This window comes from Cetorhinus maximus, chromosome 2, assembly GCF_964194155.1.
Source record: "Cetorhinus maximus chromosome 2, sCetMax3.hap1.1, whole genome shotgun sequence".
In the NCBI taxonomy this organism is placed as follows: Eukaryota; Metazoa; Chordata; class Chondrichthyes; order Lamniformes; family Cetorhinidae; genus Cetorhinus; species Cetorhinus maximus.
This window is the reverse complement of record NC_135880.1, coordinates 29223893-29368071: the sequence shown is the minus strand read 5'-3', so window position 1 is coordinate 29368071 and position 144179 is coordinate 29223893. Positions and strand designations below refer to the sequence as shown.

The 144179-nt window shown below is 45.4% G+C and overlaps 1 protein-coding gene across 1 annotated transcript; it reads right to left on the bottom strand.

Moving 5' to 3' along the window:
- Positions 1 to 26087: 26087 nt before the first annotated feature.
- Positions 26088 to 135688, bottom strand: LOC144692826 (organic cation/carnitine transporter 2-like). Its single transcript, XM_078561903.1, has 11 exons — positions 135314 to 135688; positions 94722 to 94825; positions 87026 to 87180; positions 73858 to 74029; positions 64630 to 64771; positions 60560 to 60660; positions 44558 to 44772; positions 41749 to 41931; positions 31038 to 31173; positions 30104 to 30263; positions 26088 to 26404 (listed from the first exon to the last, which is right to left on the bottom strand). The coding sequence occupies exons 1-11, from the start codon at positions 135686 to 135688 to the stop codon at positions 26399 to 26401; spliced, it is 1749 nt and encodes a 582-aa protein (XP_078418029.1). The 3' UTR covers positions 26088 to 26398.
- Positions 135689 to 144179: the final 8491 nt, after the last annotated feature.

Here is a 144179-nt window from a genome sequence, read left to right as displayed (position 1 = left end):
AGAATTCCCACATGCTGCACAACACATGGGACAGAGATCCATTGCCATACTTCTTATTTATTTTTAATTAAAAGACTATTTCCTTAAATTTAAGCCAAACTCTGCTCACTGAAGTCTCTCTCTTTACAGCCCCACTCTGCTCACTGAAGTCTCGCTCTTTACAGCCCCACTCTGCTCAGTGAAGTCTCATGGCTGATCCTGTATCTCAACACCATATTCTCACTATCTCCCCATACCCCTTGATGCCTTAAGCATCTAGAAATCTTGTACCTTCGTAAATATATTCAGTGGCTTGGCCTCCACAGCCTTCTGTGGTAGACGATTCCACAGATTCACCATCCTCTGAATGAAGAAATTTCTCCTCATCTCAGCCCTAAATGGCCTACCTCGTATCCTGAGATTGTGACCCCTTGTTCTAGACCCCCAGCCAGAGGAAACATCATCCCTGCATCCAGTCTGTCCAGCCCTGTCAGAACTTTATATGTTTCAAGGAGATTCCCTCTCATTCTTCTAAACTGAAGTGAATATAGGCCTAGTCAACCCAATCGCTCCTCATATGACAATCCTGCCATCCCAGGAATCAGCCTGGTGAACCCTCTATAGTTTACATTTCTTAGGTAAGGAGACCAAAACTGCACACAATACTTCAGGTGTGGTCTCACCGAGGCCCTGTACAGCTGCAATAAGACATCCTCGATCCTGTACTCAAATCCTCTTGCAATGAAGGCCAGCTTGACATTTGCCATCTGAACTGCTTGCTGCACCTGCATGTTTGCATTCAGTGATTGGTGTACAAGGAACCAAGGTCCCTTTGTACATCAGCATTGCCCAATCTATCACCATTTAAATAACACTCTGCCATTATGTTTTTTCCTACCAAAGTGGATAACTTCACACTCATCCGCGTTATACTGCACCTGCCATTAATTTGCTCAGTCACTCAACTTGTCTAAATCATTGACAACTGCTATACTGGGTCTGCGGCAGGTGTAGAGGGAACCAACAAGAGGGAAAAACATACTTGACCACATCCTCACCAACCTGCCTGCTGCAAACGCATCTGTCCATGACTAGAAGTGCCACCACACGGTCATTGTGGAGGCGAAGTCCCGGCTTCACATTGAGGATACCCTCCATCGTGTTGTGTGGCACTACCACCGTGCTAAATGGGATAGATTTCGAAAGATCTAGCAACTCAAAACTGGGCATCTATGAGGCGGTGTGGGCCATCAGCAACAACAGAATTGTACAAACCACAATCTGTAACCTCATGACCCAGCATATCCCCCACTCTACCATTATCATCAAGCCGGGGATCAACCCTGGTTCGATGAAGAGTGCAGGAGGGCATGCCAGGAGCAATACCAGGCATACCTAAAAATGAGGTGTCAACCTGGTGAAGCTATAACACAGGACTACTTGCATGCCAAATAGCATAACCATCAAGTGATAGACAGAGCTAAGCGATCCCACAACCAACGGATCAGATCTAATCTCTGCAGTCCTGCCACATCCAGTTGTGAATGGTGGTGGGCAATTAAACAACTCACTGGAGGAGGAGTCTCCACAAATAGCCCCATCCTCAATGATTGAGGAGCCCAGTACATCAGTGCAAAAGATAAGGCTGAAACATTTGCTACAATCTTCAGCCAGAAGTGCCGAGTGGATGATCCATCTTGGCCACCTCCGGAGGTCCCCAGCATGAGAGATACCAGTCTTCAGCCAATTCAATTTACTCCACGTGATACCAAGAAATGGCTGAAGGCACTGGATACTGCAAAGGCTATGGGCCCTGACAATATTCCAGCAATAGTAATGAAGACTTCTGCTCCAGAACTTGCCGTGCCCCTAGCCAAGCTGTTCCAGTACAGCTACAACACTGGCATCTACCCGGCTATGTGAAAAATTGCCCAGGTATGTCCTGTACACAAAAAGCAGGACAAATCCAACCCAGCCAATTACAGCCCCATCAGTCTACCCTCCATCATCAGTAAAGTAATGGAAGGCGTCATCAACAGTGCTATCAAGCGGCACTTGCTTAGCAATAACCTGCTCACTGATGCTCAGTTTGGGTTCCGCCAGTGCCACTCAGCTCCTGACCTCATTACAGCATTGGTTCAAACGTGGACAAAAGAGCTGACCTCTCGAGGTGAGGTGAGAGTGACTGCCCTTGACATCAAGGCCGCGTTTGACAGAATGTGGCATCAAGGAGCCCTAGCAAAACTGGAGTCAATGGGAGTCAGGGGGAAAGCTCTCCACTGGTTAGAGTCATACCTAGCACAAAGGAAGATGGTTGTGGTTGTTGGAGGTCAGTCATCTCATCTCCAGGACATCACCGCAGGAGTTCCTCAGGGTAGTGTCCTTGGCCCAACCGTCTTCAGCTGCTTCATCAATGACTTTCCTTCCATCATAAGGTCAGAGGTGGGGATGTTCGCTGATGTTTGCACAATGTTCATCACTATTTGCGAATCCTCAGACACTGAAGCAGTCCATGTCCAAATGCAGCAAGACCTGGACAATATCCAGGCTTGGGCTGACAAGTGGCAGGTAACATTCGCGCCACAGAAATGTCAGGCAATGACCATCTCCAACAAGAGAGAATCCAGCTATCGCCCTGTGATGTTCAATGGCATTACCATCACTGAATCCCCCACTATCAACACCCTGGGGGTTGCAGTTGAACTGGACTAGCCATATAAATACTGTGGCTACAAGAGCAGGTCAGAGGCTAGGAATTGTGTGATGAGTAACTCATCTCCTGACACCCCAAAGCCTGTCCACCATCTACAAGGCATAAGTCAGGAGTGTGATGGAATATTCCCCACTTGCCTGGTTGAGTGCAGCTCCCACAACACTCAAGAAGCTTGACACCATCCAGGACAAAGCAGCTAGCTTGATTGGCACCCCATCCACAAACATTCACTCCCTCCACCACCAACGCACAGGTGGCAGCAGTGTATACCACCTACAAGATGCACTGCAGGAATTCACCAAGGCTCCTTTGACAGCACCTTCCAAACCCACGACCACTGCCATCTAGAAGGACAAGGGCAGCAGATAGATGGGAACACCACCACGTGGAAGTTCCTTTCCAAGTCACTCATTATCCTGGCTTGGAAATATATTACATTTGCCACCCTCCAATCTGCCAGGACTGTTCCAGAATCTACAGAATTTTGGAAGATGACAAACAACGCATCCATTATTTCCATGGCTACCTCCTTTACTGCCCTGGGATGTAGATTATCAGGCCCTGGGGATTTATCAGCTTTCAGCCCCATTAATTTCTCCAACACTATTTTTTTAGTCATACTAATTTCCTTCAATTCCTCCTTCTCACTAGATCCTTGGTTCCCTCGTATTTCTGGGAATTTATTTGTGTCTTCCTCTGTGAAGACAGAACTAAAGTAATTGTTTAATAGCCCTGCTATTTTCTTGTTCTCCATTATGGACTCTCCCATTGTAGACTGTAATGGATCTAAACTTGTCTTCATTAATCCTTTTTTTTACATACTAATACAAGCTTTTACAGTCTGATTTTATGTTCCTTGCAAGTTTACCCTCATACTCTATTTTTCCCTTCTTAATCAATCTCTTGGTCCTCCTTTGCTGAATCCTAAACTGCTCCAATCCTCAGGCTTGCTACTTTTTCTAGCAACTTTATATGACTCTTCTTTGGATCTAATTCAATCCTTAATTTCGTTTGTTAGCCATGGTTGGGCCACTTTACCTGTTGCGTTTTTGCACCAGAAAGGAAGATATAGCTGTTGTGATGTATACATTAGTTTCTTAAATATTCGCCATTGTCTATCCACTGTCATGCCTTTTAACAAATTTTCCCAATCCATCAGAGAGAGCCAACTCTCTCATACCTTTGTAGTTTCCTTTGTTTAGATTTAGGACCCTAGTTTCAGATCAGACTACTTCACTTTCCATTGTAATGAAGAATTCCATCATGTTATGGTCACTTTTCCCTAAAGGACCCGCACAGCAAGATTATTAATTGACCCCTTTTCATTGTACAATACCAAATCTAGAAAAGCCTGTTCCCCAGTTGGTTCCTCGATATACTGGTCAAAAAAACCATCTAGTACACAATCCAAGAATTAATCCACCACTGTATTATTGCTAATTTGATTTGCCCAGTCTGCATGCAAACTAATGAACCCATTACTGTAACACCCTTGTTGCATGCATCTCTAATTTCCTGTTTAATAACATCGCCTTACCACTACTGTTTGGAAGCCTATAGACAACTCCCACTAATGTTTTCTGCCCCTCGTTGCTTCTTAGCTCCACCCAAACTGATTCTACATCTAGATTTTCTGAACCAATATCATCTCACTATCGCACTGATTTCATCCTTAACTAACAACACCACGCCACCTCCTTTCCCTTTTTGCCTGTCCTTTCTAAATATTGGATATTCAGTTCCCTGTTTTGATCGCCCTGCAGCCATGTCTCCATAATTGCACTCATGTCGTAGCTGTTCACATCTATTTGCGCTGTTAATTCATCTACCTTATTGCAAATGCCACGTGCATTCAGACACAGTGCCTTTAGATTTGCCTTTTTAACATTTTGACACATTTTTCTGTACTATGGCCCAATTTGCAGCTTGCCCTTGTTTCCTCTGCTTCCACTTTTGCTTTCTACTTTTCTGTCTGTCATTTCTATCTTTATTTTCGTCTCTTCTGTCTCCCTGCTCAGGTTCCCATCCCCCTGCAACTCTAGTTTAAACCCTCCCCACAGCACTAGCGAATACCCCTATGAGGATATTGCTCCCAGTCCTGCTGGGGTGCAACCTTTCTAGAAGTCCCAACTTCCCCGAATCAGTCCCACAGCCTCAGGAATCTAAATCCCTCCCTCCTACACCATCTCTCCTGCCACGCATTCACCTGTCTATTCTCCTATCCCTGATCTTGCTAGCATGTGGCACTGGGAGTAATCCTGAGATTACTACCTTTGAGGTCCTTTTCCCTAGCTCCCTATATTCTGCTTGCAGGACCTCATCCCTCTTTTTGCCTATGTCGTTGGTACCAAAATGGACCATGACCTCTGACTGTTCACCCTACCCCTTCAGAATGTCCTGCAGCCACTCAGTGACATCCTTGAACCTGGCACCAGGCAACATACCATCCCAGTGTCACGTCTGCTGTTGCAAAAACTTCTATCTGTTCCCCTTACGATAGAATTCCCTATCATTATTGTTCCCCCACTCTATGCAGCTGAGCCACTCAAGGTGCCATGGACTTGGCTCTTGCTGCATTCCCCTGAGAAGCCATCTCCCCCAGCAGTATCCAAAACAGAAAATCTTTTCGATGAGGGAGATGGACCCACGGAACTCCTGCACTACCTGCCTGGTGCTTTTACTCCGTCTGGTGGTCACCCATTCCCTTTCTGCCTGTGCACTCTTTACCTGCGGTGTGACCACCTCATCCTACGTTTTATCCATGAAGATATTAGTCTTGCGGATGCTCCACAGTATCTCCAGCTGCAGCTCCAGCTCCGAAACATGGATTTAGAGAAGCTGCAGCTGGAGACACTCCCTGCACACGTGGTTGCCATGGACACTGGAAATGTCCCTGACTTCCCACATTGCATATGGCTGAACTGCCCTGCCATGACTTACCCTTAAATTACTCCCTTTACTTTTACTTCCTCTAGTTTAAAGAATATTAAGTATATAGTAGGGATCTTGCTTTGCTTCTTATACTTTAAACACTACTTAATCTAAATTAATCTTATTATGAAGACAACCTTACAGTTACCATTAAATGGTGCCATTGTTAAAAGACGAATAAGCAAAACAAGTAAAATTAAAAATTTAAATATCTCACCAACCAATCACTTAACTAGTTCCCTATTACGTCACAATTGATTTTCTCCAAATCTGGTCAGTCCACTGAGATCCACACCTGCAGCTGCAGCTCTTCTCTCATCCTGGCTCTGCTCTCAGTCTCCCTCTTCCTCGTGCTCTTTATTCTCCCGGCTCTGCTCTTACTCTCACATTTCTTGTGCTCTTTTATTTGCCCAGCTCCACTTTCACTCTCGCTCTTTCTTATGCTGTTTTATCCTCCTGGCTCCGCTCTCAGTCTCGCTCTTATTCGTGCTCTTTTATCCTTCCAGGTACGCTCTCAGTCTCATTTTTCCTCATGCTCTGTTATCCTCTGGACTCCACTCTCACTCTCATTCTTTCTCACACTGATTTGTTCTCCTGGCTCTGCTCTCAATCCTTCTCACACTGATTTATCCTCCCGGCTCCGGCCTCACTCTCGCTCATTCTCCTGCTCTTTTATCCTCCAGACTCCGCTCTCACTCTTGCTCTTTCTCACGCTGATTTATCCTCCTGGCCCCACTCTCACTCTCGTGCTTTCTTGCACTCTTTTATTCTCCCAGCTTCGCTCTCACTCCTTCTCACACTGATTTATGCTCCCGGCTCTGCTCACACCCTTGCTCTTTCTCACACCATTTTATCCTCCCGCCTGCGCTCTCACTCTCACACTCTTTATATTCCCAGCTCTGCTCCCAGTCTCGCTGTTTCTCACATCCTTTCATCCTCCTGGCTCCGCTCTGACTCTCGCTCCTTCTCGTGCTGTTGTATCCTCCCGGCTCCGCTCTCACCCTTTCTTGCGCTCATTTATCCTCCTGGCTCCACTGTCCCTCTTGCTCATTCTTGCACTCTTTTATCCCCCTGGCTCCGCTCTCACTCTTTCTCACGCTGATTTATCCTCCGGACTCCATTCTCACTCTCACTCTTCCTCACACTGTTTTATCCTCCGGACTCCATTCTCACTCTTTCTCAAACTGAATTATCCTCCCAGCTCCGCTCGCACCCTCACTCTTTCTCACACTCTTCTATCGTCCTGGCTCCGCTCTCACTCTCATTCTTTCTTGCATCATTTTATCCTCCCGGCTTTGCTCTCAGTATTGCTCTTGCTAAGGGTCCTTTATCATCCTGATTCCACACTCAGTCTCACTCTTTCTCGCATTCTATTATTATCCCGGCTCCACTCTCACTCCTGTTTTTTTCTCACGTGGTTTTATCCTCCTGTCTCCGCTCTCACTCTCACTCTTTCTCATGCTCTTTTATCCTCCTGGTTCTCCTCTAACTTTTGCTCTTTCTCGCGCTCTTTTATCTCCAGCTCTGCTCTCAATCCCACTCTTTCCCACACATTTTTATCCTCCCAGCTCTGCTTTCACTCTCGCACTTTCCTGCGCATTTTTAAACTCCGGCTCCTCTCTCAGTCTCACTCTTTCTAGTGCTCTCTTATCCTCCTGGCTCCACTCTCACTCTTGCTCTTTCTTGCAGTCATTTATCCAACCGGCTCCACTGTCGCTCTCACTCATTCTCGCGCGCTTTTATCATCCCGGCTCCACTCTCACTCTTTCTCACACTGATTTATGCTCCCGGCTCCGTCGTCGCTCTTGCTCTTTCTCGCACTCTTTAATCCTCCCGCCTATGCTCTTACTCTCGCACATTTTTATACTCCTGTCTCCGCTCCCAGTCTCATTCTTTCTCGCACTGTTTTATCCTCCAACTTCCACTCTCACTGTTTGTCGTGCTCTTCTATCCTCCCAGCTCCGCTCACATTCTTGCTCTTTCTCGCACTCTTTTATCACCCCGGCTCCGCTCTCAGTCTTGTTCTTTCTCGCGCTCTTTTATCCTCTAGGTTCCGCTCTCACTCTCACTCTTTCCCACGGTATTTTATCCTCCCGGCTCCGCCTTCGCTCTTGCTCTTTCTCGCGCATTTTTATCTTCCCAGCTCTGCTCACACTCTCGCTCTTTCTCACGCTCTTTCATCCTCTGGACTCCGCTCTCACTCTCACTATTTCACGCGCTGATTTATCCACTCAGCTCCGCTCTCACCCTCACTTTTTCTCACGCTCTTTTTTCCTCTAGGCTTTGTTCCCACTCTCGCTCATTCCTGTGCATTTATATCCTCTGGACTCTGCTCTCACTCTCACTATTTCACGCGCTGATTTATCCACCCAGCTCCGCTCTCACCCTCACTTTTTCTCACGCTCTTTTGTCCTCTAGGCTTTGCTCCCACTCTCGCTCTTTCCTGTGCATTTTTATCCTCTGGACTCCGCTCTCACTCTCACTATTTCTCGCTTTGATTTATCCTTCTAGCTCCGGTCTCACTCTCGTTCTTTCTCGTGTTCTCTTATCCTCATGGCTCCACTCTCAATCTCGCTCGTGCTCATGCTATTCTGTCCTCCCGGCTCCACTTTCACTCTCGCTCTATCTTGCACTCTTTTATCCTCCCGGCTCTGCTCTCACTCTCACTCTTTCTCACACCGGTTTATGCTCCCGGCTCCGCTTTCACTCTCGCTCTTTCTCACGCTGATTTATGCTCCAGCTCCACTCTCACTCTCGCTCTTTCTCACACTGGTTTATGCTACCGGCTCCACTCTCACTCTCGCTCTTTCTCACACCGGTTTATGCTCCTGGCTCCACTCTCACTCTCGCTCTTTCTCACACTGGTTTATGCTCCCGGCTCCACTCTCACTCTCGCTCTTTCTCACACCGGTTTATGCTCCCGGCTCCGCTTTCACTCTCGCTCTTTCTCACACTGATTTATGCTCCCGGCTCCACTCTCACTCTCGCTCTTTCTCACACTGGTTTATGCTCCCGGCTCCACTCTCACTCTCGCTCTTTCTCACACTGGTTTATGCTCCCGGCTCCACTCTCACTCTCACTCTTGCTCTTTCTCACACCGGTTTATGCTCCCGGCTCCGCTCTCACTCTCGCTCTTTCTCACACTGGTTTATGCTCCCGGCTCCACTCTCACTCTCACTCTCGCTCTTTCTCACACTGGTTTATGCTCCCGGCTCCGCTCTCACTTTCACTCTCGCTCTTTCTCACACTGGTTTATGCTCCCGGCTCCACTCTCACTCTCACTCTCGCTCTTTCTCACACTGGTTTATGCTCCCGGCTCCACTCTCACTCTCACTCTCGCTCTTTCTCACACTGGTTTATGCTCCCGGCTCCGCTCTCACTTTCACTCTCGCTCTTTCTCACACTGGTTTATGCTCCCGGCTCCACTCTCACTCTCGCTCTTTCTCACACTGGTTTACGCTCCCGGCTCCGCTCTCACTTTCACTCTCGCTCTTTCTCACACTGGTTTATGCTCCCGGCTCCACTCTCACTCTCGCTCTTTCTCACACTGGTTTATGCTCCCGGCTCCGCTTTCACTCTCACTCTCGCTCTTTCTCACACTGGTTTATGCTCCCGGCTCCGCTTTCACTCTCGCTCTTTCTCATGCTCTTTTATCCTCCCAGCTCCGCTCTCACTCTCGCTCTGTTATCTTTCTGGCTCCGCCCCCAGTCTCACTCTTCCTCGTGTTCTTTTACCCTGCTGGCTCCACTCTGAGTCTCACTCTTTATCGCACTCTTTTTTGCTCCTGCTTCTGCTCCACTCTCGCTCTGTCTCACTCACTTTTATCCCCCTGGCTCCACTCACACTTTCGCCCTTCATTGTGCTCTTTTATCCTCCCAGCTCTGTGTCATACTCGCTCATTCTTGCGCTCTTTTATCCTCACAGTTCCACTCATTCTTGCCATTTCTCGCAATCTTTTATCCTCCTGGCTCCACTTTCACTCTCGCTCTTTCTTGTGTTCTTTTATCCTTCCGGCTCTGCTCTGACTCTTGTTCTTTCTCACACTCTTTTATCCTCCCGGCTCCACTCTCACTCTCGCTCTTTCTCGCACTGGTTTATGCTCCCGGCTCCGCTTTCACTCTCACTCTTTCTCATGTTCTTTTATCCTCCCAGATCCACTTTCACTCTCGCTCTTTCTTACGCTCTTTTATCTCCCAGCTCTGCTCTCACCTTCACTCTTTCTCGTGCTCTTTTATCCTCCAGGTTGTGCTCTCACTCTCGCTCTTTCTCGTGCACTTTTATCCTCCCGGCTCCACCTACACTGTCGCTCTATCTCGCGCTCTTTTATCATCCTGGCTCCGCTCTCATTCTCGCTCTTTCTGACACTGTTTTATACTCCCGGCTCCACCTACACTCCCGCCTTTCCTCGTGCTATTTTATGCTCCTGGTTCCATTCTCACTCTCACTCTTTCTCGCGTACGTTTCTCCTCCTGGCTCCATGTACACTCTCGGTCTTTCTCACATTCTTTTATCCTCCTGGTACCTCTCTCACATTCACTTTCTCTTGCACACTCTTATCCTCTCAGCTCTGCCTTCACTCTTGTTCTTTCTTGCACTCGTTTATCCTCCCGGCTCCACTCCCAATCTCACTCTTTCTTGCACTCTTCTATCATCCTGGTTCTGCTCCCAGCCTCGCTCTTCCTTGGGCTCTTTTATCATCCCAGCTCCACTTTCACTCTCGCTCTTTCTCACGCTCTTTAATCCTCATGTCTCCATTCTCACTCTCGCTCTTTCTCGTGTTCTTTTATCCCCCGGCACCATTCTCACCTTCGCTCTTTCTTGTGCTATTTTATCCCCCCTGTTCCATTCTCATTCTCATTCTGTCTCATGTAATTTTATCCTCCAGGCTCCACTTAAACTCTTAAGCTCTTTCTTGTGCTTTTTTATCTGCTCAGTACCACTCTCACCTTCATCTTTCTCGTGTTCTTTTAGCCTCCAGGCTCTGCTCTCACTCTTTCTCGTGCACTTTTATCCCCCCGGCTCCACTTTCTCATGCACTCTCTGACACTGTTTTATGCTCCCGGCTCCACTTACCCTCTTGCTCTTCCTCGTGCTATTTTATGCTCCTGGTTCCATTCTCACTCTCACTCTTTCTCGTGTACTTTTATCCTCCCAGTACTGCTCTCGCTCTTGCTCTTTCTCACGCCCTTTAATCCTCATGTCTCCACGATCACTCTCACTATTTCTCATGCTCCAATGTCCACCCGGCTCCTCTCTCACTCTTCCTCGTGCTACTTTATCCTCCCGCTCCGTTCTCACTCTTGCTCATTCTCATGCTCGTTTATCCTTCCGCTCCGCTCTGACTATTGCTCTTTCTCCCGCTCTTTTATCCTTATGGCTCCGTTCTCGCACTTGTTCAATCTCATGCTCTTCTATCCTCCCAGCTCTGCGGTTAGCCTCGTTCTTTCTTGACGTCTTTATTTCTCTTCGCTCCGCTCTCACTCCCTCACTTACTTGCGCTCTTTTATCCTCCTGGCTGCACTCTCACTCCCTCACTTACTTGCACTATTTTATCTTCTGGGCTTCGCTCTCACTATTTTTTTCCCCTGCCCCCTTTTATTTCCCAGCTCCGCTCTCACTCCTTCTCGCGTTCTTTTATCCTCCTGGCTCCACTCTCATTCTCGCTCTTTCTCATGTACTTTTATCCTCCTGGCTCCACTCTCATTCTCACTCTTTCTCATGTACTTTTATCCTCCTGGCTCCACTTACATTCTCTCTCTTTCTCCGGCTCTTTTATCCTCCCGGCTCCAGTCTCACTGTCGCACTTCCTCACGCTCTTTTATCGTCCAGGCACCACTTTCACTCTTGTTCATTCTCGGTTCTTTTATCCACCCAGCTCCTCTCTCACCCTTGCTCTTTCTCGCGCTCTTTTATCCTCATGTCTCCATTCTCCCTCTCGCTCAATCTCATGCTCCTTTATCCTCCTGCCTGTGCTCTCACCATTTCTCATGCTCCAATATCCTCCCGGCTCCTCTCTCACTCATGCTCATCTCGCGCTCCTTTATCCTCTTGGTTCCATTCTCACTCTCGCCCATTCTTGTGCTCATTATCCTCCCACTCTGCTCTCACTTTCTCTCGCTCTTTTATCTTCCCAGCTCTGCTCTCTGTCTCGTTCTTTCTCCCGCTCTTTTATCCTACCGGCTCCGTTCTCACTCTTGCTCAATCTCACGCTCTTTTATCCTCCCAGCTCTCCATTTAGTCTCGCTCTTTCTCGTGCTCTTTTACCTTCCTGGCTCCACTCCCAGTTTCGCTCTTTCTTGCGCTTTTTTGTCCTCCTGGCACTGTTCTAACTCTTGCTCATGCTCGCGCTCTTTTATCCTCCCAGCTCTCCATTTAGTCTCGCTCTTTCTCATGCTCTTTTATCTTCCTGGCTCCACTCTCGCTCTCAGTCTTTCTTTCACTTTTTTATTCTCTCAGTTGCACTCCCAGTCTCGCTCTTCCTTGCATTCTTTTATCCTCCTGGCTCTGCTCCGACTCTCGCACATTCCCATGCTCTTTTATCCTCCCAGCTCCGCTCTCAGTCTTGCTTTTTCTCACACCCTTTATTCCTCCTGGCTCTGCTCTCACTCCCGCACTTTCTTGTGCTTTTTTACATTCTGGGCTCAGTTCTCACTATCTTTCTTTTGCGCCCTCTTTTATCTCCCGGCTCAACTCTCAGTCTCGCACTTTCTTTTATCCTCCAGATTCCGCTCACCCTCTCGTTCTTTCTCACGTTCTTTTATCCTCCCAGTTCAGATCTCACTCTCGCTCATTCTCATGCTCTTTTATCCTCCCCAGCTCCGTTCTCAGTTTCGCTCTTTCTCACGGTCTTTTATCCTCCAGGCTCTGCTCTTACTCTTGGTTTTTCTCGTGCCCTTTTATTCTTGTGGCTCCACTCCCAGTCTTGCTCTTTCTCGCGCTCTGTTATCTTCCTGGCTTCATTTACACTCTCGCTCTTTCTCGTGCTCTTTTATCCTGCCGGCTCCGCTCTCATTCTCGCTCTTTCACATGCTGTTTTATACTCCCAGATCAGTTCTCACTCTCGCTTTATCTCACGCTCTGTTATCTTCCTGGTTCCATTCTCACTCTCACTCTTTCTCGCGTACTTTTATCTTCCCGGCTCCGCTCTCACTCTCGCTCATTCTTGGGCTCTTTTATCCTCCTGGCTTCTCCCAGTCTTGCTCTTTCTCACGCTCTTTTATCCTGCCGGCTCCGCTTTCAGTCCCACTCTTTCTTGCGCTCTTTTATCCTCCCCAATCCACTCACACGCTTGCTCATTCTCGAGCTCCTTTATCCTCCAGGCTCCGCTCTCACTCTTTCTCACGTTCCTTTATCCTCCCGGCTCCCCTCTCAGTCTCGCCCTTCTAGCGCTCTTTCATCCTCCGGATTCCGCTCACCCTTTCACTCTTTCTCACACTCTTTTATCCTCCCAGTTACACTCTCACTCTCACTCATTCTTGCGCTCTTTTATGCTCCCAGCTCTGCTGTCACTCTCGCTCTTTGTCGCACTCTTTTTTCCTCCCGGTTCCGCTCACACTTTCGTACATTCTCTAGCATTTTTATCCTCCCAGCTCCACTTATACTCTCGCTCTTCCTCGTGCTCTTTTATCCACCCGGTTCTGCTCTCACTCTCACTCTTTCTCACGTACTTTTACCTCCCTGCTCCACTTACACTCTTGCCCTTTCTCGCACTCTTTTATCCCCCTGGCTCCGCTCTCACCTTTGCTATTTCTCATGCTCTTTTATCCTTCCGCTCTTCTCTCACTCTCACTCTTTACTCACCCGCTTTTACCCTGCTGGCTCCACTCACACTCTTGCCCTTTCTCGCGCTCTTTTATCCTCCCAGCTCTGTGTTGAGTCTCGCTCTTTCTTGCATCCTTTATTCCTCCCTGCTCCGCTCTCACTATCTTTCTTTCTCGCCATCTTTTCTCCCCCAGCTCCGCTCTCACTCTCACTCTTCCTCATGTTGTTTTATCCTCCCGGCTCCACTTACACTCTCGATCTTTCTCGTGCTCTATTCACCTCCCAGCTCCACTCTCAGTCTCGCTCTTCCTCATGCTCTTTTGTCCTCCCACTTTACACTCATCTTCACGTTTTCTCACGATCTTTTATCCTCCGAATTCCGCTCTCACTCTCGCTCTTTCATACTCTCTTTTTTCCTCCCAGTTCCACTCTCACTCTTGCTCTTTCTCGTGCTCCTTTATCCCCCCCAGCTCTACTCTCGCTCTTCCTCATGCTCTTTTATCCTTCTTGTTCCGTTCTCACTCTCACTCTTTCTTGCACTCTTTTATCCTCTCGGCTCCGCTCTCACCTTCACTCTTTCATCCTCCCAGCTCCGCTCTCACTCTCGCTCTGTCTTACGCTGTTTTATCCTCCTGGCTCCACTTTCATTCTCGCTCTTTCTCGAGCTAATTTATGCTCCCGGCTCCGTTCTCACTCTTGCTATTTCTCGTGCTCTTTTATCCTCCTGCTGTGCTCTCACTGTCACTCTTTCTCGCGGTCTTTTTTCCTCCCGGTTCCACTCTCTCTTGTTCATTCTTATGCTCTTTCATCCTTCCAGCTCTGTTCTCACTCCCATTCTTTCTCGGGTACTTTTATCCTCCTGGCTCCATTCTCACTCTCATTCTTTCTCGCGCTCTTTTATCCTCCCAGCTTCACTTTCACTCTCTCTCTTTCTCACTGTCTTTTATCCTCCTGGCTCCCCCCTCATTCCCTCTTTCTCACTGTCTTTTATCCTCCCGGCTTCCCCCTCATTCTCTCTCTTTCTCACTGTCTTTTATCCTCCCTCATTCTCGCTCTTTCTCACGCTATTTTATCCTCCCAGCTCCGCTCTTGTTTTCAGGGCTAGACTCCTGGCATTGACCACTGTGGCTATCTGCTTCCTCTGCCTTCATAGAGTTTGTCTGGAGGGTCACCGAACCCCCTATGGATAGAAGCCCTCTCTCCCCCAGTCCACCACTTGCACCAAGGCATCAAGCACACCATCAGAGAACCTTAGAGCATGCTGTCTGCCTTGTTGCATCATAATTCAGTGTTCTTCTAGCTCACCAATTCCAGAATCTATTCCAACCCGAATGAACTTCCTGTTTATGAGGTGCAGGCTGGCCAAGTTGTGCAAGCTAGCTTTAAGTGGTGCTAGTATCGCATATGTCTAGTCCCTTGCCCTGCTGAGGCATGCAGCCATTCAGCAGTATGTTTAGCATTAGCTGCACAGAGTTGTCTTGCAAAGCAGCAGGCACCATAATGTTTCCATACTGTATGCAGCAGACACTTGGTCATGGGCTAATTACGCATCACAATATCCACACTTGCTTTTGGACCCAGGCCAGTTTTGCAGCCCACAGTGTTGACTATGCCAGGCTGTACTGGACAAGCTGATGTCTCTTCAAATTTTGGCACAAGTCTCCAGATATTACTGAGGATTTTTGCAGGGTTGATTGGGCTGGATGTTGCTTTGTCCAGCGCCTAGGTCAATGCCCAGTCTCCTGTCTAATTTTATTCTTGTTGTTCCTTTGGAGCAGTTTGATACAATTTAGAGGCTTGCTAGGTCATTTGAGAGGACACTTAAGAGTCAACTACATTGCTGTGGATACGTAATGACATTTAGTCCAGGCTAGGTAAGGATGACAGATTTCCTTTCCTAAAGGGCATGCATGATGATATGCATTGTGCCTCGTTTTTGGGTGTAGAATGGGCCCAAGCCATCATGTTTTATTCATTCATGGGATGTGGATACTGCTGGCAGAGGCCAGATTTGTTGCCTATCTTAATTGCCCTTGAACTGAGTGTCTTGCTAGGCCATTTCAGAGGGCAGTAAGAATCAACTACATTGCTGTGGGTCTGGAGTTACATATGGGCCAAACCAGGTGAGGATGGCAGATCTCCTTCCCTAAAGGACATTAGTGAATCAAATGGGTTTTTACAACAACTAACAATAGTTTTATGATCACAATTACTGAGGCTGGCTTTCAATTCCACATTTTTTCAATTAATTGAATTTATGAATTAATTGAATTTAAATTTGACCAACTGCCATGGTGCAATTGGCACCCATATCCCCAGAGCATTCACCTTGGCCTCTGGCTTACTAGGGATATTACCATTACACCACCATCTTCACATTTTGAGATATAAGCCATAATAAGATATAAGTGCCACATCCTGTGCCCAATCTGTGCAGGCATTGATCCCACTGTTAAATTTGTGCAGTCCTTCTTTTGGGTATCTTAAGCAAATGCTTAAAACAGCATTGCTGCCCTCGAATATGTAAGTTAGGAGCCTGTTCCCTGTTAAAGGACCCCGTCCAGAAATTAGTCAGCAATGAATGTGACAGGAGTCGTCAAGCCTGCTCACGGTTTTACAGTAGCCTCAACGAAGCTGGTGGGCCACTGCAGTATGCGCCAACAAGGGTCTCCCTCATTGTAGTGGTGTGCTTTCCACAACCTCCCCACAACCTACAGAGGGGGCGAAACTGGCAGGAGATGACCTTGGAAAATGGCCCACATCCTCCAATGGGGATTCTGAGGAGGACCCTGAGAAATAGCAAGAGGATCCATAGCAGGCAGCTTGTGAACCTGTAGGGAACCAGGGATGAGGTGCCTGTGAGAATCAAGAGGCTGTCATATTGCAGCACTTCACATAACAATGAAGAGTCCATGGAACATTATCTGAACTGCCTTGTCTCCCAAGAGATGAACCCTCAGAACATTTCAGGCCATCATTAGCAGGGGCTCCATTACAACCATCACAGCCAATGTCACCTCAGAGAACCTCACAAAGCCATATAGGATGTTAACTCTTTAATACAAATGTTAAACGTTAGAGACCTCACAACAACAGAAAATCCACTCCAGGTCATACTGCTATGATAAAAAAGGCAACAACATCTCTGAACACATCAGTTTGAATAGAAAGTATCAGCCATGCTGACCAATGTGTGCCTAAAATATTTTCTTAAGTCTTTTCCGTGCACTGCATTGTGATGCTCCCCCATAGCTGCCTTCAGAGCTGGAGGCAGGCTGCTGAGCTTGATGCCCCTTTGCCTTCGGTGCCCTTGGCGGGTGTCCTCTGGTCACACAAGGCCGTGAGGGCCCCAGCATTGTGAGGGTCTCCTGCACAGTAACAGGGGCTTACCCTGCTGCCGTGGCACCCTGAGGTGCTGGTGTCACTGCAGAAGGGAGAAGGAGACACTGTCACTATCAGGATTACCCTGAGAGGAGAACCTAGATGCAGACAACTGCTGGCCATGAGCCATCATGGGGCAAACTTGTACCCCATCCCCTACTTCCCTGAGAGGAATGAGGTCCTGGCAGTGAGTCCAGGCACCTCATTCCCTCTCGCGTCTTGCTGGCTGTTTGAGCTCACTGACAAGGTTTGCTGAATGTGGATCTCTATCAGAGTCACCATTCCCTTGGTGGAGGAGGCCGCACATGCACAAGTGAGGGAGATCACAGCACTCATGACCTGGATTGTCCCCTCCATTGTTCTCACCGGGGCATGCATCCCCTTGGTACATTTGCCATATCTTCATGCACCTCCCGCTGTACATCCAGCATCTGCCGCCTTATAGATGACTCAAGAGGCTCGTCATCAGCTTGGGACTCAGCATCAACCAGCACTCCCACACTCCTCCGAGTGTTAGACTCCTGATTAGTTACAGCCTCCAACATTTGACTGTGTGGTATTTAACTCGTGTGTCCCATGTTCTTCCGACATGCCCACGGACGCCCAGGTGCTAGTATCTGAGCTGGTGCTAGGTGCAGATGAAGGATGGGGCCATGCACCCTTTGAGATCCCCTCCTGTTCCTCAGAAATCAGTCAAGGGTGGTGCTGCTGATGCCAATGACTGACCTGTTGGAGAAAACAGAAATGTTGTCAATGAATCTCAACTCATTTGAACTGCCAGCAGAGGTTGCAGCATCTTGATGGTAACCTTCCACCTTTCAACCCATCACATTGACTGATGACCTCCCAGCCTTTGACTTCTCATTCTTAACTCCCAATGTCATTGTTAAACCTTCATTCCAAAACCCCATTATCTGCAGCACACTCAATAATTTTCTCACTACTGCCCCTCCCACTATCCCTGGCATGAACTCCAGCTTCTCCACAATCAATGGATCTGCACCCCTTGTTACTGCACAGCTGCAGTGTGTGCTCCTCCATTGGCATCAGAAATGCCAAGTTGGGCACACCCCGACTGGTCCTCTACCTCTCTCTGGCTTTATGGGCTGTCTACTCCTGGGAAGGAAATCGAAAAAAATGAGGATTATATTTTCAGATAGCCTCATGCCCTTCTGATTGATGCTACAACCTGAGCTGCCTTACTAAAGCAGCTGGCATGACTCCCCATTCTGGTACCTTCCTTCCCAAACACTGCGTCCCCCACCCCCACCCCCAATTGCCTGAATCCATCATGCTAGGTGCAGAGGTTCCTCGATTACACAGTTTGACTGTTGGACATTGATTGACCCATTTCCCATTCACAGTGCCCTTCACCCGCATAACCTCCCAAACGTGCATGCCTGCAATGCAGATAATGTTAATCACTCACCCTCATGGAACGGAGAAAGTCATTTTGCCTCTTGCAGCAATGCAGCCACATCCTCCAGACAACCCCATGGTTGCTGAGTATCTCTGTCTAGTCTGTCGAGGAGGTCTCCTTTATCTCTCCTGTGGTATTAGAACATCACGCTGATCAGTGACAGCCTGGAGGAGGGCATGCAGGGGTCCATCATTGAACTGTGGGCTTGTCCAGCTTCTAGTCTCCTCCATTGTTCCTGGCTGCCTCCACAGTGAGATTGGGTGTTGCCCTGGAGAAGCGGTACTTTTTCCCTACTTGTTAACTGCTGACAGTGATTGCAATCGCCAAAGATCAGAGACTCTGACACCTGATGTTACCCCCTTTCAGTCAACTCCTCAACTTGTGGACTTCAGTTCAAAATGTAATAATGGCCAGAGGATTACAACTCTCTGCCCAGGGGACTCATCTTTACAGTGCTGCCAGCCCTTTAAACCTAAGATGGACTCCCCCTTTTGGGTCATGGCCTGACCGCGCTGTTGCATGATGACCCATCCCGGGACAAAATTTGCTGAGATCAGTGCTTCTCCTTCACTAATTGGCTAGCAGTCCCACTGGATGGCCTTTAATTGGCTGACCAGTGCTTCATAGGGACACAGGATTTAGGAGCAGGAGTTGGCTATTTGGTCCTTCCAGCCTGTTCTGCCATTCAATAAGCTTCTGATTGAACTGGTTGTGGTCTCAACTCCACTTTCCTATCTGCCACCCATAAACTTTGGCTCCCTTGTCAATCAAAAATCTAACTCAGCCTTGAACAGATTCAATGGCCCAACCTCTAGTGCTCTCTGGGAAAGAGAATTCCACAGACTAATGACCCTCGGAGAGAAAATTTTTTTCGACTTAAACAGGGGTCCTCTTATTTTCAAATTGTGTCCCCTAGTTCTAGTCTCCTCCAGAAGAGGAAACATCCTCCCAGTATCTGTCAAGTTGCCTCAGGATCTTATAGGCTTCAATAAAGTCACCTCTCATTCTTCTAAACTCCAATGGGTATAGGCCCAACCTGTTTTCGTAAGATAAACTCTTCATCCCAGGAATGAGTTGAGTGAACCTTTTCTGTACTGCTTCTAACACAATGATACTCTTTTTCAAATAAGGAGACAAAAACTGTACACAGCTTTCCATATGTGATTTCACCAAAGCCCTTTACAGCTGCAGTAAAGCTTGACTACTTTTATATTCCATTCCCCTTATAACAAACGACAGCATTCCATTTGCCGTCCTAATCACTTGCTGTACCTGCGTACTAACTCTTTGTGACCCATGTGCCAGGACCCCCAGATCCCTCTGTACCACCAAGTTGTACAATCTCTCTCCACTTAAATAATATACTGCTTCTCTATTCCTCTACTCGGTCTGCAAACAGAGCAGTGGACAGGAGAGTGTGGACTGCGCACTTCAACTTCTGCCTTTGGGAGCCCGCCGCTCACTGTTATCTAGCCCATTCGTTCAAAGCAGTAGATTTTTCTCTTCACTGCTGGGCTAAAATGTGACAGAGCAGATTACCTATACATGATAGAACCCACTTAATTTTCATTTCATTGATATCGTTAGGCTCCAAGCTTTGGAAAGTCCTGCAATGGGCAGGTGATCTGACTAAGCAGTACTTCTGCTCCTTCAAGAGCTCCTTCATGAATAAGCATCTCTTACCCTACCACAGACAGATGGGCTATGGGTACAGGGTGGTCAGTTTACAAATAGTGTTAAAATATGTGTGTTTTGCTTTATAATAATTATTCCCTTACTTAAATATTAAAAGGTGGCTCTCACAAAAAATATGTGAGAGGAAGCTACATGCCCACTCTGCTTGGATGGAAAATTGTTTTTAATGCATCATAACTGGGGCCAAGATAAAAGCAAAATACTGCACATGCTAGAAATCTGAAACAAAAACAAAAAGTGCTGGGAAAACTCAGCAGGTCTGACAGTATCTGTGGAGAGAGAAACAGAGTTAATGTTTCGAGTCTGTATGACTTTTCTTCAGAGCTAAGAGAAGTAAAAATGTGGTGAAATTTATACTGTTTAAGAGGGGATGGAACAGGTGAAGCTGGATAGAAGGCCAGCGATAGGTGGAGGCAAAGGAGAGATTGACAAAGATGTCTTAAACAAAAGATCAAAGGGGTGTTAATGGTAGTGGTACTGGCTAAAGGAGGTGCTGATGGTGACATTAAGGGTAGAAAGCAGAATGTGATAATGGCACGACAAGGGTAAGCTTCTGGAAAGAACAACATGAGCAAGTGACAGATGGCCCTAGTGGGGGTGGGGTGAGGGGAGGGGACGGTGGTGGATGGATTGAAAATAGGCTAAAAGGTGGGGATAAAACAATGAATAAAAATGAAAATGAATTTAAAAATAATAATAATAAAAATAAGTGGGAGAAAAATTAAATAAATAAAAATTTTAAAAATAAAAATGAATATTGAGAAAAGGTGATTTAAAAAGGGGTGAGGATGAGGAGGGAGCTCATGATCTGAAGTTGTTGAACTCAATGTTAAGTCCGGAAGGCTGTAAAGTGTCTAATCGGAAGATGAGGTGCTGTTCCTTCAGTTTGTGTTGAGCTTCACTGGAACATTGCAGCAGGCCAAGGACAGACGTGTGGGCATGAGAACAGGGTGGTGTGTTGAAATGGCAAGTGACAGGAAGGTCTGGGTAATGCTTGCGGACAGACCGAAGGTGTTCGGCAAAGTTGTCACCCAGTCTGCAATTGGTTTCTCCAATGTAGAAGAAACTGCATTGGGAGCAGCGAATGCAGTAGACAAAATTGAGGGAAGTGCAAGTGAAATGCTGCTTCACTTGAAAGGAGTGTTTGGGCCCTTGGACAGTGAGGAGGGAGGAGGTAAAGGGGCAGGTAATGCACCTTCCGTGATTGCATGGGAAGGTGCCATGGGAGGGGGTTGAGGTGTTGGGCGTGATGGAGAAGTGGACCAGGGTGCCCCGGAGGGAACAGTCCCTATGGAATGCCGACAGAGGGGGATGAAGGGAAGATGTGTTTGGGCCCTCAACCATGTCTGACCCATGTCCCGCACTTCTGCCCTCACACCTTCCTCTCCCTCCCAGAACAATGATAGGGTCCCCCTTGTCCTCACTTTTCACCTCACCAGCCTCCGCATTCAAAAGATCATCCTCCGCCATTTCCACCAACTCCAGCATGATGCCAGCACCAAACATCTTCCAATCACCCCTCTATCAGCAATCCACAGGGACCGTTCCCTCCGGGGCACCCTCGTCTACTTCTCCATCACCCCCAACACCTCTACCACCTCCCATGGCTCCTTCCCATGCAATCGCAGAAGGTGTAACACCTGCCTCTTTACCTCCTCCCTCCTCACCGTCCTAGGGGCCAAACACTCCTTTCAAGTGAAGCAGCGCTTCACTTGCACTTCCCTCAATTTTGTCTACTGCATTCGCTGCTCTCAATGCAGTCTCCTCTACATTGGAGAGACCAAACACAAACTGTTTGACCGCTTTGTCCACAAACATGGCCCAGACCTTCCTGTCGCTTACCATTTCAACACATATCCTGCTCTCATGCCCATATGTCCATCCATGGTCTGCCGCAATGTTCCAGTGAAGCTCAATGCAAACTGGAGGAACAGCACTCCATCTTCCAACTAGGCACTTTACAGCCTTCCGGAATTAACATTGAGTTCAACAACTTCAGATCATGAACTCTCTCCTCCATCCTCACCCCTTTTTGATCCCCTTTTTTCAAATATTCATTTTTATTTTTTAACTTTTATTTATTTAATTTTTTCCCCATTTATTTTTATTATCATTATTCTTTTAATTCATTTTCATTTTTATTCATTGTTTTATCCCCATCTTTTAGTCTATTTTCGATCTTTTTTCCCACCACCGTCCCCTCCCCTCACCCCACCCCCACTAGGGCCATCTGTCACTTGTTCATGTTGTTCTTTCCAGGGTGCTTACTCTTGCTCGGCTATTATCACATTCTGCTTTCTACCCTTAATGTCACCATCAGTACCTCTTTTAGCCAGTATCAACACCTTCAACACCCCTTTGTCCTTTTGTTTATGACATCTTTGTCAATCTCTCCTTTGCCTCCGCCTATCGCTGGCCTTCTATCCAGCTTCACCTGCTCCACCCGCCTTAAACAGTATAAATTTCACCACATTTTTACTTCTCTTAGCTCTGAAGAAGTCATACGGACTTGAAACATTAACTCTGTCTTCCTCCCCACAGATGCTGTCAGACCTGCTGAGTTTTTCCAACATTTTTTGTTTTTGTGTGTGATAACTGGGACCAACGTGTGTTCATCCTGCCTTACCCTGAGCTGAGCTTACAACCCCATATCTACTCCATCACCAAGACCACCTACTTATGCTTCTGCACCATTGGGCCATAACTTCCAAGCTCCCCAGTGTCAGATTGGGGAGCTACACCAAAGATTGGCTGGGGAATCCTTCTTGGAACTTCACAGGTAAGGGTTTGCATGGCAATTGCCCAGAAGCACAAACTTCAGCTGGGCAATTGCCCCGTGCTAGGAAGAGTTCAAAAATGAAATTTAAATCCCAAACTTTGGATAGTTCCGACAGGGTTACATCAATAGTTACCCAGAATATGTTAGAAGAATTAAAATCTCTTCTAACTTCTGGGTAAATATTGTAAAGACCCAGAGTGACCCCCCCACACCCACCCCCACCCACCCCTGACCCTCCCAGAGGACTCCCCCAACATCCCGACTAACCACAACTCCCCTCCCCTCCCCCCCACCACGGTATTCCCCATCCCTCTGAACCCCCCCCCCCACCCCCATGGGATTCCCCCCCACCACATAGGACTCCTCTCCCCCATCCTCCCCAGTGTGACCCCACCAGCCCCGTGCCCGGTCCAATCTGACGTGCCCCGGACCCAAACCTCCCTCGACCCGACCCAACACGACCCCCTCCATCCCCTGAACTCTGACCCCCCACAACGAGGTCTGACCCCTTCAGATCCAACCTCTGACACCCCCCTATCCAACCTGACTCCCCACTACTGGCTCGACTCGCCCACACCCCCCCACCCCCCCAATCACTGGCCCTACCCAACCCAACCCCACACCCCACCCCCCAACACACCCCCAGACCTCCAACCTCACCCCACCCCCGGACCTCCGACTCCCCTAGTGCCGTAAAAAAGGGGTCGTGTTCGCCTTCACTTAGATGGAGCTGGACTGAGACCCTGGGCCTCGAGGACATCTGCGCTGCCTGGATCTCGCCAGGCCTGAGTCAGAAGGTCAGGCGAGGCAGGCACAGAAGGAAATCTTCGAAGGTAATTAGGTACAGAGTAGCAATCCACGCTGATTGCCACTCCGAGGAAGTTACGGCCCATTGTTTGTCTTCATCCCTGCCTCAACTCATCTGCTGCTGAAAGCATTATCCATGCCTATGTTACCTCTAGTCCCAACTGTAGCAGTAGGTCCTGGTACATACAGGGTTAATGTAGGAGTGAGTACAGTACCATCCACACAGTGATGTAAGGCAGCACATGAGTCAGTATGGAGATGGGCAGAGGTGTGTAGAGATGGGGTCAGCTCCATTCCTTTACCCTCTACTGTATATAGTTATGAGTTTTTTTATGCATTCATGGGATGTGGTTGTTGCTGGCTAGGCCAGCATTCATTGCCTTTCCCTATTTGCCCATGTTCAGGGGGCATTTAAGGGTTAACCACATTGCTGTGGGTCTGGAGTCACATGTAGGGCAGACCAGGTAAGGATTGCAGATTTCCCTCCCTAAAGGACATTAGTGAACCAGATGGGTTTTTACAACAATCGGCAATGGTTTCATGGCCATCATCAGGCTTTTAATTCCAGATTTTTTTATTGGATCCAAATTCTACCATCTGCAGTGGTGCTATTTGAACCCAGGTCCCCAGAGCATTACCCCAGGTCTCTAGAATACTAGTCAGTGACAGTACCACCATGCTGCTGCTGCCACCACTGCCTCCCCCACTGTTGTTAATAAGGATTTGCTGTTAATATACTGAAGACTACGAAGCCTATTTCGTGATGTCCGAAGCAGAATTCTTCACCAATTATCCCAATGCTCTCCTGGCTGGCCTCCCATCTTGCATCCTCAGTAAACTTGTGTTCATCCAAAACTCTGCTGCCCATATCCTAATTCGCACCAAGTCTCATTCATCCATCACCCCTGCGCATGCTGACCTGCATTGGCTCCTGGTCCAGTAAAACCTCAATTTTAAAATTCTTGTCCTAGTTTCCAAATCCATCCATAGCCTTGCCCCTCCCTAACCTCCATAAAATCTACCTCTTTACCTGTCCCAATACTTCCCAATGTGTCAAATGGTGTTTGATAAAGCTCCTACGAGGCACCCTGTGGTGTTTTACTATGTTAAAGGTGCTACATAAATGCAACTTATTGTCATTGATGTTGCAGAAATCATCCCAGCTGTTGGAATTCTTTCACACAAATCTTCCTCTCATACCTGACTATATTCTTTCACTGAAATCTGCCTGATCTTCCTCAGGCCTGAATCCGGTCAGAATTTTTCTGTGCATCGGTGTCATGTTTCTCTGTGCATTTCTTTAATAACTCTATTAACAGTTTACAAATCTGCTAAAAATAACACAGAGAAATTTCCACACGTGTGCTGCTCTCAAGATAGGCCAAAGAGAATTGTGAGGAAGTACCATAGTAACTGGCACTGCATGTTTCTGGAAATATTCCCTAATCTTTGATCTAATCCTTTGTGGAAATGCTCCAGTACTTGGTACATTTCCTGTTCATCAATTTAAACGTGTCTCTTTGAAAACTTGCCAGCTAATATCTGAAACCATGTTCTTATGTTCATATGATTACAGTGATCAAATTAACCTTCCCTAACTGGTACTAGAAGTGAAAAGTGCAAAGGGCAGGCATGTGCAGTTTCAGTTGTGGGTTGTGCAGATGTTGCTGGAGATGGGAGATGCAGCTGTTGCAGATGACAGATGTTCCTGAAGACTTCTGATAAGTGATTGAGTGAGATGGATCTGCAGTATGAAGAAAAGAAGTTAAGAATGTATCATTTTATCTTCAGAATCTTTACATCTACACCATTATAATTGCACGTTACTATACAGTAAATATTAGCTTGTACTGAATGCAATAATTTTATCTACACTGGATTCGCTGCATTTGAGAAAGTGATGCGTATTTTAGAATGTTGTTTAATATACAAAACATGATACATTTATTCATCGCTATATAACAGATATTACTATAGCATTCCTAAAACAAAATGACCAACCTTTGCAGCTTTCATCAGCGAAGACTTGTGGAATTTCCTTTCTGCCATTGTTAGTGTTTTTAGTTCTTCAACATTTCCATCAAACTTATTTGCTGAAATTGCTTTCTCCATGGCTGTCCATTTAATACAATGAACTGTTTTTGAGTACCCTGCCAAGTGCTTTTGTTCCCTGGTAGCTGCTGCACATGCCTCCTTTCTAAGCTTGTGCTTCAGTGATTCTTTATGCAAACCAGATTTTATTGCTCTTCTGGTTATTGCTTTCACCACTTGAGTTACTGCATTGCATTGAGTATTTTCCACCCCATTTTATAATCATATTTCTGGTGGAAAAATAGTGAGCATCCTTGTCTATGGTTTATGCGTCAGCCCTGGCTTAATTGGCAGCTTGCTTGGCACTTGTGATTACAAGGTTCCAGGTTCAAGTCCCACTCCAGTGCTTGAGTACAAAATACAAAGCCGGCACTCCAGTGCAGCGCAGTAGGAGGTGCCATCTTTCAGATAAAATTCAAACCAAGGCCCCCATCAGCCTGTTCAAGTGGATGTTAAAGAAGAATTATTTTGAAGAAATGCAGGGGAGTTATCCCTGAAGTCTTGCCAATTTTTATCCCTCACTCAACATCACAAAAGAACAGATTATCTGGTCATTATCGTATTGCTGTTTGTGGGGGTTTACGGTGTTCAAATTGGCTGCTATGTTTCCTACATCACAACAGTGTTACAACACTTCGAAATATTTCATTGGATGCAAAATGTTTTCAGACATTCATGGTCATGAAAAGCACTAAATAAATGCAAGTCTTTCTTTTCTTTATAGTTTATATGTTTTTTTCTTTGAACTACATTTCTTAGTTTAAAATAGGCTCTTCAAGAAAGATAACATCCTCAGAATGGTTTCTGCAACTGCACGCTAGCAGATTGGTATTCTTTTCTTTTAACTCTGCGTGAAGTACAGAAACGCAGTTAGTTTCAAACAGCGAGACATCAGACAAAATAAGTCACCTAGTACTAGAAATAACTGATGTGCATTTACCAAGTTATTCATCAACAGCATAATCTAACAAGGATAGCCCTACCATAGATAGTACTCGCCAGATACCATCATGTAGCCATCAACATGCTTTTATGTCTATGTTATGAAGCTTGCCATGCACTTTTCATGGAAAATACCATTATGTTAGAGACTGATTTTTCAAGGGCACTGTTGTATTCCAAAGGAACAAAGGAAGATAGGATTTAGGAGCAGGAGCAGGCCATTCAGCCCTCCGATCCTTCTCTGCCATTCAATAAGATCATAAAAAATGTTTTAAAAAATAAAAAATAAAACAAAATAAATTTTAAAAATTTTAAAAATACAAAGGGTGTTCTGATTATGGGAATGAGACATTTTGGTTGAAGAGTTTATGAGTTTACCGTATAACTTGTTATAGTAGTTAAACATGTTTAGTGCTGCAGTTTTAGTATATGCGTCTTTCTACCTGAAGCTGCCATATTTCTGGGTTTAGGTCATGTGCCCAATAATATCCTGCAGCAGATGTGATGCCACTGGAACTGTGGCCTTCATAGTGACTGTTCAGAAAAAGCAGTAAGAAGACCTCCACCTCCTGAAGGCTCTGCTTCTGGTTCTTTATAAGGAATATACACATCCTTTGGACCCTTTACATGCGTGTTGTCTATTCCCCCCAAATCCTCCGAGCTGAAAGGCTGGGCACGAGGAGTGAGGTCACTAAACTTCCATACCACTCGATTTGAATTTCTGCCAAATGGTGACCTCCAGAAGTGTGGCAGCAGTTGTGGTGACATCACTGCCTCATTTGCATTTGACGGCAATGCCTATTCTACCTTCCAAATGGGGATTCAAGTCAGTAAGGGGTAACAGAACCAACATGAGGGGGGCTCCATGCCTTTCCCTTTTGCTTTGCAGTCTTTTGATATCTTAATTTTTGGTGAATGGAAAAAGATATTCTGCCACTGAAAAATGTTATATTGTGACTATGAATCGCTTGCTAAAGGATACCATGCCGGGTGAAAAATCTAAGAAGATAATGTCCTTCCACCAGACAACTTGGAGAGTAATATCCTTCATGTTGACAACAGTACACCTTTGGCCTTTTCTTTGGAAAAAAAAATCTGCTATGAGCCTGCAATATTTACTTAGAGTCAACCATGGCTCAATGGCAACATTCATAGAACCGATTTTAACTTTTTGTAGAGGTGGGAAATGGGCGTCAGTAGATTGACCACCGACAAGGAATCCTTTCCTTTCCCTATTGTCTTTGAGCCAGAAGGTTGTGTGTTCAAGCCCCACTCTAGAGACTCGAGCACATAATCTATGCGGATACTCCAGTGCAGTCCTGTCGGATGTGTCATCTTTCCACCCTGTCTGCTCGACTCGGATGGAAGTAAACAATCCCGTGGCCTTTTTCAAAGACGAGCAGGGCTCATTCTCCAGTGCCCTGGTCAACATTTATCCCTCAACCAGTACTACTGGAACAGATGATTTGTATCATCATTTATCATTGACGTCATTTACCTAATTGAAGAATTTTTGGGGAAATTTTATGTCCAAATTTGTTGTAGGTTATTACTCTTTTACAACAGTGACTACAATTCAAAAGTATTTTGTTGACTGTGAAGTACTCTGGGACATCCTGAGGTTGTGAATGTCCTTTCTTTTTTTAGAGTGGATGCTTGCAATAATCTCCACATGGCAAATGAAAATGGTGCAATAAGAAAGTTACGTGTCCGGAGACACTTTGAGGTAGATCTTGACTTGTGACAATTCACTATCATCAGTTTCACACTCTCGCACAAATTCTAAATTACCTCCACTGCATGGAAGTGTAACCTTAAATTGTAACAGTCTTAACAGAATGTAGGAACAAAAAGAACCAGAGATTAGCTGATGGTACAAGAACTAGCGGACACAGATTTAAGTTTTTGGAAAAGGGATACAGCATGGATGTAAGGAAGAACCTTTTTTTTATGCAGTGACTGGCAATGATCTGTGTCTATGAGGGTAGTGGAAGTGGGGACAATCAATGATTTTAGAAAGAAATCTGATGGGCGCTTGTGGGAAATAAACGTGCAGGGCCACCAGAAAGAGTGAAGCGAATGGGACTGAGTTGGATTACTGTACAGAGAGCCAGCATGGACTTGATGGGTTGAATCAACTCCTTTTTTGCCTTGATGACGCTATGGGCCGGATTTTCAAAATGGGATTGGGAAGCTGGCATTGGATGAATTCCACATCTCGACCCCATGCCTCAGATGCATTGCTCTCATGACACAAACTTTGAATACAAATACCCTAACTGGCCAGGAGGCGAGCTCAGTGCCCGATTAGTGGTACTGAGAGCCTCCAGGAGGGAGAGGCTGCCTGCCTGGCACCAGAGGCAAAGGACACGTAGGGGGCTGAGTTGCCTTGCTGGTTGAATTAGGCAGCCCCTCAGAAGGCCAGGAGGTTAAACGTGACAGAGACTGGGCATGAAGGGCAAAGCTAAGAACAGCGATCGTGTCAGTGCCATTTGACCCCTCAGATCTGATCTAAAATAACGCTACAAAGAAAATTACTCGGGTCCTGCAGCTGTGCATGAACATGAACGAGTCTATTTGGGTCTGCCGGAAAAAAATTTTAAAATTGCAAGCCGAAACAGATGGGCCCCTTAACAAGCTCCTTAAGGAACTTAAGCGGTTGTTAATTGGCAGCAACTGCGATACCTATTACGTTCCCCCCGCCGGCCCTTTGAAAATTCAAAACTGTTCCAAAGGCGATTTTTAATTCCCGCGCACATCAGGTCCCAATCCAGCAGCCCTTTGAAAATCTGGCCCCGTGACTCTAGGAAATCGCGGATGGAGGTTTATCACTCAAAGAATGAAGAAGGAAGTTGAAAGAGATGTATTTACAAAAAGGGCCATTGGAACATGAACTTTGCAGCAACGGATTATGGAGGAAGATGTTTATAACATAATTTAACATAAAGCATTTGAAGAAGAATATAAAAGCATATTGAGAAATGGGAGGGAAATGCAATCTATTCCAATCTCATCAGTTGAAGAGTTAGCACCAGCACTGATGTGATGGACTGAATGGTCTCTTTCTGCGCCATAATTTTATGATTATATGCTGAATCAAAATTCATTTGGGGAATGCACCTTGCTATGCTTGCAAGCATCTGCTTGTGGTCACCACAGCAGCAGTATTGAAAGAGAACTGTGAACGTGTGAGCAGAAAAATTAATTACAATGGAGAAGAATTAGTGTGATCAGGCTGACGAGGACAAGCACAATGCGCTTTTCGTAACTGGTGCTTTGGGTTTGAAACCAGAGGAATGCAAATTTCCTTTGTGTGGCCTACCTGAAATGGTTTCGGGGAGTCTCAAGCCAGTTTCAATGGCACAGTAAAAAATTGCCCACACATTCACAATTCACTCAAACAGATCAAAGGCAATAGGTTCAGTTGGAAATGTTCTTCTAATATTGGACTGGGACATTACTGGGACATAAATTCCACTCTGCCTAGGCCTGCTATAACTGCCTTCATGCTAACAATGAATGCCTATGAAAAGTATTCTGTTTTGCTGCAATACAATTCTTCATCTTGAACACAAAAATAGGACTGAGAAGAATGTGTACTTACTTGCACATGATGGGTAGCAGGTAATGTAACCCCAGAGCTTGGTCCACTTGTGGAGCAAGGCATGAAGAAAATACTGCTGTTCTGAACTTGCACCTCCTGATGAGTGCATGTCTTAGAGGTATTAGGTTCAGAATGATGTGGAGCAATAGGGCAGAGGAGACTTAAGGAAGAAAGTAGTTTATCAGAAGAAATATTGCAACTAAAATACATTAATTTATTCCTTCACTCACAGACAAACACTAATTTTTAAAGCAGTACATATTTCCTGTTATCACTCTCCATTAAGCAATGGAACTTGGGTTGTTTTCTATATGATTTATTCTTTCATTGGATATAGATGTCACTGGCCAGCATTTGTTGGCCATCCCTAATTGCACTTGAACAGAGGGGCTTGCTAGGCCATTTCAGAGGGCATTGAGGAGTCAACCACATTCTGGTCCAGACTGGACTCATATGTAGGCCAGGGAAGGACAGCAGATTTCTTTCCCTAAAAGACACTAGCAATCTACAGGAGCCTTATATCTCCAGATTTATTCACTGAATTTTAATTCCACCAGCAGCTGTGGTGGGATTTGAACCCATGCCTCCAGGGGATGCCTGGGCTTCTGGACCAGAGGCATTACCACAACACCACCATCTCCCCACATGATGACAAATGCATTACCTTCACATGCTATACTTACTACTAGACTGTGCTGAGGCTGTGCTGTATTTGTCAAGCAGCCAGTGCATGTTTGTGGCATCAATTAATATCTAATTACATGTAACCATGAAGAGATTTGTTTAAAAAGTTGTCATTTATTCTCTGTTCAATGAATGATCAGTTTGAATGCAGTGATGCAGTGTTCCTCCTGCCTATTGCTTATATTCATGACTGATTTCCAAACATGCAGATCACATTCAAACATACAGCCTTTTCTCACAAATGTCTTACCATCTGATTGGCCGGACCTGCCGCACATTTTCGGGAAGGGGTTGGTCACGTGTTTCAGGTAGGAGTAAACAGAAACTTCCAGCCAGTAAAATGAAACCGCCCATTAGCATGAAAGGCAACATCCTGTTATATTTTCCTAAAAGACAGAAGGAGACAGCTTGACAAATAACTGGAAGCTGCCAAAAATGCATTCTCACCCTTAGTGTAGCAAATTAGATTTGAAACGGGGTTTAATATTAATTTTGTTCTCAAAGGACATGCCATGCAGACCTGGTCGCAACTTGCCTCAGCAACATTAGCCAACTTAGAGCGGCCATAGAGAGCCTTGCCTTCTGGCACCATATATTGGAAATTTGGGTGAATCACACAAAATGTGATCAACAGGCAGAATAGCAATCCAGGAATAGCAATAGAGGCAAAAGCCCTAGACAACTCAATACTGGAATGGAGGGATGTGAGGCTTTATCTGGATAGATGAACTAAGATGAACTGAAATGGTATTCTGTTTAGCAATTTTGTGATCTTATGATGCTCTACTCTATCATTGAGACCAGTTATGAAGCTGCCTCACTTTCTTCCCCACATTCTCCTCCCACTCCTCAACTCCTGTGGCTCCGCAGTTATTCTCATGAGAACACAAGAAATAGGAGCAGAAGGAGCCTTGAGCCTGCTCCTCCTCTCAACTCCAATTTCCTGCCCTATACTCACAACTATTGATTCCTTCGGTGTCCAAAAATCTTTTGTCCTCAGTCTTGCATCAACTGATCATCCACAGCCCTCTGGTTAGAGAATTTCAAAGATTCATAACCCAGTGAAAAAAATGTCTCCTCATCTCAGTCCTAAATGCCCAACCTCTTATCTTGAGACTAAGGCCCTTAGTTCCACATTCTCAAGCCAACAGCCTCTCAGCACCTGCCCTATTAGGTCTCTAAGTATTTCAGATGTTGCAGAGATAGTATCTCACATTTTCCTACACTGCAGAGAATGTAGGCCCAATCTGCTTTATATGTCCTCCGAAGACAGTCCTCTCATTAAGAATCAATCTAGTGAATCTTTGTTGCATCCCACTAAGGTAAGGAGACCAAAACTGTGCAAAGTTCTCCAGGTGTGGCCACACTAAAGTCCTATATAATTGCAGAAGTCTTCATTATTCTTAACTCCAATCTACTTGCTATAAAGGGTAACATTTCAGTTGCCTTCCTAGTTGTTTGCTGCACCTGAATGTTACCTTTCCATGATTCATGCAGGACACTCAAATTTCTCTGCATACGATGTTTATTCTTCTCTCAGATTTGAAACAATATTCTGCTTTTCCATTCTTCCTACCAAAGTGGATAATTTCACACTTCCCACATTATACTTGATCTGCCACCTTCTTGCCGAATCACTTAACTAGTCTAGCTTCCTTTACAGCCTCTCTGTGTATTCTTCACATCTTATTTTCCCACATGTCTGTTCTGAGATGGTCCTTCTTATCTGTAGACTCTAGGAGTGGTTTTTGGTTACTGGACAAACTGTAGTCATACTCTTGTACTACTTTGCACTTGTCAATTAGTACTACATCTATACAGGTGACAGAGTGGGCATGTTGCACCTGAGCATGGTGTTCCAAACTCTCTCTTGGGAGTCTAAGACAGGGAGGGGGAGGCAGTGGCATAGTGGTATTGTCACTAGCCTAGTAATCCAGAGATCCAGGGTAATGTTCTGTGGGGGCTGGGTTCAAATCCCACCACAATTTGAATTCAGTCAAAATCTGAAACTAAAAGTATGACTGTGAAGCTATTTTTGTAAAAACCCATCTGGATCACCAATGCCCTGAGGGAAAGGAAATCTGTCATCCTTACCTGGTCTGGCCTACATGTGACTCAAGACCCACAGCAATGTGGTTGATTCTGAAATGGCCTAGTAAGCCATTCAGTCCACTACTAAGTCTAAAGTGGAAACCACCCAGCATTGCACTGGAAATGACAATGGCATACTCAGCCCTATCAACCCTGTAAGTCCTCCTTACCAACATATGGGGGCTAATACCAAAATTGGTGATAGTTGTCTCACAGGCTAGTCAAGCCGCAGCCTGACATAGTCATACTCGTGGAATCATACCTTACAGACAATGTCCCAGACACCAGCATCTGTGGGTGCACCCTGTCCCACTGGCAAGACAAATACAGCAGAGGTAGTAGCACAGTGGTATGCAGTCAGGAGGGAGTTGCACTGGGAGTCCTCAACATTGACTCTGGACCCCTTGAAGTTTCATAGCACCAGATCAAACATAGGCCATAAAACCTGCTGATTATCATGCACTGCCCTCCCTCAGCTGATGAATCAGCATTCCTCCATGTTGAACACCACTTGGAGGAAGCACTGAGGGTGGCAAGGGTACAAAATGTATTCTGGTTGGGGGACTTCAATGTCCATCACCAAGCATGGCTCGGTAGCACCACTACTGACCAAGCTGGCTGAGTCCTAGAGGACATAGCTGCGAGACTGGGTCTATGGCAGGTGGTGGGGGAGCCAACAAGTGGGGAAAAACATACAAAGATGGAGAGTGTTCGTCACCTTCTAAGCTTCAGTACTGCGCAACGTACTACTACCATTCTGAGGCATCTGAATCATATTTTCATAATCCTGAATACTTGTTCATTAGCAACTCTGGAGCTCATGTGGCTTCTGTTGTGCATTTCCTGTGCACGTCAGTGCTTGGGCTCCTCACAGGTGTCACCAGCCGCGTCTTCAGAAGGTAACTCTGGTCTCCAAGAAGTCACCTATGGAGTCTGTTTCGAGGTGTGAATATCTGTGGGAAACTTGCCTGTCTCTGGATGAAGGCATCGTGGCAGCTCCCTGGGAATCTTGCACAGACAAGCATAATGATCTTTCAGAGGTTGCATACCCGCTGAACATTTTTTTAATTCATCCACAAGATGTGGATTTTGCTGGGAAGACAGCTTTCATGGCTCACTTCTCGAAAATATGAGAGTGGGCCACCTTCTTGAATCAACCATATTGCTTGCTAGGCTATTTCAGAGCTCTGTCAGAGTCTGGAGTCACTTATGGGTAAGGACAGCGGATTTCCATCCCAAACAGCAGTGAACCAGGTTGATTTTTATGATAATCCTGTAGTTTCATGGTCACCATCACTGATATGAGCTTTTTATTCCAGACTGTACTTAATTAACTGAAATTAAGTTCCGTAGCTGCCATGGTGGAATTTGAATTGATCTTCAGGTCATTGATACTGACCTCTGGACTATTCTAGAACCCCTAATCTATAGGATCCTCAACACTGATCTAGTGGAATCCCTTTTGGTTGATGAATGCTGCTGGGTGGACAGGCTTTGGGGAATCATGAGGTGAGTTACTCGGTTCAGAATTCCCAGCTTATGACCTGCTCTTGGAGCCAAGTATTTATGTGGCTAGTGCAGTTCAGTTTCTAGTCAATGATAACCTCCAGGATGTTGATAGCGGGGGATTCAGTGATTGTAAAGCCGTTGCATGTCAAGGGCAGATAGTAAAATTCTCTCATATTGGAGATGGCCATTGCCTGGCACTTGTGTGAAAATAAAGTTACTCCATACTGCCCAGTCTTGAGTTGAAGTGCATCTCTTGGTGCATCCATCATATCTGCATGTCCTGAGTCTCAACTGACACAGCACAGGAGCACTCTTGACGTAGGGGCCAGGCTTTGGTTAGTGACTTAGTGACTTCTTCACCGTCAATTTGAGAGCCTCCAAAAAACAATTACAAGGCCCTCTGTCACAGGGCATCGCAAGATCAGTCTCTCAAGACTGACTTGTGATGGTGAGATTTTAGCCATTGTGATGCCAGAGAGTCTCAAGGACACTTATATAGTTTCTCTCTTGTGACGGAATGGGCATCTCCTGGAGGATGTGAGACGGCAATCGTATCAAAGGCGGTGGCTGGACAGCCATTTGCTTCCAAGGGTGCATCTTTATCCATGATGTGCTTAGGAGAAGTGCCTTTGTATTAGGTCCTCCCTGTTTCCTTTGGTGTCATGTGCTGAGCTGACTCCAGCTACCCAGGCGCGCCTCTCATCATTTCCTCCATTGTGCCCCTCATCCTCATGCTCATTCTCCTCGGTTACATCTTCATCTGAGGCAGACGGCTCCTCTGTCCTTTCCTCCAATGAGCGGCCTACTTCACTGAGCGGTCTACTTCAAAAGGCAAATGACCTGCTCAATGGCTGCCCTGGTTTGAAGGTGACTGCTAGTATAATGACATTCTAGCACTGTCTCCCTTGGTGCAATGAAGTAAGCAGACACCACCTCAATGGATAACTTTTGTTGTCCAGTAGCCAGCCATGGACCTGGGTATAGGCTTGAAAAGGTAAAACAGGTTTGACTCCCTCAGGATGAAAGAGTCATGGCAGCTTCCAAAGAATCGTGCACAGACATGGAGGAAAACCTTACTCTGGTTGCACAGAAACTGCATGTTGATGGAATGAAAATACTTTCTATTCAATCTGTACATGTCCTGTGAAGGTGTTTTGGTGTTGATGTGTGTGCAATCTATCGTACCTTGCACTTGTGGAAAGCCAGCTATTGACATAAACCCTATTTCTCTTTGGCTCTGAGATTCCACATCTGTTGGAAAATTAATGTGCTCCCCTACCCTGGCAAAGAGGGCATTGGTCATTGATGTTATGCACCTGTGGTGGCTGACTGTGAGATGCCGCAGAGTTCTGCAGCAGAGCCCTGGAAGGATCCAGCCACATAAAAGTTGAGGACCACAGTACCATTCACCACAATTGACAGGGTTTAGGCACTTGTTCAAGGCATGAGGTCTGCCTCCAACATGCTGCCGATTTCTCTGACCATTTCCTGAGACTATCTAAGCCTTCACCTACACTGCCTGTCAGTCATTTTGAGGAAGCTATAACTGTTCTGCTTTACCCTTCGCTGAGGGAAATATCTCATCCGCCTCCTTCTTGCTGTTCTGATTGGGGGCTCTGCCACCTCATGCCTAGGCACAATGACTCTCGCTACATGCTGCTGCCTCTGCTTTTCCCCTACCTGATGCATGTGAGAGGGCCCTGCGTCCATTTCTTCTACCTTCCTTCATTTGCGGACAACAGCCAGCACACCCAGCGAGACTGGCAGACTGAAATATTGGGGCGCTGAAGAGGCGCCTACGCGGATGTGCTCTTGCTCTTCCAGCCACCCCACCCTCCACTTCCCTGAGGTCATACAACAGCCTCTATCTCAGAGACAAACTGAGCTTTAAGTCTGATATCTCACACAACTCTATGTAAGGCTTAGAATTCTTTACCTCAGGCCTTCAGAACTGTTTACGTCTCCAATACCAAGTTGTGGAACACACAGTGCGACTCTTGTACCTTTTCACAGTGAAAATCATGACCCCACCCCCCCCACCCCTCCCCACCCCGTTCTGTCCTGTCTCTTTAATTGGCCCGGCTGATTCATAAATGCCACACGTGCCCATTTCATGCACTTTTCAATATCGGAAATGCCAAGAATCGTGGCAGGGCTCCTGGATCCAGGGCATGCCCGTCATTTTGAACCCTCCATGCAGTGTCCCCAACTCCATGAAAATCCAGCCCATTAAGTCATAACCTGAGTTAAAGCAGTGCCTAATGAGCATTTAACAAAGCCTGTCCCATAGGGAGCTCCAGTGCACTGAAGAAAGTGCTCAGGTAAAGGTGGAAATCGACATGTTCCTGACTGCTTCCTGCAGCAATTGACAGGCAACAAAGACTTTAAACACTTAGATATAATAGAACCCACCTACAAGTTCCCCTCTAAGCCACACACCATCCTGACTTGGAAACATATTGCCGTTCCTTCACTATCACTAGGCCAAAATCCTAGAACTCCTCCGTGTTGACACTGTGGGCATATCTAAACCACACAGACTTCAGCAGTTCAAGAAGGTGGCTCACTACCCCCTTCTCAAAGGCAATTAGGGATGGGCAACAAAGGCTGGCCTTGCTGATGACATTCACATCCCATGAACAAATAAAAAAAATCAGTTTTTCTGTTGCTTGTAAGGTAGGAGACAGGGATTAGGGATAAAGGGATAAAGGGAACATCTCTGAACAATGGGATGTGCCAAATACCATGGAATTACACTAGGCTCTCAACCTTTCACCATGTATAGTAACAATTTAGATGATGGAATGGAGAGTTGTATATCCAAGTTTGTTGATGACACTAAGTTAGGAGGTCCAGCAGGATGTCAAGATAGGCGCAGGAAGTTGCAAATAGACATGGGCAGATAAGTGGTAAAAATATGGCAGATGGTTTTCAATGAGGGGATGTGTGAGGTTTTCCACTTTGGATATGGGCAAGACAAATCCAAAGATTTTCTTATTGTTGAGGGATGGTGTGAAGTAGCAAAGCTGTCCACATTCACAAGTCACTAAAGGTTAGTGCCGTAGCTACAAAGCATCTTCAAAAAGGTTAAGGGAATGTTGGCCTTTGTCTCAAAGGAATGGGACACAAAAGCAAGGAAGTAAGGCTTTCATTATTAAAGAAGTTTGTCAGACCACATCTGCATTCACTTTTAGGCACCGCACCTCAAGAAAGATTATATTAGCATTGCAGGGAGTATATAAGATATCAGGGCTTAAAGGGTTGGCTGTGTAAAAGAGAGCAGGCTGTATAAAGTTGACTCATCCCTGAGTTTAGAAACTTGTGAGATGATCTAATCAAGGTGTTTAAAATTATGGACAAAAAGCAGGGATGTGGAACTAAGCATGACAGTTCCTTCGAAAGAGCCAGCACTGGCACAGTAAACTGAATGGTTTCCTTCTGTGCTGCAGATTTCCATGATTCTATGATTCTCAGATAGTGAGAAACTATTTCCTCTGGTGGGGAATCCAGGTCAAGGGGGTATAACCTTAACAGAGCCAGGCCATTTAGGATTTAAACCAGGAAGTACATTTTCATGCAAACAAAGGTGAAAATCCAGAATTTGCTCCTTTAAATGGCTGTTGAGGCTAGATCAATTGAAATTTCCAAGATTGAAATCAATTGATATTTGTTGGGAAATAATATCAATGGCCATAGAACAAAGGCAGATGAATGGATTTCTGGGCTCTAAGCTGAGCCACAATATGAATTCTTGGCTAACAGCCCCAACAGCCATTACAGTTCTAAAACATCTGAGCGCCAGGGAAAACATTGCTTGGCTGACAGCTCTAGACCTCTTTTCTATGCTGTCAATTGCACAATGTTTATTTACACAAGATAAAGAGATTTCAAGTGCCTGTAGTTCCGGCTATTTTTTTTTTCGTTCACGGGATGTGGGCTTCGCTGGCTGGGCCAGCATTTATTGCCCATCCCCAGTTGCCCTTGACAAGGTGGTGGTGAGCTACCTTCTTGAACCGCTGCAGTCCATGTGGTGTAGGTACACCACAGTGCTGCTAGGAAGGGAGTTCCAGGATTTTGACCCAGTGACAATGAAGGAACGGCGATATATTTCCAAGTCAGGATGGTGAGTGACTTGAAGGGGAACTTCCAGGCAGTGGTGTCCCCATTTATTTGCTGCCCTGGTCCTTCTAGGTGGCAGTGGTCATGGGTTTGGAAGGTGCTGTCTAAGGAGCCTTGATGAATTCCTTGGCCAACTGATACTTTAAAGGGTCTGGTTGATTGACACTTTCATTGGCCTGTAGTAAAAAAGGATTTTTTAAAAAGAAATTGAATGTTTTTTAAAGCTTGTTTCACAAATCCTATTGTCAATATAGGGATTATTGGTTCTATAGAAAGTGTAGTGGTTGAATAGGCATGGAAGTGCCATAGCTTGGCATGGAGGGGCATCATGGGCCATAGTGGTTGCTTGAGGAACATAACTAGGCATAGGTGGCATGAAGGGCCATGGAGAATGACTTGGGGGCATGGGGAGGCATGAGTGTGTGTGATATGAGGGCTGGGGGGCCTTTATGTTTTCATGATAACTGGGATGAATTCCCTCAGTGCCAAGAAACCAGCAGCCCCTGTGGCAGCCTCAATGCAAACTGGAGGAACAGCACCTCATCTTCCGATTAGGCATCTTACAAGCCTTCCAAACTTAACATTGAGTTCAACAACTTCAGATCATGAACTCTCTCCACCACCTTCACCACTTTTTGATCCCCTTTATTCAATATTTATCTTTTAATTTTTATATATTTTTTTCTCACCTATTTCTATTTTTAAAAAAATGTATTTCTATTCATTGTTTTATCCCCACCATTTAGCCCATTTCAATCTTTTTTCCCACACCGTCCCCTCCCCCCACCTCACCCCCACTCGGGCCATCTGTCACTTGCTCATTCTGCTTCCTACTCTTAATGTCACCATGAGCAACTCCTTTAGCCATTATCACCACCATCAACACCCCTTCGACCTCTTGTTTATGACATCTTTTGCAATCTCTCCTTTGCCTCCACCTATCAATGGCCTTCTATCCAGCTTCACCTGTCCCACCCTCCCTTAAACAGTATATATATTTCACCTCATTTCTACTTCTCTTTCATTCTGAAGAAGAGTCATACGGACTCAAAACGTTAACTCTCTCTTTCTCTCCACAGATGCTGTCAAACCTGCTGAGTTTTTCCAGCAATTTTTGTTTTTGTTCCCAGATATTTCTATGTGTGCAGTGTCTGTGAACTTTTCCACACTAAAGATCCAGAATTTTATACCCCCCATCCCATCTCAGGATGGGCTGGGAGGCAGGTGGGGGTGGGCGTATAATTGGGTGCAAGAGCAGATGATGCATTGTTTGGGTCAATCGATGCCCTTAAGTAGTGAATTAAAGGCCATTAAAGGGCCTCTTCCTCCCGCCACTGATATTTTACCACCAGTGGGAGATTAGGCCCATGCCATGTAGCGAGATCACCAGGGTTCAGGCTCGGGGTGGAGAGTGGTGGTCCCTTCTGTTCAGGCACCCTGTGCCCCATATAGGGCCCTGCTAGTGCAAAGAACAGCCCCACTTGAAGAAAGCCCTCCCACCCAACCACTCGATCGTGCTCCCACTCCCTCATTGCCGGGGTCTGTCTGACTATCCCCGGTGAGGCTGCCGTACTTACCTTTCCTCCAGGCCTCCAGCACTGCTCCTGGTCTGGGGCCTACTGCAGTCCCAGCAGTGGCCAGCACTCCCTATGGCCTAGCAGCAAGTGAAGGGCTGTCGGCCCTCTGATTGGTGGGCAGCTAGGAGGCAGGGTTTCCTTCCTCTGGGGGCCCAAAGCCATGACCTTAGGCAACTAATTGTCTGATGACCATAAAATATAGTCACTACTTCCAGGGCCATCAGAGGCCGGCTCTCCCTCGGATTTCCAGCCAGTGAGCAGGGACACCACCTCTGTGTTAAATGCCAGTTAATGTGTTTTATAAATGCCGTCATAAATTTTAATATCAAAAATTTGTACGTTGGGAACAGTCTCATTTATCTAGCTACTGTTCAGCTCAATATATTGGGAGTGGCAACTTGCATGAGCTAAAGGTGCAGGCTGGTCAGAAAGGCACAGGCATTGCCATAGGCACTTCCCAGTAGCAAGTGCTCAACTCTTTGGAGAAATCTAAATGATGGGCAAAAGGATTTTTAAGAATTATTTGGAGCGATTTGATGACTTCTTGACCTTTCTTTTCTCGGTAGAATTTCCTGAATAGATCATGCGTAATTATTGTTTTTCTAATTCCTCACTTTTGTTTATAGAACCATAGAAAAGTTACAGCACAGCAAGAGGCCATTTGGCCTATCTTGTCCATGCCAGCCCGAGGACACCCAGGTGCCCTTTCTAATCCCGCCTTCCTGCACCCGGCCCATAAACCTGAAGCTTACAGCACTTAAGGTGCAGATCTTTCTAAAAGAGTTTAGAGTTTCTGCCTCGACCACCAACTTGGGCAGCGAATTCCAGACACCCACTACCCTCTGCGTAAAAAAGTTCTTCCTTATCTAGTATCTTATCCCACAAATTCATCTTTGTGCAGCTTATTTCTTAAATTGTGACTTGCCACTGTTTTAATACAAAATGTGAGGCAAAAGCAAAGTGGTTTTGCACAAAATGGTGAAGAGTGACTCGCAACATGGCATAGCAATTGTAACACAAGATATATGATGATAAAGGGCATGCCAGGTTCTGTTTTTTTATTTGTTCATGGGATGTGGGTGTCACTGGCTAGGCTAGGCCAGGCCAGCATTTATGACCCATCCCTAGTTGCCCTAGTTCAGTGGGTCTGGAGTCACTTGTAGACCAGACCAGATAAGGATAGCAGATTTCCTTCCCTAAAGGACACTAGTGAGCCAGATGGGTTTTTACAACAATCAACAACGGTTTCACAGTCATCATTAGACTTTTAATTCCAGATTTTTATTGAATTCAAATTCCACCAACTGCCAGGGCAGGATTCAAGCCTGGGTCCCCAGAGCATTACCCTGGGTCTCCAGATTACTAGTCCAACAACAATACCACTGAGCCATCACCTATAGTTTTTATATATGCATTGGTTTATGTTAAATTATAGTGATCAAAGTGAACGCAGTGGCTGAGAATTTCCTCAGAGCTGCACCCGTTCAGCCGCCACATTCTGGGAAAGTTATTGTGATGAAGCAGGAGCAGTTCAAAGGAAATTTCCAGCTAAGTAATCCATATTCTATTATTAGTGTCTTTCTGTTGAGCTATCAAGCCTTAAAACTTTGTGAAAGATTTATTGAAAGGAAAACACAGTAGATAATCTTTCAACTCCTCACTTACCAAGATAAACAAAGTATGGGGAGATAATGCTGCCAACTCTGGATGCCATGGAACATATTCCAATCCCCATGTTCCTCACCACCGTCGGATATAGCTCAGCAGAGAAAACATAGATTATGGCAAAGGATATTGTAATACCTGCTTTTCCAATCATCACCAACACTGTTGTCAGAATATGGAGAGCTGTGAAAACCAAATTAAGCAGCATTTAATATGTGCAGACAGGCCTTTCAAAATGATGCAAGTGCACCTACTTCCATGTATTTCCTTTTTTAATTTCCAAGCAGAATGTTTACTTATTGCATAATTCCACAATCCCTCCTGTTGAAGGGTGTTTTTTTCTTGGAATACAACTGCAATATTATTCGCCAGTTTGTGTGTTGCTGCCATCCCTACATATATATCGAGGAGGAAAAATGATGTCCCTTCCTCCTTTACTTATCTGCTGTGCTCATACACACAACGCCAAGTGGCAGCTGTGCAGATGCCATGGCTGCACAGAACTAAAGCTCTGCCTCTGCCTTCAGCAGGCACGTTAAGGTAGGCAAAGTCAAAAAGCAAATCAGATGTTAGAAACTGAGCAAGTAATAACCACGCAAACAGGGGGAAAAAAAAACATTCAGCTGTCCTTTACTCCTGGAGACATGAGCCTCAAACTCTGATAGGAACTCGAGATGGGAATTAAGAAGATAACCATCCTGACACTGGCACCGTGCTGTCTGGTCGGGTTTAACTCAGTGCCCTCAACTGCAGCGGCAGCAGGTGGTAGCACAGCATCTGGGGCAGGAGTTGCTCTGAAGAAGAGTCGTTTGGGCTCAAAACGTTAACTCTGTTTCTCTCTTCCCCAGACGCTGCCAGGCCTGCTGAGTTTTTCCGGCATTTTCTGTTTTGTTTCAGGTTTCCAGCATCCACAGTATTTTGTTTTTATCTGGGGAAGGAGGCCAACTCTGGGGACCAAAGGAACAGTCCCCGTTGCTCAGGTAATTCATGGGGAAGGAGTTTTGGGGGGGTTTTATGATCACTTGAGGATGGAGCCTAGGTGAGGGGAGGCCTAAATGTTCTAACTGTGTGGCCTGGAGATGTTCTGCTTCTCCTGGCCCCTCAAGGAAAGTAAAAAAATGATAAGGTTTGCCTCTTATTTGGGCCTCTTCTGGGTCTGGTTCTTCTTACTGTTAGATTGATCTGGCAGGAAAGTCACAAAGGCTCCCCTGCTTAGGCCTATGGTTAAATAAGCAGGCAGGCCCTAAAGCATGAGCTATATATTTAAAGGGGACCCTGCAGGTTTCCAGCGAGTGTCCTTCCAACCTGCTTAGAAGAGTATGTTAAAATCAATCACTGCAGGAAGGGAACGGTGATCAGGTAAATCCTCCTGCCAATTTTAACTACCCACGGACCTGGTTCCCTCTGGGCAGTCAAGGTTAAAATTTGCCTCTGATATATCTTACATAATATAAAAAATAAATGTATCGGCATTGTAATGTGGTAGCAATTCCTGCCACAGACGAGGAGGGGTGCATCATTCTCCAGGCATCCCCAGGAGACTTCAGGCCCTTAAGGATCCACACATAGTCCCAGCATAAACTCCAATGCCTGTTTCTTTCAGGTATCCCAGTGCCTGAGCACCCAGTATACCCATGTAGAAGGAACTGAAGTGGGAGGCCAGGAATGCTGATGCTTCTCGACCCAAGTACATAACCTGGGCCTGCACCTACTCTAGACACTGACCCAGTTTTATCAGAGTAGCAAATGCAGAAATTCCCAGGTCAACATTGTGGGGAGAAGGACTTGGTGTAATAGCTCCCTTCACCATTCATCTTGTTTCATGTTTGCTGTGGCTGGGGACTGAGTGCTCCCCAGGTACAAGGAAAATGAAATTCTCTGTTATCTTTAGCCATAGAAATATATGAATGATAAAGAATCCTTATATAGGTATAAGATATTAAGTAGAATAGAAAGAAACTAAATCTTGGGTATGATTTTTAAGTTAAAGTTAGCTGTGATTCTATGAGACAAAAGAGCCATAGGTATAAACTTAATGAAAGGCAAGTATGGAACTGAACTTCTAGCATAAAATATCCAATAATTGGGATGGTTTTTTAGGTAGGTTAAGTGGATGTAAAAGCTCTGGAATTATGCAAAAAGATAAGTAAATGTTGTACTTCTTTTTATTCATTCATGGGATGTGGGCATCACTGGCTAGGCCAGCATTTATTGCCCAACCCTAATTGCCTTTGTTCAGGGGCAGTTAAGAGTCATTAACATGGCTGTGGGTCTGGAGTCACATGTAGGCCAGATCAGGCAAGGATAGCAAATTTCCTTCCCTAAAGGACATTAGTGAACCAGATGGGTTTTTACAACAATCAACAATGGCCATCATTAGACTTTTAACTCCAGATTTTTATTGAATTCAAATTCCACTATCTGCTGTGGTGGGATTTGAACCTGGGTCCCCAGATCATTACCCTAGGTCTCTGGATTACTAGTCTAGTGACAATACCACTACGCCACCACCTCCCCTAAATGGGGAATTTTGGAAAGGTGAGCTCTTTACTCCTTGTGATGGTCATGAACACGATCAACACAGACTGGGGACTGAACCTGGGATTTTTCTGGACTGATGCTTCAGTGTCATATTGAGTGGTGCACTTGTCACCTTGCCATTAAGAGAGCTCCTATTTCAGCCATAATTTCATTTTTTACTTGAACCAACTTACTCAAAAAGCGAATAAAATGTCACCAGGAAAAAGTGAAGCAGATAACCATCGGCATTTCAAAAATGTGAAGTAGAAGAGTTTTCTAAATCTCTTACATGGAGGAATAAATTGAATGAAGAGCAGAATAATGCCACCAAGAATCAGCATGAAAGCGGTTGAAAGTCGTCGAGGTGCATGGTTCAGCATCCACCATGCCATTGCATATGCCACAATTTCACTGATTGCAGAAATTAAGCAGTTGAGGTAAGGGTCACCATACATATTGGGAGTGCCCAGGGTTAAAACAAAGTACCCAATGGAGGTAATCATCCTGCAATGAAACAGAATAGAAATTAAAGCTTTTCAACCCTTTGTAAAAGATTGTCTAGATACAGTCAGCAGGCTAATGTTAGAAATTCAGGTCACAACCCATACCTGTATAATGCCTCTAGTATTGTGGAAATCTCTCACAGTACTTCACCATGAAGGAGACTGGACACTTCAGCAGGACTGGGAAAAGGTTTGAAGAGATGACCAAAGGTACAGTCAAAGAGGCTAATTTTCAAAGGATTTTGGTACAGAAACAGGAAGATGGAGAAGTGAGGACGAGAATTTGAAAATGCATGATGGTTGAAAGCTTTGCCATTAATGGTGCAGGAGCACACAATGGGTATAATATAGACTTTGAGTAATAGGATGGGTCAGAATAGAACAGAAGAAACATTACCTCTCTTTTGATTTTTCTTTCATTGGTATGACCCAATATGTCAAAATAATAAGAATGAGGGTACAAACAGGGACTTAGGGCTGAAAAAGGTTGCCGAGGTAAGTTGAAGTGCTGCCACTTAACCTACCTGAAAGAAAGAACTTGCACTTATATAGCACCTTCCACAACCTCAGAACAACTCAAAGTACCTTACAACCAATCAAACACTTCTGTAGGAAGTGCGGCAGCTAATTCTTGCAGAGCAGGATACCACAAACAAAGATGAAATACAAGACGAGACATTTGCGTTACGTGAGGGTTGAGAAATAAATGTTATCCATGGGATATATGTAAAGAGAGTGAGAATTTTGAATCGCTGAGCCAAGCTAGGCATAGCAGGAAAATTGGAAACATTCAGCTTGTAGGTGACAAAGATGAAGGTTTCAACCAGTGTCAGGGAGGAAGTAGCTGCAGACACTGATGTTGTTTAAAGTGGGAATTACAAGAAGAAATTGGCCTCTGGCAGCAGCACATAACTGGCTCATAGTGAATTGACAGCTGAATGTTCACTGTGCCCGATTTTCTTTCCACTGAAGTTCACAGAACTTTAGTTCAATCTCTTCTCGGAGACTTGTTTTCTAGTCTCACTGTCACTTTTACTTGGGTTGAAATTAATAATCTGGGCAATGTTTTCCAAGTCAATGGAAAATAAGAACTTGCTCAGTGAAAAATCAGCTGCTGATTCCCTACGAGCCCATTGCGTGTTGCTGGTGTGGACCAATTTCACTCCCTACCTAGTCTAGTGATGTACTGAATGGGAGGTTTGCAGCTCAGCCCAAAGACAAGCATAGTTCTGAAGCTGTGCACGGTCAGGTTCAGCCTCAACAAATATCCAGGCAGCAGAGTGGAATTGGAGGATGAGGGTTACAGGGCGTGCTGTGACAACCAGACAGGAAGTTCCTCCAGACAAAGGCCCAGTTACAACAGAGTAGGGAACCCAGGAATTGCCAGATTAATATTAAGAGGACAGCACTTGGCATAATAGCCTCTTTGACTGTTCACCTCATTTCACATTTGCTGTAGCTCAGGAAATTTACCTCTGTTATTTATAGCCATGAAGTGGGTGAATGATAAATAAGCCTTATACAGGTATAAGATACTAAGTAGGGCAGAAATAAATACATCTTGGACTGGACTTATAAGTTCAAGTTAGCTGTAATTCTATGGAATAAAAGGGCATAAGGATAAAACTGGAAAAAGGAAAGTAAGGAACTGGTTTCCAGCATAAATTAATCAGTACCTGCACGGCTTTTCAGGTAGGTTAAGTGGATGTAAAAGCTCTGGGATCACTCAAAAGCCAGTGAAATGCTGTGTTATTATTAATAAGTAACAGCCAAATTTGACAATAACACAATAAAATACACCAATTCACCGTTCTATCGTGTGTTTTAATGCCTTTATTACATTTTTATTTCAATACATCAGTCTCACCCAAAATCCTAGCTTGAAAATTGATATTTTCTCCAGAGCTGTAACTGTTAGTTGAAATCAAATCATGCAGTATGACTATGCACCCAATTTTTCATGATGTTGACAGCCAAATCGCTAGAATATTTACCTAGAAATTCTACCAATTTCTGCTCAGATGGTTTCACATTATTTGAAGACAAACTAGAAGACAACTTTCAGGAGCTTTATTCAGATAAAGTTTATAATGTTTTGAACAAAGGATAGAGATTCTCTATGGCTTCTCCAAATCTCCAACTACAACATCAGAAATACCAAAGAAATGATATAATCTACCAATTGCACCATTTGACTGATGTTCTGCTAAAGTTACAGCGGAAGATTGTCAGAACTCCCTTAAATTTCTGGTTGCCTGTGTGCATGAGAGAGATATAGAGAGACAGAGAGAGAGGAGCTGATGGTTGGGGAGTAAGGGGGCGTGGCAGGCCCACATAATGTGGCTGTAGTATAAGGGACTGGCATATATAGGGTTAATGTAGGACTGAGTACAGTACCATCCACACAGTGATGTAAGGGAGCACCTGACTCACACCCAGGATCAGTCGAGTGTTGGACAGAGCCATGCTTACAAGCAAGCATGGAGACAGGGTGGAATTTTCCATGCCCATTGGCGTTGGGCGTCATGGCGGGCATGAGCAGACATTATGGCGGGAAGGCTAAAAATTGGTTTCACGGTGCCATGAAACCAGTTTGCGATTGTCCGCTCCACCTGTCAAAGGCAACCACTCGCTCCCATCGCCACTCGTCGGGAACTTCATTTTAATACATCTGCATATTATTATAAGCCCTGCTCGCCGGAATCATCTCCCACGCTGGATCATCCATGCACATCAGCATGATTTCACAACTGAACATGAGTGACGTGCACCTGGCGAACTGCACTTCACTTGGTACTTTGAGGCTTGTTTGCCTACCTTGCTTCAGGCAGCACTTACAGTCATTAGCACCAGGCTTTGTAGACAGCACCACACATGGGCAGGTCTCTACTTACGAGACTAGCTGAAAGGCACGGGTGGCTTTTCAACTGCGGCAGGGCTAAGGCTTGCTTGGGGAAGGGGGAGAAGTGGCCTCAGGTAATGGAGGAGGTTGCAGGGTGAGGACTGTACTGGAGAAGGAGGGTATCCCAGAGTGTGTGGGGGGACACATGTTGATCTATGGAAATGGCCTCAAGAGGGTGAGGGCTGAGGAGGCAGCCTCCAGAGGAGATGAGGCCAGGTGGAGATGGAAGGTTGTGTGTGAGAGTGTTATTGGTGATGTCCCAGTGAGTGAGATGGCAGTGAGTGAGATGCCAGTGAATGCGTGATGGGCTTGTGAGTGTGTGAGTTTAGAGTGTTGAGATGGTTGCCTTACCCTGGTGGCACAGATGAGATCATTCATTCCTCTTTCTGCACAGGATCGCGAAACTCTTCTGTGCAGCATTAGCACTGACCACGACTGTCGCTGCCTCCCAAGCCGGAGTGGTGACATTGATGGGCTTCCTTCAGCCAGAGCGGAGGTAGAGGACATCGTGGTGGTCTCCAATGGTGTCCAGAAGGCATCCCAGGGACGCATCATTGAATTGAGCGGCTGCAGTCTTCTTGTCTTTTGGGGCCATGTCTTCTGTGCAGTAGTCCTGGGCTGGAAGCACAGTGCTGTGCGCATGGCTGCACTTTAAATATGGCACCCAGCGTGAGGAAGCAGCGAGGTGATGGCGTGGCAGGTGAATTGCCCGCCATGGTTATGACGCGCTTCCTGAGAATGCATGATTAATGAGGTGAGATTGGGATGATACAACTTGAAAACCTGCCATTGCAGCCAGCAGGTAGAACGTCCTTTTTCCCACCCACTACCACATATAGTGCAAATCTGGGATGATTCCACCCACAGTTCCCAGTTTGTACCCTTCATTTATTTGTAAATAGTTCTAAGAGTCAATAAAGACTCATAGTTAACCTACGTATGACAACGAAGACTTCTTCAGACCTACCAAAATGTAACCAACGCCCTACAGCATTGGTTACTGTACCAATACAGTATGGCCATAAGACCATAAGACATAGGAGCAGAAATTAGGCTATTCGGCCCATCGAGTCTGCTCTGCCATTCAATCATGGCTGATAAGCTTCTCAACCCCATTCTCCCGCCTTCTCCCCGTAACCTTTGATCCCCTTACCAATCAAGAACCATTCTATCTCGGTCTTAAATATACTCAATGACCGGGTACCAGTACAAGGCCTGGCGATTTGAATGCCTGGGCCTCATTTCAATATAATTACAGGTTGCCCACTCGATTTAATTGGGAAAACCCATCTTTGCCATCTAATTACTAACGATCACCAGAGGCCTTTTTAAAGCAGAAATGCACTTCTTAAAGCCTGGCTGCAATCCTTGATGTCAGATTTTGCTTTCCTACTGCTGGACGAATGATCTGCAAACTGGAACTACAATATATGGCAAAAAGGCCCCAATCACCACTCATCACATCCTGCTAATTAGACATATTCCCTTTATCCTGTTAGCGGTCTTCTAACCTCCCAACCCGTTTAATAAGGTTACCTCCAATTCAGTGCACTTTTATTTTTGATGCAGAACCTTATCAAATTCCTTCTGGAAGTCCATTTGGCAACACCCATAGGCATTGCTCTGTCTATCATGTTAGTGACTTCCTCAAAAAATCCAGCAAGTTTAATCAGACGTGATCTACCCATCACATGGGTCGGCTCAGACTTGTTCAAATGGTGTTCCTCTGTGGCATCCTTGCCTTCTTCGTATAATGAACACTGCTGCTAATGCTGTACCTCCTTGTAACACAGGTCCCTCTGTATGGCAAAAGTTATGCAGAATGCAGCACGTCATCATATTGTGGGAGACTATCTCTGGGACACATTGTAGGGAGGCTCCAGACATATCCAGACTCCTGCACGTCAACAGCCATCTTGCCACGATGGTGGGAGGGGTGAGTATTGGGAGTATGGACCATGCTTGAGTCTTGCAGGGTAAATCATTATGCCTGAGTAGCTTGTAAAAATTTGCATGGTCCTTTTTCCTTTGATTGGAGGCTGGGTGTGCATTGATTGAATGGTAGCCATTCATTTTCTCAAATGCTGGTGTTCTGGTGCTCCATTGGCAACACACGTGCAGTTACTATCACGTTGGATGTAACGGAAGCCAGCCACTGCTGCAAACTTCCAAGCTTAGTCCAGTTGTCTATTGGTGTCAATGGAGAAAGTGATGTATTAGTTAGATCTGGCAAACCTTCTCAATACGTTTGTGTACTACAGACTGGGAGATGGTGGGAGAAATCTTCTGTAGAGACTGGAAGGAGCCTTTGGCAAATACATTAAGAGCTGTGGAAGAAAGTGGAGCCTCCTGATGCACTGCATCTTGGATACATCCAAGAAACTAACACTCAACCGATATAGATTGTGTGCAGGGTACGGTCTCCAATGAGCAGCACCCCTCACCTGCTGTCTTGGGATAGGCTCAACTTCTACCCGTGCGGGTTGCTGAGGCTAGTGGTGCAAATCTTCTTCTTCCAACTGCTCTGCCAGAAACTAGCAATAGTAACACCCTTAATAAGCAGATATAGCTTACTTTTTTTTAATTCATTCACGGGATGTGGGCTTCGCTGGCTGGGCCAGCATTTATTGCCGATCCCAAATTGCCCTTGAGAAGGTGGTGGTGAGCTGCCTTCTTGAACCGCTGCAGTCCATGTGGTGTAGGTACACCCACAGTGCTGTTAGGAAGGGAGTTCCAGGATTTTGACCCAGCGCCAGTGAAGGAATGGGTGTTTAATATTTCCAAGTCAGGATGGTAAGCGAGGGGTGGTGTTGTTCCCACATGTCTGCTGCCCTTGTCCTCCTAGATGGTAGTGGTCATGGGTTTGGAAGGTGCTATCTAAGGAACCTTGGTGAGTTGCTGCAGTGTATCTTGTAGATGGTACACACTGTTGCCACTGTGCATCAGTGGTGGAGGGAGTGAATGTTTGTGGATGTGGTGACAATCACGCGGGCTGCTTTGTCCTGGATGATATCAACCTTATCGAGTGTTGTGGGAGCTGCATTCATCCAGGCAAGTGGGGAGTATTCCATCACACTCCTGACTTGTGCCTTGTAGATGGTGGAGTGGCTTTGGGGAGTCAGGAGGTGAGTTACCTGTTGCAGGATTCCTGCTCTTGTAGCCAAGTATTTATGTGGCTAGCCCAGTTCGGTTTCTGGTTAATGGTGACCCCTAGGATGTTGATAGTGGGGAATTCAGTGATGGTAATGTCACTGAATGTCAAGAGACGATGGTCAGATTCTCTCTTGTTGGAGGTAGTCATTGCCTGACACTTGTGAAGTGTGGCATGAATGCTACTTGCCACTTGTCAGCAAAGCCTGGATATTGTCCAGGTCTTGTTGTATTTGGACATGGACTGCTTCAGTATCTAAGGAGTCGTGAATAGTGCTGAACATTATGAAATCATAAGCGAACATCCCCACTTCTGACGTTATGATGGAAGGAAGGTCATTGATGAAGCGGCTGAAGATGGTTGGACGGAGGGCACTACCCTGAGGAACTCCTGCGGTAATGTCCTGGAGCTGAGGTAACTGACCTCCAACAACCGTAACCACCTTTCTTTGTGCTAGGTATGACTCTAACCAGTGGAGAGTTTTGCCCCGGTTCCCATTGACTCCGGTTTTGCTCATGCTCCTTGATGCCAGACTTGGTCAAATGCAGCCTTGGTGTCAAGGGCAGTCACTCTCACCTTACCTCGGGAGTTCAGCTCGTTTGTCCATGTTTGAACCAAGGCTGTAGTGAGGTCAGGAGCTGAGTGGACCTGGCAGAACCTGAACTGGGTTGTCAGTGAGCAGGTTATTGCTAAGCAAGTGCCACTTGATAGCACTGTTGGCGACCCCTTCAATTACTTTACTGATGGCCGAGAGTAGACTGGTAATTGGTGGGTTGGATTTGTCCTGCTTTTTGTGTACAGGACATAGCTGGGCAATTTTTCGGGTAGATGCCAGTGTTGTAGCTGGTGGAACAGTTTGACTGGGGGCGCCCCAAACCCCAACCTCTCACCTGATTAAATGACCCCCACCACCAAACTCACCACGGGGAATGGCATTAAATTCCACCCAACGACATGACCATTGGACCTTTTTGCTTTTTTTAAATCTTTAGAAAAAGTATTAAGAAAGGAAGAGGGTCAGGGTTAGACAGGAGGTTAGATATTTGTCTTTCAGAGACAAATTATTTGGGGAATATCACAAATCTTTAAGTGAAGCCTAGCCCATTACTCTTCCCACTGCCTCTCCCTCCCTCCAGTTCTGCTAAATACAAAAATTATGCAACGTAAATAATTCATTTTCAGCTTAATTATCGTGATGATAGGGAAATACTAAGTTGGAGCGCAACCTGAAACCGTTGACTTTCCAAACCATTTCCACTGCACAACAAACTGTGCTCCAAGCTTCAGCCAACCATCTTAGAATCATGGCCACATTCCAGCGGTGTTCCCAGGCTTCTTTAAAAATTATGCACAAGTATCCATTGCGAGCAGCAGAAGTTTCCATTTTGGGTCTTAAGATGGCCCCAGCAGAATGGGAAAAAGCAGTGGTTTACTGTTACTAGTTGTCTCCTCTGTTCCTTGAGGGGAAGGTAGAAGGCTTTGGACCGCGATGCCAATCTAGGCTTCAGGTTCCCTCTCTTGAAGAGTGCTGCTCCATGTTCTGTTGTCTCCCAGTGATGGGCACCTGTTTAGGGTGCCAGCCCCAATTAGTTAAATGACCTCAGAACTCGGGGGTGTGTCAGGGTACAGTGAAAACAGCAAGAAGATGCTTTTCCCTATTACAATAGCACCAGCGACTTTTGCGTCTTTAATGTTATTTTGTTACGTATCCTCAGCTTGAAAATTTAAATGCATAATACATAAGGAATTTACATAGAAAGTGAGTTCTCACAGAACAATGGCAGGGTTGTTAAATTCAATCTTCAGAGCACCTGTAAAAATCCCACAGCACCATTTAATAAAAAATGGAGTTTTACTGATTCAACCAGTCTGTCAATGACACTGATGTTATTGCCTATGTAGCATAAGAAGGAAATTTCCTCAAGGGTTTCCCAATTACCCTATGTAACTACGGAGGAGGATTGTTGGAAACCTTGGCCCAGATCTTCTGTTCCCTAGAGGGTCGTACCCCAGAGGTAGTCCAGAAGATTCGCTGGGGGGGGACCCCTTGGAAGTCTCCAGACAAGGACTGCACGGGAATTGCCCGGAAAGTTTTAACTGTGCCTGGAACCTTCCAAAACTCTGATTTAAAGTCGGAGACTCTGATCATCCCGACTCTCTTAGTAGGGTAATTACGCAGGATGGATTAAAACCATTTCTAACTCAAACCCCCGACAACACACCCCTGACCACCCATCTACACCCTGACTACCCCTCACCCTCTGACCCGCCCCTCCCCCAACTACTCCTCAACACCCCCACCACCCAACTACCCCAGTCCTCGACTAACCCACAACCTCCAACTACCCCCCACCGCCCGAGTACTCCCAACCTCTGACTAGCCCCCACCCCTGACTACCCCACCAACCACCCGACTACACCCCACTTCCCAAACCCCCTTCACCCCCCCCACAACCCCTGACCAACTGACTACCCCCTGACACCCTACAGTTACCCCCCCCCGACCACCCAATTACCTCTAACCCCCCAACCTCCCCTTCACGCCCAACTACCCACCCCCGCCGACCAACTGATTAGCCCATGACCCCCTGACTACACCCCCACCCCCGATTACCTCTCCAACCAACTGGCTCCCCCCTCTGACCACTGACAACATTTCCGGTGTACAAGATGTTAACAATACAGTTTTCCTTTCTGCATCAGGGATCTTGGGCATATAATTAAAGAACTTTACTCATCACAGGTGCAAGGTCCAAGGAGGTGAATGTTTGCAGAAAAAGCTGGTGATTTTCACCGGCCTATCACTGGGGGGGTAAGTTATCAGGAGTACAGTTCTTTTCCAAAGCACATCAGCTGAAGACCTGGATTAAGCAGCTGGTGATATGTAACACCGTCACCTCTATTTTCTCCTCCAAAAGCACCGATTTAGACAGATATCGGCATTTTTTCATGGACATTGGGTCAATATCACAGAACTTCTTATAAAACTGCAGTTTGGGAGCACTTTCACATTGATTGAAATGGCCGAAGAAGGCAGCTCATCATCATCTTCTCAAGGGCTACTGTGGATGGTCAGTAAATGGTGCCCTTGCTAATGATGCCCATATACACATGCACTTTTAACATGAGATAAACAGCATTAAAAACTTAGCCACTTAAAGCAGCAAGGTAGCTGGTATGTTGCAAGCTGTCCGATAGTAGTGCTTTTACCATGCAGATATCTACCATGTGGTTGACATGATGAGTAAAATCTGAGGCTTGGTATGTAACTTGCTTGTGGACATTATGCGGCCACCTGGTATCCAGACAGACACTCATTTTCCAGGAGCAATCTGCATTCTTCCTAGCCAGTCCACAAACCAGTAACCAATTAGGAGCAAACCTCCTTCGTGGGGGGGGGCGGCAGAGAACTGGAGATTCTTTCAACTCAGGATGGTTTGAAGATAGTCTGGTGATGGGAGGCTGGAACAGTGCTGACCCTTGGGCAGCAGAGACAGTAAGAGCCAGGCGGATCCACAGTGTTGCTGGGTGCAGTTGATCATTAACCAGGCAACACTGCTCACTGATGGGATCTGGCACATTTAATTTCAAAGGGTGAAGTGGTACTGGGAGTTCTAACAATAGAAATGTCTAAAAGATTTAGGAAAATACATCATGGATATATTTAGAAAGCACATCAAGCATATCTAGTACTGGACTCTTGATTAATTAAGCCTTAGAGCATTAAGTAGAGTTTGTTTACCTGCCTTTTATCATCTATTCTTTTCAAAGCAAGCATCCATGAATTTGTGAGTGGTAATAAATTTACAAGGATACTGACTCTTTGGCATGTTTTTGAAAAGTCACTAAGGAACAAATGACAACAAAGTAAGAGAATTTTTACAATCCTCCAAAATATGCGAAGTTGAAGTAACAATATTAACTGAATGGAAAATAAGATCATAAGAAATAGGAGCAGGAGTAGACCATTTGGCCCATCAAACCTGTTCCACCATTTGATAAGATCACAGCTGATCTGTTCTTGGCTTTAACTCTACTTCCCTGCCTGTCCCCAGTAACCCTTAACTCCCGTGTCAATCACTCAGCCTTGAACATATTCAATGAGCCAGCCTCCACTCCTCTCAGTGGAAGAGAATTCCAAAGACTAACGGCCTCTGAGAGAAAAAAATCCTCCTCAGCTCGGTCTTAAATGGGAAACCCTTATTTTTAAGCTGTCCCCTCTAGTTCTAGATTCCCCACAAGAGGAAACATCCTCTCAGCATCTACCCTGTAAAGCCCCATACATCAACTACTTTGACCACAAGTGTCCAAAACAATGTATCAACAATCTTTCTTCCTAAGGGTAATCCCACAAGCAGCCAAAGGAAATAGTCACAGCCCCAACACTTGAAATCTTCAAGACCCATCTTTATATTATTTCTATTTAAAAGTTTTCAACATCAGGACTGCCATCTCAGCAGGTCATTAGACCATAGACCATAAGACATAGGAGCAGGAGTAGGCCATTCGGCCCATCGGGTCTGCTCCACCATTTAATGAGACCATGGCTGATCTGATAATCCTCAATCCACTTTCCTGCCTTGTCCCCATAACCCTTGATTCCCTTACTAATCGTCTATCTCAGCCTTGAATATACTTAACAACCCAGCCTCAACAGCCCTCTGCGGTAAAGAATTTCACAGATTGACTACCATCTGAGAGAAGAAATTCCTCCTCATCTCTGTTTTAAATGGGCATCCCCTTACTCTGAGATTATGCCCTCTGGTCCTAGACTCTCCCACAATGGGAAACAATCTCTCAGCAACTCCCCTGTCAAGCCCCCTAAGAATCTTATATGTTTCAATAAGGTCGCCTCTCATTCTTCTAAACTCCAATGAGCACAGGCCCAACCTACTCAACCTCTCCTCAGAAGAAAATCCCTCCATACCCGGGATCAACCTAGTGAACCTTCTCTGGGCTGCCTCCAATGCCAGTATATCTTTCCTTAGTTGAGGGTACCAAAATTGTTCACAGTATTCTAGGTATCGTCTAACTAGTACTTTGTATAGTTTGAGCAATACTTCCCTATTTCATACTCCATTCCCTTTGAAATAAAGGCCAAAATTCCATTTACCTTCCCTATTACCTGTTGAACTTGTATGTTAGCTTTTTTTAAATTATTCATTCATGGGATGTGGGCTTCACTGGCTGGGCCAGCATTTATTGCTCATCCCTAGTTCCCCTTGAGAAGGTGGTGGTGAGCTGCCTTCTTGAACTGCTGCAGTCCATGTGGTGTAGGTACAACCACAGTGCTGTTAGGAAGGGAGTTCCAGGATTTTGACCCAGCAACAGTGAAGGAACAGCAATATATTTCCAAGTCAGGATGGTGAGTGACTTGGAGGGGAAATTCCAGGTGGTAGTGTTCCCATTTATCCGCTGCCCTTGTCCTTCTAGATGGTAGTGGTCGTAGGTTTGTAAGGTGCTGTCGAAGGAGCCTTGGTGAATTCCTGTAGTGCATCTTGTAGAGGGTACACACTACTGCCACTGTGCGTCGGTGGTGGAGGGAGTGAATGTTTCTGGATGTGGTGCCAATCAAGTTGGCTGCTTTGTCCTGGATGGTGTCAAACTTCTTGAGTATTGTGGGAGCTGCACTCATCCAGGCAAGTGGGGCATATTCCATCACACTCCTGGCTTGTGCCTTGTAGATGGTGGACAGGCTTTGGGGAGTCAGGAGAAGGGTTACTCATAGAATCACAGAATCACAGTGCAGAAGTGGCCCTTCGGCCCATCGAGTCTGCACTGACACGTGAGAAACACCTGACTTACCTACCTAATCCCATTTACCAGCACTTGGCCCATAGCCTTTAATGTTATCTATAACTCAAATCTGCTCCTGCTGCTCTCCGAATCCGGCCAGCTCTGATTCCCCCCCACCCCCATTCCCTGGGAATTGCTCTCTCTCCCCGCAGCCTCCTCCAACTCACGGCGCCGCCGCCATCTTCACCCGGGATTCAAAACCCGCCCCGAACCCCCCGCACGCATGCGCACCCTACTCATCGCACAATTCCTAGCCTCTGGCCTGCTCTTGTATTTATATGGCTAGTCCAGTTCAGTTTCTGGTCAATGGTAACCCCCAGGATGTTGACAGTGGGGGATTCAGTGATGGTAATGCCATTGAACATCAAGGGACGATGGTTGGATTCTCTCTTGTTGGAGATGGTCATTGCCTGACACTCGTGTGGCGCGAATGTTACTTGCCACTTGTCAGCTCAAGGCTCGATATTGCCCAGGTATTGCTGAATTTGAACATGGACTGCTTCAGAATCTGAGGAGTCATGAATGGTGCTAAACATTGTGCAATCATCAGCAAACCTCCCTACTTCTGATGTTATGATGGAAGGAAGGTCATGGATGAAGCAGCTGAAGATGGTTGGGCCCAGGACACAACCTTGAGGAACCCCTGCAGTGATGTCCTGGAGCTGAGATGACTGACCTCCAACAACCACAACCCTTCCTTTGTGCTAGGTATGACTCCAACCAGTGGAGGCTTTTCCCTCTGATTCCCATTGACTCCAGTTTTGCTAGGGCTCCTCGATGCCACACTCGGTCAAATGTGGCCTTGATGTCAAGGGCAGTCACGCTCACCTCACCTCTGGAGTTCAGCTCCTTTGTCCATGTTTGAACCAAGGCTGTAATGAGGTCAGGAGCTGCATGGCCCTGGCGGAACCCAAACTGTGCATCAGCGAGCAGGTTATTGCTAAGCAAGTGCTGCTTGCTAGCACTGTTGATGATCCTTCCATTTTGGGATTAACTTTTGGAATTCATGCACAAGGACTCCCAAATCCCTATGTGCTGCAGCCTTCTGCAATCTTTCTCTATTTAAATAATATTCAGCTCCTCTAATCTTCCTGTCAATGTGCATAACCTCATCATTTACCACATTATATTCCATCTGCCAACTTTTTGCCCACTCACTTAACCTGTCTATATCCCTCTGTAGACTCTTTGTGTCCTCACCACTTGCCTTCTCACCTACTTTTGTGTCATCCACAAACCTGGCAATAGTACATTCACTTCCCTCATCTAAGTCATTCATATACATTGTAAATAATTGAGGCCCCAGCACTGATTCCTGTGGCACTCGACTCATTACAGGTTGTCATCCTGAAAATGCCCCCTTATCCCAACTCTCTGTTTTCTATTAGTCAGCCAATCCTCTATCCATGCTAAAATACTACCCCTAACACCAGGGGCTCTTATTAAGTAGCCTTATGTGTGGTACCTTATCGAATGCCTTTTGGGAATCCAAATATATTACATCTACTGGTTCCCCTTTATCTATCCTGCTTGTTACCTCCTGAAAGAATTCTGGTTTAGCTAGTAATACCAATATAAATGTTGGTGGAATACGGATATTAGCCAATGATTCTGACATAACTAAAGGAAGCAGAAGTTTATGTCATTCACATGGATCAAGAAAAGCAGTGGTCCTAACACTGAGCCTTGGGCATCCCCATAATATGTCTTTCTCCAGTCTGAAAACAATTGTTCATCACTTAGCCAACTGTGTATCCATGCTGCCACCGTTCCTTTTATTCCATGGAATTCTATCTCTCCTGAAATGTGTTGGTCAAAATTACAATATCTCTGTTGAGGCTTAACCAGTGATTTATAAAGTTCTAGCAGGATTTCTTTAGTTTTATATTCAATTTCTCTATTTATAAACTCAAGTAACCTGCACGCTTTTTAATTACAACATTAACTTGCGCTGCTGCCTTTAAGGGTTTGCGTATATGGACACCAAGGTGTCTCTACTCATCAGCACTTTTCAAAATTGTGCCATTTATAGCATACTGTCTTTCCATATTAGTTCTCTCAAAGTGCATCATTTCACACATCTCTGCAATGAACTCGTTCTGTAAATCTTCTGCCCATTTCACCATTCTGTTATTGTGAAGCCTACAAATATCCTCATTCCAACTACTGCATTGCCAAGTTTTGTATCATATGCAAACTTTATAATGCTGCTCCTTACATCTGAATCAAAGTTGGTTTATAAAAATTATAAAGAGTAATGGTCCCAAAATGACCCTGCAAACAACCTCCCTGTCTGAAAAACATCCATCCCCCATCATTTGCTTCCTATTACTGGCCCAATCTTGTATCCATATCACCACTTTCCCCTTCATTCCAACGGTTGCCATCTTATTAATAAGCCTCCTGTGTGGCACTTTGTTACATGCCTTCCAAAAGTCTACAATATCAACTGCATTACATTGATCAACCTTTTCTATTACTTCATCAAATAATTCAATCAAGTTCATCAGACATGATTTGCCTTGAAGGACTGATAGATCTGGTCAATAAATTACTCCAATATGCTGGCAGTGAGATGATCAGGAGGTAGCACAGCTCCTGGAGTATCCCTAACAATTTTTGACTTTATTTCTTTGGCCGATCTGTCAGTTTCTCTGGCACTTTTGGAAGTCCATTTGCAGAAGATCTCTTCATAGATCTGAAATTCTTCCTGACAACACGATGCATGGCTCATTATTTCCTGGAGTTGTGCTATGCTTCTCCTGGATGTTTCATCATTTTGTTTGCCCACCCTCGATTCAGAATGGTATCAGAAACTTGGAACAATGCTGAGGTGAACCTATAAAAGAATATTTTCATTAGTTGACTTTGCACGATACCGTAAGGTTTCAGTAATTATAACTGGCAAATTTTAGTAAACAGTGAAAATGCAACAATGTTATTTCTTACTTTAGAATAAACTTATAAATAAAAGAAGAGTAAACTTACCAGAGTCAGGAACACTCAGAATATGTTGTTTTCATCATCTAGAAGGCTGAATTCCTCAAAAATCATTCATTTTTCTGACTGAATAAATATATTTTTGAGGCAACAAGTTATTGTATAGGTTATAGGGCTATCACACTGATGGCTATGTTTCTTTACATTGTATGCTATCACACATTGAGCCATTGTTTGTAAAAGCATGTTGTGTTTTTGCAAGTTTCTGCATTTCTAAATTATTCCCTGATTTTTAAAAATTATACTGCTTCAATTCTGCAGAATTTTTAATGGCTCTCTGTTAGAATCATAAATTAGCATAGTGCAGTACTGCACCAGCTCTTTAAAGGGGCAGTCCTGTTTGTCCGATCATTCCCCAGATCGTGAAATTTTTTTCTCTTTCAAGTATTTATCCAATTCTCTTTTGGAGGTTACAATTGAATCTGTATCCAACTTATCAGACAGTGCATTCCAAATCCTAACCACTCGCTGTGTAAGTTTTCACTCCTGTCGCCTCTGGTACTTCTGCCTTTGCATGTGCCACCATTTTGCTTCCTAAAGTGAAGTTTTTTTTTCAATTAATGCACTGCTTCACTAAAATAATGCAAACAATTCACTTTCAAAGAAATGGGCCTGCCATACGTGTTTTATTTTGGCTTTTATTGCAAGAGGTCCAGAAATTAAGTAAAGCTGTCCACTTACCTTCAAGGGTGGCCAATTTGAATCATTTCACCAGACATTCTACTAAATGGTTTAACTTAGCGACAGCAGTAAGAATCTCAATTTGCAACATTAATGGCTCCTCAATAAGTGTCATTAACATACTTTTACACGTGAAATACCAAATATGGTTCCATATAGATTTTGCTAAACACCACAACCATACATATAACGAACTGCCACAATCTTGAATTTAATTATTTTGGTGAGAGCTCTTTGCTTGATACATTCTCTACTCACCACACAAGGAAAGACAGAATTGTGATATTCCGTATATTTGAAGTTCTAACCAAATCCAAGAAGCTGTGTGGTTGGTCTTGCCCAACTGTGGAATTCAGAAGCTAAAAGAAAGCATAAAAAAATGAATTTTCAATGCTTGCATTGTATACAAGTCCCAGTATAGTGGACGATTCTCAATTGGAAGCACCACATTTTAAGTAAAATATTTCCTTTCTTACCAAAAGTATTGAAAATATTGCATTGATCTCAGTTGACAGAACTATGTCCTATGCCTATCAAAGTTTGTAAAGGGTGGGTGATAATAGGGTATAAAACTATTCCTTAATCTACTGAGCACATAGCACTTTATAGAATCAGAGAATAGTTACAACAGAAAATGAGGCTATTTTGTCTGTCAAGTCTGTGCTGGCCCTCTGCAAGACAAACTAACTTAGTCCCACTCCCCACCTTCTCCCCGTAACTCTGTAAATCTTTTCTTTTCAGATGATGATCCAAGTCTCTTTTGAAAGCCACGATTGAATCAGCCTCCTCCACACTCTCAGGCAGTGCATTCCAGATCCTAACCATTTGCTGTGTAAAGAAGTTTTTCCTCATGTGGCTGTTGATTCTTTTGCCAATCGTCTTAAGTCAATGTCCTCTGGTTTTCAACCCCTCTGCCAATGGGAATAGTTTACCCCTGCCCTCCCCCACCACCCTCTACCACACCAACCCCCTCCATTTACTCTGCCCAGATTCATCATGATTTTGAGTTTCTCCTCAGTCTTCTTTCCTTTGAGGAGAACAGCCCCAGCTTTGCCAATCTATCCAGGTGACTGAAGTTCTTCATCCCTGGAACCATTATCGTACATCTACTCTGATCTCTCTGCATCCTTCCTAAAGTACGGTGCCCAGATATAAAAAGGCTAGGGAATTAGGAAAAAGACAGAGGTAGCAGTCTCCGGATTACTTCCAGCACCACGTGCTAATGAGTATAGAAATAGGAAGATAAAGTAGAAGAATGCATGACTGGAGAGATGGTGCAGGAGGGAGGCCTTTAGGTTCCTGGGTCATTGGGGCCACTTCAAGAAAAATAGGACCTATACAGGCCGGATTGATTGCACCTAGGCAGGGCCATGACCAACGTCCTTGCAGGGCGATTTGTTTGTGTTATTGAGGAAGGTTTAAACTGACATGACAGGGATTGGGAACCAGGAGATAACATTAGAGAGAGCAAAAAAAAAACAAGGTGCTTAAGAACTGGGAGAGAGAGGTGGCACTAGAGTATGATGTAGCAAGGTATTAGGTAGGGTCAGTGTAGATAACAAGGTCTGAAAGATGTGAATGAGTGGAACGTGGTAAATATGACTTGTGAACTGCAGACGCAAGTAGCAATATGATATTTTTTAATTTATTGGATGTCACTGGCTAGGCCAGCATTTATTGCCCATCCGTAATTGCCTTTGTTCAGAGGGCATTTAAGAGTCAACCACATTGCTGTAGGCCAGATAAGGACAGCAGGTTTCCTTCCCTAAAGGGCATTAGTGAACCAGATGGGTTTTACAACAATTAGCAATGGTTTCATGGTCGTCATCAGACTTTTAATTCCATAATTCAAATTTCACCATCTGATGTGGTGGGATTTGAACCCTGGACCCCAGAGCATTACCCTGGGTCTCTGGAATACTAGTCCAGTGACAATACCGCTATGCCACCGCCTCCCTGTTGTGGCGATAATGGTCACCTGTGTCAAAAAAGGGCAGGACTGGATACCAGGTGTTCAGGAAGGTTATGGAAGAAAAGAAAGGAGGAGGGCAGTATTGATTAAGGAGAATATTACAGTGCTGTGGAGACAGGATGTCCTAGAGGAGTTAACAACAGAATATATTTGGTTAGAGCTAACGAACAACGACGTACCATTACACTAAGACACGAGGACCGGATCAGATATATCCAAGGATACTGAGCAAAGTAACAGTGGAAATTTCAGAGGCACTGACCATAATCTTCCAATCCTCCATAAATACAGGGGTGGTGCCAGAGGATGGGAGAATTACAAATGTCATACTGTTGTTCAAAACAGGTGTAAGGATGCGTTCTGCAACTACAGACCGGTCAGTTTATACTTGGTGCTGGGAAAACTTAAAAATATGATAATCTGGGACAAAATTAACTCTCAGTTGGACAAATATGGATTAATTAAGGAAAGCCAGCAAGGATTTGTTAAGGGCAAATTGTGTTTCACTAATTTGATTGAGTTTTCCAATGAAGTCACAGAGAGGGTTGATGAGAGTAATGCAGTTGATGTGGTGTATATAGACTTCCATAGGTGTTTGATAAAATACCACATAACAGACTTGTGAACAAAGTTGAAGCTCATGGAATAAAAGGGACAGTGGCAGCATGGATACAAATTTGGCTGAGTGACTCAAAACAGTAGTGATGAATGGTTATTACTCAGTCAGAAGGAAGTTGGGGTTCCCCAGGAATCGTTACTAGGACCAATGCTTTTCATGATATATATTGATGACCTAGACTTTGGTATACGGGGCACAAATTCAAGATTTTAAGATAGCATAAAATTGTAAGTGTTATGAACTGTGTGGAGAATAGCGATAGACTTCAAGAGGACACAGACAGGCTGGTGGAACGGACTGACAAGTGGCAGATGAAATTTAATGCAAAGAGGTTATTGTCCTTCGTGCTTTCGTCTATTCAATAAAGATACAATGTCTTGGCATATTCCTTTTGCCTACAGAGGACAGGATCCTGCATGTGAACATACGTAGCTTCTCGCAAGTATAAATGTGCTACATTGCGAGCCCAACTGATCATTTTAAATTGGTTGTTAAATTGGTTCTTAGCACACATTGCGGGATCACATCTAACATTTGACATGATGTTCTGAGTTTTGAAAGCATGGGCTGGTTGAGTACGGTCAGTACTCTGCCTTTGTGAACACTGAAGGCACGTGTTGTTCGATACGACCCGCCAGTCTTAGGGATATCCATCCTATATACCTGGCATCGCACTGGCATTGAAATTCATATACCACGTTACTCATTTGTGTGGTAGGCAGAATGTCTTTTTGGCTTGAACAGCAGCATCCTATTAGCGGAAAATACTTGTGCATAGTGGCTAGCTTCACCTGTTGCTCAAATATTTGAGATACTTTGCCCTTCCAGGGTAATTTGAGGTAGACTGAGCACTTTTCAGGTCGAAAGTGGCAGCCTCAGCCTTAGATCTGATCAGGGTAGCCATTATCCTGCAGGATAGCCTTGATGTGCCCTATAATTAGGTGTCATGCTGCAACTGGGCAGCATTTGCTGAACAATGCTGAGTGTGCTAAGAATTACACTGACAACCAATTCAAGATTATCATTTGGGCTCGCAATGTAACTCACTTATGCTTGCTAGAAGCTACATATATTCATATGCAGGGACCTGTCCTCTGCAGGCTAAAGGAATATGTCCAGACGTTGCACCTTTTTTGAATGAACGAAAAGCATGGCGGACAATAACTTCCTGGTGCATTTGCCATGGCAACGTCTTGACCAATCAGGGCCATTTTGTCAACCAATCAGTACCCCTTTACTCATGCAGTATAAATTGATGTTCCTTTAAAAACTTGGCATTCTTGCATCTGTCCTGAGGGCTTTGACAGCATATCTCTTTTTTCAGCAATACTCAAGTTCTGTACTGCCAAGTGACAAATTTTAAAGAATACTAAATTTAGTATTTCAAGATGACTGCTTAAGAAGCAACTTTGAATATTTTAGAATCGTAGAAATTATAGCACAGAGAGGATATTCAGCCCCACCAAACGAGGGCTAGCTCCTTAGCTGTCTCTGATCAAATTTCCCTAACTATTCCCCAGAACCTGCCATATAGAACAAATGCAGTAAGACAAGATAGCATAAACAAAAATAAGTGCTACAAAACAAAATTATGTTTTTTGACTTTGCTATTATTGCTATTAAATATAATTAAATATGGATTATGACTCCGTAACTATAGAGACATATTGTTGCTTGATCTTGAGATATTTGAATAACAGCCTAAGGCCAAAAGAATGAAAAATGTGAAATAACTACCGTATATTCTCTGGTGTCAACATGCTGAAATATCGCCCCAATGTGGGTGATGCCATTTCTTTTAGCAAAGCCTTGCACTATTTTCTCTGCCTCAGTCACTCGACCTTGAGTGATCAGCCATCTGGGAGATTCAGGTATAAGCCTAAAAAAAAGTACAAATAAAGCAGAAGTCAGGACGGTAACAGAGCAATGGGGCAAGACTTCCACCTGCCCGACTTCAGTACAGGGTGACTGCAGCGAAGTTCCTGGAAGGCTAGTTAAACGCACGAGGGAGAAAGAAACAGAAACATGCGCTGATAGGATTTGTTTAAGAGGGCTAGGAGGAGATCCCTTATGGAGAATTAACACCAGCGTGACACAGTTGGGCTGAATGGGCTTTTTCTGTGCTGTACATTTTTTGTCGCTTCTTCAGAAAATGTCAGTGACCGCCCCTGCCCCCTGCCCCCTGCCCCCTGCCCAGCCCCCGGGTCACTGAGGCAGAAACGGAAGAGAGGCGGCCACTATGGTGGTGGAGGGTAGGTGAGGAACAGTCAAATCACTTTTGTTCAGCCATTATTTTACGTCAGGGTTCAGCTGTGGCTGACTTCAAATAATTTACTCACTTCACTAACTAAATTACTGTTTGCAACCGCATTGTCATTTTTTTAAGACAGACAAGGGTGGCATCCTGGCATTTGAGAGCACTGCGGATGTGTTGTGTCGCGTCAGATAAATCTGCACTTTGACCCCAACCATTCCTTCGATCTTAGCTCTGCCCCTCCAAAGTGATGCCCATTAGGAGATGGCCATCACACAGAGTGTCACAGGTTCAAGTCAGTAATGCAAAAAAAATTAATGGTCCTAACCAGGACCAACAGTTATAGCTTCCAGGAATGCATGACACGTGATTATTTGGAGAATGCGGCACACAAACTGGGTGGGGAGGGTATAGTGATGTATTGGTAATGTCACTGGACTAGTAATCTAGAGGCCAGGCTAATCCCACGATGGCAGCTGGCAGAATCAATAAAATCGGAAGTTAAAAGCTAGTCTCCATAATAGTGGCCGTGAAACTATCACTGATCATTGTAAAAACCTGTCTGGTTCACTAACGCCCTTTGGGGAAGGAAATCTTCCATCCTGACCTGGTCTGGCCTACATGTAACTCCAGACCCACAGCAATGTGGTTGATTCTTACCTACCCTCTGAGGTGGCCTAACAAGTCTAGCAAGCTCAGTTCAAGGGCAATTACGGATGGGCATTGAATGCTGATTTGCCGGTGATGTCCACATCCCATGAAAGAATAAAGAAAACAAAAAGGCCCTCCTTGAGCCTCCTATCCTTCCTCAACTCTATCAGCATAACTCTCTAATCCCTTCTCCTTCATATGCTTATCTAACTTTCACTTAAATGCATCTCTACTATCTGCTTCAACCACTCCCTGTGGTACTGAGTTCCACATTCTTACCACTCTTTGGGTAAAGAAACTTCTTCTGAATTCTCTTCCTGGTGACTGTCTTATATTGACAGCCTCAAGTTAAGCTCTTCCCCACACAACAAAACATTCTCTCTGCATCCACTTTATCAAAGCCTTTCATACTTTTAAAGACCTTTATTAGGTCACCCCTCAGCTTTCTCTTTCCAAGAGGAAAGAGACCCAGCCTGTCCATCCTTTCCTGGTATGTATAATCGTCACATTTTTGAGTTGTTGTTGTTCAAACATGGGATGTGAGCATCGCTGGCTAGGCCAGCAGGCTGCATTTTACCTTCCCGTGCCGGGCGTGTTTTCGATGGGGGAATAGATAAAATATGACGGATGCCCACCCCACAACCTACCCACCCCCTTCCCACCCTCGAGCCCACCCCCATAATACAGGGGGTGGGCAGGCAATAAATAGGCAGCCTGCCTGCCATATTTAAATAGATAATCACGGGTCAATTAGACTTGTTATCAAGCCAATTGATCTCGATAATACGCTGCCCCCCTCCACAAAACGTTTGGCGTGAGCAGCCAGGCAGGAGTGGGCAGCCTCATTTTTAAAAATAATCTCTTCAAAGGACGGGAAGGAAAGGGTGGGTTCTATCTTCAGCGAATGCCCTTTGTGGTCCCCCCACTAAGATAGAATCCCCCCCTTTCTTCCTACCTGCCCGTAGCCTTAAACTTACTCCCCCCAATCACCCTGCGCCTCCTCCCTGAACTACCCAAACCTTCCCTACTCAAGAACCTGAGCTTACCTGTCTCCAGGCACCATGGGCCTTCTTCCTCCTCCTTCAGTTACTCAGCCCTCTCAGTTATTTCACATCTACTACAGCTGGGTGTGCCTCTGAAGCTGAAAGTTGTCTGAGTGGCCCTCCTTGCGATCCCATCCACCACCCTCAATTGGATACTCAACCTGTTTCCATGCCAATTAAGGGAACGCCCTGGATCAAAATTCCAGCAAATGACTGTTTCCACCTGCGGGGTCTGGTCAGGGCGGAGCGGGGCAGGGGGGGCGGGGTGGGTGGGGGGCAAGGGAATGGTGATGGTTCAGGACCTGAAATAGTCCCAGCTTGTGATGACCCTATGGAGCAGACTGGTTTCGTCAAGAAATAGTTAAACTTTATTACAGAGATATTTTCAGTGTTTGCACGCTCGACTAGATCTCTCATTGGAAAAACCTCTCCCTGCAGATTGCCTGCACTAAGAGCTCACTGGTCAGAGCCCCCACAGTACATCGCATGACCTGTGATTGACAAGAGGGAGTGACATCCAGTTACCACATTTTCTCCCCCTTTAGCTTTTTACAATTACTCTTTACAGAAAAGCATTTAAACAATCCAACAAACATATCTACAATTTCAAGTGATTATAAATCAAGTCTCTGACGTGCTCTTCTTATATGGCTACAGCAGCATAGCTCTACCACTGGAGGTTCCTGAACAGGATTGACAGGATCTGGAGCTGCACTGTGAGACACATCATCGGAACTGGGCAGTTCAAGATTTGGCAACTCTTCTGAAACATCTGGAATGTCTGTTCTATGTCAATCACATACCTCAGACATTGATTTTTCGATGTTAATCAAAGGTTGATCAGTTAATCGTTGGAATGTCTCTCTGGCGTGGATATGATCTATGTGCTTACAGACGATTCAATCTCCCACTTGTACTTGGAAAGGTAATGGACCAAACTCTGAAACAATGGATCCCAGAGCCCAGCAGGGCCTACTGCCGAAATTTCACATGTATACCGTGTCACCTACACTGAATATACGAGCTTTACAGTGTACATCGTGGTTAAATTTCTCATTACTCTGGTTCTGTGCTGCCTTCCCCTCTAAATTTGGAAACACCAAGTGTAAGCGTGTATACAGATGGCATTTCGTTAATAACTCTGATGGCATTGAGCCCATAGTCGAATGTGGTGTTACATGATAACAAGAGAAACCAGGAAAGTCGAGATTCCGGAGTGCCTTCCGATAATTTTTTCATACCAGGTTTAAAAGTTTGTATTACTCTCTGGGCCAGGCCAGACCATTCGATGAGAGATGCCAAGGGACTGTTTAAATATGTCGATTCCATTCAGATCCATAAATTTCTGAAGCTCAATGCTGGTAAAGGCTGTACAATTATCAGAAACAACAATTTCAGGTAGGCCACGTACGCTAAAGCAGTGACATAGCTTCTCGATAGTTGCGTCCGACGTTGGCGATTTGACTTCTTACACATCCATCCATTTTGAACGTGCATCCACAATTAACAAGATCATGGTACCGAAGAAATGGTCCTACATAACCGATATGTAGTCGACCAGGCCACTCCCATGGATGCAGGGGAGTGAAACAGGCAACTTCTGTTGTTGCTGACAGTGGATACAGTGCTTGACCATGCTTTCAATGTTACTGTCAATATCTGGCCACCATACTTAGCAAGCATTTTCATCTTCGATATGCCTGGATGCGCTCCAAGTTTATTGGCTGTCTTCCTTCATTAAGGTACTTGAAAGTGAGCTTTCCTACCACCGTTGGGGCTTCTCATTCACTTGTACTGCCACCATAATAGGCTCAGTCTTCACAGCAGGCACGTTATATAAGGAAGCAGCAGCTTCAGCCTTTGCTGTACCCATTATTCTATCATATTTGTTTGCTGTTTTGCAAACTGCTTCAACTTTGTCCGGCATTGCCTAACCACGTGACCCTTCTTATGACAGTAATGACATTCTGCCTCTTTGAATTTACAGGTAGGTATCTGCTCCATGATCACCTCCACACCCATTGCAACTTTTGTCTTGAAACCAATTTCTGTTCAGCTTCTTAATGTTTCTCACAGTGGCCACTGAATTGCGCTTTAATTCTGCAGGTCTGGCTTTCGCACCACGCTTGGCGGCAGGTTCCCGCCCAACATGAAGTACGGCGCCATTATCCATGGCAAGGGAGATTTCTAGGGCACATTTAAAATTGATATCGGCCTCGGCAAGCAATCGGTGCTGTATGGCGCCGTCCTTTACTCCAAATACCAATCGGTCCTGCAGTATTTCGTTCAAATTGTCTCCAAAGCCGCAGTATTCTTTTAACTGCTTGGGGTTTGCTACATAGGCTGCGATGGACTCTCCCGGGGCCTGAACTCTTGAATTGAATTTAAAGTGCTGCACGATCATGGATGGCTTTGCCTGGAAGTGTGCTTTCGCTAGGTCCACTAACTCACTATATGACTTGGAATCGGGCGAGCTCGGAGCAGTCAGGTTGCGAATCAAGCTATATGTTTTGCTGCCACATACACTTAAGAGGATCGCTTTCTGCTTTTCTTCGGCAGTTATTTCATTTGCTACGAAGTAAAATCTGAGGCGCTCAACATACTGGCTCCAGTCTTCAATATTAGCATCACATGGATCGATTCTTCCAAACAGCAGCAGGACTGGTGAGTAATTTTTAAAACTCGATTTACTCACATTAACAGGATGAGGTGCACGGTCAAAGTTGATTTTAACCTTGTCACCAAATGCGATGACTCTATAGGGCAGACTGGTTTCATCAAGAAACAGTTAAACTTTATTACAGAGGCATTTTCAGTGCTTGCTAGACCAGATCTCTCATCAGGGAAGCCCCGTCCCACAGATTGCTTGTGCTAAGAGCTCACTGGCCAGATCCCCCACAATACATCACATGACCCATGATTGACAGAAGGGGTGACTATACATCCAGTTACCACATGGCTCCTGTTTCCCCGCCTCCAAAATGAAATTTCGGCCCACTGTGTTAAAATGTTTCAAGAGGTTTCCACCAAACACTAGGAGGTAAAGAAGGATGAATTGCACCCTTGGCTTTCATCTGCAAACGTTTTTTTTCCCCTGCATATATCTCTTTAAAAGCCTTTGTGTGTTCGTGTTCCTGTCATCAATCTTATTATGGTTTGCTTGCTGACACCTAGGTGTGCCTACATTTCATAACAACATTCTTATATTCTGCCTTCCTTTAAAGGAGAAGTCATCCCAAAACTGAGGACGAAACTTGGCCGCTGATGGTCGACCTCCCAATCTCTGCACTCTCACTCCAAGTGGAGGCAGCTAACTAATGGAGTAGAAAGGGGAAAATGGAAGGCAAGCTGCCAAGCTGCAGATTGGTCAGACATTCAGCTTCTCTCGATTGCATTCCCTCATGCCGTTCCTCCTACTGAAAAGCATGTGAACTTTGCTACTCAGCAATCCTTTCTAATCTCTGTTTTTCTCTTCCTGTAGATGTGCCAGGCCAAAAGGAAACCACAGGAGGAGCAGCATTCTGTTCTGCTGCTGGTTTTCACTTCATACATCATCAAAGCCGCTCGAAATTTGTTCGACGTTCTATTATGTTGGGCAATTTTCAGACACCCATGGCAGCTTCCTCAAACAGACATTAGACCCCATGTGAATGTTCAAGAGACTGGCTGCCTGAGGGAGCTGCTTTTCCAGACATGGATGAGGCCGAATGCTGTCCACCAACAAATTTTGCATGAAACCAGGTTCCTTCTGGTTCTGGTTCCACTACACTCCTGAGGGCCAGTAGTGAGCACAATCACACACTCCATTCTCCTTAAGCACCATCTGCTACTCCACCCCTTGAGACTAGCTCCAGGGTCACTGCTGGCAAGGCACAAATTGGCTGGATTTGGATGGGCAAGCCTTCTGAAGATGACAGGCAGTGGAAGCTCAACACAGTTGTCAAAATGAGACTGAAGGTCCAATTTCAGGTGATGCCACACATTCTCAAGGGCAACTAGGCATGGGAAATAAGTGCTGGACTTGCTAGCGATGCCTATATCCCATGAACAAATAAAAACAATTAAATATTGGGAAGAAATAAAAACAAAAAACTGCAGAAGCTGGAAATCCAAAACAAAAACAGAAATACCTGGAAAAAGTCAGCAGGTCTGGCAGCATCGGCGGAGAAGAGTACAGTTGACGTTTCGAGTCCTCATGACCCTTCAACAGAACTAAGTAAAAATAGGAGAGGGGTGAAATATAAGCTGGTTTAAGGGGGTTGGGGGGCGGGGGGGGGGGGGCACGGGGAGGGGGGGTAGAAAGGGGGGGAGGTGATTGTTGGGACAAGCAAGCAGTGATAGGAGGAGGTAACCAAAAGATGTCACAGACAAAAGAACAAAGAGGTGTTGAAGGTGGTGATATTATCTAAAAGAATGTGCTAATTAAGAGTGGATTGCAGGACAAGCAAGGTACAAATAGCTCTAGTGGGGTTGGGGTGAAATAAGACTAAAAGGGCATAAAAGGTATAGATAAATGATCGGTGGAATATATTTAAAAATAATGGAAATAGGTGGGAAAAGAAAAATCTATATAAATTATTGGAAAAAACAAAAAGGAGGGGGAAGAAATGGAAAGGGGGTGGGGATGGAGGAGGGAGTTTAAGATCTAAAATTGTTGAACTCAATATTCAGTCCGGAAGGCTGTAAAGTGCCTAGTCGGAAGATGAGGTGCTGTTCCTCTAGTTTGCATTGAGCTTCATTGGAACAATGCAGCAAGCCAAGGACAGACATGTGGGCAAGAGAGCAGGGTGGAGTGTTAAAATGGCAAGCGACAGGGAGGCCTGGGTGATGCTTGCGGACAGACCGAAGGTGTTCTGCAAAGCGGTCACCCAGTCTGCGTTTGGTCTCTCCAATGTAGAGGAAACCGCATTGGGAGCAACGAATGCAGTAGACTAAGTTGAAGGAAGTGCAAGTATTTCACTTCAAGTATTTCATGCAGCATTTCACTTGCACTTCCTTCAACTTAGTCTACTGCATTCTTTGCTTCCAATGAGGTTTCCTTTACATTGGAGAGACCAAACGCAGACAGGGTGACCGCTTTGCAGAACACCTTCGGTCTGTCCGCAAGCATCACCCAGACCTCCCTGTCGCTTGCCATTTTAACACTCCACCTTGCTCTCTTGCCTACATGTCTGTCCTTGGCTTGCTACATTGTTCCAGTAAAGCTCAACGCAAACTGGAGGAACAGCACCTCATCTTCCGACTAGGCACTTTACAGCCTTCCGGACTGAATATTGAGTTCAACAATTTTAGATCTTAAACTCCCTCCTCCATCCCCACCCCCTTTCCGTTTCTTCCCCCTCCTTTTTGTTTTTTCCAATAATTTATATAGATTTTTCTTTTCCCACCTATTTCCATCATTTTTAAATGTATTCCACTGATCATTTATCTATACCTTTTATGCCCTTTTAGTCTTATTTCACTCCAACCCCACTAGAGCTATCTGTACCTTGTTTGTCCTGCTATCCACTCTTAATTAGCACATTCCTTTAGATAATATCACCACCTTCAACACCTCTTTGTTCTTTTGTCTGTGACATCTTTTGGTTACCTCCTCCTATCACTGCTTGCTTGTCCCAACAACCAACCCCTCCTTCTCCACCACCCACCCCCCCCCCCTTAAACCAGCTTATATTTCGCCCCTCTCCTATTTTTACTTAGTTCTGTTGAAGGGTCATGAGGACTCGAAACGTCAACTGTACTCTTCTCCGCCGATGCTGCCAGACCTGCTGAGTTTTTCCAGGTATTTCTGTTTTTGATTTAAATATTGGGAAGGCTGAGACCATTGTCCTTGGACCCTGTCATAAACTCTGTTCGCTAGCTATTAACTCATCCTTATCCTGTGCAACTTTCTGAGGCTGAACCAATCTGTTCACAATCTTGGTGTCATGGTTGCTCCCTTAACCAGCTTCCGACCCTACTTCTGCACCATCACCAAGACTGCCTGCTTCCATTTTCTTTGCTTAACCCGACTCCACTATCTGCTTCAGCTCATCTACTGCTGAACCCTTATCCATGTCTTTGTTAAACATAGAACATAGAAACATAGAAAATAGGAGCAGGAGTAGGCCATTCGGCCCTTCGAGCCTGTTCCACCATTCATTATGATCATGGCTGATCATCCAACTCAATAGCCTGCTCCTGCTTTCTCCCCATATCCTTTGATCCCTTTTGCCCCAAGAGCTATATCTAACTCCTTCTTGAAAACATACAATGTTTTGGCCTCAACTACTTTCTGTGGTAGTGAATTCCACAGGCTCACCACTCTCTGTGTGTCAACCCCACAGACTTGACTATTCCAATGCTCTCCTGGCTGACATCTCATGTTCAAGCTGACACAAACTTGTGTTCATCCACAACCCTGCTCTCCTGAGTATTGCTGAACAAAAAGACATGCCTAAGCTTATTGTCTTGCCCTTATTAGGACACTGCGCAGGAATAAGGGGAAAACAGCAATTTCTACTGTGTGTGAATTCAGTGTATGTGAATACAGTGTAAATTGTTGTTTTCCCCTTATATTGGTATTCTTGTGAAGTGTCCTGACAAGTGCAAGACAACAAGCTTAGACATGTCTCTTTTTTTTTAGCAATACTCAAGTTCTGTACTATCAAACGACTACTCTGCTCTTTGATTCCTAACTCACACCAAGTCCTGTTCACATCAACCCAGTGCTCAATGATCTACATTGGGTCCCGTTTTAGCTGGAAATTTTAAAAAACATTCTAATCCTGCATAAGCCCTAAGCACTGTGCCTATTCCCTCAACACCTCCAAAACCTCTTTGCCTCTCTACCTCTCTTTTCCCCTTTAAGATGCTTCTTAAAACCTAACTCTTTGATCAAGGTCATCTGCCCTAATATAACCTTACATCTTTGGTTTCAAATTTTGTTTGGTAACATTCCTTTGGGACATTTTATGCCATATAAATGCAAATGCAAGTTGTCACAGTTGATAACAGTTAAAAAAAAAGTTAACTCACCACCAAAAAGGAATATACAGAAGCTCTGGGATGGTCAAAGCTAGTAATAATATCCTCCAATTTCGAATATAATACGCAAAGATTGGCAGAATTATATAGCCTATAGCATAAAACATGCAGACACCAAGGGTTGAGTAAGCAGTCCTTTCACTTTTGCCAAGGAGTTCAGTTCCTGTTCAGTGAAGGAAAGAAAGTAACTTAAATTAGATTATAATCAACAACCAAAGCCATGGCATATTTATTGTAAATGCAAATTTTGAAGTTTAAGTAATTCAACTTCAAGGCACAATTTTACTGATACTACTCAATAGAAGGAAGGAAAACAGCACAGTGTAGTATAATTAACAGATAGATAAATATATTTGTATGAAATTCCTCTGCTCTTGTTCGTCCTTCAAGGTGAAGTTCATCAACAAGGTGTTTGGTAGGGTTCCGATGGGTATGTAGGTGATGCTAAGGCCGATCTGCACCTCTTCCACTGCAAATAGGACATTATACTGTAGACAGTTGAGTCTTGGGGTCGAGTTACAGGCTCAGGATTTCCTCCCCTTGTATTTTCTCCCTGCCTCTGATCTGCACTTGCTTTTGAAGGAGGCTGCACCATCGATTAGGTGCCAATGCATAGAATGAATGTGCATCCAAGCAGGCTTGTTGTAATTAGGGAGGCCGAAAACTGTGTCGGTAATTAAAAGTTCAAGATCAGCACACATCTTCAGCAAGAGGAGACCATTGCTGTTACAACTGACAATCCCATTTGTTCCGATAACCCCTTCCCACACCTGGTGATCTACTCTTGCATGAAGTCACCAAGAATGATTAGCTTCTCTGACTTTGGCACAGTAGCCATCAAGAAGTGGAGGTCACCATTGAACAAAGGCAGTTTAAATTCCTGGATTGAATGAAATATTAGAAAATAAAACCCAATTTCTCAAAGATAAACGGTATCATACATACACTATCACAATATAAATGATGAAGTAACACATGATATTTGTAAAGAGAAGTTGTTACGATTTTCACTCACATACATAACACCACACCATACTGTAAAATGCCAGGGCTATGGCTGCACAATCTGACTTCTACACCTGTAAGGTATATGGAGGCAGAACTCCAGGATCTCAAGATTCCTGAGTCCCTGGTTCATTGTTGCAAGAGCAACAGGGAGAGGCTTTTGTCTGGAGACTGTCTCCTTCAGAAATCCAGGGATCAGCAATGATACTAGATGGAACAAGGCCCACAATCTTGCCAGCAATTGATGCAGGGGAGGCCTGAAATCTCACAAAGGGGAGGAAGAAAATGGGGGACATTATTGCAGGAATTAAAGGCCTGTAGCATTTAAAAGGCTGAGCAGCAAAGAAATCTAGGAACCATGGCACCTTCAAGAGGAATAAAATGAAAATTGATCAAATGTGGAGATAATCTTACATAAGCTACGACAAAGAGGGATAAGTGGAAAAAGGCCAATACATTGCACTGCCTGTGCCATATAGAAGAAGACAGCAATGGCACCTCATTGATCTTCCTCCAGGATATCCATCATATGTAGGAAGGAGTTTAATGATCTTACAAAGGCAGCAAAGGTAAGTTATTTGCCAGCTGAGTGCTTTGCGAGATGCTTAGAGCAATGTTATCAACCCTGACCTCATAGTGTGCAATCACTGCCCTATGGGCCTTCAAAGTGCACTTTTCACTTAATCTGGCCCTCAAACAGCAGGAAGGTCTCAAGCCACGTTATTCAGCAGTAGTGGGAAGATGTGGCAGAGCGGGTGAACACCAGGAAGCTTCTCCCATGGATCTGGCTGCAATATGTAATAGATTTAATGAGCCAGACCAGGATTGCAAAGGTAAGACTCCTAACTGAGATCTCACATCTTTCTCTGCTGGAGGACATGTTTTGCAGTTTTCTAAGCTGTCTCACCCTTTTAAACTTCTCACTGAAATCCTAGCCTCACACACTATAAATGACAAAGTGCAGCTCCTTTCAGTAGTCACTCATCCAATTCTGCTTAGCCTGGACACTAAATACTAACTCTTGTCACTATCTTTTCTCTCAGGCGCAGCGAATATAGGGACAGCAAAGTGGTGAAGGGCCTGGAAGAGGACAGAACCATGGAGACACACCAGGGCAAGAGCCAGCTGTGAGTCAGTAACCCCGTGTAATTTATAGGATGTTTGTACAGGGTCTGCACAGGGAGACTACCCTGGAAGGTGGTAGGACAGCCCAGGAGGCAGCCTGGATGAGGCTGCTCAAATCTTAGCTCTGCTGCAGAGGACACACACGAGTGCCCCTCAGGCTGTAGCCTATAGCACCCTGCAGAAGATGGCTATATACCAAGACTTTCTAAGTGCATTGGCCAGCTGCCAGTGAGCTTGCTCAAAATGGCACAGAGCCTGTAGGGGTCCAGGTCAAACTTTGTTGGGTTTTCAAGCGGAGAATTAAGATCATGGAGTCAGCCATTGAGCGAGTGGTCAGCTCTATGAACAATGCAGTGGCACTGCACAGTGATAGAGCCTAGGCGACAGCTCTGAGGTTTCACTAAGAGCTCAGATTGCTGTAATTGAGGCCACGGAGTCCAGAATCTCCTTAGGCTTTCAAACCATGAAGCAGAACATGTATACGAGTGTGTAAAGCATGGAAGCACTTCCAGAGTATCACAACTCTCCTTCACTCTGTTCTGACATAGCGCAGAGGCAGTGTTAGGATGCAACTTCATGGTAATGGCATTAGCTCTGTGAAAGAAGCTCTCTTGCAGGAGCACCACTGCTCTCTGCAGTCTCTGGCCCACTGTCATTGTTGATTCCACATGGTCAGTTGGTCCAGATGACACTGATCAGCAACAAGAGGCAGCAGTCTGCAGCCAAACCTTCAATGGCAGAGCTGCTGGAAGTCACCCCCATAGCCATCTCAAGTGCCCTCAGTAGATGATCAGCTGATTACTGCCATTCAAGATACAGCAATATGGAAAACCCCATTGAAGCACCAGAATAGATAAATAAGCATAGAAGCCAGACTATGGGATTGCACTCAGGTGATTTCAATTCAGTATTATGAAAACAAAATATTGTCATATCTAGAATGGGCAATGTACAATATGCTAAGTCATGTAAAATGAATAGCCATGAGTGAGTAAAGTGTAATGAAGTTAAAATGGTATATGCAAGGTCTGAGCCAGATGATCAGAGAGATTATTGGTGGACTGAGCCAGAGAGGGTTTACTCAGAAAAAATTCCCTTCAATGATTTATTGCCTTAGAGCCAGGCAGTGCTGCTCAGCCTTGGTTTTCTTCATCATCCAGTCCCTTGATAGCACAAAACTCGAATGTTGCTGAAAAAACAGACATACTGTCAAAGTTTTTCATATTGCATGCATCAAGACAAATGCAAGAATGCCAAATTTCAAATGATCACAACAATTTATACTACAGGAGAAAAGACTGCTGATTGTTTGGCAAGTCAACTTTGATTGGCTGAGGCATTGCCAACGAGAAAGCCATGGGGAACTATAGGCTCATCAAGCTCCCAGGTAATTCAAGAATGGCATAAGGCCTGAACATATTCCTTTTGTTTGCAGAGAACGGGCACCTGCATATGAATGTATATTGATTCTAGCAAGTGCAAGTGAGCCATGTTACGAGTTTGACTAATTAACAGTGCAAGTAGATGTAAACAGGTACGATATGATTGTGATTTTGGAGGCATGGCTGCAGGGCAACCAAGGCTGGGAACTGAATATCCAAGGGTACTTGATATTTAGGATGGATAGATAAAAAGGAAAAGGAGGTGGCATGGCATTGTTAGTTAGGGATGAAATCAGTGCAATGTTGAGAGAGGATACTGGCTCAGAAAATCTAGATGTGGAATCAGTCTGGGTGGAGGTAAGCAGCAATAAGGGATGGAAAACATTAGTGGGAATTGTCTATAGGCCTCCAACAGTAGTGGTATGGTAGGGGACAGCATTAAACAGGAAATTACAGATGCATGTAACAAGGGTACTAAAGTAATCATGAGTGACTTTAATCTATATATAGACTGGGCTAACCAAATTAGCAATAATACTGTGGAGGATGAATTCCTGGAGTGTGTATAAGATGATTTTTTAGACCAGTATATTGAGGAACCAACTAGGGAACAGCCTATACTGGTTTTGGTACTGTGTAATAAGAAGGGGTTAATTAATAATCTTGTTGTGCAGGGTCCTTTAGGGAACAGTGACCATAACATGATAGAATTCTTCATTAGGATGGAAAGTGAAGTAGTCCGATCTGAACCAAGGGTCCTAAATCTAAACAAAGGAAACTATGAAGGTATGAGGTACGAGTTGGCTAAGATAGATTGGGAAACTTCATTAAAAGGCATGACGGTGGATAGGCAATGGCTAATATTTAAGGGACAAAGGTATGCATTGCAACAGTTATACATTCCTTTCTGGCACAAAAGCACAACAGAAAAAGTGGCCCAGCTATGGCTAATAAAAGAAATTAAGGATAGTATTAGATCCAAAGAGGAGTCATATAAAGTTGCTAGAAAAAGTAGCAAGCCTGAGGATTAGAAGCAGTTTAGAATTCAGCAAAGGAGGACCAAGAGATTGATTAAGAGGGGAAAAATAGAGTATGAGAATAAACTTGCAAGGAATATAAAAGTGGATTGTAAAAGCTTGTATAAGTATGTAAAAAGAAAAAGATTAATGAGGACAAATGTAGGTCCCTTACAGTCTGCAACAGGAGAGTTTCTAATGGAGAACAAGAAAATGGCAGAGCAATTAAACAATTACTTTAGTTCTTTCTTCATAGAGGGAGACACAAATAACTTTCCAGAAATGCTAAGGAACCAAGGGTCTAGTGAGAAGGAGGAATTGAAGGGAATTAGTATTACTAAAAAAATAGTGCTGGAGAAATTAATGGGACTGAAAGCTGATAAATCCCCAGGGCCGGATAATATACATCCCAGGGTACTAAAGGAGGTGGTTATGCAAATAGTGGATGCATTGGTTGTCATCTTCCAACATCTGTAGATTCTGGAACTGTCCTGGCCAATTGGAGGGTGGCAAATGCAACCACACTATTTAAAAAAGGAGGGAGAGAGAAACCAGAGAATTACAGACCAGTTAGCCTAACATCAGTAGTAGGGAAAATGCTAGAGTCTATCATAAAGGGTGTGATAACAGGACACTTAGAAAATATCAATGGGATTAGACAAAATCAATGTGGATTTATGAAAGGGAAATCATGTTTGACAAACCTACTGGTGTTTTTTGAGGACGTAACTAGCTGAATAGATAAGGGAGAACCAGTGAATGTGGTGTATTTGGATTTTGATAAAGTCCCATGTGAGAGGTTAGTGTAAAAAATTAAAGCACATGGGATTGGTGATAGTATACTGGCATGGATTGAGAATTGTTTAGCAGACAGGAAACAGAGAGTAGGAATAAATGAGTCTTTTTCGGAGTGGCAGGTGGTAACTAATGGGGTACAGCAGGGATCAGTGCTTGGGCCCCAGCTATTCACAATATATATCAATGGTTTGGATGAGGGAACCAAATGTAGTATTTCCAATTTTGCTGACGATACAAAACTCGGTGGGAATGTGAGTGGTCAGGAGGATGTTAAGAGGCTTCAAGGCGATTTAGACAAGTTGAGTGAATGGGCAGATACAGGGTAGATGCAGTGTAATGTGGATAAGTGTGAAGTTATCCGCTTTGGTAGGAAAAACAGAATGGCAGAGTATTATTTAAATGGTGATAGATTGGGAAATGTTGATGTACAAAGGGACCTGGGTGTCCTTGTACACCAATCACTGAAAGCAAGCATGCAGGTGCAACGAACAGTTAAGAAGGCAAATGGTATGTTGGCTTTCATTGTGTGAGGACTTGAATAAAGGAGCAAGGATGTCTTACGGCAGCTGTACAGGGCCTTGGTGACACCACGCCTGGAATATTGTATGCAGTTTTGGTCTCCTTACCTAAAAAAGGGTACACTTGCCAAAGCGAGAGTGCAGCAAATGTTCATCAGACTGATTCCTCATGTGAGCAGAGATTGGGTTGTCTAGACCTGTATTCACTGGAGTTTAGAAGAATGAAAGGGGATCTCATTGAAATGTTTAAATTCTGACAGGGATGGACAGACTGGATGCAGGGATGATGTTTCCTCTGGCTGGGGGGTCTAGAACAAGGGGTCACAGTCTCAGGATATGGGGTAGACCATTTAGGACTGAGATGAGAAGAAACTTCTTCATTCAGAGGGTGGTGAACCTGTGGAATTCTCTACCACAGAAAGCTGTGGAGGCCAAGTCATTGAATGTATTTAAGAAGGAAATAGATAGATTTCTAGACTCTAAAGGTGTCGAAGGGTATGGGGGGAGAGAGTGGGAGTATGGCGTTGAGATAGAGGATCAGCCATGATCATATTGAATAGTGGAGCAGGCTTGAAGGGTCGAATGACCTATTGTTGCTCCTCCTAAAATCTTGGAACTCCCTTCCTAATAGCACTGTGGGTGTACCTACACCACATGGACTACAGGTTCAAGAAGGCAGCTCATCACCACTTTCTCAAGGGCAACTAGGGATGAGCAATAAATGCTGGCCCTGCCAGCAAAGCCCACATCCCACTATTACAGTGGCTGCCCTTTCAATGATTCTTCTACCGTTTCAAAGGTGTCCCAGGAGAGACAAAGGCCTGGAGCCCCGGGGCAGGTAAGCCCCTTGTTTCTGGGGCACAAACCAAGAGGTCATGTTGGAGGTTGTGAAGGGGAGGAGGAGGTATGTCCTCTTCATGGAGGGTGGCAGGAAGAGAGCCCTCACACAGACAAAACAGGCATGGCTTGAAATTGCCAGCGGCAGAAGCATCATTTGGAGATCCTTGATCTAGCACCGGAAAATGTCCAATTACCTCATATGCTCTGGCAAGGTGAATGCTGCCTCCAAACCTCAGGATAGGTCCCTGGGTATTCACCCCCAGCAGATATACTAGCTGAAAGCCTCAGGGTGCATGATGTTCCTGAATATGGGAGGGCTTTGTGCTCAAGGCACTTACTGACCCCTCAGAATGACTCACAGCCATAGGGCTGCTGAGGACCTGCCAGCTCTGACACATGCTGTTTCTAATGAACAGGGGCAGCTGCCATTGACCCAAGTGGACAGCAGTGCATTATCACTCCCTTTTGTCCTTGCAGGAGAAATGGGCACATAAAACTGGGAGAGGGCCCAGTCTGATGGAGGTGTACCCCTACCTTCAGGTCATCACATCATGGAGAAGGGAGTGATGGAAATAGTCAGGATCATGGACCAGGAAGCTGTTGGCCCTGGTTAAATTGGCACTCATGATGGAGATGATGATGACTGAGGAAATACACTCATTGAAGGGATACATTCACTCCACCCTGTCCAATAGCATGTTAAACACTGAGTTGCATTGGGAAGCCTTGGCACTGCAGAGGCTCCTGCTCTCCAAGGCTAGCTCTCATGACCACTTCCTGTGTTTCCCACAGCTGCAGATGTCCACCCATAGGGACCTTCTCCCTCCCAATCGGCAGCCCAAGAGCAGGAGCAAGATACTGAAGAAGTGCACTGTTCACCAGTTCAGATACGGTCAGCATGGTGCTCCTCACGTGTTTAGATAGGATGTCATTGAGTAAGGAGCACATCGCTCTGGGCAGAAGGAGGTATCAGAGGCAGAGGGATCTGTGGGTCAGTCCCCTCAGAGGAGGGAGGACAGACACAACCCTGCTCAGCTGGGAGCTGCTGTAAGACTTCAAGAGTCACTGGAAAGGTAGATGTACCTAGACCAGCAGCAGGAGATATGTTCCCACTTGTCAGAGCTCCCTGAGGCAATGCGAGGTTTTGGGCAGAGAATGGAGGAGTCCATTCAGCTCATGTGTGCTATCACGGCTCAGGCCTCTGAACAATCAGCTCCTCCATTGAGAGAGTGGCCAACCTCATGGATAGACATATGCGGCAGCACTCGGAGCGCATGCAGGAACTGCGTACAGACATCCATAGAATGCATGACATGCTATATCGCCTGGACTGGTCAGTGTCACATATGAACATACGAATTAGGAGCAGGAGTAGGTCATTCAGCCCTTCGAACCTGCTCTGCCATTCAATAAGATCATGGTTGATCTGATTTTAACCTCAATCCCTCATTCCAGCCTACCCCCAATAACTTTTCACGTCCTTGCTTATCAAGAATCTATCTACCTCTTTCCTAAAAATATTTAAAGATTTTGTTTCCATGGCCTTTTGAGGAAAAGAGTTCCAAAGACTCACAAGACTCATCGCTGTCTTAAATGGACAACGTCTTATTTTTAAACAGTGATCCCTAGTTCTAGATTCACCCAGAAGAGGAAACATCCTTTCCACATCCACCTTGTCAAGTCCCCTCAGGATCTTATATGTTTAAATCAAGTCACCTCTTATTCTTCTAAACTCCAGTGGACACAAGCCTAGCCTGTCCAACCTTTCCTCATAAGACAACTCACTCATTCCTGGTATTAATCTAGTAAACCTTCTCTGAACTACTTCCAACACATTTACATCTTTCCTTAAATAAGGAGACCAATACTGTATACATTATTCCAGATGTGGTCTCAACAATGCCCTGTATAACTGAAGCATAACCTTCCTACTCTTGCATTTCATTCTCCTCACAATAAACAATAATATTCGATTAGCTTTCCTAATTACTTGCTATACCTACACACTAACAACCTTTTGCAATTCATGCACTAGGACACCCAGATCCCTCTGAATCTCAGAGCTCTACAATCTCTCACCATTTAGATAATATGCTTCTTTTTTACTCTTCCTGCCAAAATGGACAATTTCAGTTTTGCACATTATACTCCATTTGACAGATCTTTGCCCAATCACCTAACCTATATATATCCATTTGTAGCCTCCTTATGTCCTCTTCACAACTTGCTTTCTGACCTATCTTTGTGTCATCAACAAATTTAGCAACCATCCCTTCCATCCCTTCGTCCAAGTCATTTATATAAATTGCAAAAAGTTGAGGCTCCAGCACTGATCCCTGTGGCACACCCACTCGTTACATCTTGCTAACCAGAAAATGACCCAATTATGCCAAATCTTTGTTTCCTGTTAGCCAGCCAATCTTCTATCCATGCCAATATGTACCCCCTACACCATGAGCTTTTATTTTTTGCAATAACCTTTGATGTGGCACCTTATCGAATACCTTCTGAAAAACTGAGTATAATAAAGTTCCCCTTTATCCACAGCATATGTTACTTCTTCAAAGAACTCCAATAAATTGGTTAAACATGATTCCCTCTCACAAAACCATGTTGACTCTGCCTGATTACCTTGAATTTATCTAAGTGTCCTGTTATAACTTCTTTAATAATAGCTTCTAACATTTTCCCTATGACAGATGTTAAGCTAGATCTGTAGTTTCCTGCTTTCTGTCTCCCTCCCTTTCTAAATAAAGGAGTTACATTTGCTATTTCCCAATGGAACCTTCCCTGAATCTAGTAAATTTTGGAAAATTAAAACTAACGCATCAACTATCTCACAAGCCACTTCTTTTAAGACCCTAGGATGTAGTCCATCAGGACACAAGGACCTGTCAACCCACAGTTCCAGCAATTTGCTTAATACCACTTCTTTGGTGATTGCAATTTTCTTGAGTCCCTCTCTCCCTTCCAATTCCTGATTTACAGCTATTTCTGGGGTGTTACTTTTATCCTCTATGGTGAAGAACAATGCAAAATACTAATTCAATTCATCTGCCATCTCCTTATTTTCCATTATTAATTCCCCACACTCACTTTCTTTAGGATTAATGCTCATTTTGTTAACTCTTTTCTTTTTTCTGCACTGATGGTGCAGAGATGTTTGGAGAGGATTCCAGTTGCTTCCCAGCTAGTGCTTTGCTCCAGCCACCCGGAACGCCCACTAAGGGCTGAGGACGTCACCGAGGAGAATGAAGGCTCCACTACCCCTTAGGGGACACCTTCATTGTCCTAGGCTTCCTTAGCTCCTCTGACAGTGGGAGCACCTGTGCACCAGGGCCAAGTGTCAGAGACTGCTCCAGCAATGATGCCCCCAGTGGCACCTCCATGAAGAGGACGACGTATCTCCTGTAAGCTGAGACAAGTCAGCAGGCTGCCTCTACCTCCTCTAAGGCCACAGGTTTTAGTTCCTGCTGTAACTATGCACTGTTTTCTTTTCTGAGCACATTGTAAATTATGGCACATCATGGCAAAACTGATGCGCAATAATAAAAGCGGTGTCAGGTGGTTGAAGGAGTTCAAGGGCTCCTGTATGGTGATAGTGAAGCTTCTGGGCAGATAGGCTTCCTTCATTGGTTGTGAGATTTTAAAAGTTCTAGGCTTCATCTTCAATGGATGTGTTACCACAGGTATCTCAGAGTAAGTGCCATACCATTCCCTTCATCTTGGATCAGTTGAAACATTCCTAAATAAGATGATCTTTGACATTCATGGCTTCCTGAGAGAACTTTCACACCCTGTGCTGTGCCCAGCCATGTCCCTGTGCAGTCAGAACATTCTGATGTTCTACATCCTCCCCCTCAAACTCCACTTCCTCCTCCTCTCCCAACTCCTCCTCCTGCTCTTCCTCTGATGAACTCTTTCCTTTCAGGGCCTCACCATTGTCAGTGACAACACTTTTCTGGGCAGCCACATTCTGGAGAGCGCAGCAGAGCAGCACAATGAGCAAGATCTTTGCAAGAGGGTATCGAAGGGCACTACCCGACTGGTCCACGCACCAAAAACACATCTTCAGAAGCCCAATGGCCTGCTCAATAGAGGTTCTGATGAGCAGACGGTTATGATGGCCTCTGTGCCTCTGTCTGGGGCTCCCATAGAGGGACGAGTATCCATCTCTTCAAGGAATGTCTCTTGTCTCTGATGATCCATAGATAGAGTTTGGTGGTTGGATTGAAGATTTATGGCAGCCTGGTCTGGTGCAGGATGAAGGAGTCTTGGCAGCTGCCTGGGAAGCGAGTGGACACATGGAGGAATCTTGTGTTGCAGTTGCAGGCCAGGTAAATGTTGAGCAAATGGAAGCCCTTTCCGTTGATGAATCTGATTGGCCAGTCATTGGGTGTCTTGATGGCCGCATGGGTGCCAACTCGGGCTGAACATATTCCAGGAGATATTGGTGGAAGTGACATCATAGAAAGCTGGCGGCGTGGTACGAGCAGGTTCTATGTGTTAGTTGTACGAACAGAGATACATAAAGACAAATCCTGCCCCACCAGCTCTTACTGTTGTCAAATAACAGGGGCAGGGAGTGAGGAGGGGTGGAAGAGAGGTACTGGAAACATCAGCAACAAGATAATCTCAAGCCATACATAATAAAGCCCTTTGCTAAGTCTTGACCATGCTGTGAATCCAGCCTGCTTTTGATACAGTTACAGCTGCAAACCCGCAATTGACACAGGTGTAGACATTCCAAATTGGAATCCTGATTCTCCAGCGGAATTAGAATCAGAATGCCATGTAACCATTCAATATTCTATTCCAGCCCAGGCTGCCAATGCTGCTCCTAATGAATTTCACACCCTTAAAAGTTTAAAATGTGAAATTTTTCAGATCTCTAGCAACAATTCACTGCATGCAAGAATGAGACTTGAACAGCTTAAATTGTTCTCTTTCTGCTGGGGAGGTTGCATCAGCAATTATGATGTCGCAAAAAGGGTGTTTATGCTCTAAGTATGAGCTATAATTTTCTGCTGCATGTTTAATGAGCAGCTAATGTATAAATCCAGAATGTTCTTAAAATTAACAGGGAAGTTGAAACTGTGGTGCTGTTTGTACTAGGCAAATAGCAGAATGGAGCAAATTGCCCAGCAAGTCCTGATGATGAGCAACTCACGATATAGCTCTTTTTTGGCTGAATTTGCTGGACAATTTGTGCACTAGTAATGGCGTGCAGCGTGTACTCGCTGTTATTTTTCCAGCAAGGTTCGTGACAACATCTTTTATTAATTGTAGCCTGGAAATTACTGTCTATATAAGACCCTAAGACTACAGAAATAATCTGTGGCAGTCTATGCTGCTACTTGCCCTCTGTCACAGCCATATCCAGCTGGTCCTCTCACTTTTTACCTCAACTTCTGGTGTTCCACTTGTGACAAGTTGTATCACCGCCCAGCCCAACCCCCAGCCACTGTGTCCTCTGGGATTTGTAGTCTGCTCTCCATCCAGTTTCTTGCTTTTTGCCATGCAGGGACAGAGAGACTACATTTTCCAGCCAGCACTGTGGGACTCTCTTTCCTGGCCTGGTGGGGTGGGGGGAGGGGGGCGGTGGTGGGGTGGGTGGAGTGATGACACTTGTGGACCACACTGGCCCAATTCACTCTATGGTGTCAACATAAAGTATTGTTTTTAAATCTCCCGGAAGGCTCTATCTGGGCACTGGGAAATTAATGTTAATTCCAAGAGACTCCCGCCCATTCCAAGAGGATTAGCAATCCTAGTTCTAATGGTGCATTTCATCTTGGGTATCTTTCTCAAGGCGGATTCCATTTGAGCATCAGTTTTCACTGACATCGAATTCCCTCGCTGCAGCATAGTTTTTTGACAAGTTTGTAAATACTAAAACTTTTAGTTTGAAACCAGCTTTGTACTTCATTCTTTTTACAGGACACCCATTTCTGTTTGCTGGCCATGCACGGTCTGCTCTGTGTGGGCATGTCTTAAACTCCCGCGCATCATCTATGTATCTTCTGAGCAACACTGCCTGTATCGCCTGCTTGATCCCATGCGCCATCTTATAAGGCAAGTGTAACCTTAAACGGAAATCTCTGAACTGAAAAATTGAGGCCAACTTCTAAAGTGAGCATATCCCTAAGCATGCATTTATTAGCTGAAAAATGGGGGTTGACCTATAAGCCAAGAATAGGCCTAAACATGCATTTTGGCGCTAAAAGAAATGAGGTCATCTTATCTAGAGGGTCAACCATGATCCACGGTAGACCTGTATCCTTTTTTTTAAAAAAAATGCATCAGAGAAACCAAATGAATCCTTTTATAAAATTTGTCAGAGTTCTACTTTCAATCATCACAGAGATAAATAAAAAATATTCATTAAGATACAAGGTTAGTCAAGTTTTACTATGATGAGTTACACATTTTGCAGCTTTTTAGAATCATACGATATAGTCTGAAAAGAACTTACCAAGAACAAATGCAGCTACATAATTTGAGATATCTCCAAAGCCAATAAAAAAGCACAGTACGCAGAACACTTCCCAACTCCAAGCGATCACTTGAATGAAGCTTAAGATTGTTTGCATTGCTATAGCTCCAAAGAGAACGATTTTTCTCCCATACCTTTGAAAAGCAAGAAAAGATGGAATTTTAAATGCTAACAGGATATGCTTTAGTAGTACAGAACTTGAGTATTGCTGAAAAAAGAGACATGCTGTCAAAGCTTTTGGTCGTGCTCTCACTCATCAGGATAGCTCGCATAAATTTCCCAACAGTCACGGAGGAACAACAATTTACACTGCATGAGAAGAGAGTGCTTATTGGTTGGCAAATGGACTCTGATTGGTGGAGGCACTGCCATGGAGAACAGCCATTCCTTGGTTCATTTCCCAGGCCAATGCCTTAGCCAATCAGAGTCAACCTGTCCAGTTTGAATAAAGCTGGGCAGTTAACCATTTCATGTTGCATTCTCCATTGGCCTCCACCAATAAGAGTCCGCTCACCAACCAATCAGCACTCTCTGCTCATGTGGTATAAATTGTTGTTCCCCCGTTACTGTTGGTAATTCCTTGATTTAGAAAGTGCCCTATTCCACCATCTTTAGGTACAAAGTGGATGACCTCACATTTGCTTACATAAGAACATAAGAAATAGGAGCAGGAGCAGGCCATTTGGCCCCTTAATCCTGCCCCACCATTCAATAAGATCATGGCTGATCCGCTCCAAGCCTCAACTCCTCCTTCGTGCCATCTCCTCATAGCCCTCAACGCCCCGATATTTCAGAAGTCTATCTATCTCCTCTTTAAATACTTTCAGTGATCTAGCCTCCACAGCTCTCTTGGGTAGAGAATTCCAGGCATTACATTCACTAGAAATTCCTTCACATCTCAGTTTTAAGTGAGTGTTCCCTTATTCTGTAACTACGTCCCCTAGTTCGAGATTCCTCAACTAGTGGAAACATTTTCTCAAAATCTACCCTGTCAAGCCCCCTCAGAATCTTGTAGTTTCAATAAGATCACCCCTCATTCTTCTAAACCCCAATGAATAAAGGTCTAATCTGTTTAGCTGTTATTGATAAATCAACCCCTTCATCCCAGGAATCAGCCTAGAGAAGCTCTTTTGAACTGCCTCCAATGCCAATATATCCTTTCTTAAATACAGGTGCCAAAACTGTATACAGTACTCCAGGTGCGGCTTCACCAACACCCTCTACAGTTGTAACAAGACGTCCCTATTTTTAAACTCCAAGGGCAGAATTTTATGGCTGACGTGCGGGTGGTGGAGCCCGCATGTCAGCGCTTAAAATGTCGTGTGCTGACGTCACACAAACGTCCCGACGTCAGCACACGGCATCACAATATTGAGCTGGGCGGGTGCGCTATGAAGTGCGACGCGTGCCTGCCATGAATTAAAGGCCTTGTTAAGGCCTTTAACTCGGCAATTGAAGCCGATTTTGAGGAGCCCGTGCGATCTTTGCCCAACGAGCAGGCAGGTAACTGATTTTTTAACAAACCTCATCCACGGGCGGGATATGTGGGCTCAGAGGGGTTGTTAATGTTTTTTCTGAAGTATTTGATGCAGAAAGTGTTTTAAACTTGCCTGTGTGATTGTTAGCAGTTTAGCTTTCTCTGTACTTTGAAGCTTCAGCTCACCAGTCTGCAGACAGTAATCTTTATCGGGCCTGCAGCTTTCCGGAGGCCTCCATTTAGCCTGGGTATGGGTTCTGACATCTCCACTGGAGGCAGTTCCTCTGAGGAGGAAGGGAGGGATAGAATAAGGAGGAGGCCAGGACTGAACAATCAGCCTCCAGGGGAGCCACCTTTGGGAGGCCAGGCACAGGCACAAGGGGCGCAGGGCCAAGAGGTTGTCCAAGGTGGAAGGGGCCGCAAAAGACGCCACTATCCTGCTGCCAGGGTATACAGGCGGTGAAGCAGCTACCTCAACATGACTGAGGTGCAGTGCTGAAGGAGGCTCCATCTGTCAAGGGAGACAGTCAACTATATCTGTCAGATGATTGGCCCTGAGATCTCCCCTAACTGTGTGGATGGACACCCCATGCCAGCAGCTCTGAAGGTCATAGTTGCTCTCCACTTCTATGCATCTGGCTCCTTCCAGGGCTCAGTGGGTGATCTTTGCGGTGTCTCCCAATCAGCTGTCCACACTTGTGTCAAGCAGGCTACAGACGCTCTGTTCAGATAGGCATTGACCATTCATCCACTTCCGCTACGACCAGGCAAGTCAGATACAGTGAGCCAGAGGCTTCGCGGCCATTGCTGGCTTCCCCCATGTCCAGGGTGCTATAGACTGTACACATGTGGCCATCAAGGCATCAGCAGGTGAGCTCGGTGCCTTCGTCAACAGGAAGGGCTTCTACTCCATGAATGTTCAGATAGTGTGTGATCACAGGATGCAGATTCTACAAGTCTGTGCAAGGAACCCAAGCAGCTCCCATGATGCCTACATCTTCAGACACTCCCAGGTGCCGGAGCTCTTCAGTGCTCCGGCTTGGCTGGTGGGTGATAAGGGCTATCCCCTCAGAAGGTGGCTCATGACGCCTCTTCGCCATCCAAGAACAGGAGCTGAGCAGCGCTACAGTAGGAGCCACGGCACCACAAGGGCTGGGATGGAGAGAGCCATCGGTCTTCTCAAGTTGCCTGGACTGCTCAGGGAGTGCACTTCAGTACCCCCCAGATTGCGTCTCTGTGATAGTGGTAGCATGCTGCACTCTGCACAATATTGTACTGGAAAGGGGGGATGCAGTTGATGATGAAGACCTTGACGCACTGGATGAGGCTGCACATGATGAATCCAGCAGTGGCTCAGAGGATGAGGAAGCACAGGGCAATGATGAGGGGCAGCACGCCGACCCGCTACTACACCAAGGAGGCAGGGACACCCGGGACAATTTAATCCAATGAACCTTGAGCTAGCTCCACACACATGGATCAGCAGGACCAGCATTGCCTGGCACTTCCACATGTGGCACTTAGGTGCTACATCTTCCACTTCATCAGCTGCAACTAAGGGCTTAGTACAGAAACATCAATGTCCACTCAAACACTCATGAGATGTCTGTGAAACATACAAATGCAGCACAAAGGAAACACCCTCAGCCATGGTCAAAAAAGTGGACTTTATTCCGTCCAAAATAAAACACAAATGTTGCTCGGATGTACATAATTATATTTTCCCTAATCTAGGGCCAACACAAAATCACCAGTGACAAACCCGTGGAGTGCCTAATGTGCCTTATGCTTATGTTTGCGGGTGCTACATCTTGGTGCCGCCCCATCGCTCGGAGTGGCTTGTGAGACAGCCTGCTGACTCTGCTGTCCTGTTGGCCTCGATGACCTTGGGGACCGTCCTATGGCCCATGTAAGCCTGAGAGGGAGTGCCCCAGTTGTCGCAGCCTCAACAGATGCAACGGTCACTGGCAGAGGGGCGGAGGAGCTGCTGCCCTCATCCGGAGCGCCTTGAGAGGAGCCCGCAGCGACAACAGGCAGCTGCTGCGCCGACATGAGGTCACATTGGACCTCCCTACTCACCGCAGATGGATGGGCACCGAGTGGCGACACTTGATGCCCAGAACATCTCCCACATTGCCAATGACCACCTGTGGCCATTAGCGCTGTGAGGGTTTGCAGGTCAGAGAGTAACCCAATCAGAAGATTCTCAATCCAACTGAATCCCCTCTCCATGAGAGTCGCCAATCTCTCAGTGGAGGAAGCCTGAAGCTCTGTCCTGAGGTTCATGCCTTCACTGACACTCTGACTGGATTCCTCCACCACAGAGACCAACTGAAGCACACCCTCATGCAACCCTGCCAGATGCTCCCACGCATCCTGCCGCTTGTCCTGCAGCTGCTGCATTGCTGACATCTCCAGAAGCACATCATCACTGCCAGACTCAGCATGTGCCTTGTCCCCTGAAGTCCTCCGGCTGCTGGCACCATCGGCACTCTCTGTCCGTGCCATCTCCTCCAGCAATCGTGAAGTGCCCTCTCCACTGTGCCGCGGGACACTAGCCAACGTTATATTCCCCACCGAAGTATTTGTCGCTGCGCTGGTGCCTGGTTCGCTGAAAGGATGTGGCACAAGTTGCAAGTCTTGGCCCTCAGGTGTGGAGGGGGGGCTTTAGACATGTCGGTAGCAGCCATGCGGTGGTGATGCTGAAATTACCAACAAGGACAGTGCATCAGTTAGTGTTCAGTCAGTAACACCTTTCATCCCTTTCCCCCCCAGCCTCAAAAGTCGCTCACCCTTCAAGAACCTAAGGAGACGAACATTGGTAGGGTGGTAAATGGTCAAGAGGAGGCCCAAACATTACACACGCATAAAGACAGGCTGGTCAGATGGCCTAGGGAATGCCACATGGAAGGTTACGTGGATAAGTGTTCGGTTAAGCACTTAGGCAAGACAAGCAAGCTACGGGAATACAAATCAATACAAAGCTTTACAAATCCATGCTGCTCTTTCTCATCAGCTGAAAGTTTTCAAGGTTTTCAGTCACTATATCCTTAATTATAGCTTCCACTGCTTCTTGGGTTTCCCTGCTCTGATACAAAGAAAGATCAATATATATTCCTATTTTATTTCCTTTTAGCCATGGTTCATCCTTGCCTCTATGTCAGATGGTTGTGGGTTCAACCTCTAATTCTAGGAGCTTGAACAAAAGATCTACACTCACCATTCAGCACAATGTTGAAGGAGAGCCACATTGCTGCAGGGGCCATTTGTTCAGGCAAGTAGGTAAAACCAAAACCCCATCTACCCTCTTTGGTGGACATAAAAGATTCCAGGGGACTGTTCAAAGAACAGCAGAGGAATTGGCCAGTCCAACATTTGTCTCTCAATCAATAGCACTAAAACAGAATATTTGGACATTATCTCACTTTTATTTGTGTGACCTCACTGTGTGCAAATTGGCTGCTGCATTTCCCTACATTATATCAACTACACATCAAAATTACTTATTTGGGCGCAAAGAACCTTGCGACATCTCAGCATTGGGAAAAATGATATATAAATGCAAGTTCTTTCTTTATCCCAGTACCATTTTGACCTCATGATACGTGATAACCATTCTCACTTCAAGCTTGGGAGGTCCAGTCAGTGAGTCTGTGCTTGCTAATTAAACTCCAGTCCCCTCAGCACCATTTTAACTGGAACCCTGAGAATTTAATCCGGCCGGTGAGGGCAAGAAACATGGTGGCATTGCCCATTTAATCACAGGAGAGGCTGCACGTCAGTCTGCCAGCAGCGGGAAAGCCTCCCGCGATTAAGTCAGAGCCAATACAAGAAACTCGCTCACTCGTGGTGGGATGTCAATTAGGTTCATTGATGAGCCAATTGACAGCAATTATCCCTGAGCCCACCATAATTTAGCGATGCCTCAGGGATTAAATAGAAGTCACACAGCTTTCCTGTGCCTCCCGAAGGCCACCCAGGAAACACTAACAGCAGCCTAACGGAGGATCCCTCATCGTCAGACACTCAGTGCCCAATCCAGAGACCTGTCATTGGGAAGAGCGTAGGGAGCATTAAAATCCCCCACTGCCCTTGCCTCTGATTCCCATCCCTCCCTTACTCACCTGTCTCTAGGGACCCGGCGATGATCCCTGGCGAAGTCTTTGGAGCATTACTGACAACTACCGCTCCAGGCGGTGCTGCCGGCAATGGAGAGCTGCCGACCTCTGATTGGCCGGGAACTCCTGGCAAGTGGAATTTCCAATCCTGGGGTCCCGATTCCTGAGAAGGCCCGACGCTGGACAATTAAGTGCCTAACGGACATTTAATTTGGTCGGGGAAGTGACACAGGGTTCCCACCAGTCCTCCAATCAGTGGGCAAGACCCGGGTCACCAACATTAAATCCAGCCTCCTGTTTCTATAAGCTGCAATCTCTGCAGCATGCTGTAGGTGGGTAGTGAACTAGCTGTCCATGTGTTGTGAGCTCAAAGTCCACCTTGGCAAGCAATGAAATTGGATTCAATAAATCTCGTGACTTTGAGGCTAACACCAGAAAAAAGCAATAACTGGGAAAACTGCCAATTATCGCATCATGAATGGCCACAAACCCGTGATTGGCTCCCTCCTGCCCTCTAAGTGGCCTATTCAGTTATCGAACAATTATCACATAAGAAGGCACGTTCGCTACTTTCTCAGGCAATTGGGCACTGAGCAATAAATCCAAGCTTTCCAACATCATCCACATCTTGAGAACGAGTTAAAGAACAGTTGGAAATTTTCATGACAACGTGAATTCCCTCCTACATGGTGCAGTGGCTGGAGACAGCCTCTCTCCTCCTCCTCCTCCTCCCCACAACCACCAGCCACCCCCCACCCCCCTGCCCCATTCGTGGCAGCACTCAGGTAAAAGCAGCATGACAGGAGAGGGCAATGAAAGAGGCAGGAAATGGGAGAAATGTTTGACAGTGAAAGGAAAAGGGACAGAGAAATGGATGACAATAAACTTGAGAGGGAAGGAGGAAGTGAGGGGAATAGGTACAAGGGAAGAAGTTAGGAGGAAGGAGAAGAGCTTGGGAATGACTTTGGAATGATGGAGGAAGGAGGGTGCCAACATTAAGGGCAGTAGGGAATCTGCTGTGTAAACTGGGAGATAAGGTAAGTCACCCTGAACTGAGTGCATTGGGTGGGTGAACCTTACATTAAGAGGAAGAAATGCCAGATTGAGCTTGAGGGGGTAGTCCTTGCACACTGGGCATATATCGAACTGGGAGAGGTTTTAGGGAGGAAAGGAAAGTCAGCTTGAATTGGAGGTGGAGGATAAATAACAGCAGCTTGCATTGAGGGGAAGAAGGTAGGTTGGATCGGAAGAAAAATACTGACCTCAAGGAGAAGAGGGTTTGAAGAAAAATGCCAAACCGATTTTGAGAAAAGAAACAAGTCCCAGGCTGAATTATGGTCAAAGAGTGAAGAGGTGCCAGTACAAACTGAAAGGATTGGAGGGGGGAGAGAATGGGAGTGATTTTAACCCATCGTTTCTGGCACAAATTGGGTAGTCATACCATTAAGATTGCCTTTGAAAACTTACTATCCTATTTCTCCTCCATTCCTGCCCACCACTGCATTGATCGGGCCCTTCATTTAGATGGCTGAGTCACCTGCCTACCCTTGATGGGAGCCTCATTAATATATGTTGATTGGGGTTTTTACTTGGGGTTCAGGAAAACAAGCTACCAGGGAAGAACAAGGGGCTCTAAAAGCCAAGTTTTAAACTTATCTTTGGGAGACTAGGAGAGGCAGGGCTGCTGTTCCATATCCCATGCCCGGGCCATTGCTGCCCTTGGAAACTTTCCCTCCCACGGCACAAATGGAAGAAAATACACAGACTGATTATTCTGAACAGTTTAAGCTAGGGAATAGTGCACTCTAGGGAAATGTGCGTGCATTGAACTGTGACTAGAAACCAGGCTGGTTCTGGTCTGCTTTCAGAAGCCTCGGATGCCATACTTAACGCAAGTTTCCCCATTTATTTCAGCAGCAAAAGTTTAAAAGGCCAAGAATTCCTATCTACAGGGCATTCCTTATGTTAACAGGAACAAACAGCCAGCTGCATCTACATTCCCACAGGCTGGACTCTCATTACATTGACCTGTAGTTGGAATGTCTTCCCTTTAAACTGAATACAAGGATTATAGCTGTACCTGTCTGAAATGTGTCCGGAGATGAACGCGCCACTTGTCATCCCCAGAAAAATCACTGACATGGTAAAGGGACCTTTCCAATTGTTCTCACAAACTAGGTCCCACTGCAAGAAAGGCAGAATAAATAATTAAAATCACTCACATGCAAATTCTACTTTGGAAAAGAATCACTTCTTTAAAAAAAAAAGCATTAAAATATGCTATAAAATTCTTGTAAATCTTATCAGGTGAACTTGCTACCTTTGTTTCTATTTAACTGCATGTACAAATGCTCCAATTCACCCCAACTTATATCTTATCTCCTATTCTTATAGCATGGCGGGAGGTGACTCTCTAGCAACCAGTAGTCCTCTGCTATCTTACCCAAGTGGAAATTCTTCATTGGAACATATGGCTCATAAAATGACCATTTATCGCACTCTACTGATTTTTCTTTTAATCCAAGAATCACCTAGGGCAGGATCTTCCAGTCAGCAATTGGAGGCATGCCCGCTCCCGCACTTCCCCCACCGACGGGGGGAAAATTTTTCCCCTAGTCCCACTTTCTTGTTTGGTGCCAAGAAGTTATGGTCTCTGCTTCAATGACAGCTTGAGGCAAATAGTTCCATATTCTGACCACTAATGACATTTTTTTGCACAGCCCCTTGAAATATTTTTGTAATTATCTTAAATTTGAGACCTTTTATTACTATTTCATTGACCAGTGGAAGCAATTCTTCACTTTTCCTCTCTCTCTGGATATTGGGAACACTGCATTCAGAGCCCACCTATAGTTGCTCTGAGCCAGTGATGATGGGCATTTCTCCTTGAACTGCTGTAGTCCTTGTAGTGATGACAGCCCACAATGTTGCTAATTACTAAACTGCTGACCCACTCAGCTTCCCTTCCTGCTCTTCTTGAAAGCTACAGCCCCATCTTAAACCTTCGTTTCCTTTCCAAAGTAAACTCCTGAAACTGTGTCCATCTTTTCCATGACTCCAAGTTTGAATCCATCCAAATAAATGTCTGGCCTCGCCTGCTGCTGTCTAGGCCATAAGGTCTGCAATTCCCATACTTTCCCTTTCCACCTCCTCACTCCACCGTTTCACTTCCCTTAAGGCCCTCCTTAAAGCCCAGCTCTTCCGGCAAAATTTTTAACTCCCCCTTCTCATATTTCCTTCACTGGCTTCATGTCAACTTTTCTCTGATTATGCTTCTGCGAAAGGACGATTTATTCTACCGTTATAGGCACTATATAAATGCAAGCTTTTGTTGTTGTTTTGTCATTGAAATAGAGCACAGATTCCCACTGTGATATCTTGATATCTCCCTATGACTTGCAAATAGCATTATAGCTCAGGTTACAGAGATGAATCAAGTTTGATAAGAAGTTGAATTAAACCAAAGCAGGGACAAACCCAATAGGTTTCACTAGGTTCTGATGATTATCAACACAATAAATGTGTTCAAGTTCCAGTAGATCTTGGAAATAATAAGTTTAGTTTGGACCAGGTATCTGTGATTGAAAGTTTTAGCGTCAGATTGGATATCGACTTGATATCTACTAGCCTTAACTTATTAGCAGCCTGACAAAATAGACATACACGAAAAAATTCAAGCCTCTGAACCTGGATAGACGCTATGTGCTGAGCAATTTTGCTAGGGAACCACAAATATGGTCTCCTCTGAATTCCCAGTCTTCACTCAGCCATTCCGTATCAGTGCCAGATATCCTGCTAGCCTAAAGATCTACCTTCATATCTCATTAAGACTGCAGGGGAAAGAAAAGCCACAATGGTTGGAAACACCAGTTGTCAGTCTTCTATCCATCTTGTGATTGAATGTTGTTGTTCGGTTTGGGGGACCACAGAGAAATCCTATCTCTTACGCCTGGACAAATTACAGACCAAAGCCATACAAGGCTTGTTAAAAATGACTGGAATCCAGCATTTATGCTTTCACAGGAACATAGATAGCTTGTGAATTCTCAGCAAGACTGTGGCTGAAGCATTTCCACAGGGTTTCGGAGTGAAGCCAGATTGTCATGTTCATGCCAGATGCCCAAAATATTTTGGATCAATCCAAAAATGTGTGCACGGAATATTAGTGCCAGAATCTGATTTATCCCTTCTCCCACTGATGAATTCTCTCCCAGATCCAATATTACCTGGAATGCTGCCCAGGGTTAAAACGAAAAGTCAGTGAGCCAAAGTTGTCGCAGCATATTACACATTCTGCTATAGTTAAATCTGTAGCTACAGGAAGGCGGATAGTTTGTTTTAAAGATCTGTTCAAGCTAGCTTTAAAGGAAACTCCAAAGTAAACTAGGAAACTGGAAGTTCCTCGCTCTGTCATTTTCTTGTTTTCTTTCAGGTGAGAGGTGTTGGGTGGTTGGGGGTAGCGAGTGAAGTATAAGCTCCAATGTATATCAGCTGGGACTTAGTTGGCAGTACTATCACCTCTGGGTCACAAGGTTCTAGATTCAAGTCCACTCCAGGGTTTGAGCACCAAAAGCAATACTGACACTCCAGTGTAGTACTGAGGGAGTGCTGCATTATTGGAGGTGCCACCGTTTGGATGAGATGTTAAACCAAGGCCGCACCTGCCTCCTTGGGTGGATAGAAGGCAGTTCACCGGCACCGTCGCAAGGGCAATTAGGGATGGCAATAAATGCTGGCCTAGCCAGCAATGCCCACATTCTGTGAACGAATAAAAAAAAAATCCCATGACGCTATTTTGAAAAAGTATAGGGGAGTTATCCCAGTGTCCTCGTCAATACTGATCCCTAAATCAACATCACACAAACTGATTATTTTGTCATTATTTCCTTCCTTACTTACTTCCTTCCCTTCTTCCTTTCCTTGTGGGGTTACTTGGAAAAATGTGGCCCTAAACAACTCAACCCCTAAACCCACTGATCTCCTCACTACCTCCTTCTTCTTAACCCTTTCACACCCATCACTACTCCTATGTCTTCCCAAAGTTACCCATAAGACCATAAGACATAGGAGCAGAAATTAGGCCATTCAGCCCATCGAGTCTGCTCTGCCATTCAATCATGGCTAATAAGTTTCTCAACCCCATTCTCCCGCCTTCGCCCCGTAACTTTTGATCCCCTTACCAATCAAGAACCTATCTATCTCGGTCTTAAATACACTTAATGACCTGGCCTCCACAACCTTCTGTGGCAATGAATTCCATAGATTCACCACTCTCTGGCTAAAGATGTTTCTCCTCATCTCTGTTCTAAAAGGTCTTCCCTTTACTCTGAGGCTGTGCCCTCGGGTCCTAGTCTCTCCTACTAATGGAAACATCTTCCCCATGTCCACTCTAGCCAGGCCTTTCAGTATTCTGTAAGTTTCAATCAAATCCCCCCTCATCCTTCTAAACTCCATCGAGTATAGACCCAGAGTTCTCAAACGTTCCTCATATGTTAAGCCTTTCATTCCTGGGATCGTTCTCGTGAACCTCCTCTGGACCCTCTCCAGGGCTAGAAAATCCTTCCTGTGGTATGGGGCCCAAAATTGCTCACAATATTCTACATGTGGTCTGACCAGAGCCTTATAAAGCCTCAGCAGCACATCCCTGCTTTTATATTCTAGTCCTCTAGAAATAAATGCCAACATTGCATTTGCCTTCCTAACTACCGACTCAACCTGCAAGTTAACCTTAAGAGAATCCTGGACTAGGACTCCCAAGTCCCTTTGCACTCCAGATTTCTGAATTCTCTCCCCATTTAGAAAATAGTCTATGCCTCTATTCTTCCTACCAAAGTGCATGACCTCACACTTCCCCACGTTGTATTCCATCTGCCACTTATTTGCCCATTCTCCTAACCTGTCCAAATCCTTCTGCAGCCTCCCCGCCACCTCAATACTACCTGTCCCTCCACCTATCTTTGTATCATGTATCATCTGCAAACTTAGCCAGGGTGCCCTCAGTTACTTCATCTAGATCATTAATGTATAAAGTGAAAAGTTGTGGTCCCAACACTGACCCCTGCGGAACTCCACTAGTCACCGGCCGCCATCCTGAGAAGGACCCCCTTATCCCCACTCTCTGCCTCCTGCCAGACAGCCAATCTTCTATCCATGCTAGTACCTTGCCTCTAACAGCATGGGCTCTTATCTTACTGAGCAGCCCCCTGTGCGGCACCTTGTCAAAGGCCTTCTGGAAGTCCAAGTAGATAACATCCATTGGCTCTCCTTTGTCTAACCTACTCATTACCTCCTCAAAGAATTCTAACAGATTTGTCAGGCGTGACCTCCCCTTGATGAAACCATGCTGAAGTTCAACCCGTTCAACTTTTGCATTCTCCCCTCCCCCTTGACCCTCTAAATGATCCTATTCCTACTTACTCTCCGTAAGTACAGATGACAAGAGCTTCACTCCTTACAAGGCTGACCAGCCACATGCCTATTTCTGTGCTGTGCCACCTGCCTTGGAACACAACACATGCGATATAATTAATTCTTCAAAATGCAACTGGTGCTATTTTTTGAATTGAATTAACATTAACACGCACACCCTCTGTTACCCCTCCTCTTTCTCTAGTCTGTCTCTCTCTCTCACTCTCTCTGACCTCAATCGCCCTCTCTCAATCATGGAAATGCACTTTCTTTATGTTCACAGAGTACAAATCAAAAATTACAACCACTGAGCTTCTCTGTTTAAAAAAAATATACTCAATTACTTGACTCATGACTCTGGCAGCAGGATTAACTTTTCTGCACACCGGAAGCCTGATATTTCAGGTTACCCCTCAGGCTGTGGAGTTTTAACACTGGGGAAGAGGTCACTGAACCAGGTGATCTCTGATACAGGGGAGGGGGTGTGTTGGTAAGTTTTGACTCTAATCCCAGGGAGATCTGATCCCAGGCCTTGGGTGGAGTGCAGGGTTACGATCCCAGATATGGGTCAGTCTGATCCCAGACCCCGGGGAGAGGGGTACGATCTTGAGGGGGGAATATGGATAATTGTATAAGAGGTTCCGATGGTGGGGAGACTTTAGAGAAGCGGGAGGAAGTGCTCCTGCTCCTCCTGGTCCACATGCAAGGAGTGCTATCGAGGATCTCACCATAGCTACTGTGTTTCCCAAGGCTAGCAAAGCAGGCTTTGGGAATCCGAGGCTCCTTAATATATTGAAAATGGCAACCCGCCTCCTGGGGGCAGGTTGACTGCCCACCCCTTGTTCCACCTGAATAAAAGCTGGATATCAGTGGGTTGGAGCTGGGTCCTCAACATGTTTTCATCTTTCGGCCATTTAACCCATCCGCCCACCACTCACACCTAATCTGACCCACTCATCCCTATTAAAACTCGCCTCTTTCAAATTGGTTGGCTTACCTGCTCTCCAAATAATTTTGTAAAACAATTGAACAGAAACTCTTAGAAGTGCAAGAGAAACATCTCATCAGTACGCCTGGCTGAACATTACTGATGCAACTGGAAAACTAGGTTTGCTTGCTCAAAGAGCACAACCTGAATTCAGCTCACAGTGTCACCACTCTGGGCGAACACATTTATTCTATGCCCTAGGCTATCGGGAAAGGCTGGAGCCTTCAAATTACATTTAGCGGAGACATTTTAAAAAACAAAAGGCATTGCAAATAGATACATTTACCTATGTTAACGTAAATTGTGTAATATAAAAACAATTTTTAATTGTTAATTGGGCATTTCATTTCCTGAGAAAAATGGCAAGGAAGTTCATTTGAATGATTTGAGGATGCAATTAGGATGACAGGGCTTACATTGGCAAAGCTTATAATAAATGCTGACTTGGGAATTTATAATGTTAAAAAGTCACCACAAATGTATTAGAAAATGTCAGAGTCTGGAAGAAGAAACCGACAGATATATAATTTCAAATTTACATAGTTGCTTATGAGTCAAGAATAAGGCTTAGCATTTGCTATGATCTTCAATTTGGTAGCACTCTTGCCTCGATCACAAGGTTCTAGGTTCAAGTCCCTCTCCAGGGCTTGAGCACAAAAACCAGCTCTGAGGTCACGTATGCTCATCACTACCTCTTGGTTTTTATATTACATACCTTTTGTGATATAATATAGAATTCAATTAGCTTTTCATCCCTAAGGCCTGCAGGTCTTCAGGCACATCTCTGCCATAATTTGTACAGCAATGAAGTGGATAGGCCATGCATGAAGTTTTGTCAAGTCCCAGCCTCTGATGAAACTATGGACAGAATTGTCCCAGATTTGCACAAAGTGCAGTAGCAGGCGGGAAAAAAGTCGTTTTACCCTCCAGCCGCAATGATGGGTTTTCGCTCCATATCATCCCATTCCCGCCTCATTAATTATGCAGCCAGAGGAAACACGCCGTCTCGCTGGTGGGCCTCTGATTTGCCCGCCATGCCATTACCTCACAAAGGGCACCATATTTAAACTGCAGCAGCGCGCACACTTCTCAATGCTTGCAACCCGGGACTGCTCCAGTCACAAAAGCCAAGAATACTCCAGCACCCCCCCCTCATTCAATGACACATCCCTGGGATGCCTTTGGGACACCGTGAAAGACCGCTGCCATGTCCTCTACCCTGTCTTTGGCCACAGGAGGTCCATCAGTCTCACCACTCCAGCCTGGGAGGAGGTGGCAGATGTGGTCAGTGCCAATACTGCACACAAGAGATCAGCCATCCAGTGCAGAAAAAGGATAAATGATCTCATCCGTGGCGCCAGGGCAAAGCAACCATCTTATCACTCTAAACTCACACGCTCAAGCTCATCACACATTCACTGGCATCTCACTCACTGCCAGCTCAAGGGACATCACCACTTACACTCTCACACAAACCCTCAAATCTCTGTCTGGCCTTATCGCCTCTGGAGACTGCTTCCTCAACCTGCACCACCTTGAGGCCACTTGCACAGCTCAACATGTGCGCCCACACACACCTTGATATACCCTCCCTTCCCCAGTACAATCCTCCCCCTGCAGCATCTTCCCTTGCCTGAAGCCATTTCTCCCCCTTCCCCAAGCAAGCCCTATCCCTGCAGCCGTTGAAAAGCCAATCCCACTTTACGGCTGGACTGGTAGGTAGAGACCCAACCGTGATCCCCCCTAAAAGTGATATGGTGCTGTCTGTGAAGCCTGGCCCTAATGACCGTGAGTGCTGTCCAAAGCAAGGTAGGCAAACAAACCTTGAAGTCCCAAGCGAAGTGCAGCTCACCAGGTGCACGTCACTTATGTACAGTTGTGAAACACATTGGTGTGCAATCACGCTGATGTGTCCGGATGATCCAGTGAGGGGGGATAATTCTGGCGAACGGGGCTCATAACGAGATGCTGAATATTGAAATTAGGCTCCTGACGTGCAGCAGGGGAAAACATGGCCCCGCCATTAACAGGTGGAGCAGATGATCGCAAACTGGTTTCATGATGCTGTGAAACTGATTTTTGGCCTTCCCGCCATTTTGTGCCCCCCACCCCCACCTGCATGACACTCAACGCCAACGGGGCTGGAAAATTCCAGCCTATGTGTAGGATAATTTGGGATGCAGCCTCTGCCTAGCCAAAAAAATACCAGGAAAGGAGCCCCCAGGATGCAAGCAGCTTGAAAGGAGATGAATTGGCCTCCAAGCCAATGTAATTGTGGTCCTGGTTTGAATCTCCAAAAACCTCAGCCGGCCTAATGATGTAATTCGGCACCTTTTAAAGGGAGGTGTTGGAGGAAAAGAGTTTAAAGTTATGGACCAGTGGCACAGACAAAGCAGGGTAGACTTTCCAGATTTTCTGGTCCCCTCTACTTGGGTGGATATGTAAGATGCCTCCACGGTGCTACAGCTACACACCAGTAGTCTGAAAATGAGAAAACATCCCCTTTCACCCCAGAGATTTCAGCAGCGTCAACGACCTGCAGATGTTCAGGGCCAGTATGTCTATGCGCCTTTGGCTAAACGCAGCTAAGTCAGTACAGGCAGGGGATCGAATCTGGGTCCATTTGATTTGCCTTGTTTACTGCAAAGCTGGGCAATGCGCTTTGATGCTAATTTATCACATTTGAGTGCTTATTTCTTTCGGTTGTCTCATGCAGGATGTGCCAGTTATTTCTGATGCCAAATCTTAACATTCTTCAGTTGTTGTCTTAGCATTTTGCACACTCAACTCTGATTCTTCTGCTCCCTCTGGCTGTCCCACCAACTTCAAATGGTTCCTTTTCTGAAGATTTTCTGGATTTCCACTGAGTTTTCTTTTTATCCTGATGAAGCTTTGGCTTTCAGTCTCAAATGCTATTTTGTTTTATTCATCTGGCCCAGGTTCTGCCTTCGTGTCAACAGCCTGGTCTGAGATTAAAGAATTGTTTCTTGTCCATAATTTGTATTCTTCACTTGGCATGTGAGCAATGTGAGACTTAAGCAGCTCAACTCGGAAGTGTTTTATTTTCATGTGCTTTCACCTGCAACCCTCTGCCCCTTCCATTTTAGGGCAATTTTATTTTCAGTTCCATCTTGGTGAGACCAGTTCCTATTTATTTTTGGAGAAATGTGCACACATCCAGCGTTTCTGCTGCTAAAGACGGCTACAGCCTTTAAGTGACTCAGGAACTTTAAAATAGCACAGATCAGTTCTCATTTCAAGTCGGGTTCTGATGAAAGGTCATCAGGACCTGAAATGTTAACCCTATTTCTCTCCACAGATGCTGCCTGACCTGCTGAGTTTTTCCAGCGTTTTTTTTTTGTTTCATTTCAGTTTTCCAGCATTTCCTGCCTGGTGAAGACAGCGGGAATAAAAACACATTTAAGGCACGGTTTATTTGCTATACTTGTGGGGTCAGGAGGAGCCGGAATGCTTTTCAGGGCCCTGCCAGCAAAGTTTGGCCTCCCTTACTCCACACACTCTCCCACGAGACCCTGCCAGATCTTTGGCTCTTTCCCACAACTTGTTTCTTGATGTTGAGCATCCATTTCAATGCTAGAAGCCGCCCGAGCTTTCGCTCCCATCTTTGGAGACCGGGAGTTAAAATCACCTGGCTTCAGGTTGCCAAGGTTGGTGGTGGGGATTGTTGGCACTCAATTCTCACTCACCCCAGTTCCACTTCATTAAAATCCGGCGACCAGAAAATTTGTCTTTCACATTGTCCACTTCTCCCAGCCACTTTTTTTTGCAATGAAATGGTTTATTACATTAATTTGTAAAGATTGCTAAAAGACACTCAAAAACTAACCATTGTGCATTGCAAAATACTGGGTTACTTTGGAAGCAGCAGGCAATCTGAGCACAAAGTACACTAGTGGTTTGAAGTGAAGTTTACATTCAAACTCATTCACAAAGTCACAGATGTAAACATTTCCAATAGCTAGCACGATCAGGAAACATCATAGAACAGAATTGTATATTCCTTTTACTTTAGACTAAAATACATTCCTTTATGTATTTAACATGTTGCAGCTTTATTAACTCTGGCTGAAATTGGGTATATTAACAACAACAACTTACATTTATATAGCGTCTTTAACATAATGTCACAAGGTGTTTCCCAGGAACATAATGGCCTGTAACTTCCGAGCTCCGTGACATCATAACTGGGGGGGGACCCCAAAGATGCACAGGGGAACCCCCCGACATACCCCCAACCCCCCACCCCACCCCGAAGGTCCCCACGTAAGGATTGCACGGCAATTGCCCAGGAGGTTCAGACTTCCGCTGGGCCTTTAAACCTACCTGCTTTGTGGCAGCTAGCGCTGTAAAAAGGAAGCGTGACTTCCTTACCTCCGACTCACCTGTCCTCGACACAAGGCCTCAGAAACCTGCTGCACCACACTGTTCAGGCCCAGCCTGAGTTCGAAGGTCGGGTGAGAAAGGAGGGTCTTCATTTCCAGGGTGGGGGACGGAGTGGCAATCCAACTCTGATTGCAACTCCACGGAAGTTACGGGCTAATAAAACAAAGTACGACACTGAGACAAATAAAGAAATATTAGATAAGATGATCAAAAGCTTGGTCAAAGAGGTATGTTTTAAGAAGTGTCTTAAAGGAGGAAAGTGAGGTAGAGGGACAGAGAGGTGGTAGGGAGGGAATTCCAGAGTTCAGGGCCTAGACAGCTGAAGGCACGGCCACCAATGATGAAGCAATTATGATCAGGAGTGCACAAGAGACCAGAATTAGCAGAGTGCAGGTATCTCAGAGGATTGTGGGGTTAGAGGAAATTACAGAGATAGGGAGGGACAAAGCCATGGAGGGACTGGAAAACAGGATGAGGATTTTTAGATCAAGATATTGCTTGACCGGGAGCCAATTTAGCTCAGCAAACACAAGATTGATAGGGGAGCAGGGCTTGCTGTAAGTTAAGACAAGGGCAGCAGAGTTTTGGATGACCTCAAGTTCACAGAGGGCAGAACGTGGGAGACCAGGCAGGAGTGTGTTGGAACTGTCAAGTCTAGAGGAAATTAGTATGTGAGTGAGGGTTTCAGCAGCAATGAGCTGAGACAGGGCAAAGTGGGGCAATGTTAAGGAGGTGGAAATAGGAGGTCTTAGTGATGGCACGAATGTCAGGCTGTTGCCAGGGAAAGAGATGGGTTCGGTAGCTAGGAAACACAGTTTGGAGAGGGGACCCGAAACAATGGGTGGAATCGTCCCAGATTTGCACTAGTGTGTTAATGGGCAGGTAAAATGACGTTTTACCTGCCGGCCGCGATGGTGGGTTTTCATGCCCTATTGTCCCAAACCCGCCACATCATTTATGCACTCCCAGGAAACACGACCTTTCCATAGTGAGCTGGCCTGCCATCACCTCGCCGTTTCATCACGCGAGGCACCATATTTAAAGTTCAGCCACGCGCACACCTCTCAGAGCTTCCAGCCCATTACTGCTGCAAAGAAGACATGGCTCTGAAAGGCAAAATGACTACAGACCCCGGTTCAGCGATACGTCACTGGAACACCTTTTGGATGCCATGGAGTCCTGCCGGGATGTCCTCTACCCCTGCTCTGGCCGCAGGATGGGCAGCAACCTCAATAATCCGGCTTGGGAGGTGGTGGCAGCAGTAGTCAGCGCCGAAGCCCTTCAAAAGAGGACAGCCACCCAGTTCCGCAAGAGGATGAATGATCTCCTCTGTTCCACCAGGGTAAGTCACTCTTCTCATCACTCTCAACTCACACACTCGCAAACCTATCACACATCCACAGGGATCTCACTCACTGCCATCTTATGGAAAGTCACCATTCACTCTCTCACACACACCGTCATTATCCTCATCCTGTCCATGGGACCACTCACCACCCACACATGCCAGGCATACTTATCATCTGGCCTGGTGGGCATCCTGCTTACACTCTCTCTATTCATACAGAACAATCTGTCACAAAACAACAGGGAGAGGTCTCAGGCCGGAATGCCTGAAATCAAGATCACCACCGACTTTGAAAACAGAACCATCCAGCTGGCCAGCGCTGATCTGGACTGGTTCTGTGCTGATGGTGAGGTCGGCGCTGCTCTACCAAGTGAGGATCCAGCAGCACAACATACATCAGACCACCATGCCGTGAGTAATGTGTCCTGTTTTAAAGGCCACTGCCATGCACTAATTATCTCCCCTTGCTTCCGCAGGCACATCTGGGGAACAGCCAAATGAATTCATGGTCTAGGGCCTCCAACAAGGCCCGAAGAAACCTCTGAAGAGGAACCTAAAGGCACCCTCCCTGAAGTCCCATCACAGCGCTCACCCACACCCTCCACCAGCGCAGAGACACACACCTCGGTGGGACCTAGCTTTAGAGTAGCTTCAGGATCACAATCTGGTGAGCACATTACACTGTGTGATCCACAGCAAGTGGCAGGGACTTCCCCTGGTGTCTGGCACTCCGAGGACTGCTGGAGGCCAGAAATTTGCTGAATCCAAGCCAGATGTTGAGCCTCTGGACTCGGTCATGTCACAATTGCTGGAGCTGCAAAGGCAAGCTCAGGAACATCAGGAAGGGATGTTCGCTTCACTCCTCAGATTGCAAGGCACGATGGAAGAGTCCGTCCGCCTTCACTCTAAGATGATAGCACTGACATGCCACTGCACCGAGGTCAACACGTAGGATGGCGGCTGCCATGGACACCTTGGTCCAAGATGTCGCTCCTGCACTGCTGCGCGGAGTCAGCTCTATGCGATAGTTGGCCTCCAACAGTGTGTATGCGAGAGGGATGCTGAGCAGCTCACTCTCACTCCAACTACCCCTTCTCCTCAAGGAGTCAGCCCGGGGCCCTCGGGCACCCATAGGGAGGAGGATCAGCAGATGCACACTCCAGGGCCATCCACCCAGATGATTCCAGGAGTGTCCGGCCCATCTGACTCCCCTCTTCCTGTGACCTCAGCAGCTCCAGCTCCACAGGCCGAGGAGGATGCCACTGCCACACAGCAGGACCCCAAAAGCAGGCCAGGACCTCCAAGTCTCAGTCCTCCAGGGGACATCTGCCAAGGTCATCACAGACAGGGCATAGCAGTCAGCAGGCTGCCTCCAACTCTGCTGTGGATGTCCGGGGAGCACCAACACACAGCAGCAGGGTTGGGGAAGGTAAGAAGAATGAGTTGCACAGCCTGGGCATGGCTGTTAATCACTTGAACATACTGTTCTCTATTGTCAATAAACTCCCAAGAATGTCTCCCTGCCTATGGCTCCTTGTTCTGATGAGCAGTGTTCTTGTCGCTCAGATGTGAAGCCTTTCTGCACAAGATAAAGGCCCATTGAGTCTGCACTGACATGTGAGAAACACCTGACCTACCTACCTAATCCCATTTACCAGCACTTGGCCCATAGCCTTGAATGTTATGACGTGCTAAGTGCTCATCCAGGTACTTTTTATAGGATGTGAGGCAACCCGCCTCCACCACCCTCCCAGGCAGCACATTCCAGACCGTCACCACCATAAGGAAGAGGGACTCTTCCCTATGCTTTGTGCAGCCTCCAGACCAAAGTGATGGTACAGCCTCACACCCCCTGAAAACATTACTGATGCCTGCACCTCGACGGTGCTGGTCATTGCTGCCAGAATGTAGTGGGCGGGTGCCACAGAGTTCTCTCATTCTCTCCGTGTGCTCTCAGCACCTTTAAGGTGGGGCTGGCCCACATCTCTTCAGCATCTGTGACCAGTGATGCTGTGCTCCTGAAGGGTTCAGGTGCTGAAGGCGGACAAAGGATCAAATGCTTCTAAAGTTTCATGGCTGCATCCCTATGATATGACCCTGATCACAGCACACAAGCGAGCTGCCCTTGGCCAGACAGGAGTCAGACACTCTCAGAGGTTCTGTGAAGATCTATGGAGTGTCATCACTGCATGTCATCATCTTCCTCCTGCAATCGAGCGACTATTAGGGTCTCCACTGCATCCGCAGGACAGGATCATTCTCACAGAGGGTATTCGTGCTGCCATAAGCCAGACTGGAGTCAAATGTTCACAGATGCAATGTGAGGATCTATGGTGTCACCTCACTGCATGTCGTTATCATCCTCCATAAATCTAGAAGCTATGAGGGCCTCCTGAGCGCATCTGTCTCATCAAGCCAGTGCTAGGGCCTCATCGCATCATCTTCACCTCCGAGGAACTCCTCACCCTCATCCCCATTGGCATCCTCCTCACTGGAGGAGACAGGATCACAGAATCACAGAATCACACAGTGCAGAAGAGGCCCTTCGGCCCATCGAGTCTGCACCGACACGTGAGAAACACCTGAACTACATACCTAATCCCATTTACCAGCACTTGGACCATAGCCTTGAATGTTATGACATGCCAAGTGCTCATCCAGGTACTTTTTAAAGGATGTGAGGCAACCCACCTCCACCACCATCCCAGGTAGTGCATTCCAGACCGTCACCACCCTCTGGGTAAAAAAGTTTTTCATCACATCCCCCCTAAACCTCCTGCCCCTCACCTTGAACGTATGTCTCCTCGTGACTGACCCTTCAACTAAGGGGAACAGCTGCTCCCTATCCACCCTGTCCATGCCCCTCATAATCTTGTACACCTCGATCAGGTCACCCTCAGTCTTCTCTGTTCAAATGAAAACAACCCAAATCTATCCAACCTCTCTTCGTAACTTAAATGTTTCATCCCAGGCAACATCCTGGTAAATCTCCTCTGCACCCCCTCCAGTGCAATCACATCCTTCCTATAATGTGGCAACCAGAACTGCACACAGTACTCCAGCTGTGGCCTCACCAAGGTTCTATACAGAGGCAGCTCCTCCATCTCCTCCTCAACTAGCTCATCTCCCCATTGCAGCTTCAGGTTGTAAAGGGCGCAGCAGACAACGATGGCACGTGACACCTTCTGCGGAGTGTATTGCAGGGCTCCACCAGACCAGGCACCGGAACCCAATCTTCAGCATCCCGATGGTCTGCTCCACCAAGTTGTGAGCTGCAGCATGAGCCTCATTATAGCATCGCTCTGCTGCAGTCTGAGGCTGCCACACAGGTGTCATCAGCCATGGCCTGTGCAGGATGCCCTTGTCCTCCAGGAGCCATCCCTGCAGCCTCTGTGGACCCTGGAAGACCCCAGGGATCTGTGAGCGACTGAGGATGTAGGTGTCGTGCACACTCCCTGGAATCCATACGCACACCTGCAGGATGTGTTTGTGGTGGCTGCACAACAGCTGCACATTCAGCAAATGGAACCCCTTGCAGTTAATGTGGTTCACCATGTGTTGTGACAGAGATCTAAGTGCCACGTAAGTGCCAACGATGGCACCCTGCACCTATGGGAAACCCAAGATCTGGGTGACTCCAATCGCTCTTGCATCCTGGCTCTCCTGGTCCTGGGCAAAATACACAAAGTTGTGTGCCCTCGCAAAGATGGCATCCGTGACCTCATGAATGCATTTGTGGGTGGAGGCTTAAGAAATCCCACAGAGGTCACCTGCGGAGCCCTGAAAGGAGTCACTGGCGTAGAAATTGAGCGCCGCGGTCACTTTCACAGCCACTGGCAGTGGATGCCCTCCATGACCCCATGGCGCCAAAACCTGCAGGAGCTGGCAGTTGTGACCGACCAGTTCCCTGGACATGCGCAATCTTCGGTGGCACTGGTTCTTGGTCATCTGCAGAAACGACAGGCAGCGCCGGAAGACCCTGGGTGTCGCTAGGCGCCGACCAGCGGCGGCTCACTGTGGCTCTTCAGTGGCGTGTGCGAGAGTGTCAGTGGCCCTGCTTCCTGAGGTTGCTGCTCCTGCCTCTGTGCAGCCAGGTGCCTCAGTCACTCTCTCCTCTGCCATCTTTACTTTCTGTATGCCATCAGGCATACAGCTAGTTCACCAGGCTCCATGATGCTGATGTACTCCTGCAGGATGAAAGAGAGAGACATATGGTTAGCATGGGTGTACAAAGAACCTGTCCTGGTTAAGTGTGAAGATCCCTCAATACTTCCTGGAGAGTGCTGGCCACCACTTGGATGACCAGAGATTAATGCGCTGCATGGCTGCCCAAAACCCCACCCACCTCCGCCCCACTCCACCCAACCAATTGGTGGCAGCTTTGCCCGCTGGACTGCATGCTGTGCTCTCAGCTCAGGCACAGGCATTCTCCTAACCCGCACTGCAAGACTGCACTGTTAGCTTGACCCATGGGGGAAACTGGTCCAAACCGGGATGATTTGCAACCCATTGCAAGGGGCTGTGAGCGGCTCCAGCAGTGACTGCTCCATGGCCAGCATTTGCAAGAAGATTGTAAAATGTGTGTTGTCCAACTGCTCTGCAGTCCACTAAAACACTCATGACTTTGCAGTCTGTGCCAGGGGGTGGAGGGGGTGTTGGGGGGGGTGAAAATCTTTGGAGCACTTGGTGGCACTTTGATGCCACTGCATTGCTTGAGTGGGCAGATAAGCTAGAAGCCTCACTCCAATCATATCAATGTGGCAGTGTCTGAACTGTCTGAGTTGCAGAGGAAGGGACACTTTCTACAGGTTTTCCTAATGCTTGGCCACGTCCCTCTCCCACCCTACCCCACCCCCCCCACCCCCCCCCCCCCCCCCCCCCCCCACCCCCACCCCCCCCCCACCCACCACCGACCCCAAATGCTTCTGTGGTATATTTAACGGCAGGGCTGCCCTTAACTCTGACCTCCCCACAAGCCACCTCAATGGCTGAGCTGCCCGTGCCCCCACTCATCCCCCACCCCCGCACAAGTCGCCTCAACGGCTGGGCTGCCCTTAACCCCGACCCCCCCCAATGACCTTCAAGCTTGAAGTCCAACACACGACCATGGTGAGCGCTGCGCAACGTTACTGTGTACTCACCCCCCGAGTTCCCCTCAAGGTGCAGCCCGCCAAGTGCACGTCGCTTATGTGCTGTTGTGAAACACATCGACGTGCTTTCCCACACCGACGTGGACAGCCGATCCAGCAGCGGGAGGCGATTCCAGAGGGCTGGCCTAATAATGACGTGCTGATGGTATTACACTGAGGTTCCCAATGTCCGATGGCAGGAAACGCGGCCCATCATCGGTGGGCTGAGCGGAAAATTGCGAACTGGTTTCACGCCATTGTGACACCGAGTGCGCCATATTGTCCGCTCGCGCCACCGAACACGCCCGATGCTGGCAGGCACAGAAAATTCCACCCATTGGGCGGGGTTTTCCACACCCACCCGCTGCCGGAATCTTCCGGCCCTGCCGCAAGTCAATGGCCTTCTGTCTGGACCGCCGCCTCACCCGCGATGGCGCCGGAAAATCCCGGCCAATTACTTCAGTCTTCCCAATATTTAATTGTTGGAAATTTCTACTCATCTAGTATTGGATGCCTGATAAACAATCTGAAATTTAGCACCAGTGGAGGAGTTGAGAGTGGTGGTGCTAAGGTAGAACCGGATGTTGACAGCGTACATGTGAAAACTAACACTGAGCTTTCAGATGATATTGTTGAGGGGCAGCATGTAGATGGCAGATAGAACGGAGGCATGGATAGGTGGGGGACACCAGAGGTAACGGTATGGGAGCAGGAAGGGAAGCCATTGCAAGTGATTCTCTGGTCATCATCAGATAACTAAGAATGGAACCACATGAGCGCAGCCCCACTCAGCTAGACGACAGTGGAGAGGCACTGGAGGACGATGGTGCGGTCAACCATGTCAAAGGCCGCAGACAGGTTGAGAGGGGTGAGGAGGGAACGTGTCACAAAAACAGAAAAATTTTAAATTAATGTCTGGTCCACCACCAGTGAGTAACCTGATTTTAAATCACCGAAAGTGGCTTAAAAAAAACTATACTCCAGTTACCAGTTTCATTGGTGTCCCTTGTTAGTTTCTTAGTAAATTTTTTTTTATTAGTTTAATGCTTTTATAATGTGCTTAGTAGAGGCTGTGCAACCAAAAACATCTTAATTCGAAGATCCTCTTTAAAGGGACACAAATGGTCACAATCGGTGGAAACCTGCCATGTTCATTCATTCAATCGGAGGACAGGGCGGGTTTTGTGAGTGTGGCCAGTTTCCATCATGAAGATTCTTAAACCAGCATAAAGGACCACAAAACCAGATTTGGATTGGATGCAACTTTCACTCAGAATTCCCTGACATTTGATGCTGGTTTGGCCAATTTCAGGTAAATTGCAATGGAAACTGGTGGAAAATCTAGTCCGTGGCATGCAAATTTGGTTTAAAGTCAATTTATGTATATTTATGTGTCCCTTCGTGGTTCGCCACGGTGACATGGTAGAGAGGGTCGGGTGCCCCAATGATCCCTTGCACATTGCCTTCAGGAGCTCCTTGGTCCTGGTAGGGCCACCCCATGGCAGCAAGGCCTGAGAGAGGTGCCAGACAAAGTGTGGTCCAAAAGCTCCTCAGTTGTAGAACAAGCGAAGGAAGACTGTGCACCTCAATGGCTGTGAAGCCAGAAGAAGGCTGCAATGGCTTCAGGTTCGACACGTCATAGAAATATGACCACCAATATATCAAGATCGTGTGGACGATGACAGTGCCCCAAGGTCCCCAGTTAAATAAAGGCTTCTTCTACGGTTCTCATCAAAGATCATCTGCCCTCTGGTGGCAGTATTAAATACTGCCTAGTTGGAAAACTCTTTAATCTCAGTCGCCCCCATGCCACAACTAAACTGACCATCATAGACATACATGATATACAGTTTTCGGATGACTGCAGTGTTGTTGCCCATTCCGCACCAGATTTGCAACCCACTCTCAATCCCTTCAATTCTGTATACAAGAGATTCAGCCTTTCCTTGAACGTTGCCAAAACAGAACTCATATATCAACCTCTTCCTGGTCAGCCAAATATTCACCTCCCTTATATGTCGAAGGAGAGAATCCGGAATATATTGAGCTCTTCCCATACCTTGGCAGCCACCTCTCTCAAAAGGCCACTATTGACGAGGAAATCCAACAATGGGATCAGCCGCGCCAGCTCAGTCTTCTATAAATTATGACAGCGTGAGTTTGACAACAAAGACCTCAGCAAGTCAGCAAAAGTCCTAGTGTACAGAACAGTTGTCATCACCAAACTTATGTACTGCAGTGAGACCTAGACTGTGTATCAGTGATACATAATAGCATTGAGTAATTACATCAGCAATGCCACTGTCACATCCTCCAGATTCAAAGAGGGGACTGTCAAACAAACGCTAGTGTCCATCTTGAAGCCAGCTCCACAACAATTCAGGCAAAACTCTTGCAAATCAACTTCAGTGGACTGGACACTGTGTCTGGATGGCCAAAAAGAACCCCCCCCACCCCCGCCAGCTCTTGTTTTCTCAACTCTCAAATGGCCAAAGTTCTAGACAGGGACAAATAAAACACTTCAAAGACACTCTGAAGCTCTCCTTGAAGCGTGGCAGCATTTACATTATTGACTAGGAGGAGCTTGCTACCAATCATTCAAAATGATGACAACTTATCATCAAGCTGCATCACACTTTAAAGTCACAACGTCTTAATGATGAGGCAGAGTGGCGGCAGAGAAGGAAAGTAAAAGAAGCAAATCCTGCACTCTGGATCCTACACCCTCATGGAACGTCCTGTTCCATGTGCCAAGTGATCTGTGGGTTGAAAATCAACCTGTTTAGTCACATGAAGGCCCATAGCAGAAACTCATGATCCTTAGTAGATACCATCCTTGAATCAGGGGACAGCCGATGTTGACTTATGCGTCCAAGAGCCCTAAAGTTCTCTAACCTCATAAGAAGTAAGCTATAATGAATGCTCTTTAACCTAACACAGGTGGTCACAATATTCAGTTCTGTGGGGGCCGTGCATGCCATTTTAATACCGGAGTGACATGCACGGCATACGTGCACACTTCCGGTACAGCCAGGTCGAGTGGGCATTGCAGGTATGCTAAGTAGGCAGATTGTGACATCAGTCAGCATCTAACGTTGATTTGACATCAGTGCTGTCGTTCTTTTCCTCACCATCCTAATTGACACCGTCTCTTAAGCACACACAGCTGAACATGTGAAGGACGCCCTCACCAAAGGTCTCATCAACAGCTTTCAGGTTAGTTGCTGATTACCTTCTACTGCCTCTGTTTAAGTTTATGGAAGTGCTGGGTACTCGGATGAGTTGGTTACAGTTGGTAAGGTCTGCAGGGAGTGGTGCTGCAGTTGGGGAAGACATTGTTTGTGACTACAGGGGCTCTGGGCATACCAATTGTTCCCATCATGGGTGCCAGGGTAGCAGACTGCCTCGGGCTGCAACATGAGAAGGAAATGGTGCAGAGGCAGCAAATCAGAAGATAGGCTGCTCACAGAGGGGGGAAGAGGAGCAGATGAAGGGCTCATCGCAGGAAGCTGATCTGCCAGGAACACTCTCCTTACCTCCATTTAAACCAGGAGCATTGTTTGCATCCTTTGAGAGTCACAAAGGAAGTGCTCAAAGAACTCTGCCACCTCATGAAACCAGGCCTCCGGCTTCAGAGCAGGATGAGAACCGTATTGCCAGTGGCTATGAAGGTGACCGTGGTGCTGAATTCCTTTGCCTCGGGATCATTCCAGGCTGGAACAGATGACACATCTAACATCACCCAGTTTTCCAACCATCGTTGCATTTGGTAGATGACAGATGCTCCATAAACAAGGAGAGGGCATGTCATTGTGTTCTCTCACATAGGCATAATACATTCATGACTTTACTAGGGTAGCGGGCTAGCTACCATGGTCCAGGTTTCCATCGACCACCCACATGGCTTTAGGGGTGCCACATCTCCATAATGAGGTGTACCAGAATGGCAAAGGTTATGAATCACTGAATGGACAGTTGGTGTGCAACCATGCTCAGTACATCGTGGTGCTGAATGCCCGCTATCCTGGCAGCAGTTCTGATGCATTTATTATGCTCCGGTCTACACTGTTCCATCAATCTTACAGTCACCAGGTCAAACCAGTGGAGGGCTGCTCGGCTGCTAAACCTGGTTCACAACTCCCCATGGCAACCCAAACACATATGGCTGGCATACATCCAATGAGCAATGCTGCCACAAGAAACACCATCAAGCAGATGATTTGGGTGCTGAAGCAATGTTTCCACCACCTTGTCCTCCCTGGAAGAACTCTCCAGTGCTCGACAGATTGGCTTCTGAGGCAAAGGAACTCAGCAGCACTGCTGCAGCTTCCACAATCTGGCCTTCATGAAGACAAAGCCCTTACCACCAGGGATTCAGTGATCGCCTTAGGAGCAGGGGGAGGAGGAAGGGGAGGAGAATGAGGAGGAGGAGGAGGAGAATGAGGAAGAGGAGGAAGAGGCAGAGGAAGAAGAAAGGAGGAGGCAGGTAACACATCCATGTTCCAAATGGGTTGTCCACAAGCACCTAACTTGACACCATCACTCAAGATTCCCATTTTACAACAGTCCCACACCAGCATCTCTCAGTTATGGACTACCACAGTGTCCCTGGCCACAATCCTGAAATAAAAGCCACAACAGTACATCTATTCCATGCCAACTTTACCCAATAAAGCATCCAATATTCCATACACAACTCAACTAATCAGCCTTGTGCACACCTTTATTCCTGTCTTCCGTGTGCCTGCCTGGTCTAGTTCTCCTATGTAGGGCTACCCTAGTGGCCGCAGCAGGAAGGCTGCCGACTTTCAGTGGAGAAGTGTGCAGATGGCAGGGCACTCTCGAGGATAAGGGCCAGCTTCAGGCTGCACAACCATGGAATGTATGGTTAGAAGTCAGGGCTGGATGGGTGGTAGTGCTGGAAGATTGAATGCTGTCATAATGTAGCCCACTCGTGTCTGGTGACTCGCCACGCGCAGATCCCTCCCCAATGCCACTCTCCAAATACTCTATAAAGTGCACCCAGTGCCAGTATGTGAGCTGGTGGCTGCGAGTTTTCCTTGCATTCCTTGCGCGGTGTTTTGCTAGTGCTGTTGGGAGGGCTTTAAACTAGCTCAGCAGGGGTGTGCAAACCAGGAGAGAATATTAGAGAGTAATACCAAGGTGCACAAAATACTGGGAGAGTCACATAGTACTAGAACAGAGAATATTAAACTAATAGGCGGAGTCAGAGTAAGAGCAAAAGTAATTAAGTCCAAATCAGGGTTATACTGCATATATGTGAATGCACAGAATATAGTAAATAAGATTGATGAGTTACAGGTGCAAATTGCCATGTGGAAATATGATGTAGCAATAACAGAGACCTGGCTCAAGGAAGGGCAGGACTGGGTACAAGTTGTTCAGGAAAGATAGGGCAGGAAGAAAAGGAGCAGGGGTGCTGGTATTGGTTAAGGAGAGCATTGCAGTGCTGGAGAAAGAGGATGTCGCAGAGGGTTCAAGGACAGAATCAATTTGGCTAGAGATAAGGAACAAAAAGGGTGCAATTACATTGCTTGGTGTAGTCTATAGGCCACCAACCAGTGGGAAGGATGTGGAGGAATAAATCTGCAGGGAAATTACAGAGAGGTGCAAACATCATAGAGTAGTTATAATGCAAGAACTTTAATTACCTGAATATAGACTGGGATAGTGGTAGTGTAAAGGGCAGAAAGGGGCAAGGGTTCTAGAGGGCGTTCAGGAGAATTCTCAACAGCAGTATATGTCCAACCCAACAGGAAAAGAGGCACTGCTAGACCTGGTTCTTGGCAATGAGGTGGGCCAAGTAGATCAAGTGTCAATGGGGGAACATTTAGGAGACAGTGATCATTGTATCATACCGTTTAGGGTGATGGTAGAAAAGGACAATGGGCAATCCAGAGTAAGAATAATTAACTGGGGAGAGCTGACTTCAATGGGGCAAGAACGGAGCTGGGCCAGATAGACTGGAACCAAAGGTCGGTGGGAAAAACTGTAGATGAACAATAGGCTACCTTCAAAGAAGAAATGATTCGGGCACAGTCAATGTATATTTCCTCAAAAGGGAAAAGTAGAACAAACAAATTCAGAGCTCCCTGGATGAAAAAGGAGGTAGAAATTAATATAAAGAAGAAAAATTGTGCTTATGACAGATGCCAGATGGCAAATACAATTGAGAACCATGCTGAATAATGAAGGTTCAGAGGAGAGGTAAAGAAGCAAATAAGAGAAGTGAAGATAAATTATGAGAACAAACTGGCTGCCAACACAAAGGGAAATCCCAAAGCCTGCTATAGGCACATAAATAGTAAAAGGGTGGTAAAAGGAGGGGCAGGGCTGATTAGGGACCAAAAAAGGATTAACACATGGAGGCAAGGGGCATGGCTAAGGTGTTAAATGAATACCTTGCATCTCACTTTACCAAGGAAGCAGATGCTACCGAGGCCATGATGACAGAGGAGGAAACTCTTTCAGTAGAAGGGTTCAAAGTTAATAAGGAGGAAGTGTTGAATAGGCTGGCGGTAACTTAAATTTAACGAGGCATGGGACCAAATAAGATGCATCCAAGAATAATGAAGGAAGTGAGAGTGGAAATTGCAGGGGCACTGGCCATAATCTTTCAGTCTTTCCTAGACTCAGGGGACATGCCAGAGAACTGGAGAATTGCAAACTTTATGCCCTTGTCCAAAAATAGTTGAAAGGACAAGCCCAGCAATTACAGACCAGTCAGTTTAACTTCAGTGGGGGGGAAGCTTCTAGAAACAATTATTCCAGATAGAATTAATAGTCACATGGAAAAATGTGGGTTGATTAGGAGAGCCAGCATGGATTTCCTAAGGGAAAATCATGTTTAACTAACTTCCTGGGGTTTTTGAAGAAGTATCAGAGAGGGCTGATGAGGGTAATGCTGTTGATGTAGCATACATAGACCTCCAAAAGGCATTTGTTACAGCACTGCACAACAGACTTGTGAGAAAAGTTATAGCTCATGGAATAAAAAGGACAATAGCAACATGGAAACAAAATTGGCTGAGTTAAAGGAAACAGTGAGTGATGGTTACTGGATATTTCTTAGGCTGGAGGAAGTTTGTAGTTTCCCAGGGGTTGGTATTGGGACCCTTGCTTTCACAGTGTCACAGTATCACAATATCTTTACAGTGCAGAAGGAAAGGTTCCAGGAATGAGAAACTTCAGTTATTAGGATAGATTGGAGAAGTTGGGTCTGTTCTCCTTGGAGGGGAGAAGGCTAAGAGGAAATTCGGTAGAAGTGTTCAAAATCATGAGGGGGCTGAATAGAGTAGATTGGGAGAAACTGTTCCTGCTTGTAAAAGGATCAAGAACAAGAGGGCACAAATTTAAAGTGATTTGCAAAAGAAGCAAATGCGATGTGAGGAAAAAAACTTTTTCACACAGCGAGTGGTTCCAGCTGGAATGCACTGCCTGAAAGTATGGTGGAGGCAGGTTCAACTGAGGCATTCAAGAGGGCATTAGATGATTATTTAAATAGAAACAATGTGCAGGGTTATGGGAAAAAGGCACGAAAATGGCATTGAGTCATAATGCTCATTTGGAGAGCCAGTGTAGACGCGATAGGCCGAATGGCCTCCTTCTGCACCATGACAATTCTGTGACTCTGAGTGTCATATCGAGTGACTGTGTTTCCTCTTTATCAGTCTCTTCTTCCAGGACATCTGCTTCCCACTCCACTGCCTGGTCAGACAGCAGTTCCTGGGTATCTGAAGGCATAGAGGCTGGTTCTGACTATGGACCACCTTGTCCTATGAGAGAGGGGGAAATTTGGCTGAGTCTGCTACCTTATGTTTGAGTAATGTGCCCAGCATAGTTGAATAACTGGCAGTATGTGCAAGATGTGAGATGTGAGTGTGCAGCTTGCAAAGGTGCTAAGTGTGTGAGGGTGAGGTGAGGCTATGAATGTGAGGTACATGTTGTGGCTGATAGGGAATATTGGTAGGTGAGTGAAGGGGTGTGGTAGGTGGAGCAGTGTGTGAGGCCCGCGGTACAGTTGGTTGGATATGGCGTGTGAAGATGTATTGACTGACTTCAACCACTAATGAGATCATTAAACTTCTTGCAACTCTGCATCAGGACTTGACTGCTGGCATTAACTGCAACACATATCTGCTTCCATTGCCTTCTAAGTTTAAGGCATGAGGGCCTCCTGCACTCTTGAGGTAAGAGGACCTCAGTTCCCACTGCACCTACTGCACCAAAGCTTCCAGTACTGTATCAAAGAACCTTAGGGCACACCCTCTGGCCTTTTGTACCATTTGTCAAGGTTCTACCTGCTCTTTGACTGCTCTTTCACCACTTCCAGTCCCTGCTACAGCCAGAAAGCACTCCCCCTTTAAGAGCTGTAGGCCGCCTTTAAGTGGTGCAGCCACTGAATAGTGTGTTCAGCACTGGGCTATCCACCACAATCATTGCAGTAAGCAGGCAGCACAAAGTTTGTGCACTGCCTGTGTTACTTCGATCGGGTGTGGGTTAATCACACAGCGCGATCCCCATGACCGATGTTAGGGGTTATCCAATGTAGCCCGCAAGAAGCTCCAAGTATAAATCAGTGGAATCGACCCATGTCTGAACTTGTGATCTGAGTAAAACCTTGATGGGGAGGGAAAGTGGGTGTAGCAGCTTGCTATCCAATAGGCTTGTTCCATGACTGTGCACATTCCCTAGCAGATTCTCTGCTAAGGTTACAAGGACACTTCGTGGAAATGTTTTCCTTTAGGGGACAAGCACACTGATCCAAGTTTTCATTTCTTCAAAATAGGGAGTCAGGGATCATGATCATTTTAGATTTGTTTGTTCCAGTTTCAAAACTGAATGCACACTTTCTTTGCACCAATAGGGTCGCTTAAGGTGCAGCCTGTAGCTGCCCTATTGAAAATGGTGTTCTGATCTTTTTACACTAAACTGTCAAATCGTATAAATAATATTATCAGACCTTATTATGGGCAAGAGATCAGGCTTACAAGCTGGCATACCCGATTCTCAGTGGGCATTATGTCATTCGGAAAATCGGTCGCAACTGTATCCTGCACTTATGGTCAGTGGCAAACCTCACCATGCTGACAAGGATTATTTAAATAGGTCCCTTGGTGATAATTGTTTCTTGGACTGTCTGGGCGATTTGTTTAAGTGCACCTTGAAATTTATTTCTGTGATCCTGCATGCGCAGTAACAAATGGGCCAGCTTCATGGCCTGCATGGGAATTTTCAGGTTGCCGTGCAGCCACGAAGTTGATGTCAAACATTGCTGCCAATGCATTTGAAACAAGCACTGCAATCATTGAAATTTTTGGTTGGCGAGCTTGTTCCTTGCTTATTGTAGCGCTTCATCTGTATTTTTATTGGTACATGTATTTTTGTTGTTTCAACCTGTTTATTTTTTTCACCCTGGAACAGTAAACAACACTTGAAGGGCTTTAGGGCATCCTGAGGCTGTGAAAGGTGCTATATTAATGCAAGACCTTCCTTTTCTTTCTTTCAATGCCAAATCTCTAAGGGCAGCCCCTCCAAGGCACCACCCATACCAAAACGTCTTGTGTGGCCTGGGCTTTTTTTTTTATTCGTTCATGGGATGTGGGTGTTGCTGGCTAGGCCAGCATTTATTGCCCATCCCTAACTGCCCTTGTTCAGAGGGCATTTAAGAGTCAACCACATTGCTGTGGGTCTGGAGTCATATGTAGGCCAGACCAGGTAAAGGCAGCAGATTTCCTTCCCTGTAGGACACTAGTGAACCAGATGGGTTTTTATAACAATCGGCAATGGTTTCACGGTCATTGTTAGGCTTTTAATTCCAGATTCTTATTGAATTCAAATTTCACCATCTGCTGTAGTGGGATTCGAACCCCGGTCCCCAGAGCATTACCCAGGGTCTCTGGAAAACTAACCCAGCGACAATACGCCACTGCCTCCCTTAAGCTGTCATTGGAAAAGCTGTCATTAGAAAAATCGCTGCCTGCAATTCTCGATTCACTTGTAAAGTTCAGCACCACAGGTGAAGGCTTCACATGTGTACAAACCTTTGTTTATAACTCTGGGCAGAATATTGTGTTCGTTCGGCGGGCGTGAGCCTGGCCCGAACGAACATAAAATGACGCGCGACGATGTCGGGCGAGCATCCCAATGTCATTGTGCACTCGCATGATATTCCAATGGGTGGGAGTCAGCAGCACACCCACTGAAATTTAACAGGCCTATTAAAGTCATTAAAGTAATCATTAAGCTCATTTTTTTGCTGCCCATCCAACCTTACAGTTGGCAGGCAGGCGAAAAGGCCAAGCGGCCTTTGGATTTTTTTAGGACGAGGTTTCCAGTGGCAAATAAAAATTAAATAAAAATGTTTAAATTTCATTCATAACATGGCCCTGCTCATGTGACAAAGTCACATGAGGGGACATGTTTTTAACATTTTTAAAATCTTTCTTTTTTATTTTCAAAAATCTTCATCACCCTGGGGCAGCTCTGTGCCTCAGGGAGCTTTTCCTACACACACCCGCCGCATGTGCGAACATCCGCGCTCTCCCTTCCCCACCCCACCCCCCCCACCCCCCCCCACACAGGCAGCGCCGAGAGCTGCAGCGTGCGTTTCACGCTGGACAGGCCTTAATTCACCCGCCAGTGTGAAATTGCAGTCGGGCCCCGAATGCGGGTGGCGGTCGCTTTCGTGGCCACTCCTGGGCCTGCCCATCGCACCCGCCCAACAAGGGCAAAATTCTGCCCTCTGTTTCTTGCAACTTCTTACAAAATTTGAATATTGCTGAAGAGAGGGACATGTTACCAAAGCTTTTAGACTTGCACTCATCAGGACAAATGCAAGAATGCCAAATTTCAAACAATCACAACCAATTATATTACAGGAGAAAAGGGTGCCGATTGGTCGGGAAGATGAATCTGACTGGCTGAGGCATTGCCATAATGCAACGGAGAACTATCGGCTCCCCAAGTTCCAGGGAATTCAAAACAGGCACAAAGCTTGAACATATTCCTTTTGTTTGCCGAGGTGTCCCTGCGTATGAATGTATGTCGCTTCTAGCAAACATAAATGAGCGGAGCTATCCACACACTCAGGATTATTCGACAAGTGCTGCCCAGTTGCAGAATCACATCTAACAGTAGTTGGTTTTTTGGGGGTTTTGCAAGGGAGGACTGATTGATCATGGTCTGGACACTCTGCTGTACTCAACCTGTCTGCACTTGCAAAGCCCAAAACAAGATGAATAGATGTGAAGCTGCACATCTTCTCCCAGAATCTCTTTCGAGTGCAGATTTGTTTCTTCAGCCTTTGATTATTTTAGTGTTTTCTTTGCTAAGGTAAAATGGAACACTACATGATCACCCCTCCTGATTATTAATTTCAAATTTACCAAAGAGCGTGTAATAGATAAGCGCTGTTTTGAAAAATATATTTTACTAAATGTAATATTTGCAATTTAGCCATCAGATTACTGTTGAAAGAAAATAACCACTCTGATTACCTGTTACAGCACTGTGAACTTCTTAGTCTGCTCACTCATACTGACATAGAATTTTCAATTATGTTCTGATCAAGCACCATAAGTTTCATATTCAATGTGAACATTCAGTAACAATACATAATATATGCAAAGCTTAAAAAGCCCCCATAAAATGTCATGAAATAAATATCATATCACCTGGCTGATATCACCACTGTTCAAATCATGTAAGTTGATCGCATGAACCAACTATATATTGCTGTTATCAATGACTCCCCTGTTAGGTCTTATTTTTTACTCAAATATATCTTGCTTGTTCAACATTAAAGGCCGTTCCGCTAGCAAGGCCTCACTCCATGCAAACCAAAATGTGGCTTTGGATACAGAATATTTGATAATGTAGCATTGTTCTGGGTTCAAACAGAAACACTTGTTACTGTAACAGCTTTCTGGAATTATCATATGCTCATTTGTATTCTAATTTTCAAATAGGCAAATAAACACAAGCAGAATTTAGACTATAATTCAGATACATCAAAGGTAAAGATAATGACATGTATAAAATTAATACAGCAGATGTCTATATAAATTATAAGTATATCTTCTGGAATAGGGGCATAAAAATGACACGACACTGCACAAACTCTCTTAATACAAAACCTGGACTGCAGTCCATTACATAAAACCTTTTACATCAAGTTTCATCTAATTGCCACAGAGTCATATGGTATTCATCTCTAGCTTCTTATATCTATGAGAGCTGATAAACTTGGGACGTTTTCCCATTTGTCCTTCAGAGTCAGTAGCTTCTAGTTACTGAGCTGTCCATCAGTGGCTTTGAAAACTTATGGTCTTCACTCAGAAACCCAAGTCCATCCAAGCAAGATGATAAAAAGACATTAAATGGACTATTTATGTAGGTAGTTATTAAAAAATATTTCCAATGAAATCAACATTAATGGCGTTGCAATTTAAAGGCTTTAGCATATATAAAAGTGTTAAGGCACCCAGATTTGCCTGTGTCATCCTTCCATCCTTCATGCTTTAGATTCACCCATGATTACAGATATCTCCCAGATATTCAGCGCTCCTCAAAATACTGTTCTTGCTGCATCCTGAAATCCACACTCAACTTGCACACAGCCACTTGCATCTGCTCAACCTCTTGCTTCAGCAGCACCAACCCATTCTATCTCAAAACTGTCTTGGTCCACAGTTTCAGTTCATCCTTCACCTCATCTGACCATTAGCTGTGTTTCTCTCTCTAGTGAAGCTGCCTGACCTGCTGAGTACTTCCACCATTTTCTGTTTTATTTCAGATTTCCAGCATCTGCAGTGTTTTACTTTGGTATTTGTGACTGAGTCCCCTGTTACTCCTTACAATGGAATTTCTGGCCACACCTACAAAGGATAAATTGTAATTTTTCCAAAATCAATGATCCTGCATTGACATACATCTATAAAGATAGGTGGAAATTAAAAATACATGCAATTCTTTATGAATTGGACTGTCATAGTACTTCACATTGCTGTTTGAGAGAGCTTAGCATGTGCAAATTGGTTTTCCCATTTCCTGCATTAAAATATTACACATCGAAAGTACTTCATTGGCTGTAAAGCACTTTATAATTCATGTTGTCCTTCTTCTTTCTATTGATATTGTCAACCATAATTCTCTTACATCATATAAAAGGACATTGGATAACTATCAACAGTAAGCATCATTATCAAACACACAGTGGAGGAACTTAGCAAACCAATTGACTCTCTTGTCATTGGCAAAGTTCCAGATGATAGTGCAATGCCACCTGAACTCATCAAGCACAGGAAACCAACATTCTTGCAGCATCTGCGCAAACTTCTCTGTCTGCTGGAGGGAGGAGGCAGTGCTTCAGGATACGTGTGATACATCGATTGTGACCCTGTACAAGAACAAGGGCAATCGCAGCGATTGCAACAGCTATTGCGGCATCTCCCTGCTGAGCATTGTGGGAAAAGTGTTTGCCTGTGTTGCCCTTGTCAGGCTGCAGATCCTGGCTGAACATATCTACGCCGAATCCCAATGTGGTTTCAGAGCTGTTGACGTGATCTTCTCAGTCCAGCTGCTGCAAGTGAAATGCCATGAACAAAGGAGGTCACGATGTAATGCCTGCAAAGATCTCACCAAGGCATTCAATGATGTGAGCAGAGGTGGTCTATTTAAGGTACTGAAGAAAATTGGCCTCCCTCCATAGCTGCTCAGTCTAACCTCCTCTTTCCATGACAACATGATGGGTAAGGTCAGCTATAACAGGGCTGCATCAGAACCCTTTGAGCTGTGCAGTGAGGTTCAACAAGGTTGTGTTCTGGCATTGACACTCTTTGGCATATTCTTCTCTTTGCTGCTCTTATGCCTTCAGTCCATCCATAGAGGGTGTTTATCTACATACCAGAACTGATGGAAAGCTGCTCAGTCTTGCTCATCTGAGATCCAAGACAAAGATACACCAAGTCCTCATCAGAGAGTTGCTCTATGCCAATGGTGCCATTCTAGCAATCCATACCAAGGAACACATTTAGTAACAAATGGACAGACTCCCTCCATAGAACCAGAGAACCATAGAACACTACAGCATGGAAAACAGGCCATTCGGCCCTTCTAGTCTGTGCCGAAATATTATTCCGCTAGTCCCATTGACCTGCACCTAGTCCATAACCCTCCAGACCTCTCCCATCCATGTATCTATCTAATTTATTCTTAAAACTTAAGAGTGAGCCCGCATTTACCATGTCAGATGGTAGCTCGTTCCACACTCTCACCACTCTCTGAGTGAAGAAGTTCCCCCTAATGTTCCCCCTAAATCTTTCCCCTTTCACCCTAAAGCCATGTCCTCTCGTGTTTATTTCTCCTAATCTAAGTGGAAAGAGCCTACTCGCATTTACTCTGTCGATACCCCTCACAATTTTGTAAACTTCTATCAAATCTCCCCTCATTCTTCTACGCTCCAAGGAATAAAGTCCTAACCTGTTTAATCTTTCCCTGTAACTCAACTCCTTAAGACCCGGCAACTTCCTAGTAAATCTTCTCTGCACTCTCTCAATCTTACTGATATCCTTCCTGTAGTTAGGCGACCAGAACTGCACACAATACTCCAAAGTTGGCCTCACCAATGTCTTATACAACCTCACCATAACATCCCAACTCCTATACTCAATACTTTGATTTATGAAGGCCAGTATGCCAAAAGCTTTCTTTACAACCTTGTCTACCTGTGACGCCACTTTCAGGGAATTATGTATTTGAACTCCCAGATCCCTTTGTTCCTCCGCACTCCTCAGTGCCCTACCATTTACTGTGTATGTCCTACCTTGGTTTGACCTTCCAAAATGTAACACCTCACACTTTTCCGCATTAAATTCCATCTGCCATTTTCTGGCCCATTTTTCCAATTGGTCCAGATCTCTCTGCAAGCTTTGAAAGCCTTCCTCGCTGTCCACAACACCTCCAATCTTAGTGTCATCAGCAAACTTGCTGATCCAATTCACCACATTATCATCCAAATCATTGATATAGACAACAAACAACAATGGTCCCAGTACAGATCGCTGAGGCACATCACTAGTCACAGACCTCCAGTCTGAGAAGCAATCATCCACTACCACTCTTTGTCTTCTCCCACACAGCCAATTTCGAATCCAGTTTACAACCTCTCCATGGATACCAAATGTCTGAACCTCCTGAACTAACCTCCCATGTGGGACCTTGTCAAAGGCCTTATTAAAGTCCATGTAGACAACATCCACAGCCTTTCCTTCATCTACTTTCTTGGTAACCTCCTCGAAAAACTCTACAAGGATCGTTAAACATGACCTACCACGCACAAAGCCATGCTGACTATCCTTAATCAGCCCTTGGCTGTCCAAATAATTATATATCCGATCTCTCAGAACACCTTCCAATAATTTACCTACTACTGACATCAGGCTCACTGGCCTGTAATTACCTGGTTTACTTTTGGAGCCTTTTTTAAACAACAGAACAACATGAGCTACCCTCCAATCCTCCGGCACCTCACCCGTGGCTAAGGACATTTTAAATATTTCTGCCAGGGCCCCTGCAATTTCTACACTAGTCTCCCTCAAGGTCCGAGGGAATATCATGTCAGGCCCGGGGGATTTATCTACCTTTATTCGCTGTAAGGCAGCAAGCACCTCCTCCTCTTTAATCTCTATATGTTCCATGAAACTACTGCTTGTTTCCCTTCCTTCCTTATACACTATGCCAGTTTCCTGAGTAAATACTGATGCAAAAAAACTGTTTAAGATCTCCCCCATCTCGTGAGGCTCCACACATAGACGACCACTCTGATCTTCAAGGGGACCAATTGTGTCCCTTACTATCCTTTTACTCTTAATATACTTGTAGAAACCCTTCGGGTTTACCTTCACATTATCTGCCAAAGCAACCTCATGTCTTCTTTTTGCCTTCCTGATTTCCGTTTTTAGTATTTTCTTACATTTTCTATACTCTACAAGTACCTCATTTGCTTCTTGTTGCCTATACCTGCTATACACCTCTCTCTTCTTCTTAACCAGATTGCCAATATCCCTTGAAAACCAAGGTTCCCTATGCCTGTTAACTTTGCCTTTAATCCTGACAGGATTATGCAAACTCTGCACTCTCAAAATTTCGCCTTTGAATGCCTTCCACTTACTGAACACATCCTTGCCAGAAAACAACTTATGCCAATCCACTCTTCCTAGATCCTTTCTCATTTCCACAAAATTGGCCTTTCTCCAATTTAGAATTTCAACTCGAGGACCAGAACTATCCTTATCCATAATTAGCTTAAAACAAATGACATTGTGGTCACTGCACCCAAAATGTTCGCCTACACATACTTCTGTCACCTGACCTGTCTGGTTCCCTAATAGGAGATCAGGTATTGCATCCTCTCTCGTTAGTACCTCTATATATTGATTTAGAAAACTTTCCTGAACACATTTGACAAACTCCAAGCCATCCAGCCCTTTTACAGTATGGGAGTCCCAATCAATATGTGGAAAGTTAAAATCTCCTACTATCACAACTTTCTGTTTCTTACATCGGTCTGCTATCTCTCTACAGATTTGCTCCTCCAATTCTCTCTGACTATTGGGCGATCTATAATACAACCCTATTAGTGTGGTCACACCTTTCCCATTCCTCAGCTCCACCCATATGGCCTCTGCAGACGAGCCCTCCGGGCTGTTCTGTCTACGCACAGCTGTGATATTTTCCCTGACTAGGAATGCCACTCCTCCCCCTTTCATCTCTCCCCCTCTATCACGTCTGAAACAACGGAACCCCGGAACATTGAGCTGTCAGTCCTGCCCCTCCTGCAACTAAGTCTCACTAATAGCAATAATGTCGTAAACCCACGTGCCAATCCACGCCCTAAGCTCATCTGCCTTTCCGACAATACTCTTTGCATTGAAATAGATGCACCTGAGAACATTTCTATCACGTACGGACCCTTGATTTCTGTCTATACATGCATTCCTCGCTTGACCTTTATCCTCCTCCACCTCACTATCTGCTCTAACACTCTGGTTCCCCTCCCCCTGCAAATCTAGTTTAAATGTCCCGGAGCAGCACTAGTAAACCTACCCACAAGGATGTTAATCCCCCTCCAGTTCAGGTGCAAACCGTCCCGTCGGAACAGGTCCCACCTTCCCTGGAACAGAGCCCAATTGTCAAGAAACATGAAGCCCTCCCTCCTGCATCATCTCCTTAGCCACGTATTTAGCTGCATTATCCTCCTATTTCTAGCCTCACTAGCACGTGGCACGGGTAGCACTCCTGAGATCGTAACCCTGGAGGTCCTGTCCTTCAACTTTGCACCTAACTCCCTAAACTCTCTTTGCAGGACCTCCTCCTCCTTCCTATCCACGTCATTGGTCCCTACGTGGACCACGACATCTGGCTGCTCACCCTCCCTCCTGAGAATACTGAGAACTCGATCCAAGATATCGCGGACCCTGGCACCAGGGAGGCAACAGACCATCCGGGATTCTCGATCTCTCCCACAGAACCTCCTATCTGTCCCCCTAACTATCGAATCCCCTATCACTACTGCTCTCCTCTTTTCCCTCCCTCCTTTCTGAGCTGAGGGTCCAGCCTCGGTGCCAGAGACGCGACCACTACAACTTGTCCCTAGTAGGTCGTCCCCACCAACAGTATCCAAAACGGTATACCTATTGTTGATGGGAACGGCCACAGGGGTGCTCTGCTCTTTCTGTCTATTCCCCTTCCCTCTCCTGACATTCACCCAGCTGCCTGCCTCCTGACTTTTAGGGGTGACTGTCTCCCTGAAACTCCTGTCTATTACTGCCTCTGCCTCCCGTATGATCCGAAGTTCATCCAGCTCCAGCTCCAGTTCCCTAACTCGGCTTCTCAGGAGCTGCAGCTGGATGCACCTTTTGTAGGTGTAGTCATCAGGGACAATTGTGCTGTCCATGACTTCCCACATGCTGCATTCGGAGCACTCGACTGCCCCAACTGCTGCCTCCATTACCTACTCCTAATTTACTTAAAAGGACTTTACCCGGCCCTACCCCACTGGGAGCAAGCTCGTACTCAGCCTCTGCTCGCCTAAGCCTCTCGAGCCAAAGCCTCAAAGCTCCACTCCTTCACTGGGCCACTCGCCCACTGGCCGCTCACAGGCTGGCCACTCCTCTTCAGCTTCCCCTCCTTTTATTTTCAATCTCCGCACTCTTTTTCAACTGACCTGCCTTCAAGATCCGCCCTCTTTTTCAAATGACCTCCCCCATGCTCTCCGCGCTCTTTTTCAACTGACCTGCCTTCAAGATCCGCGCTCTTTTTCAAATGTTGAGTGCAAGAGTCCTTCTCCTCAATTCCCTCCTGAGTCGTGGTGACTGCGCTGACTTCTCCCAGAATGCTTCAGTCACTTCTCACCAGCGCCCTCTCATGCCTGTAAAGAGATTGGTTTGACCAGCTGCATCAGGAAGACAAATGTCATGGTCCAGAATGTGACCACACCGCCATCTATCAGCAGAGATAACGTGATGCTAGAGGTTGTTGATAGCTTCACATATCTAGGCTTTCACAATCACCAGCAAACTGCCACTTGATGCTGAAATCAATACACGCATTGCAAAAGCTGCACCTGTTATGTTCAAGCTGAGAAAGTGTGTGGATCAACAGCATCCTGACTGAGAACACCAAACTGCCAAGCCTGCTTCCTCAGTGCACTCCTCTACATTGGTGAGACCTTAACAATATACACTAGGCAGGAGAAAAGGCTGAACAGTTTCCACCTTCACTGTCTCTGACATATCTTCGGCATCTCTTGGCTGGACAAGGTCACCAACTCAGAGATCCTGGAGTGTGCTAATTCCGACAGCATACGCCCATTCTTAAACCAACAACATCCGCGCTGGCTCGGACAAGTTCATCAAATGGCCACATCCAAAATACCTTCTGTACGGTGAACTGGCCACTCGATTATGGCCCACCGGACATCCATACCTCTGCTACATACCTCTGCTACCTGCAGATGAGATATGAAGATGGCAGACATTGATACTGACAACTGGGAGACAGCCGTGACCCCTGGAGGCTGACTGTTTGGAGAGGCATTGGAATAGGCGAGCAGAAATGGAAACCTCAGCTGGCCAAAAAGAGGCCCCTGAGAAAACAGAGGCTAGTGAATCCAGAACATTCTCAGCCCACTGCCTTCATCTGCAGCAAATATGGCATAGACTGCCATGCCAGAGTGGGGCTTCTGATGTGGAGCCACCAGGCAATGTTAAACACGGAGTTGACCACCAGGGTACAAAGCATCGTCCCAAGGCCACCAGAGAAGAAAATTATCTTGGGGCAGTACACACAGAGCAGGATTTATGTTTCACTGAGGTTTCTGCTCCCCCTCCCCTGAGAAAAAGTCACTCGAGAGCTGACACCACTCTGGTAGGTTGCTCCGCAGCCACTAAATGGCTGGACGGGTGTGAATTGGCTCAGGGCGAAACTTCCGCCACATCTGGGGAAAAAGCCTCACCTCCAAACGCTGCTGACCAATCAAATGACCAGCAGTTCTCTGGTCCCAGCAGTGCCACTGGGACTGGTGGCCAATGCTGGTACTGCAGCCAGTCCCCAAAGGAGGTTGCCACTGGAGCCAGGTGGAGGGGTTCACGGCGGGGCCAGGCCAGGAGGCCCTGGCAAGTTGGGGGCGAGGGGGTGGGGGCCAGGCTGCACATGCCGGAGGTGGGGCTGACGGCAAACCTAGGGGGACCTGAGCTTGGAGGAGTCACCGATGGGCCCAGGGGACCCAGAAAAGCAGTAACCCCCTTTCCCACCAATAGCCCCAGCCGTGGGACCTGGCAGGGTTCAAATTTGGTTCCCTCCTCCCTTGGCACCCTACTCTGCCCGTCACAGGTAAAATTGCAGTGGGTTAAGAAGAAATGGCCATTAAATTGGCCATTAATTGATCCAAGGGTGGGTGGGCCGCCCACCGCATGTTCAATTGTGGTGGGCTCAGTGGCGTGTGGGTAGATGCTGGTAAAGGCGCCCCTGGCACTACACCCAACTTTAAGCCCACCCACCCAGGGGAGTATAAAATTTGGTTCCCTCCTCCCTTGGCACCCTGCTCTGCCCATCACAGGAGTCACCGATAGGGCCAGGGGACCCAGAAAAGCAATAACCCCCCTGTCCCGCCAATAGCCCCAGCCGTGGGACCTGGCAGGCTTCAAATTTGGTTCCCTCTTCCCTTGGCACCCTGCTTTGCCCGTCACATAAAGACAACTCACCATATGAATTGTTACAGCATAGAAAGAGAAAGGATTGCAAGGTAATATGTTATTAGAGGTCAAAGAAAAATATTTTTTGAACCAGTGAAAGACATCAACAGAAAAAAATCTATCATAGAACGTGATGAAAATCAGCATTGGGAAGTACCCTATGACAGGGCTTGGTAAAGATCACCATGTTGTTCTTTCATCATGAACAATTCAGATTACAGCAACAAAGCACTAGAGCCCTCAAATTATTACTCCACACTCAAAATAGAATTCCTGCAGCAGGATTTTCTTTCCAGGGGTGAGAGACAGAGGTCAGGACTGTTTCCGCATCCCGAACCTGCCTCTACAGGAATCAATCACTAATTGTGTTTTTCAAGGGGTGAGCTCGTAAATGGCCTGGAGATGAGCTTGCCGTCCAAACAAGGATGGCAGGTGGGCCCTCAAAGCTCAAAGGCTTTCAGGCTTGAAAGGAGCGGCAGACTGCAATGGAACGTGAGTAAAGGAGAGGCCACTTCAAGATGAAGGAACCCTCTCTCCAACTTCTTCAAACCAAAATTAAGGAATGGTTTTTGTAACCAAACCACCACCACTGGGTGGGTGGGGTGTGAGGAGAGGGCCCTCTACAGGGTGGCCTTTGGCTGCTACTGTACCCAGGCAGTCAAGAAGGCCTTCTGGGCCTCCATGAAGCACTGGGACCCCAGCTTGCCACCTGGAGACTGCCTCCAGATACCTAAACTGGCCCCTGCTGACTGTGTGAACCTAGTGACTGACTGGAAAGTCCCATTTAGCCTCCTTCAGTTGATTTAATGAGCCGGGCCGGCTACCTGCCATGCTTTCATTCGGAGGTGGAATGAAGCCAGCTGGCAAGGCCGTTTTTAGCTTCCACACACCTCTGCTTCCGGCCCGGGTGGGGCGGGAGGGGTGGATTGGGGGGAGCGGTGAAAATCTAGCCCCTGCTTCGTTTGTTTGCAGTATTTAAGTGAGTGCAAGTTTCCTGGAAGAATTGTTATCCATCAATAAAACAGAAATCTAATTCATCTTATACTTAGCAATTCTTTCTGTTGCTTCACTAGACTCACATTAGGCTAACTACACTGTGGTGGGAGTATTTGTTATGAAGCAGAAAACCTGGCTGGTGGCCTGCTGTAGCGTCATGTATTTATTTATAAACATAAACACACTTGGATCATACAAATTGTGCCTATGGGATAAAGTTTCAGCACTTTGTGTTCACTGAAGCATAGGAAACACTGGAACAAATGTAGGCCATTGAGTCTCTCGAGTCTCTTACATAAGAACATAAGTAACAGGAACAGGAGTAGTCCATTCATCCCTTCAAGACTGCTCTGGGATTCACTGAGACCATGGCTGATCTTCTACATCAAGTCCACCTTCCTGCACTAATCCCATATTCCTTGATTCCCTAAATAGCCAAATATCTAATGATCTCTGTCTTGAATATACTCATTGATGAAGCATCCACACCCGCTGTACCTGCATGTGAACTTTCTGTGATTCATGAACAAAGAACCCAGGTCCCTTTGAACATTCCTGAAATTCAGTTAGATCATGGTTGACCTGTATCTTAATTTCATCTGTGTGTCCTGGTTCTTTACCCATTAATATGCTTGCCTAACAAAAATCTATCAATCTCAGTTTTGAGATTTTCAATTGACCACAGAATTGTGAATATACATGATCTCTTAAAATAAAATTGCCAGACTTGGTTCTATAGATCATAAAGCTTTATACATACAAAGTATATCACAATGAATGAAAGGAGTAAAGCCTGACTATTGCCACAGAGCTAAACTTAGTGCCAGTGATAGTATCTGACAATGTTTGGGAGTGTGGTATCGCACTCAACCTAATCCCCATTTCAAAATGGCTGTGAGCACAATTCGTAATACAAGCAATGGAGCAATTGATTCATGCATTTAACTCAGGCCATTAATGTAGCCCATAACATAGCCCAGTAGCCCATATTGCAGGGTTGGCACATTGTTCATTCAGTGTCTTTGTCTTATTCTATTGGCCCAGGCATTGTGGAAAGGCTGCCATGAGCTGTTTACATTTGTTTTCCAGAAACGAGTATGTTTTGCATTTATTAGGACTGTTTTTGCAGTGCTCCACCACACTGGATCTGTCTATGGATGGAAGTTATGTTATGGAAGGCAGACATGCTGTCAACTTTCGCTGCAGAGCAGGTCTTCCATACCCTGACGCTCTTATCTGGTAATGACAGTAAAGGTGTGTCTTAAGGGGTTAAGATCAAACTAGAAGGCATTGGAATAACAATATAATTTCCTTTGAAAGGACCATTAGACAACATGAAATGTCCATTCAGTATTGACAAGGTCATCAAAGCAACTTTCCAGGCCAGCACTGTTTTGTAGTGTCTACCTATGTATTAAGGTTTTCTCAGATGCATTATGTAGCAGGCCCTACAATGCCATTTTTTTTTTGCCACCGACCAACAGCAACAATCTGACGGAACAACATAATTCTGCAGAACTTCGCAAAGTCCAGAGAGAATTCAACTGCCCTCAGTGACTGAACAGAAATATCATTCATTTAGTTGAAAGAGCACAGCTAAAAACTAGTGATATGTTGAATTGTGTGATGTCCAAAATTTATAAAACTTAAATTGAGTTTTGGTACATTTATGCAACAGACTGGACTCCACTGTCTGCACTCAGCCAGTTGCCTTTTTTACAATCTGTAAAGCTGATAATGCAATCCTGCTGGATTGAGTGCTGCCTTTGCCTGTAGGTTAAAATCCTGACCCAAGGTAATAATGCAAGGTCAGCTCATTTAAACCCTTCTGTGTGTGCTCCTAGTGTATGATGGAGGAAGCAGCATTATGTTACACAACCCAGCAGCGCTTAAGGATTAATTAACGGTTGTGGCCATGTGAAGGTAAGCGACCGTCTATTGGTCATATGTTTATACCACTGGTTGGACCCTGGCAAAGTCCTTGGAGCTGTTGACTGGAAGCAAAAATCTTGCAGCTTTCCAGAAATTGTGTGCTTTTTATAGATTTGCCAAAGGCTACATGACAAAGAGCCAAAAGCAAACCAATGTTAAACCACAAAATGGAGGATGTGGGCAAATGATGAAGCAGTGCAGGCCCCAAGCCCAATTTGATGGCTGGCCACATTGTACTTGTTGCTGCATGAGGTGAGTGCAAGGAGGGTGTTCCACGATAACCTTCCCATAAGATAGTGTTGCACCAGGCCTGGTGGAACGTGCCAAGCATCGCCAGGCACTTACAGCCCTGCAGGCGCCCACCTGCCTTCGACCTTGTTCTAGCCTCTGACCCACTGTAATATTAACTTTGTTCGCAATCTGATGCTTCCTGATCTCCTGTGACCCCATTCTAGCTTCAGGTCCCACATCCAACTTGACCTTTGACCCTGAGGTTTTCTACTGGCAGTAATATTATATACTGGAACTATGCAGCCCCGAAGAGATACCTGCGGAAGAAAGTGCAGGCAAGATTTCAAAATTTTATTTTATCCATTTCATTTAATAAGCTAGGTAAGTACATGAGGGAGTAAGGAATAATAGGCTATGCTGTTAAGATGAGATGAATTAGGGTGGTGGAGGCTGCTTGTGTGGAGCATAAACGCCAGCATAGACCATTTGGGCTGAATGGCCTATTTCTCTGCTGTAAATACCATGCCATTCTATATAATAATGTTTTTAATAAAAATTGTTATCATTATTTTCAAAGTGAATTTCTTTCTGCAATTAACTCATTTTCTTTTTAAAAAAAAACTTTTCTTTCTTCCTAACTTACACCCATAAAATTTGCAGCTGTACATTATAATATAAGCGCAGTTTTGTAAGAGACCCTCTAATATATAACATATCTTGTGTTGCAGATAATGTTCCTATTTTTACACTACAGCATATCGTCTGACACACCATGAGCAACACTAAAGGAGATCTATAAGTAAACTGTATTAAAAAAACTGTCTCAAGAACAACTTATTCAACTTTATGTCATTATAAATAAATGTAATGGGACAAAAATGGGTTCGATGATAGCCAGATGTAGGAGCCATACCCATGTATAAAATATGTACAAAATAGAGACAAACGAAAGCTTCTTACCTCACTGACAATAGTAGAAACGTATCTGTCTTTGCTATACACCCAACCATCCACACAGTGCTCTGTCTCACGTGTTGTATCATTGACACCATCTTGTAGCTGAGTTTTGAACCTGGTGCATTTACTATACTTTTGCTCACCACCCACTCCCTCTAAGGGCAGCAGTAAACTCAGATTTGTGAAGGAGGTTTCCTCAATGGTCACGTTCGAAGAGTTGGACAGACGGCAGTGGTGCTCAGGGGTATCCGCCAGAAACACCATGGACAGACCCACATAGCCATTTGGGATTACACTGATGCTGAGCAAAAAGAAAATAATTTTCTGGTAATTCCCCCATTCTCCCAGGAAAGCAGTCGCTTCATCGTAATCTTGCATCTTCTTTTACCTCCTTCAAAACTCCTTGCTGTGCAACTGGTGCCTTTGCTCACCACTGTGTCTTATCAAAGCAGCAAAACTACTTCACCCAATCTTTAAATCAATTTAAGGTTATGAGCTCTGTTTCCAATCAGAATGGACAAAACACATACACTAGTCACAGTGTTTACAATGCACTTTCAACAACTCCTAACCTCTGGCTCTTGTGAAGATCAGTAGAAAAATGTCTTCATATCATACATAAACAACAAGATCTGTATCTATCATAGGTTGATAGACTACCAGGTCAGTAATGTCAAACTGTGTCTAAGCATCTGAAAAACAAGATAGTATTTTCCCCTCAAAGCTATGCACCTCCTCTAGATTCCATGCATGGGCAGTGCAGAGCTTTAATTGGTTCTTAGTCTATTGATTGACATGGCTTTTGAAAGCCTATTAATACATGCATTCACCTCTTTTTGAACAAGAGGGCATTATATAATTTTGTTATTAATATCTAACTAAATGATATCAGCAGCTGCAACAAGCTAATAACTTTAATAGGTCGTACTGAGAAAGGAATTTTACTGTTGAAAGAGTGGTACAAATGTGACTCTTCACCCTAAAGATATGACAGCTTTTATTTATCCCTGTTCTCTATCTCTGTCTTTAACTTTTAGGTAACAATCTTCTTTCCCAATAGCCAGTGAGGCAACCTTGCAACTGGAGATTCAATGGGTTGGAAATGTTTAAGTATTTATGTATACACACATGCACTAAAATGACTTAAATGTTGCACAATCTACTTTTGTTTTCATATTCAGTTTAACTGTGTTTGGTTGCGCACCTCATAAGTTATTTCAAATTTACCTCTTGCTATTGCCAGCACTAGCTGGAGTGATATTGTAATTTTCTACGATGGAACTCTGGAATTATCTTCAACCTTTTGACCACTTGTAGCTAAATATACATCCCTAGAAGTCTATAAGTGGACCCAGCTGCAATATTGCCAACATTTTGACTTCCAGACTTAGTTCAGAGTCTCTGCCCCTGTCAGCCGATAGCAGCTTATTCTGTCCACTTACCCTCCTTACTGAGTATTTGAGTCTGTCTCATTCCTACCATGGAGAAGCATTCAATTATTACTAACATCAAGTAAAACTTTTGATTCCATTCAAGATTATTGAACACATAAGGTAAATTAAATCAAAGTTGAATGCATATGGTCCATTGTTTCCTTGCATTATTTGAACAGCTACTGATGTGCAAAATGTAATGCTACAACAACAGCTTGAATTTATATGGGATCTTTAACATAACAAAATGTCCTCAAGGCATTTTGCAAAGAGTGAACAGGTATATAGAAGCATTAGGAGAATGGACTGAACATGTGACAAATAGTTTTGTGGAAGATTTTCAGAATGGGGAGTTAAATTTCCAGGAGGTTTTTCATGATCATCTGCTTTGGAGAAAACAAGTTATGTATTGCAGAAAAAGGAGGCATGTTGTCAAAGCTTCTCGCCTTGCACTCATCAGGGCAGAATGTCAAGCATGCCAAATTTAGAAGGGGCAATTTATTCTGTATGAGAAAACAGTGCTGCTTGATTGGCAAATTGGCTCTGATTGGTCAAGGAATTGCCATGGAGAATGTACCAAGGAGTTATTGTCCCCCATGCTTTTGTTTAATTGAACGAAAGGTGCAATGCCTGGACAAATTCCTTTTGCCTGCAGAGGACAGGTCACTGCATATGAATATGTGTAGCTTCTAGCAAGCATGAAGCGAGCCTATTTGCAAGCCCAACTGATAACGTTAAATTGGTTGTTAGTGTAATTCTTAGCACACTCGGCATTGTTTAGCAAGTTCTGCCCAATCATGCCTAATGTTATGTTCTGAGTTTTGCAAGAACGGGTTGGTTGAGTACAGTCATTAGCCTGTCTATTGTGAACAACCAAAGGGACGTGCCATTTGATACAATACACCAGTTGTTGGGACATACGGCCCAACTTGTGCTGCTCCAATAGCAGCATGAAATGACTGGCAAAACATACCAAACAGCGCGCCCCTTTTTCTGTTCGCAATAGCCAGAATACTGACCGTACTCAACCAGCCTTGCTTGCAAAGCTTAGAACATAATGTCTAATGTTAAATGTGATTTTGTGATTGGACAGCACTTGCTGGATAATCCAGAATGTGCTATGAATTACACCAACAATCAATTTAGAATAATCATTTGGGTTTGCAATGTAGCTCACTTACGCTTACGAGAAGCTAGTATGTATTCATACATAACGATCTATCCTCTGCAGGCAAAAAAAATTCGTCCAGGCATTGTGTTTTATTTAAATTAAACAGAAGCATGGGGGAACAAGAGATGACTTGCCAACCTATCAACACCCTTCTCTTATGCAATATAAATTGTTGCTCCCTTTGAAATTTGACATTCCTGCATCTGTCCTGATGAGTGCAAGATGAAAAGCTTCAACAATATATCTCATTTTGCAGCAATATTCAAGTTCTGTACTCCCAACTACTTGAAAACAAGTTGTATTATGAAATTCAATAAATTTCGTCATTTGTGAGCTAACATCAGAATAAAGTGAAGTTCTGCTGAGGAAGTTTCAGGAGTTAGGCTACAAGTTAAAAAGCAGAACCTCAAAGGTAACTTTTTTAATTCTTTCACTGGATGAGGGCATCACTGGTTAGGCCAGCGTATATATCCCTAATTGCCCTTGAGAAGATGGTGTTGAGTTGCCCTCTTGAACTGCTACTTCCATGTGGTGTAGTTACACTCACAGTGTTTATGTCTTCAGCAGTCTGAGACAACGGAGTGTCTTGCTAGGCTGTTTCAGAGGTAAGTACATTGCTGCGTGACTGGAGTCACATGTAGGCCCTACCAGGTAAGGATGGCAGATTCCCATGTTCTGACGAAGGGTCATCATCGACTTGAAATATTGGGCTGGATTTTATCTGCCCCCGCTAGGCATGTTGCGTGCTTTCAGCGGGGGCCAGTGGGGGGGGTCACGTAAAATAGGGTGGCTGCTCAGCCCACCACCTTCCCGCCTGCCTCTGATCTTGGCATTGCCAGGACTGCTGGAGCTGCCGGCCAATCAGCAGCTCCCGAGGACAGGGCTTCCTCCCCAGTGAGATGTGGAATTCCCACTGTCGGGCAGTTTACCCCGCCAACAGCGCGTTATGGCTGTGGGGTGGGCTGGCGTGGAGAGAGTTGGCTTCCAACTGGTTGGAGGGGTGGTGGCAGGGGGAGCAGCTGTCTGCCCCTCCCAGTAATATGCAGCCCATTAACTCTGTTTCCCACCATATACGCTGCCCGATCTGCTGAGCATCTCCCACAGTTTCTGCTTTTAGGCTGGGGTTTTCCGCGCCTACCAGTGGTCAGGCATGTTCGGTGGCGTGAGCGGACAATATGCCGCAATCGGTTTCACGACCGTGTGAAACCAGTTGGCGATTATCCACTCAGCCCGCCGATGGCTGGCCACATTCCCCGCCATTGGACATCAGTTTCCAGCATTGCTAAGTTTGAGATTGAAGTACAGCCTATACCAGTTGTGGTTGACAGAGATTGTAGATGAGTGAAGAGGGTGTGGTGAATGGAGCAGTGCATGCGGCTAGGGGTGCAGTTGGTGGGATATGGCATTTGAAGATGCATTGACTGACTTTGAGCACTTTTGTGAGATCATTAAACTTCGTGCAGCTCTGCATCCGTGCCCTCTGCATGAGCCTGGTGTCATTAACCTCCACAGCAATTTACTCTCACTGTCTTTGGAGATGTTGGCTGGAGGTCCTCTTGGCCCCCTGAGGGAAGGGAACCTCTCTCCTCCAGTCCACCTCCTGCAGCAGCAACTCTAGTGTGGGACCTGAAAACCTGTGGACACGCTCCTACCTGTTGCGCTATTTTGGGTCCTTTCTGAAGGTTTTCAAATGTTGTCCAATCAATTTCAGCCACTGCTGGGGCCAGAATGCACCTCACCATTAAGAGCTTCAGTCTGTCTTTAAGTGGTGTGAGCCTCGCATGAAGTTTGACCCTCTGTTGAAGAGTGCAGCCACTCAGCAGCATGTTCAGCACTGGGCTGCACGACATAATCATGGAAATGAGCTGGCTAAGTTTGTATGCTGCCTGCATCACTTTGATTGGGCGGGGGATGTTTGCATATTGTGATCCCTGAGCTGAATTTGGGGGCTGTCCAATTTACCACTCCCCTGGAATCATGGTGGTGGTGGGAGCAGAATCATAGAATAAAAAATAGCATGGAAGCAGGCCATTCAAGCCCATTGTCGCTGTGCAGGCTGAAAAAGCACTATCCAAGCTAATCCCACTTGCCAGGTCTTGACCCATAGTCCTGCAGGGGGCCCCATTTCAAATGCATTTCCAAGTCCTTCCTCTCCCATCCTTTCAGGCAGTGAGTTCCAGGCACCCATTGAAGTGGTGTGGGAGGCAGGGTTTTAAATTCATTGGGCACTGGCACTAATACTGGGAAAAGAGGGAGCTTTTCCATTGCAACTGACTTCACTTAAACCAGGCTGAGGCCAGTGCCCTTTGCAAATCAAAAGACCAGGGCAGTAGATGGGGCATTAAACTAATAAGAAGAGGGGAGCTTTCAGGTGAGGATGAATTTATTTGTCAGAAAAGTCAAGGCTGTTTGGCAGAATAGTGATCTGGATAAAATCAAGCAGATTGTGACAGGAAGGGGCAGAACTTATCATCCTATGAAAACTAATATTCTAACAGTGAAATGCTTTGCTCTGATTGCTCCTGAACAATACAAGTGGTAATTCAGGAATAAACCTCATTGAGCAACGATGCCCTGCACCCTCTCACCTTGGTCTTGTTGTCAGCCCGTGTGTATTGTTTGGCCGTGATATGGCGGTTTCCCTGCTGTATGCTAGAGTCAGTGATACACTCGAGCCGGTCATGGTGGAAATCTTTGGAGAGTTTCCTGGAATCTTCGAACACAGTGATTTTTTTCCACCCTGAAAAATTCATGGAATGCTGTCCTTTATAACAGAGGTCTAGTGACTTTGGGGAGATGGTGGCCTAGAGTCACTGGGCCAGTAACAGGCTAATGTTCTGGGGACGAGGACACCAACAACTGTTAGAATTTGAATTCAAGTAATAAACTGGAATTAAAAAGCTAATCTATCATACTTTTCCTAATATTACTATAGTCTTCTGTTTGTGTGTGTGTGGTTCTGTGTGTGTGGCTAATTTAATTAAACTAGAGAGGATTAGACTGCAAGGTTTGAATTATCAAAGGAGTTAGGTGTAAAACAGGCATTTGAAATGGTGATGAGTAAACTAGGGGGAGGTCTCAGCAGAGATGGTGTGAATGAGATTTGAATATTTAGATTAGTGGGAAAGGTGCTTGATTTTCAAAGGGACATGGAAAATGTTTACAACTGGCAAGATAAATAGGGCAAGATTATTTCTTTGATTTTTCCCAAAAGTGTGGGCCATAATGAGAACATGAAGGATTTTTATTTTCTGGGAAAAGTAACTTCTAAAGACTAGTTGAAATAATGGGACTTACAAATCAAAAGGGATAAAATATATTTAAAGAAGGGTGGAAAGATGCAGAAGTTTTGCTGTTCCAGTAAACAAAGTTGTGTTAAAAGCTTTTGGAAGTCCATTGTCCAGTGGGTGCTTGTGGTAATATTGCTGGATGACTTTATAAATTTGAAATCTATTTGGACTGTTGCCTTAAAAGGGATGTGTAGTTGGCAGTCTGATTAAGTAGAAATTTTGGTAACTGTTATAACTGTGTAATTGTAATCTTGTGTGTGATTAAGGTTTTTCTTCTTTTGTTAATAAATGTTTTAATTTAATCTTTATAATCTCTAAAGGTGGTAGTGGACTCATTACTCCTGACTTCAGTGCACAAGTCTTCTTGTAATAAATACAAATTGCAAAATTGTTGTGATAGCTTGGCCAAATTTTGCCTGTGGATTTGGTCAGCCTGGCAAATACCACCTTCCATACCATAACAAGTCTCAGAAATAGTGACCATGAAACCAATGTCGATTATTGTAAAAACCCATCTGGTTCACTAATGTCCTTTAGAGAAGGAAATCTGCCATTCTTACCTAGTCTGGCCTACATGTAACTACAAACACACAGAAATGTGGTTGATTCTTAACTGCCCTCTGCAATGGCATGGCAAGCCACTCAGTTCAAGGGCAATTAGGGATGGGCAACAAATGCTGGCCTTGCCAGAGATGCCCACATCCCATGAAAGAATAAAGAGAAAAAAAAGGTACAAGGGGGAGAAATCAGGCTTCAACTATACAAAACACTCGCTACACCATGATAATAAAGGCAAAATACTGCAGATGCTGGAAATCTGAAACAAAAACAAAAAACAAAAAACAAAAAATGCTGGCAAAACTCAGCAGGTGTAGATGAGGGCAATGCGTTTGATGTAGTCTACTTGGGCTTCAACAAGGCTTTTGATAAGGTCCCGCATGGGAGACTGATAACGAAGGTAAGAGCCCATGAGATCCAAGGCAATTTGGCAAATTGGATCCAGAATTGGCTGAGTGGCAGGAAGCAGAGGGTGATGGTCGAGGGTTGTTTTTGTGACTGGATGCCTGTGTCCAGTGGGGTTCCACAGGGATCGGTGTTGAGTCCCTTGCTGTTTGTGGTACATATAAACAATTTAGACTTGAGTGTAGGAGGGTTGATCAGTAAGTTCGCAGATGACACAAAAATTGGTGGGGTGGTAAGTAGTGAGGAGGATAGCCTTAGATTACAGGAGGATATAGATGGGCTGGTCAGATGGGCTGATCAGTGGCAAATGGAATTTAATCTGGATAAGTGTGAGGTGATGCACTTGGGCAGGACAAACAAGGCACGGAAATACACGATGAATGGTAGGACCCTGGGAAGCACCGAGGGTCAGAGGGACCTTGGTGTGCATGTCCACCGGTCCCTTAAGGTAGTGGGACAGGTAGATAAGATGGTTAAGAAGGCATATGGGATACTTGCCTTTATTAGCTGAGGCATAAAATATAAGAGCAGGGAGGTATGCTGGAAATGTATAAAATGCTGGTTAGGCCACAGATATAGTATTGTGTGCAGTTCTGGAATCCACATTATAGGAAGGATGTGATTGCACTAGAGAGACTGCAGAGGAGATTTACCAGGATGTTGCCTGGGCTGGAGCGTTTTAGTTATGAGGAGAGATTGGATAGACTGGGGTTATTTTCCCTGGATCAGAGGAGTTTGAGGAGGGACATGATTGAGGTGTATAAAATTATGAGGGGCACAGATAGGGTAGACAGGAAGGAACTTTTCCCCTTGGTGGAGGGATCAATAACCAGGGGGCATAGATTTAAGGTAAGGGGCAGAAGGTTTAGAGGGGACATGAGGAAGAATTTTTTCACCCAGAGGGTGGTGGGAATCTGGAACTCATTGCCTGAAAGGGTGGTAGAGGCAGAAACCCTCATAACATTTAAGAAGTATTTGGATGTGCACTTCTGATGCCATGGCATACAAGGCTATGGGCCTAGTGCTAGGAAATGGGATTAGAATAGTCAGGTACTTGTCTGACCGGTGCAGACTCAATGGGCCGAAGGGCCTTTTTGTGTGCTGTAGGCCTCTATGACTCTAGGTCTGACAGCATCTGTGGAGAGAAAGACAGAGTTAACGTTTCGAGTCCGTATGACTCTTCTTCAAACTAGGTACACCACACCTGAAGTACTGTGAGGACCTCTGGGCACACACCTTAAGAAGGACATATTGACCTTGGGAGAGTACAGTGTAAATTTACTGGAATAGATTCAAAGAGTTAAGCTCGGAGAAGAGGGTTGTATTCCCTGGAATTTAGATGGTTAAGGACAATTTGTTTTCAAGATATTAAGGGAAGTAGATAGGGTAGATAGAGAAACTACTTCTTCTGCTTGAACAGGTTAAGACTCAGGGTATAGTCTAAAAACTGGAGCCAGATCTTTTGGGAGTGAAATTAGAAAACGTTTTTATGCACAAAGAGTGGTAGAAGTTTGGAACACTCCTTCACAAATGGCAATTGACGGTAGGTCACTTGTAAATTTTAAATCTGAGATTGATAGATTTTCATTAACTAAATATTATAGAATATGGGGCAAAGGCAGGTTTATGGAGTTAGGGTGCAGATCAGCCTTAATCTCATTGAATGTTGAATGCTCCTGTCCCTATGTTCCATCTCCTTCCCCACTGACAAACCACTTTCAGGGCTCAAGCTATAACTAACAAAAAAAGAATCAGTGGAAACTGTTGCTTTTTGAATAATGCTTCAGGTTTAACTCAGATTCTCAAATTATTTACTACAACAACCCCAAAAAAGATTACAAAGCAGCATTTTAGTGAATTGGTCATTTGGAAGTCCACAACTTGAATATTACTGAAAAAAGAGACATGGCTAAGCTTTTTGTCTTGCATTCATTAGGGCACTCACAAGAATACCAATATAAAGGGGAAAACAATTTATACTGCATGTGAGGAGAGCGCCGATTGGTTGACAA

What these genes read in the sequence shown, in the direction of transcription:
- LOC144692826 (XM_078561903.1), bottom strand. Translation starts at nt 135,688, where the DNA reads ATGCAAGATTACGATGAAGCGACTGCTTTCCTGGGAGAATGGGGGAAT. An exon ending in ATTCTGTCTTTCCTTGTGTG is followed by an intron (nt 44,773 to 60,559) that starts GTGAGTAGAGAA and finishes GTTTCATTGCAG; the next exon opens with GATGATTACCTCCATTGGGT. An exon ending in CATTCAATTTATTCCTCCAT is followed by an intron (nt 41,932 to 44,557) that starts GTAAGAGATTTA and finishes TGGTTTTCACAG; the next exon opens with CTCTCCATATTCTGACAACA.